The sequence below is a fragment of the Phyllobates terribilis genome, unplaced genomic scaffold (genome assembly GCF_046119375.1).
Source record: "Phyllobates terribilis strain yellow unplaced genomic scaffold, ASM4611937v1 Scaffold_10__3_contigs__length_209671492, whole genome shotgun sequence".
NCBI classification, from domain to species: domain Eukaryota; kingdom Metazoa; phylum Chordata; class Amphibia; order Anura; family Dendrobatidae; genus Phyllobates; species Phyllobates terribilis.
This window is the reverse complement of record NW_027362770.1, coordinates 130,258,113-130,402,291: the sequence shown is the minus strand read 5'-3', so window position 1 is coordinate 130,402,291 and position 144,179 is coordinate 130,258,113. Positions and strand designations below refer to the sequence as shown.

At 45.0% G+C, this 144,179-nt stretch overlaps 1 protein-coding gene and 1 long non-coding RNA gene across 6 annotated transcripts; one reads left to right on the top strand and one right to left on the bottom strand.

Moving 5' to 3' along the window:
• Positions 1-26,322: 26,322 nt before the first annotated feature.
• CDX1 (caudal type homeobox 1) lies at positions 26,323-124,619 on the bottom strand. Of its 3 annotated transcripts, none has more exons than XM_073649786.1 (4): positions 123,943-124,619; positions 114,202-114,228; positions 31,125-31,270; positions 26,323-27,038 (listed from the first exon to the last, which is right to left on the bottom strand). In XM_073649786.1, the coding sequence occupies exons 1-4, from the start codon at positions 124,373-124,375 to the stop codon at positions 26,826-26,828; spliced, it is 819 nt and encodes a 272-aa protein (XP_073505887.1). In that variant the 5' UTR covers positions 124,376-124,619; the 3' UTR covers positions 26,323-26,825. The 3 variants fall into 3 exon arrangements, with proteins under 3 accessions (XP_073505887.1, XP_073505886.1, XP_073505888.1); XM_073649785.1 differs by having other exon boundaries at positions 114,184-114,228; positions 123,943-124,614; XM_073649787.1 differs by lacking the exon at positions 114,202-114,228 and having other exon boundaries at positions 123,943-124,615.
• Positions 124,450-136,528, top strand: LOC141164472 (uncharacterized). 3 transcript variants are annotated; one of them, XR_012250916.1, is made up of 5 exons: positions 124,450-124,631; positions 124,824-124,871; positions 133,650-133,779; positions 133,879-133,989; positions 135,061-136,528. It is a non-coding gene; the product is annotated as an uncharacterized lncRNA (long non-coding RNA). The 3 variants fall into 3 exon arrangements; XR_012250917.1 differs by having other exon boundaries at positions 133,879-133,960; positions 135,061-136,527; XR_012250915.1 differs by lacking the exon at positions 133,879-133,989 and having other exon boundaries at positions 124,456-124,631; positions 135,061-136,507.
• The last annotated feature ends 7,651 nt before the right edge of the window (positions 136,529-144,179 follow it).

Genomic DNA, 144,179 nt, shown 5'->3' with positions numbered 1-144,179 from the left:
AGGTGGTAACACCAGCTGGTCTTGAGCGCTGTCCGACATCGATAGCACCACCTTTGGATCAAGGCAACCTAACATGTCCGCCTGCATCTTCCTCACAGACCGGCAGTTTGCCGGGGACACCCTTATCAACCCCGTCTAAGCACAATAGCCAGCACTCGGTCCATCAGATGTGGACAAGTAAAAGACCATTTCCTCCTAGCCATGAGAAAGCTAAGAGGTTGAATTTCACCATCTGCAAGCTCTTGGCTACAGAAATGCTGCCTTTCCGCCTGGTGGACACAGAGGATTTTCGAGACCTTATGTCCGTCGCAGTGCCCCAGTACCAGATGCCCAGTCGGCACTACTTCTCAAAGAAAGGTGTGCCTGCGCTCCACCAGCATGTCGCACACAACATCACCGCTTCTTTGAGAAACTCTGTGTGTGACAGGGTGCATTTCACCACAGACACTTGGACGAGTAGGCATGGACAGGGGCGTTACATGTCGCTGACTGGGCACTGGGTAACTATGGTGACAGCAGGACAAGGGGCTGCTGTCCAAGTCTTGCCGTCCCCACGAGTTGTGCGTCAATCCTCTTTATGTCAAAGTTCCTCCACTGCTTCTGCCTCCTCAACCTCTTCTCGGTCTTCCACCTGCACCCAAAGCCTGTCTGGTCATGCCACAAGCTTTCTAACTGCGCAGAAGGGATCCTGCACACCTCCTTACTATGCTGGCAGTAGGGCTCAACGTCATCAGGCGGTTTTTACTTTGAAATGTCTGGGAAATGTGAGTCACACCGCTGAGGAGTTGTAGTCAGCTCTGGAGAACCAATTTCATGAATGGTTGTCTCCACTGGACCTGAAACCAGGGAAGGCCGTGTGCGACAATGCTGCAAACCTGGGTGCGGCCCTTCACCGGGGCAATGTCACACACGTGCCTTGTATGGCTCACGGGTTGAACCTGGTTGTCCAGCAATTTTTAGCCCACTATCCCAGACTAGATGGCCTTCTGCAGAGGGCACGGTCGCTGTGTGCTCACTTCCGCCGTTCGCATCCCGCAGCTCAGCAACTTACATCTCTACAGAAGTCGTTGGGCCAGCCACTTCACCAGCTAAAATGCGATGTGCCTACCCGGTGGAATTCAACTCTGCACATGTTGCAGCGACTGTGGCAGCACCGACAAGCCCTGGTGCAATACGTTCTGACGTATAGCCTGGGCCAATGAGATCCAGAGGTGGGGCAAATCACGCTGGAGGAGTGGTCTCAGATCAGGGACCTATGCACCCTTCTGCACAGTTTTGAAATGGCGACGAAGATGTTTAGTGCTGACGATGCCATTATCAGCATGACTATTCCGGTGATTTACATGCTGGAGCACATGTTAAACAGAATTCGGAGTCAGGTGGTGGCACAAGAGGAGGTGGAGGAAGTAGAGGAGGAGGAGTTGTATGCGGAAGGGCTAACATCTGCAAGGTCCAGACGGTCGGCAGCACCAAGGCGGCAGGCATGTGAGGGTGGGGGAGATGGTTTTACCAGGGCGCATGGTAGCAGCCAAACTAGTGAGGAAGGTGCAGGAGCCCAGGAAGAAGTGGAGGACGAACTGATGGAAGACTCATCAGATGAGGGAGACCTTGATCACATTTCTGTTGTGCGAGGTTGGGGGGAGAGGACAGAGGAAGGAAGCATGATTGTTACCTCGCCACCAACACAACAGGGACTTGGTGCTCCTGGATGCGCAACACACATGAGTGCCTTCTTGCTGCACTACCTGCAACATGACCCTCGAATTGTGAGAATTAGAAATAATCCTGACTACTGGGTTGCCACACTGTTAGATCCCCGGTACAAAAGTAAATTTGCAGAAATTATTCCTGCCATAGAAAGGGATGCACGCATGCAGGAGTATCAGCAGAGACTGTTGCAGAATCTTACATGTGCTTTTCCACAAAACACCAGTGGTGCACGTAGTGAATCTCACAGTTCCAACTTGCCAACCGTGGGACCGTCAAGTGTTCAGCACTCAAACCGTAACAGAACCACAGTATCTGCTGGTAACATCAATTTTGCGGAATCATTTCACCACTTTTTTAGCCCATCCTTTGCAAGGCCACAGGAGACAAGAAGTCTGACACATAGTCAACGCCTAGAGACGATGGTACAGGAGTATCTCCAAGTAAACATTGAAGCCATGACTGTGTCACTGGACCCTTGCTCTTTTTGGGCTTCCAATCTGGATAAATGGCCGGAGCTAGCCACTTACGCCTTGGAGATCTTGTCATGCCCCGCAGCCAGCGTTCTGTCTGAACGTGTGTTCAGCGCTGCTGGTGGTGTGCTGACAGATAAGCGCACGCGGCTCTCCACTGATAATGTAGACAGACTCACGTTCATAAAGATGAACAAATCATGGATCCGAAACGACTTTTCTACCCCTGTGTCATCCTGGGGAGAGTAAAAGCTTTATGATTGGTTAAAATCACCCTACCAACCGTTTTAAGCTTTCAAATTACTAATCATGTTTATCTGTATCTTGGCTGGAAAATAATTTGGGCTTTGTAGCAGTGTGCAGCACTGATTCTATTAGGCCATCTATAATAAGCTCTACCAGATTTAAAATTACTAATCATGTTTATCTGTATCTTGACTGGAAAATAATTTGGGCTTTGTAGCAGTGTGCAGCACTGATCCTATTAGGCCATCTATACTAAGCTCCACCAGATTTAAAATTAATAATAATTTTTAGCTGCATCTAGCCCGGAAAATAATTTTGGGGCTACGAGATGTGCAAGACACATAAGTGCCTTCTTGCTGCACTACCTGCAACATGACCCTCATATTGTCAGAATTCGAAGTAATCATGACTACTGGGTTGCTACACTCTTAGATCCCCCAAACTTTTCGATCAACCTTTTCATTTTAATAAAGACCAAAAAAAATGGTCATTTTTGAAATTATAAGCATTAGCAGGTTATTAGAAACTGAAATCAAACAGTTTTCAACTCAAAACTTTATTCTAGGTGATGTTACATTTTCACATAGGACCCCTTGTTCGAAAGGAGCTTCTGAACTCTCTCGTCCATTGAATTTGTCAGGTTTTGGATGGTTTCTGCTTCAATTGTTTTGCATGAGGACAGAATACCCTCCCAGAGCTGTTGCTTAGATGTGAACTGCCTCCCGCCATCATAGACACTCCTTTTGATGATGCTCCAGAGGTTCTGAATGGGGTAGAGGTCAGGGGAGCATGGGGGTCACACCATAAGTTTGTCCCCTTTTATGCCCATATCAGCCAGAGATGCAGATGTTTTATGTGCAGCATGAGATAGTGCATTATCATGCAAAAAAATGATCTTGCTGTGAAATACACGGTTCTTCTTCTTGAACCATGGCAGGAAGTGCTGTTTGAGAAAATCCACATACATTATGGAGTTCATCTTTAGCGCCTTCAGGGATCCTAAAGGGGCCGACAATCTCTCTCCCCATGATTCCAGCCCAAAACATTACTCCACCTCCTCCTTGTTGGCGCTGTAGCCGTGTTTGCGTGGGGTGTCCATCAACCAGCCATCCTCCACTCCATCCATCTGGACCATCGAGCGCTGCACGGCACTCATCCGTGAACAAAACAGTTTTGAAATCAGTCTTCATGTAATGTTTGGCCCACTGGAACCGTTTCTGCTTGTGTGAAGTGGATAGAGGAGGTCGACAGGATGGCGTATGCACAGCTGCAAACCTCTGAAGGACCCTGCATCTTGTTGTTCGGGGGACGTTGGAGGCACCAGCAGCTTCAAAAACTTGTCTGCTGCTATGACAAGGCTTTTTTGCCGCTGCTCTTTTAACCTGACGTAATTGCCTGTAGGAAAGAGTCCTCAATTTGCCCTTATCAGCACGCACACGTGTGTACTGTGAATCAGCTACATACTTCTTGATTGCCAAGACACTTCATCCTGATCATCGCACAATGTTGATTGTAGTCATGCCTTGACCTAAACACTCCACAATTTGTTGCTTCTCAGCAGCCGACACATCCTTTTTCTTTCCCATTTTGGCAGAAAATGTAGGCTGCTTAATAATGTGAGACAGCCTTCTTAAGTAGTCTTGCCTTTCATTGGACACACCTGCCAAACTAATTAGCACAGGTGTCTGCAATTGCTTACAGTGATATAAAGAGCCCTGACACACATCACCATCAATGAGTTTAACTGACAAACAAACAAATTCTTCCCTTATCACTCCTAAACGCTTTTTGCATAATAATTTGGAACACAGTGTACATGTGCTTTTCCACAAAACACCAGTGGTTCACGTAGTGAATCTTACATACGTGGTCTGTATGGAGTTGTTCAATAAAGGGCCCAAAATTAAGATAACATAGATGGGAGAGGTCTCTATGAATAGGAATTCCTAAGTATTTGATACCCTGTGAGGGCCAGGCAAAGGGAAAGTTGGACTGGATGGAATCCTATATGGATTTGGGGAGGGAGACATCGAGGGCCTCAGACTTCGCTGCATTGATTTTAAAATTTGACCATGTAACAAAGTGATCTATTTCAGCCATAACAGCATGGATGGATATATGTGATTGAGTGATATATACTAGGACATCATCAGCAAATAGAGAGCACTTGTACTCGGTGCCTCCCACCTCAATCCACCTAATATTGGGGTTATGGCGAATTGATGAAAGCAGGTGCTCCGTCACTAGGATGTATAAGAGAGGGGACAGAGGACATCCCTGCCTTGTCCCAATGGTGATTGTGAAAGGTGATGAAAATGTTCTGATGCACCCCCTGGGCCTTGGGACACCCGGAGCCGGACCCTTTTTGGTGGATGCTGGTGGTTGTAGTCTTCGTGGCGGCGACCCGGTTCCGTGGCTCAGGGTGGTCAAACCAGTGGCGGAACTATTTATGTGGTTTTGATGTTTAAATGTCCGACTACGCCACCCGTGGATTGCGGTCAGAGTGAACCGCCGCTGCAGGGCAGACCGCTGAGGCTGGTGTTGTGGGTGCAGCAGAGCGTAGCATAACTCCCCACGGGAGGAGTATAGCCTCAGGGCAGTGTATGCGGAGGATGGGGGTGATGGTGCAGGGCAGCAGCAGTAACGACACGGAGTCAGTGATGCAGTCCAGGGCCTTTACTCACAGTTCTTATTATCCAGACCACGTCTGCAGGTAACGACTGCCCACGTCGTACTGTGCTCACCAGGTGAGGGGCTCAGACAACTCCCAGATAACTTTGGAGCGCTTCACAGGACCCCCTTTGTGTGTCCTTTGTCTGGCCTTTCTTACCAACCCTTCTGTCCGGCTGCCTCGGGCCTCCTCTTGGTAAACTTGGCGCCAGTTTCCCTGACCCTATGTGGTGCCTTCCTAGCGGGTGTAGCGAGGGGCTGCGCCACATAAAATGTCACAGCCTCCGGTTTCTAGCTGAGGGTCGTTTCCTGCCTCCACTAGTTTCGGGGACCGGTCTCCCCCTTTGGCCTGACCCCTCCACGCAGGTGGATTCGGGCGTGCGGTGGCGACTCGCCCGTCCGCACCCCTGGGATCCCTTCATTCCTCGTTCCTGGAGCCTTCTCCACTCCTCTTCCTTCCTTCTCCCTCTTCCAGGCCTGGGCCTCTGTTACTAGGCCCGCCTCCGGAGCAGAGCTCATGCAGAGCCCCTGCTCCCTGCCACTTCTGTTCAGACTTCTCTGCACTGAACTAAGATGGTGCCCACCTTTTATACTCCCTTCTCAATGCACCCAGGAACTGCTTCCTCCCTGCTCCTGCACTACAGGGTTCCCCTTCCTCAGTGTTCCCTCCCCCCACTCCAGCCAGGGACAGGGACTGTCGTGCCCATCTCAGAGGCATATTGGTCGCCCTGCCCCATGGCAATGTGGTGTAATGCATGCAGGTGTCGGGTCCTGATCCACACTCCATCCTTACCTGAGAGTGAGATATCACACCTCTGGGTGAGGTGCAATACCTCTGTAGCAACCGAGTCCTCAAGGTGCTACAGTTCCATTTATCTTCAGTCTAGGTGACGTATTGTGATACAGGGCCGTGATTTTGGCTATAAAAGGGTCCCCTAGACCCCTACCCCAAGCTTTTTAAGAGAATCATATATGGCGTGCCAGGAGACTCTATGGAATGCTTTCTCAGCATCCAACGAGAGTATCTAATTACAAATTTTTAACTGCATCTAGCCCAGGAAATACTTTGTGCCTAGTAGCAGTGTCTGCTAGTCAGCGGATTATCCCGGCTGTTAAGCAAGCTACACCACCTGTAGTTTGGACACTTAATTTTTTCAAAGGAAATGCTTCGGGACCACGGGATACTCAGTGAAGAGCATCAGGAGGCACCCCAAGGCATAGGGGCTGGGACTGGCAGTAGGATGCCTTGCGGTGGACAGCCGAGCTCGATCCTTATAAAAGCTTTTTAACTGCAGCAGCTTTAGTGGACGCTACTGGAGCTGGAATTACGCGGCTGCTGGCATGAGACTTGCCCTCCAATAGATCCTTGTAAATGGATTTAAAGTGTATTCATTCAAATTAGAGAGACAATTTAAATTAAAAAGCTTAGAGCTGCCTCCACCACAGGGGGGCTCGCTCGACCCACCAGCGGACAGGCACCAGTATTGGGAGAGGGGGGCTGGCCGTCAGGGTTCACCGCGGCTCTGGCACAAACCCGGCGACACGGAGGTGGCACGGGCAGGAGCGGACTGAATGTGTCGGCTTCTCACTTTTTGGATTTTAGAAGGGCATGACATGCCTATATCTGTGTCTCCCCCTCCTTTTACTCCTCCACCTCTTTTCTTTTCGCATGACTATATGTACTTGTCACTTTTCCATGTGTTAGTTGTGTCTTCTGAGCAGTTTGTCAGCTTTTGGACACCTTTGAAGTTGTTTTCTATGTGTTTCTATGTGTTTTTGTTTGCCTGCCATTGGTTTTAACGGTGTTCGAAGGTGTTCGACGAACAGTTCGACGAACAGTTCGGCGAACACACGGGTGTTCGACGAACCGAACTGAACTCGAACACTACGGGGGTGGCTCAACACTATAGAGGACCCTGGAAAATTTGGCTCAGTTGAATGTTTCTATGTTTGAGAGTGCCGATAGCTATCAAATGTGTATGGAAAGCTTAAAGGGGTTGTCTACTATACAGACAACCCCTTCTCAATCCCTATGTTCCCCCCCAGTAAAATAAAAACACTTATGCTCACCTCCGATGTCCACGCGGTTTTGGCAGTGTTGGCACTGTCTCACCCCGATCGCGTGGCCAATCAGGGCTGGCTTCACTTTCTCCTCCTTCAGACAAATCAAGACATCCGGAAGAAGTGATAGGCCAGCCACAGCTCTGACTTCCGACTGATGGCAGCTCTTATCCTATATAATCCTAATGTGTAAGGCCATCTTTAGAATCTGTCTTCAAATTGGTTAATACTGAACAGAAGTAATTTTTTTTTGCTAGTTCCTTAACATCAATGGGAATCTGTCAGTAGGATCAACCGTTTAGTCAACTTTCTATGATCTACATGTCCATATAGATGGCTTAGGGGGGTTGATCCTACTGACAGATTTTCTTTAAAGTCGATCAATTATTTAATAATGAACGGTATCTCTCTTTATTGGAAGTTAATGTCATGGGAAAAAAACTGGATCCAGAGATTTGGTTGGTCTAAAGCATTATCCGTACTATCAGTAAATTAACAATTCCTTACATTTTCATTGTTTGGCACTCTAAACGATGTCCACCATCAAGTTCAAATCTCTGAAGACATATAGAAGAACATACTAGTAGGGATGAGCAGACCCGTGAAACTTCGCGTTTGTCGGGTTTGGCCGAACTTTAGTCCAAAGTTTGATTCAGGTACGAGAACTTGACCCGAACTTAAACACTATATAGGTCAATGGGAACCTGAACTTTGGTGCTGTAAAATGGCTGTAAAATGGTCATAGTAAGGGCTAGGGGGCTGAAAAAGGAAGCAAAATGGGGGTAAGAGCAGGACAACTGCCCTGCAAACAAATATGGATAGGGAAATGACTTAAAATAACATAGAATAAAAAAATAAAAAATAATAATCTTTAACCAGGAGGCGGCGGTTCAAGTAGAGGAATGGAGCAGTGTCTTGTGTGTATATTTTATTGTACTTGTTAATAAATAAATAACTAAATGAAAAAATGACACTCGGTCCCCCTCATTTTTACTAACCAGCCAAGGGAAAGCAGACAGCTGTAAATTGGTCTTATTATGCTGCGAAGGGACCAATATCCATGGACCTTCCCAGCCTATTAATATCAGCCCCCAGCTGGCTGCTCTGTCTTTGCTGGTTATTAAATATTAAGGGACCCCCAAAAAATGACACCCTGGTGTGGTGGCAATCGGGGTAATAGTTTTTGGGGTTGATGTCAGCTGTGTAATGTCAGTGGGCATAAGGCCAGGGGTTAGTAATGGAGAGGACACCTCCATTACTAACCTCGTATTTAATAAGGTGGACCCCACGTCATTTTTTTAGGGTCTCCCCAGTTTTAATAACCAGCAAAGTCAAAGCAGACAGCTGGTGGCTGATATTATAGGTTGGGAAGGGATAATGGCCCCTTCTCAGCATAATAAGACCAGCTCACAGCTGTCTGCTGTTCCTTGGCTGGCTATTAAAAATTTGGGGAACACCACATTATTCTTTTAAATTATTTACTTATTTATTTTACGCTGTCCTTCACTCAAGCAGCGTCGCCACCCGTGTCACGGCGGTTATACAGGCATGGCTGTGATGGATCTGGAAGTGCCCACAGCCTAAAAGCTTGTTGATTGCGCTCCAGCCTTTCAACAAGCTTTATTAAGCATCCAAACTCCAAACAGTAACACAGACTTCTGGAAAAAGTCCGTGCTCGGAGTTTAGCACCGGATACAGTTCAGGTTCGCTCATCCGTACATAGTGGTCCACAGTGTTGTGCTTGTCGTTCTTATTTCTTCTTGCCATTGCGCAGAAATTCTTCCATTGTGTAATACTCCAAATACAGCCACAATTCTCTTAAAATTCAACCCTTTTCAGTATTATCTATTTCAGTGCTTAGCACAATACCAATGTCATTCATTTTAGCGACAATACTTTCCTTAGTGCAAATCACAATGCACTAAGTGAAAGTCTATATGTTCCACTCAATGCCTGTCACAATGTCGCTGAACCTTCTCTTCTCAGGTCTCTTGACACTCTGGGAACGAATGATATTTTTATGAACAGGGTACTGTATGTGATGTTTATATTAATCTCAATATTTAATAGGTTAATAAGTTTCCTCTAATAGTGACTGTAGTTAAACTGATTTTTTTCATTTAACTTGGTCTATATAAAGACATTTGGGGTTCTATTCTAAAAAAATGAGCTCCAAGTTCTTATTTAAGGGATTCTACAGGATTTTAGAAAATGAAATAAATACATAAATAAATAAATAAATAAAACAATTATTATGATAAATAAATTACTAAATACCTTTAATTAGCAAATCACTCTAATTTATCTAGGTAATCCTGGTGGTACGTTAAAATTGCCTTGGCACACTTACAGAAACATGTCCTTGAATGTTAATAAGACAAGATTCTGTGAGCATGTGAAGTGGATAGATCCACTGTGCTCTCTTAATGAATTTGAAGATGTGCTCCCAGTGAATATTCAGATGTAATACTGGAGATACCATGGGTGCTGAGGTGTGAAGAGGCTGCTTACACTGCTGTCCTCCCTATCTGATCTAATACTAGAGATACCACAGGTACTGAGGTAAGAAGAAGCTGCTCGCACGGCTGTCTATCTGATCTAATACTAGAGATACCAGGGGTGCTGAGTAGTGATGAGCAAACGTGCTCGCCACTGCTTGGTACTTGCCCGAGCATCACGGTGCTCGACAAGCTCTGTGAGTATTTCCGGGTGGCTCGGGCAGGAACTCGGGTCCCCTCCTTGCATGTTTGGCACTCTTTAGAGAGCCAATGAACATGCAGGGATTGCCTGCCACGCACTGTAATGCCGTAGCTATGTTGGTTATGGGCATTGCAGTGATTGGCTGGCTGCACAGCTTCATCAGGTCTAAATAAGACCTGGCGCCGCTATGCTCGTCACAGTCTACCCCGGAACCAGGCAGAGTAGGGAGAGTTGCTGCTGAGTCAGGGAGAGATTTGATTGTTTATAGTTAGTATAGGTATTCCACAACATATATATATATATCCATCTGAACTAACAGTCTTTCTAAGGACTAATGCAGCTGCATATAATCAGTGCTAGGCAGGAGTTAGGCAGGCAGGCAGTGTATGTGGCAGACTGCAGTGCATGATACAGCATAAAAGGGTCAATTGAATGTTCTGTCTGCTGCTGCTGTAATAATTACAGATATTTGTAGACATAGCCCCAGATATCAGGGGACAGGGCAATTTTTTTTTATCTTAATCATGGTTATTTGCTTAAAAATCAATCCAGGGTACACAATTTTTCAGCTCCATTTGCTTGTTGGCACTGCAGAATATAGCTGTTAGAACCTTGCTGTTAGGTTTTTTTTTCCTTTGCTGGTCACATGACCTTGTTGGCCTATTTAATCCTGCTCCGCCCTTCTGGCTTTGCTGGACTTCATTGTATATCTACTTTCTAGCTAGCCTGTGCTCTGTATCTAACTCTGTTAGTTTGCTTGGTCTACGGACCTCTAGGTTCTATCTATTTTGTTTGTTCGTCTGTCTGCTACTATTTCTGTTAGGAGGTGTCCCATATTCCTCCCAGTCCTTAGTACTTGTAGGGATTCCCTCCCCAAATCTATAGGTCTCCGTACAGACTAGATTAGGACTTTAGCAGGTCTGATCGCAGGATCAGGTTCCCTGTTACATCGTAGGGATTCAGCTGAGTCTTATAGTAGGGACAGATCTCCTCTCTTTCCTTAGCTTTGGTAGCAGAACATAACAGTAAGTCCAGCCTGTAAATTCTCTAAGGAAAGATTTTTTTTTTTTTTTTTTGTTCCATCATGGTGTCGGTTCAGGATTTGGCTAAACACCTGCAGGGACTCTCTCTGGAAGTGGCCGAGCTCCGTCAGCACGTGAGTAACTGTCCTGGAGCATATTTCTTGGAGCCTAAGGTATGTTTGCCGGATTTATTTTTTGGTGAACATCGAGAATTTTTTTCATTTAAAAATGCTTGCTTATTGTATTTTCGTTTGAGACCCAAGTCCTCTGGGGATGAATCCCAGCGCGTAGGGTTCATAATGTCACTTTTGCGCAAAGAGCCTCAGGAGTGGGCCTTTTCTTTGCAACCTAGTGATACATGCTTCAGATCAGTGGATAGTTTTTTTTCTGCTTTAGGACTATTATATGATGATCCTGACCGTGTGGCATCAGCTGAGACTGAGTTGAGACGTTTAAAACAAGGATCAGGTAATATGGAAAAATATTGTACACATTTTCGTCGTTGGTCCACTCAAACAGGGTGGAACGATTCTGCTCTGAAAAGTCTATTTCTTGCTGGGCTCAGTGAAAAGGTTAAAGACCTGTTAATTGCTTATCCTACACCTGAGGATTTGCAACAGGCTATGCAATTAGCTATACGGGTGGATAGGAGACTGCGTGCAAGGGTTAATGAGAGCAAATCCTCTGCTATGTCAGTTTCTGGTTATGATAATGTGTGTACTAACAGTGGTGAACCGATGGAGATTGGATCGGTGGCACCTCGCTCTCAAGAAAAACACCGTCGTTTTTCAGAAGGCTTGTGTTTCTATTGCGGGAAATCTGGTCATTTGATTAAAGGCTGTGAGCTTCGTATGAAGAAAGAAAAAAAAATGGTCAGTCACGCCCGTATTGCCTGTTTAAATTCCAAGGGTATATTTTTAGCTGCTTCCACGATTGCTCAGGAAAAATTAATGGAATTTCGGGTGTTTGTTGATTGCGGGTCTACACTGAATGTTATTGATGGGGGATTCGTGGAAAAACTCAATTTAAAACCTGAACCTTTATCATCCCCCATTGCTGTGGTTTCGGTGGATGGTTCCCCTTTGAAGAATATTACTCTCAAGGTCAGTGAATTTCCTCTCACTATTAATGGTGTTCACCATGAGAAATTGGATTTGGTAGTGTTGAATAACTTGCCTTCTCCAGTAATATTGGGTTTGCCCTGGTTAAAATTTCACAATCCTGTACTGGATTGGTCTACCAGTGAAATTAAATCCTGGAGCCATAAATGTTATGACAAGTGTTGTAACGGGCGTATTGCAGCTTTGGATAGGGGAGAATTGCCTGTTCCTATTCAGGATTTTTGGAGAGTTTTTTCTGAGAAAGAATCGCAGGTTTTGCCTCCCCATAGAGACTATGATTGTTCTATTGAATTTGTCCCTGGAGCGACTCTTCCTAAAAGTCGTTTATTTAACCTTACTATTCCTGAGAGGAAGGCTTTGGAGGAATACATACAGACAAGTTTGGCCGCCGGTCACATTAGGCCCTCTAAGTCTCCTGTGGCGGTTGGATTTTTTTTTGTAAAAAAAAAGGACGGCGGTTTACGTCCTTGTCTGGATTTTCGTGAGATTAACAAAATTACTGTACGCAATCCTTACCCACTGCCATTGATTCCTGATCTGTTTAACCAGTTATTGGGGGCCAAGTGGTTCTCTAAAATTGACCTTAAGGGGGCATACAATCTGTTGCGCATGAAGGAGGGTGATGAATGGAAGACTGCTTTTAACACTCCTGTGGGTCATTTTGAGAATCTGGTTATGCCTTTTGGTCTTACTAATGCTCCTGCATTTTTTCAGAATCTGATTAATGACATCCTTAGACCTTTGATCGGTAAAAATGTGGTTGTGTATTTGGATGACATTTTGATTTATTCGCCAGATCTGGAGTCTCATTGGCGGAGCGTGCGTGAGGTATTACAGTTATTAATGGACAATTCGCTTTTTGCTAAGCTGGAGAAATGTGAGTTCGCTGTACAGAGAATTAGTTTTTTGGGCTACATTATCTCCAGCAAAGGTTTTGAGATGGATCCGGTTAAGGTTCAGGCTGTGCAGGAATGGCCTAGGCCTATTGGTTTGAAATCAATACAGAGGTTTTTGGGTTTCGCCAATTACTATAGAAAATTCATAAAAAATTTTTCTAGTATTGTCAAACCTCTGACTGATCTCACCAGGAAAGGTGCTGATGCGGTTCAGTGGTCTTCTGAGGCCATTGAAGCTTTTGTGTATCTCAAGGAGAGGTTCACCTCTGCTCCCATCCTTATGCAGCCTGATGTTACTAGGCCGTTTTTGGTTGAGGTTGATGCTTCCTCTGTGGGGGTTGGCGCAGTATTGTCTCAGGATAACGGGGATGGATTACATCCCTGTGCATTTTTTTCAAAAAAATTTTCGGAGACTGAATTGAATTACGATATTGGTAATCGGGAATTATTGGCTATTAAACTCGCATTTGAACACTGGCGCCACTTCTTGGAAGGTGCGGAATTTCCCGTTCAGGTTCTTACGGATCATAAAAATCTGATATATCTTGACGCTGCCAAGCGCCTGAATGCCCGTCAGGCTAGGTGGGCACTGTTTTTCTCGCGGTTTAATTTCTCCGTTACTTACATCCCTGGTACTAAGAATGTTAAGGCGGATGCCTTGTCTCGCAGTTTTTCTCCCATAGTCGGTGCTGAGAAAGAGGAAAACATTTTACAAGAAGGTGTTGTGATAGCTGCTTTAGACTCCGTTTTGGAAGATGAGATTCTTAAAGCTCAGGAGAATGCCCCATCTAACACTCCTCATGGGAGGTTGTTTGTGCCTGGGACCTTTAGGAGAGATTTGTTTGTTGAGTGTCACGAATCTCGGTTGGCAGGTCATCCCGGAATCTCTGAGACCAAGAGACTGGTGGGTCGCAGTTTTTGGTGGCCTGGATGGCAGAAGGAAGTCATTAAGTGGGTGCGCCAATGTACTATATGTGCTAGATCTAAGTCCTCACATACTCCTGCTGCGGGGTTGCTTTGTCCTTTGGAGGTCCCCAGTGCTCCTTGGACACATTTGGCTATGGACTTTATAACTGACCTTCCCCCCTCTGAGGGTTTTACTGTCATCTGGGTGGTCGTGGACCGTTTTAGCAAGATGTGTCACTTGGTTCCCTTCGTCAAACTGCCCTGCGCTAAAACTCTCGCTAAGGCCTTTGTCAAGGAAATTGTCAGACTTCATGGCGTTCCTACTGACATTGTTTCTGATAGGGGTCCTCAGTTCGTGGCTCGTTTTTGGCGTGCCTTTTGTGACAGGTTGGGAATTCATTTGTCGTTTTCGTCCGGATATCATCCTGAATCTAATGGCCAGACAGAAAGGAAAAACCAGGATGTTGAGCAGTTCTTGCGTTGTTTTGTGGCAGACAATCAAGAGGGGTGGTCTGAGTTTCTGCCACTTGCCGAATTTGCTCTGAACAATCATACATCTTCTTCTGCTGGTTGTTCGCCTTTTTTTTGTTGTTCTGGGAGACATCCGTCGTTTGGGTCGTTCTCCAAGTTGGAATCTGCCGTGCCTGAGGAGGAGAATTTTTCCGGTGATTTGGAAAGAGTTTGGACGGATGTGCGTGGTAATCTTCAGGAGGCCAACAGAAAATCTAAAGACTACTTTGATAGGAAACGACAGGAGGTTTTGTTCGCTGTTGGTGACATGGTTTGGTTGTCCTCTAGGAATCTGCGGTTGAGGATTCCTTCTAAGAAATTGGGTCCCAAGTTTGTAGGGCCCTTTAAGGTGCTTCAGGTTGTCAACCAATCTGCTGTTAGGTTGGAGGTTCCTACCTCCTGGAGAATTAATCCGGTCTTTCATGTCTCTCTGTTAAAAAAAGCTGTTGTGTCGGATGGTGACGCCTCTGCCTCTGTTCCTCCGGTGGTGGAGGACGGGGAATATGAAATTTCTCGCATCCTTGACTCTAGACGGTATAGAGGTAGTTTGCAGTATCTTGTGGCCTGGAAAGGTTTCGGACCCGAGGATAACTCTTGGGTGAGGTCAGATGATGTTTCCGCGTCCAGACTTATCAGAGCGTTTCACAGGAGATTTCCTGATAAGCCTGGTCCTAGGGGATCCGGAGGATCCTCTTAGAAGGGGGGGTACTGTTAGAACCTTGCTGTTAGGTTTTTTTTTCCTTTGCTGGTCACATGACCTTGTTGGCCTATTTAATCCTGCTCCGCCCTTCTGGCTTTGCTGGACTTCATTGTATATCTACTTTCTAGCTAGCCTGTGCTCTGTATCTAACTCTGTTAGTTTGCTTGGTCTACGGACCTCTAGGTTCTATCTATTTTGTTTGTTCGTCTGTCTGCTACTATTTCTGTTAGGAGGTGTCCCATATTCCTCCCAGTCCTTAGTACTTGTAGGGATTCCCTCCCCAAATCTATAGGTCTCCGTACAGACTAGATTAGGACTTTAGCAGGTCTGATCGCAGGATCAGGTTCCCTGTTACATCGTAGGGATTCAGCTGAGTCTTATAGTAGGGACAGATCTCCTCTCTTTCCTTAGCTTTGGTAGCAGAACATAACAATAGCCAGGTCTGTTCCATATTTCAGAAAAATCCAGAAATTTGAACTGAACGTGGAAAATATTGGCCTCGTTTTCCATTCTGTTGCAGTGTGTCGGTCAAGCTATTCACACTGAGTCTCTGTGTAGAATAATATTAGTAAATTACAGGCCTGCTATTTAAAACCGTGGTTCTTTGCCAGACATATCACCTATAACAGTGTTCCAAAATCAGCCATTTCTTCCATTTTCATTTTGTTGCAGTGTGTCGGTCAAGCTATTCACACTAAGTTTCTGTGTAGAATAATATTAGTTAATTACAGGCCTGCTATTTAAAACCGTGATTCTCTGTCAGGCATATCACCTATAACAGTGTTCCAAAATCAGCCATTTCTGCCTTCCATTTCGTTGCAGTGTATTGGTCAAGCTATTCACACTAGGTCTCTGTGTAGAATAATATTAGTAAATTACAGGCCTGCTATTTAAAACCGTGGTTCTCTGTCAGACATATCACCTAAAACAGTGTTCCAAAATCAGCCATTTCTTCCATTTTCATTTCGTTGAAGTGTGTCGGTCAAGACATTCACACTAGGTCTCTGTGTAGAATAATATTAGTAAATTACAGCCCTGCTATTTAAAACCGTGGTTCTCTGTCAGACGTATCACATATAACTGCGTTTCAAAATCAGCAATTTCTCATGAACATGGAAAATATTGTCCTCCATTTAAAATGGGCAAGGTGCGTGGCAAAGGACAGGGAAGTGGACATGATGGTGCATGCAAAGACCGAGGACGTGGCTATGGGCAAGTTGAAATTGTGCCACAACAAGCACCCACATCTTGTCGCTCGACTTTCCTGTCCCAATTACTAGGGGACCGCAGTACACCACAATTGAACCCAGAGCAGTGTCAATAGGTTGTTGGTTAGATAGCAGATAATGCTTCCAGTCACATTGCCACCACCACCACCCTGTTTTCCACACGGTCAAGTCTCAGTAGCCGTGAGTCTGGACCGCATATTCCTCACCCTGATCCTCCTTCCTTCCACCATGCTGAGTGCCCAGAGACAACTGATCACACACTTGAACACTCAGAAGAGCTGTTCATTTTTCCATTTGTAGATTTTGGCCTCTCGCCCAGCCAGTTTCAAGCGAGTCAAGAGGAGAACGCGTGTAGCGATGCCCAAATATTGGAGTAGCCAAGGTCACACGATGGCGATGGTGGGAAAGTACAATTACTGTTGCAAGAGGTGGATGATGATGAGACACAATTGCCAGAAAGTCAGGAGGAGGACCAGGGTGCAGAAGTGGAAGATGACGTGGTGGATGATATAGTAACTGATTCAACTTGGCAGGGGGACATACATAGCGAGGACAGCATCACACAGGGGGAGGGTGGCATAGCACCACAACAGGCAGGAAGAAGAAGTGTGGTGGGCGCAGAAACAAGGCGTGAAAGCGTTCCTTGTAACGCCAACACGATGGAAGTTGCCAGTACAACCGTTAGGTGTGCAAACCCCGCATTACATGAGCACGTGTCCCACAACATTAGCCGTGCCCTCAACAAAGTAGTTACTGGGAAAGTCCACCTAACCACAGAAACGTGGACAAGTGCTTGTGGGCAGGGATGCTACATCTTGCTGATGGCACACTGGGTTAATATAGTGGAAGCCGGGACCCAGTCGGACCTTGGGACTGAACACGTCCTCCTGACGCCGAGGATTGTGGGCCCTGGGTCAATCGGGGATGCCCCCACATTCTACAGCACCTGCACCTCCTCCTCCTCTTCAGCCTCCTTCAGAAATGACCACATCAGTAACAAACTGGAAGCACTGCAGCACTGCCTCGGCCAAGCGGCAACAGGCTGTGCTGAAGCTAATATGCTTAGGTGACAAACTGCACAACGCTGAAGAGTTGTGGACAGCTCTGAAAGAGCAGACAGATCTGTGGCTGACACTGCTGACCATACAGCCAGGCATGATCGTGTATGACAATGGCCGGAACCTGGTGGCAGCTCTGAAGCAAGGCGACCTCACACACGTACCATGCCTGGCCCATGTGCTTAACCTCGTGGTTCAGCGGTTTCTCAAAACCTCCCCGGATCTGATGGACCTGGTTTTCAAAGTATGCCACATGTGTGCCCATTTTAGAAAGTCAGATACTGCTTCCGCCGCCGTTGCCATGCATCAGCAGCGATTGCAGCTTCCAGCTCACTGACTGATCTACAATGTCCCCACGCATTGGAACTCTACATTGCAGATGTTGGGAAGGATTTTTGAGCAGAAGAGGGCAATTGTTGACTACCAGCATCAACAAGCCCGTCGGTATTTATTTATTTTACTTACTTATATAGCGCCATTAATTCCACAGCGCTTTACAGACATTATTGGCACTGTTCCCTTTGGGGCTCACAATCTAAATTCCCTATCAGTATGTCTTTGGAGTTCACTTCAGACTCCACACATAAGACCTCAGGCGTGGACATGTATGTCATACATATGTATTTTCTTCCAAAACTTTGAGGACTCCACCAAGATGGTGAGCGGTGATAACGCCATAATTAGCGCTATTAGCGTCACCATCCTGCTTCTCTGTCTTCTGAAACGCTCTCTGCTCACAATTAAAGAGGATGCATTGCAGGCAGAGCGCGATGAGATGGAGCAAGGAACCATACAGCCCAGAATCATCTCATCCCAACGTGGATTGGGTGACAATGAGGAAGAGGAGGAGGAGGAAGAACAGGAGCTAGTTTCCTGTGCTATAGACGGTACTACCTGCACAACTGTCATACCGTCTGTTCAGCGTGTATGGCCTGAGGACAGGGAAGAGGAGGACAGCATGATCAGTCGTCCTCTTGGTGAGGACACGGAAGTCTTGCCTGTTAGCAGTCTGGCACACATGGCTGAGTTTATGTTAAGCTCCCTTTCCCGTGACCCTCGCGTTGTTCAAATTTTGGGTGACAGTCATTACTGGTTGGTGACACTTCTACAAGGAGAACCTTCTGTCTCTTATTCCCATGCCGGACAGGCCTAATAAAATAGGGCAGTACCAGAATGCCCTTTTTGCAGAATTATTAAAATAAAAATTCCCATCTGAAAACGCTGGCAGCAGGAGTCACAGTTCGTTGGACAACCAAGGAGTACAGGCGAGAGAGACACAAATGCAATCCAGCAGAGGCAGGGGAACACTGTCAAAGTTCTGAGAGAGTTTTCTCAGACCCTCCCATCGGACAGGCCCTGAGGCGCGGGGTGCTCTCACAAGGAGGGAAAAGTTTCAGAAGATGAGTACCTTGCCGGCTGTACCAACGTCCTCCTGTGATTCCTCTATGCCTTATAATTATTGGGTATCCAAGCTGGACACATGGCATGAACTGGCTCTCTACGCTTTGGAGGTCCTGGCTTGCCCTGCCACTAGCGTTTTGTCAGAGCGGGTTTTTAGTGCCCCTGGTTGAATTATAACCGATAGGCGCATCCTCCTGTCAACTGAAAATGTTGACAGGCGGACTCTTTTAAAAATGAACAAGGGCTGGATTGGGCCAGACTTCTCAACACCACCGAATGATAGCAGCGTAACATAAACTCTATTCCCATGCACCTCTGTCTTCACATCAAGACATGGGTATACGCTTTTTGATTTTGTCTATTTCCTCTTGTCCTCCTCCTTCTCCTCATCCTCCACCACCATATCACCGCCATATCTACCATATCACCAAATCTCTTGAAAGGGGTATTGGAGTTCCTCCAAATTTTGGTAGCCGTTGCATTCACTGCATAGGCAAACAGTATGGGAGACCCACTCCCTAATAATGGGAATGTTGTTTTCAGGAGGCCCTCCGACCTCTACATGTCTTGCAAGGGGCACTGGTGTTCCTCCACATTTTTGGCAGTCGTTACATTCACTGCATAGGCAAACAGTATGGGAGACCCACTTCCTAATAATGGGAACATTGTTTTCAGGAAGCCCTCCGACCTCTACGTCTCTTGCAAGGGACACGGGAGTTCCTCCACATTTTTGGCAGCCGTTGCATTCACTGCATAGGCAAACAGTATGGGAGACCCACTTCCTAATAATGGGAACATTGTTTTCAGGAGGCCCTCCGACCTCTACGTCTCTTGCAGGGGGCATTGGAGACCCTCCACATTTTTGGCAGCCGTTGCATTCACTCCATAGGCAAACAGTATGGGAGACCCACTTCCTAATAATGGGAACATTGTTTTCAGAAGGCCCTCCGACCTCTATGTCTCTTGCAAGGGGCATTGGAGTGTCTCCAGATTTTTGGCAGCCGTTGCATTCACTGCATAGGCACACAGTATGGGAGACCCACTTTCTAATAATGGGAACATAGTTTTTAGGAGGCCCTCCAACCGCTACGTCTCTTGCAAGGGGCTTTGGAGTGCCTCCAAATTTTTGGCAGCCGTTGAATTCACTGCATAGGCAAACAGTATGGGAGACCCACTTCCTAATAATGGGAACATTGTTTTCAGGAGGCCCTCCGACATCTGCGTCTCTTTCAAGGGGCATTGGAGTGCCTCCAAATTTTGGCAGCTGTTGCATTCACTGCATAGGCAAACAGTATGGGAGACCCACTTCCTAATAATGGGAACATTGTTTTCAGGAGGCCCTCCAACTTCTACGTCTCTTGCAAGGGACACTGGAATTCCTCCACATTTTTGGCAGCAGTTGCATTCACAGCATAGGCAAACAGTTTGGGAGACCCACTTCCTAATAATGGGAACATTATTTCAGGACTACCTCCGACCTCTAAATCTCTTGCAAGGGGCATTGGAGTGCCTCCAAATTTTTGACAGCCATTGCTTCACTGCATAGGCAAACAGTATGGGAGACCCACTTCCTAATAATGGGAACATTGTTTTCAGGAGGCTTTTCGACCTCTACGTCTCCTGCAGGGTGCATTGGAGTGCCTCCAAATTTTTGGCAGCCGTTGCATTCACTGCATAGGCAAACAGTATGGGAAACCCACTTCCTAATAATGGGAACATTGTTTTCAGGAGGCCCTCCGACCTCTACGTCTCTTGCAGGGGGCATTGGAGTCCCTCCACATTTTTTGGCAGCCGTTGCATTCACTCCATAGGCAAGCAGTATGGGAGACCCACTCCTTTTTAATGGAAACATGTTGTACTCGTTACTGTAGCCCACCTTCATGTGTCTTTAAATTGTTAGTAGGATTTTTCGTAAATATTGGAAGCTGTTGGACTCCCTGCATACCCTATAACTGTATAGCAGACCCTCTCCTTTCTAATGGTAACAAGTCGTTACTGTGGCCCAGCTCTATGTGTGTTTAAATTGTTAGTGGTTTTTTTTCCAAATTTTGGCAGCCCTTGCAGTCACTGCATGGGCATTACCACTATAGGAGACCCACTCCTTTATAATGGGAACATTTTTTTACTCCTCCTCTATGTCCCTTCAAAGGGTTATTGGGTTGCGTCCAAATTTTTGGCAGCCCTTGCAGTCACTGCATACGCAATAACAGTATAGGAGACCGACTCTTTAATAATGGGAACAACAAAGCATAGCTGACTGCTGGCCCTTTAAGAATAGTAAGACTGTAAAATTAATGTTTGTGACTTTCACAATCCCTCCTTCATAAATGAAACAGGATGTGTCTGATGATGTTTCACACACCGCATGGCCAGATAAGGTTGTAAAATGTTAAAATGACATTTCCCGGTGAATGCATTTGTCAAGGTTGAAATCAATGCAAAAGTGCAAAAATGCATCAAAAACGCTACGTGTGAACATAGCCCAATGTGTGGAGGAGCATTTTGTTTTTGGCTATTGATTTTGTCTTATATACAAGTCATTACCCTGGAAAGGATGTTCCTTAACATATTTCTCAGGAAATTCCATTTTATTTTTTTTTGTATGTTTTATTGTGAGTCTGTAAAAGTGGTGTAATATCTCTGACAACATTGTTGACAGCAGTGACCTGGGAGTCAGAAATGCTTCCAGGGGTCTTTCCCATGCTGTCCCCTTGTCATTTGAGCACTGTTCCTATCAATTTGGGCAATTTTTATGCCCTCTGCAGACCGCCGGGGAGGGGGGGCCGCCGGAAAAATGCTCGAGTTTCCCATATACTTACATTGGGCTTGTTATTCGGACTGAGCACTCAACCATTCCAATTTACTCGACTCGAGCAACGAGTACCCGAGCATTTAATCTAATACTGGAGATACCAGAGGTGCTGAAGTAAGAAGAGACTGCTCCCACTACTATCCACCCTGTCCATCTGATCGAACATTGGATATACCAGAGGTGCTAAGGTAAGACGAGGCTACTCACACTGCTATCCACCCTGTGTTTCTGATCTAATGCTGGAGATACCAGGGTGCTGAGGTAAGAAGAGGCTGCTCGCACTGCTGTCCATCATGTCTGTCTGATCTAATACTGGAGATACCACAGGTACTGAGGTAAGAAGAAGCTGCTCGCACGGCTGTCTATCTGATCTAATACTAGAGATACCAGGGGTGCTGAGTAGTGATGAGCAAGAATAGGTTCCTCTCACTGTTGTCCATCCTGTGTTTCTGATTTTATACTAGAGATCCCAGGGGTGCCAAGGTAAGAAAAGGCTGCTCATAAGCTTTGGCTGTCATTATACTGGTAATGGGGGCTTCGTGGGGGGAAGCTGGATATCACTACTTTAGAGCCTATGGATATAGCTGAACTGAATGTAGCAATCTAGGTAAGAAAAGCTGGGGACTTCTGGTCTAGTGTTATGCATGGGAATGACTAATGCACCCCATACACATTAGTCTGAATTTGGCCATACTTACTGATATCGGTGGGATTGACCAACAGTCTAGTGTGTATGGAGGCATCCTGACAGATGGTGTCGGAGGGAGAAAAGATTTGGCACTTTGGATTTCAGACAATCAATACTCCCCCCATCCCACCCCCCAGAGATAGCCTGCTGACAGTAAAGTTAGGCAACGGCTCTCTCATAGAGAACAAAAAGATACTTGGACGTAACAAGCAAGCTATGTTCTCGTGGGAAAAATAGCTATTGGTTGAACGATCAAGTATGTAATGTGCATTGGGGCCTTTAGCCTCAAAGGTAGCAGATTCCTGAATATAGTAGAGACCTAATAGAAACTTGCCTATGCTAAGAATAGTCTACATCAGGGGTGGGCAATTAATTTTCCCGAGGGGCTACATGAGAGAACATGACTGTTGTGGAGGGCAAAACCAATAAACTGAAATTAATTCTGCTCAATATTAATATTAACACATTAATTATAAATATTATTTTATATTAATATTAATTGCATCAGTTAACATTGAGCAGAATTAAAGGGGTTGTCCAATACTTGGACAACCCCTTCTCTTTCCTCATGTTTGACCCTGTTAAAATAAAACATCTGTACTCACCTCCCGTGCTGGCGCCGTTCCAGTGGTGTTGGCACTAGAATTCCCGGGGCTCATGTAAGGTTGCTACTTCACACGAACCCTGCACCTAACAGTGCTGGCTTCACTATCCCCGCCTTTGGATGTATTGAACATGAACAGGAAGTCAGGGCTGCTGCTGCTCTCTGACTTCCTCTTGATGTTCGATTTGTCTCAAGGCAGAGACAGTGATGCGATCACTGATTGGGCACAGGGCTCACGTGACATAACAACCTAATGTGAGTCCCGGGAACGTGAGTGCCGACATCTGCACGGGAGGTGAGTATAGGTGTTTTTATTTTAACAAGGCCAAACATGAGGAATGAGAAGGGGCTGTCCAAGTAGTGGACAACCCCTTTAAGTATTCTAACACTCCATATACCACCATATAGCCTCCCTGTATACAGTATGAATCTACACACAGCCCCCCTATATACAGCAAGAGCCACCACATAACCACATACATATATATATATATATATATATATATATATATATATATATATATATATATAGTATTAGCCTCCCTATATACAGAATGAGCCCTCACAAAGCCTCCTATATAAAGTATGAGGCTTTACGGACATTATGGTATCTGTCCCCATTGGGGCTCACAATCTAAATTCCTTATCAGTATGTCTTTGGAATGTGGGAGGAAACTGGAGAACCCGGAGGAAACCCACGCAAACACGGGGAGAACATACAAACTCCTTGCAGATGTTGTCTTTGGTGGGATTTGAACCCAGGACCTCAGCGCTGCAAAGCTATACACTGAGCCACCGTGCTGCCCATATTGCCCATATATACAGTCTGAGCCCCACAAAAATAACGTATACAGTGAGGGAATTAAGTATTTGATCCCTTGCTGTGTTTCTAAATTTGCCCACTGACAAAGACATGAACAATCTATAATTTTAAGGGTAGGTTAATTTTAAGAGATAGAATATCCAAAAAAAAAAATCAAGAAAATCACATTGTATAAATTAGATAATTTTAATTGCATTTTGCAGTGAGAAATAAGTATTTGATCCCTCTGGCAAATAACACTTAATACTTGGTGGCAAAACCCTTGTTGGCAAGCACAGCAGTCAGACATTTTTTGTAGTTGATGATGAGGTTTTCGCACATGTCGGGAGAAATTTTGCAGATCATGTCTAAATCATTAAGATTTTGAGGCTGTCGCTTGGCAACTCGGAGCTTCAACTCCCTCCATAAGTTTTTTATGGGATTAAGGTCTGGAGAATGGCTAGGACACTCCATGACCTTACTGTGCTTCTTTTTGAGCCACTCCTTTGTTGCTTTGGCTGTGTGTTTTGGGTCATTGTCTTGCTGGAAGACCCAGCCATGACCCATCTTCAATGCTCTTACTGAGGGAAGGAGGTTGTTGGCCAAAATCTCGCGATTAGTGATGAGCGAGTATGTTTTGTTAACCCTTTCGCCGAGTATACTCGGCCAAGCACCGAGTATTTATAGCGTGCTCGGGCATTAAGTTTTCATCGCTCCGTGAACATGATTTGCGACTGTTTGACAGATTTAATACATGTGAGGAATGCCTGTTTTTCCAGCATTCCTCACATGCATTAAATCTGTCAAACAGTTGCAAATCATGTTCACGGAGCGACGAAAACTTAATGCCCGAGCACGCTATAAATACTCGGTGCTTGGCCGAGTATACTCGGCGAAAGGGTTAACAAAACATACTCGCTCATCACTACTCGCGATACATGACCCCATCCATCTTTCCTTCAGTACGGTGCAGTCATCATGTCCTTTTTGCAGAAAAGCACCCCTAAAGTATAATGTTTCCCCCACCATGCTTCACGGATGGGACGATGTTCTTAGGGTTTTACTCATCCTTCTTCTTCCTCCAAACATGGCGAGTTGAGCTAATGCCAAAGAGCTCAATTTTTGTCTCACCTGACCACAGCACCTTCTCCCAATAACTCACAGAATCATCTAGGTATTCATTGGCAAACTTCAGACAGGCCTGCACATGTGCCTTCTTGAGTAGGGCGACCTTGCGGACACTTCAGGATTTTAAACCTTTAAGGCGTAATGTGTTACCAATGGTTTTCTTGGTGACTGTGGTCCCAGCAACATTGAGATCATTAACAAGTTCCCCCCGTGTAGTTTTAGGCTGATCTCTCACCTTCCTCATGATCAAAGATTCCCCACTAGGTGAGATTTTGCATGGTGCCCCAGATCGATGTCGATTGACAATCATTTTGTATTTCTTCAATTTTCTTACTATTGCACCAACAGTTGTCTCCTTCTCACCCAGCGTCTTACTTATGGTTTTGTAGCCCATTCCAGCTTTGTGCTGGTCTATGATCTTGTCCCTGACATCCTTAGAAAGCTCTTTGGTCTTGCCCATGTTGTAGAGGTTAGAGTCTGACTGATTAATTGAGTCTGTGGACAGGAGTCTTTCATACAGGTGACTAAGTAAGACAGGTGTCTTTAATGCAGGTAGCGAGTTGATTAGGAGCGTCTAACTGGTCTGTAGAAGGCAGAATTCATAATGGTTTGTAGGGGATCAAATACTTATTTTTCAGTGAAAAATGCAAAAAAATGTATCTAATTTATACAATGTGATTTTCTTGATTTTTTTTTCGATATTCTATCTTTCAATGTTAAAATTAACCTACCCTTAAAATTATAGACTGTTCAAGTCTTTTTCAGTGGGAAAACTTACAAAAACAGCAAGGATCAAATACTTATATCCCCCATTATATAGTATGAGCCCTCACACTGCCTACCTATATACAGTAAAAGCTCCCACACAGCCCCCCTATATATAGAGTATGAGGCCTTACATAGCCCTCCTATATAAAGTACGAGCCCTCACATAGCCTCCCTATATTCATTATGAGCCCTCACATAGCCCCTTATATAGAGGCACATATCCCACACACACATAAAAACACATACCTCATTCCCATTCCCCAGCATCCTGCTCCAGTCTTTGCTGTGTTCACTAACACTCCACACAGTAGACATGATGTAGTGATGTCATCGTGTCTCAGTTGCACACACTGATTGGTAGAAGAAGGAGCCAGCGGGTCCCTTCTCCACCATTATATTCAGTTCACCGCTATCTGCATCCTGAGGCTGCAGATACGGTGAAATCAAGATTCATGTGGGGAAGAGCACCCGCATGGGGCGGCCCATGAGCCAGTATTTTTAATCCTTTTCCGAGTTCTGGTCTACATCCTTTAACATGCTACTTGGGGACAAAAGTGGTAACACCTCATTAAATACAAGTTCCTAGGAGAAAAATGGACCTAACCATTTCTAGTTTTGCTTCAATATACGTTTAAAGCCAAAATTGTAGTTAGATGGCCAGAACCCAAGGCACATGCCCCACCAGACCCACCAGCTATGGCCTTTTAAGAAATGTATAAAAAATTATCAATCCTTAAAGGGGAAGTGCAAGAGTTAAGTTCTACCTTTAAATTATTTTATTCTATCGCTAAAACAAAGACAGAATAAACTGTGTGCAAACTTTTACCTGCATAAAATAGTAACAAGAAATTTAATCAAAGTTAAAAACATACAAATAATGTGTATTATAGACAATTGGGATGACAATGACCTTAATTTATAGAAAAAGAACAATCAGGTTGTGTGATTTCTATCACATCTTTTCTCTGGCTCTAAAGTAGGAGAAAGTTTTAGAAATTTTTACAGTGCCAACACTCATTGCAGAAACTAGAAAAAAAAATGTACATGATAAAAAAAAATAATTCTAGCCATAGATTATATGTTCCTTCTTCTTTAAATATACAGTTACACATACATTTTTTAGATATAGTCCAGAAGCAGGCATAGATAACTGCTTCTTCTTGTTGTGGTGGAACATATGTTACCAGTTCTTTAAAAAAGTAAAAGGTCCTCACAACAAAATGTGCCAGACGCATTTATATATTTCCCTAGAAGCTTCTTTGTGTGGATCACCCTTAGTGATGGGCCTTTTCCATAGTTCTGGTGTCTGAAAGTCTCAAGACTTCATGAGAGATATTCTTCCTTGATAGTCAGTCCTGTTGGCGATACCATGTTACTGTTGCTACTACTGCTACTACAAATGCCGACCAACCCCGCGGTGGTGCCGACAGTGGGGGGTGTCGGCGTGGTGGTGGTAGCCTGTTGAGTCTGCTGTTGCATCTTCTTCTTGTTTACTTTTCTTTCTTTTGCCCTTCGATTTTGGAACCAGATTTTTACCTATAGAAAAGAGAAAAACAGATATTCAGTACATAAAAGGTACAAGTACAGTGCTCGTAACAGTGCTCGTTAGTCTTAAAGAGGACCTGTCACTTGCCATACACTGTGTGCACAATTTTTAGGCAATTTGTATTTTTGATGATTAATTTTGGTGTCTTCTAAAAACTGGTAGCACATTTAGGAATTGATTTTGAGTCAATCTTCAACCTGAAAAGGTTCAACTAGCTCATCTTTAATATTACCAGCCCATAGCAGTTCTCCACCCCCCTTTGCAGACATTTAAGTTGAAGAGGAGGTCCTTTCCAGTTATTGTCCAGCCACGGGCCATTCATCTGGTCCGTCAAGAGTCACTCATCTCTTTAGTCCATAAAACTTTTTTAAAAATCTGTCTTCAGATATTTCTTCGCCCAGTCTTCAAGTTTATACAGGTTCGAGTTGGAAAATAATCATAAAAAATGATGATATGATAAAAATAGTTGCTATCCTAATAATTCTGCACACGGTGTAAATATGTAATTTTTTACCAGATGTAAATGCCGCTGTTCTCCTGAATCTGGCATCGTTTTTATTTTGATCCTGCTCCTAAAATATGACCCCTCTTTATTGTTAGTAAATCTTGTTTTTTCAGCCAAGTGGGTGTTGTTCCAAACTCTTCTCTATAGGAGTCTTCTTGATGACCATGGCCAGTTGACCAAAAGGATTAGCTTTATATATAGAGATGGAGGGGTCATAGCTCAGAAAAGGAGAGGCACAGGTTAAAAAATAAACAATTCAAGATTAATGAGAATAGTGGCATTTACACCAGGTAAAAAACTTTACATATTTATGGCAAGTGATAGGTTCTCTTTAAATTGTCCCTGCACTTCCTGTTCCCTTACGACAATGAAATGTGATGCTGCAGCCAATCACTTGCCATAGTGATGACCGGCTTGTTATGATAGTGTAGCAACTCACTTGGGAAAATAGGTAACCAACTAAAAACTGCAACAGACCCTGCCGGTTCTTTTACAGACTAGAGATGCTAGAGCATCAGCTGTAAGTCATCATCTATAACTGTACTGTAATCTCTTGCATTCCTTTCCACTGACATCCCCACTATCATCATGGGCGACTTCAACATCCCCATTGACACTTCCCACTTATCTGTCTCTAAGCTCCTATCCCTCACTTCCTCCTTTGGCCTTGCTCAATGGTCTGCTGCAGCCACTCACAAAGATGGCCACACACTAGGCCTCATCTTCACCTGCCTCTGTTCCCTATCTAACCTCTCTAACTCTCCTTTCCCTCTTTCTGACCACAACTTACTTACATTCTCTGCCCTCTCCTCTCCATGTCCACAATCCTCACTCAACAAACTTGCACACCCTCGCAGAAATCTCAAACACCTTGACCTACACTCACTCTTTGATTCCCTCCTCCCTCTTACAGGCATAAATTCCTTACATGATGCAGATGTTGCTGCTGCTTTATATAATGCCACAACAGCTGCAGCTCTCGATTTGGTCGCCCCTCGCACATTGAATAGGCAACCCTGGCACACCAACCTGATTAAAGAACTGCGACGGGCCTCCAGGGTTGCTGAGCGGAGATGGAAAAGGTTTCACTACAACGAGCACTTCATCGCATTCAAACAATCCCTCATTATTATCAAGTCCACACTCACTGTAGCAAAGCAAACCTACTTCTCATCTCTCATATCCTCCCTGTCCCACAACCCCAAACAGCTATTCAACACTTTCAATTCTCTCCTCCGTCCCCCAGTGCCTGCTCTCACTCCTCTCATCTCAGCTAAAGAGTTTGCCTCATTCTTCAAGCAGAAGATCGACAACATCAGACAAAGATTTTGCCTAATGTCCCCTCATCCCCTCCTCATATCTACTCAACCCTCCTCCTCCAAAACCAACTTCTCCACCATTACAGAAGATCAAGTTTCCTCTTTACTCTCAAAATCACACCTCATCACCTGCGAACTTGACCCCATCCCGTCCCACCTCATCCCTAACTTTACCACAGTTTTCATCCCAACCCTAACCCACCTCTTCAACCTGTCACTAACAACCGGTGTCTTCCCCACATGTTTCAAACATGCCTCAATCACAGCCATCCTCAAAAAGCCCTCCCTCAACCCATCCTCTCTGACTAGCTATCGCCCCATATCACTTCTCCCCTATACCTCAAAACTACTGGAACAACACGTCCACCTTGAACTGTCCTCCCACCTCTCCTCATGCTCCCTCTTCGACCACTTACAATCTGGCTTCCAACAGCATCACTCCACTGAAAATGCCCTGACTAAAGTCACCAATGACCTACTAACCGCCAAATCCAAGCGACACTACTCCGTCCTCCTACTCCTGGACCTCTCATCTGCCTTCGACATAGTGGACCATTCCCTCTTACTACAGACTTTCTCATCTCTTGGCATCACGAACTTGGCCCTATCTTCAATCTCTTCATACCTAACAGAACAGACATTCAGTATCTCCCACTCACACACCACCTCCTCATCTCGCCCCCTTTTTGTCGGTGTCCCCTAAGGCTCAGTTCTAGGGCCCCTGCTCTTCTCCATCTACACCTTTGGCCTGGGACAGCACATAGAATCTCACGACTTTCAGTATCACCTCTGTGCTGATGACACACAGAGCTACCTCTCTGGACCTATCCATCAAAGTTAATGGCTGCCAACTCTCCCCAGTCCCACAAGCTCACTGCCTCGGAGTAACCCTTGACTCTGATCTCTCCTTCAAACTTCATATCCAAACCCTCTCCACTTCCTGCCCTCTCCAACTCAAAAATATCTCTGCAAAACCACTTGTGCATGCCCTCATCATCTCCCGCCTAGACTACTGCAACCTCCTGCTCTGTGGCCTCCCTTCCAACATTCTCGCGCCCCTCCAATCGATCCTAAACTCTGCTGCCCGACTAATACACCTGCCCCCCCGCTATTCCCCAGCCTCTCCCCTCTGTCAATCCCTTCACTGGCTCCCCATTGCCCAGAGGCTCAAGTTGAAGACCCTAACCCTGGCATACAAAGCCATCTACAACCTGTCTCCCCCATATATCTGTGACCTAGTCTCCCTATACTTATCTACACGCAACCTCTAATCTTCACAAGATCTCCTTCTCTACTCCCCTCTTATCTCCTCTTCCCACAATCGCAAACAAGATTTCTCCCATGCATCCCCCCTACTCTGGAACTCTCTATCCCAACACATCAGACTCTCGCCTACCGTGGAAACCTTCATAAGGAACCTGAAGACCTACCTCTTCCGACAAGCCTACAACCTGCAGTAACCACCGCACCACCACACCGCTGCACAACCAGCTCTACCCTCACCTACTGTATCCTCACCCATCCCTTGTAGATTGTGAGCCCTCACAGGCAGGGTCCTCTTTCCTCCTGTACCAGTTGCTGACTTGTATTGTTTAACACTATTGTAATTGTTTTTGCTATGTATAACCCTTTTCACATGTAAAGTGCCATGGAATAAATGGCGCTATAATAATAAATAATAATAATAAAGTGTTCTGCAGCACTGGTATCTACCACTACAGTATATGGTCACCATATGGCAATAATATTGGTGTTTGTCTTTGTATAGAGATTTATTTTCAGAAACCGCCTGGTTCCCCTTTACCTGTGTGTCCCATGGACTCCTAACAGTTCATGTTTTCAGGATTTCCTTAGTATTGCACAGGTGATTGAATTATTATCAAGGCATCAGAAATTGCCAGAGGTTCTCTCATCTGTGCAATACTAAGGAAATCCTGTAACATGATCTGTTAGGGGACTGTGAGGACTGGAATTTGCAAAACACTGCCCTATACCCACGACATGGATGCTCCATTGTAGTTGTAATCAGGGTTACCCGGTTAGGGGCCCACTCAGATGTTTCGCCACCACCCTGAGCTGAACTCATAGCTATGCCTCTGTTTTGTAACATAGTATGCCATGGAGCTTTTCACAATATTTCTTTTATCAAAAATTCTTTGTGAATCCATGAGAAAAATACAAGTGTAGATGAACCTTTAGGTAGGTTAAAGATGTAGAAACAGAACTCTTTGAAGACATATTGTAAGAACTACCTGCCGCTCTGTTAGTGACAATGTGGCTGCCAGCTCTGCTTTTCTGCGTATTGTAATGTAGCGGCTGTAGTGAAATTCTTTCTCCAATTCAAGACGTTGATGATCTGTGTATACAACACGGTACTTATCTTTTGTTCTTGTCTTACCTAGAAGAAAACACAAGAGACATGTAACACAGTATCTTAAAACGTCTTCCAAAAATATACCAAGATGGTTTTGCCTTTAAAAGGGAACCTGTCAGCAGCATGTTACTAAGTAATGTAGAGACAGGGCCATATTGGCGCTGTCATAGTGATTAAAATGATACCTGAGGTGAAGAAATCCATTATGTAGATTTTCTTTAATCCTTGTTTGAATTTTCATTATCTTCGGGCATCGGGGCGAGACTGTGAGTAGGGTCTTCAGCTTTGCTTTGCCTTATGTGCTGTGTCTGGGTGTATTTTCTTCTTCTTAATTTAAAATTTCGTGCCCACGCCGTCCTTGCCTTGGGCGGTGCTTGTGCAGATTGAGCTCTTGGAATTCTTCAGGAGAATGGTGCTGGCGGCTGCGCATGCATAGATTGCTCAGCGCCACTAGCAGCATTTTACTTAAGCCCACCATTAGTCCTAGCCACGGGCAGCGCATGCACAGATTGATCTAATGGTGGGCTTCAGTAAAATGGCGCCAGTGGCACTGAGCGATCTGCTCAAGTGCAACCCGTGGCTAGGACTAATGGTGGGCTTCAGTAAAATGCTGTTGGTTGCACTGAGCAATCTACGCATGCGCAGCCACCATTTTTCTGAAGCCCACCAATCGATCAATCTTCACAAGCACTGCCCGCAGCTAGTACGGCGCTGGCGTAAAATTTTAAATGAAGAAGAAGAAAAGACACCCAGACACAGCAGAGGTGTCGGAACAAAGGTGAAGACCCTAGCCACAGTCCCGCCCCGATGCCCGAAGATATGAATACAAGGAAACTTCAAACATAGATTAAAGAAAATCTACAAAACAGATTTCTTCACCCGAGGTATCATTTTTAATCAGTATGACAGCGCCAATATGGCCCTGTCTGTACTTTAGTTAGTAAAATGCTGCTGACTGGTTCTCTTTAACAATCCATTTTTTGCTAGAAAACTTTTTCATTTTGAGCTGGAGCACCACCGTCTGTGGATGTGGCCTTCTATAACAGGATTGAGGACCAAACCCTTTATTCTGGCTAAAGCCAAAGAATGAACATGAAAATAAAAAAATGAGATTTTTATTATATCCTAGAAAGCCTCCGCCATTCTGCCAAAATTTTAATTTACCCGCTTTAGTGAAAGCATAACAATTAGCATTTATGCCTGTATTTAACTTTTAAGACTCTATATATGGTTTTCATTTCTGTATAATAGGCCAATATAAAACCTTTGTTTGTCTTCCTTCCAAAGAAATGGCGGGTGTGTTATAACTATATGGCCAAACATAGGCCAATTATGGTCAATATAACATTTACAGGTATAGTATTTTATGCTCGACGGTCTAGGATATGGCTTCATGATCCACAGGTTGTACCACATTATGGCAGCACAGTTTACATTCGCTCACTTGGTTATATTACACAATAGTTTTGCTTTCATTTCTCTGACATAAGACGTTGATAATGACCATCTTATAAGGCATGCCTTGCATATATAGCCCTTACCTACTGAGAAAAATTTATTAAATATCCTTCATAAAGGGACATTCTCAACAAGACCCAATACCTGATTTTGACATGACGCCCTACTACCACCATCCTATTCCAGATATGTCCTACTGCCAAGCCCTCTCCATTGTATGTAGTAATGATTGCATGGATGGCTGGTATATGACAGAATTAAATGTTGTGCACCTAAAATAACACTGTGGAAGACTACAGAGACTGCTATGCTTTTCTAATTTGACCATATTTAAAGAAGTTGTCCACTACTTTTTCATTGATGCCCTATCCATGGGATAGGGCATCAATGTTTGATCGGCAGGAATACCGCACCCGGCACCCCCACCAATCAGCTGGTATTGGTGCCGGTGGAGGTTGCACCCAGCCGGAAGTACTTACATGTGGTGCTTGGCCGTCTAGTTGTAGTGGCCGCCGCGGGTACTACACATCCACCTCCTATTCAATTCACAGTGAGGCAGATGTGCAGTACCCCGTGGCGGCTAGTACAGTTAGACCGCCAAGCACCGCAAGTAAGTACTTCCAGTCGGCGGCTGCCGACACCGATAACAGCTGATCGGTGGGGGTGCTGGGTGTGGGACCCCGGCCAATCAAACATTGATGTCCTATCCTACGGATAGGGCATCAATAAAAAAGTAGTGCACGCCTTCTTTAAGTCCAGGTAATTTTTATGGGAACCGCCATTGATCTAATACAGGGGACACATTGTCATACTGAACCAATCCGAGGGCCGCACTAAAAATTAAAGGGGCTATACCTTCTATTACATTTATGTATATTGAAAGTATATACTATAAATGTCTGATAGGTGTTAATTCTACTTATAGGATTTTGACCTCCACCAATCAGCACTCTCGTAATATGTTCAGAGTTTTTAGACGAAGATTTAGAAATACGGACGATTCTGTTCCTAAATCCATATTAAATACTGCATCAAGTACTTTTTTAATGCGTTTCCGATTGATTATAATGGGAAAGGGTCTTTTTACGTTATTCTCAACATTTCCCAGTAGAGCCAATGAAAAGCTTATTCAGAATATTTGAAGCAATTTTTTAATGTGGATTTTGCAGTAAAATACGCCTCTAAATCCTCGTAAAAAAACTGAACTTACCGTAAAGAGGAAGAGGTCATGCATGTACATGGCTCTCCACAATAGGTTATGGGTTTTGTACTTACTGCCTAATGTTTCACAACATTAGTACTTAGTACTTGCCAGTCCCTGCTCCTCCGCTTCTTGCGACTACTCTTCTGTGTGTCGAACTGTTCACCTACAGGTGCATCTCACTAAATTAGAATATCATCAAAAAGTTAATTTCAGTTCTTCAATACAAAAAGTGATACTCATATATTATATAGAGTCATTATAAACAGAGTGATCTATTTCAAGTGTTTATTTCTCTTATGTTGATGATTATGGCCTACAGCCAATGAAAACACAAAAGTCATTATCTCAGTAAATTAAAATAATTAACAAAAAACACCTGCAAAGGCTTTCTAAGCATTTAAAAAGGTCCCTTGGTCTGTTTCAGTAGGCTCCACAATCATGGGGAAGACTGCTGACTTGACAGATGTCCAGAAGGCAGTCATTGACACACTCCACAAGGTCCCAGAGTTCCAATTTTCATTTGGAAATCAAGGTCCCAGAGTCTGGAGGAAGAGTGGAGAGGCCACAATCCAAGCTGCTTGAGGTCTCGTGTGAAGTTTCCACAATCAGTGATGGTTTGGGGCCATGTCATCTGCTGGTGTAGATCCACTGTGTTTTATCAAGACCAAAGTCAGCGCAGCCGTCTACCAGGAAATTTTAGAGCACTTCATGCTTCCCTCTGCCGACAAGCTTTTTGGAGAAGGAAATTTCATTCTCCAGCAGGACTTGGCACCTGTCCACACTGCCAAAAGTACTAATATCTGGTATAAAACAACAGTATCACTGTGCTTGATTGGCCAGCAAACTCGCTTGACCTTAACCCCATCGACAATCTATGGGGTGTTGTCAAGAGGAAAATGAGAGACACCAGATCCAACAATGCAGACGAGCTGAAGGCTGCTATCAAAGCAACCTGGGCTTCCATAGCACCTCAGCAGTGCCACAGGCTGATCGCCTCCATGCCACGCCGCATTGATGCAGTAATTGATGCAAAAGGTGCCCAGACCAAGTATTGAGTGCATTTACTGAGCATACATTTCAGTAGGCCAACATTTCAGATTTTAAAAACATTTTTAAGCTGTTATAAAGTATTCTAATTTATTGAGATAATGACTTTTGTGTTTTCATTGGCTGTAAGCCATAATCATCAACATTAACAGAAATAAACACTTGAAATAGATCACTCTGCTTATAATGACTCTATATAATATGAGTTTCACTTTTTTTATTGAAGAACTGAAATGAATTAACTTTTTGATGATATTCTAATTTAGTGAGATGCACCTGTATAGTTAACTTATCAGACAAGCGTTTTTCTGTCCATATGGTTGAGGGGAGCGCACAGAATGGCATTGTGAGCTGCATGTGTCCTCCGGGTCACAGGTTGTGCTCTCCTGATCTATTACATACTAGATGGTGGCCCGATTCTAACGCATCGGGTATTCTAGAATATGTATGCGGCTGACCGGGCGCAATCAGCGGAGCGGTGTTTAAATTTGGCGCCAAAATCGCTGATTGGTCGAGGCCGACAACCGTGACCAATCAGCAAAGCGGTGTTAAAATTTGGCGCCTATATCGCAGATTGGTCACGGCCGGCGGTCGCGACCAATCAGCAGATCAGGGTTTAAATTTGGCGCCAATAATGCTGATTGGTTGCGGCTGGCGGTCGCGACCAATCAGGCGAGCGGTATTTAAATTTGGCGCCAATAATGGTGATGGGTCACGGCCGCGACCAATCAGCAGAGAGGTGTTTAAATTTGGCGCCAATGATGCTGATTATTCGCGACCGGTAACCGTGACCAATCAGCAGAGCGGTGTTTAAATTTGGCGCCAATATCGCTGATTGGTCTCGGCCGGCCACTGCGACAAATCAGTAAAGCCCGCCGGGCGCGACCAATCAGCAGAGCGGGGTTTAAATTTGGCGCCAATACTGCTGATTGGTCGCGGCCGGCGACTGCGACCAACCAGCAGAGCGGTGTTTCAATTTGGCACCAAAATCGCTGATTGGTCGCGGCCGGCCACCGCGACCAATCAGCAGAGCGGGGTTTAAATTTGCCGGCCATATCGCTGATTGGTCCCGGCTTGCAGCCGCGACCAATCAGCAGAGCGTTGTTTAAATTTGGCGTCAATCTCCCTGATTGGTCGTGGCTGGCATCCGCGACCAATCAGCAAAGCGTTGTTTAATTTTGGCGCCAATCTCCCTGATTGGTCGTGGCTGGCATCCGCGACCAATCAGCAAAGCGTTGTTTAATTTTGGCGCCAATCTCGCTGATTGGTCGCGGCTGGTGTGCGCGACCAATCAGCAGAGCATTGTTTAAATTTGGCGCCAATCTCACTGATTGTTCGCGGCTGGCAGCCGTGACCAATCAGCAGAGCGCTGTTTACATTTGGCGCCAATCTCGCTGATTGGTCGTGTCTGGCGTTCGTGACCAATCAGCAGAGCGTTGTTTAAATTTGGCGCCAATCTCGCTGATTGGTCGCAGCTGGCAGCCGCGACCAATCAGCAGAGCGTTTTTTAAATTTGGCGCCAATCTCGCTGATTGGTCGTGTCTGCGTCCGCGACCAATCAGCACAGCAGTGTTTAAATGTGGCGCCAAAATCGCTGATTGGTTGCGGGCAGCGTCCGCGACCAATCAGCATAGCGTTGTTTAAATTTGGCGCCAATCAGCAGAGCGTTGTTAAATTTGGCGACAATCTCGCTGATTGGTCGCGTCTGGCGTCCGCGACCAATCTGCACAGCGTTGTTTAAATTTGGCGCCAATCTCGCTGATTGGTCGCCGTTGCCAGCCGCGACCAATCAGCATAGCGTTGTTTAAATTTGGCGCCAATCTCGCTGATTGGTCGCGTCTGGCGTCCGCGACCAATCAGCACAGCAGTATTTAAATGTGGCACACAAATCGGTGATTGGTCGGGGCCGCTATTTAAATGTGGCGGCCAAATCGGTGATTGGTCGCGGGCAATTGGTGAGGACCGGGGAGCGCCGCTGCCTGTGCGGCTACTTCCGCTGCGATAATCCGGGAGATCAGCGACTGCTCGCAGCAGAAGTATACTGACCCGCAGCGCCGCTCCCCGGTCCTCCCTTCCGCATGGATGTCAGCGCCGCTGCCTGTGCGGCTACTTCCGCTGCGAGCAGCTGGGAGATGAGCGGCCGATCGCAGCAGAAGTATCCCGCCGCTGATGTCCCCACAGTATCCGCATGGTGCTACAAAGGTCCGGACATTTGTGTTAAAAATCGCTGATTGGTCGCAGGCGCTGCCCGCGACCAATCACCGATTTGGCCGCCACATTTAAATATCAGCCGCGACCAATCACCGATCTTGGCGCTACATTTAAACACCGCTGTGTAGGGTGAACCCATGGATTTTGACAAATTCGGCCAACATTCTAATGTAAATGGGAGGCATCCTGACTGTCCCCTAATAGATGGCAGGGGCTAGAGGGATCTGACAGGTTCAATGTCAGACTGCCGATCCTTTTGTTCTCGAAGAAATAAGCCACAGCCAAAGACCTCTGGTAGCCGCTCTCATAGACAACACAGGAGAGCTTGCCCTGCCTGTGTACGATGGAGTCGGGAGGGAAGCTGCTGATCGAAGAATTATATCTAAGGAGAATGGAGGAGCTTTAAACTTGAACTGTTCCTGTACTTTCTTTCCTTTTGAGATAAAGTGGTGTTACCCACCACCAACTTCTCTCAATTAAAAGAGCATGTCTAGAAGACAATACATTATACAGCGTCAACTATTAGGCGAGATGAGCACTGCACCTCCGGTAGAACCCTTCTCTGAGTGTAGGGCAGCATCATAGTGGTAGATATGCTGTCCAGCCCTACACTTTCCCATCTCCAAGTTGCAGAGAAGGTTATTTTGTTTTCAAAAAGTCTGCAAGCACCCGCACAAATACAAGATCTAGTTCTCAACTATAAAGGAGCTCTTCACTAGACCCTGATATCTGAACCAATGATGCAGCCAAGATGTAAGTACATTAAAAGTTAAATACAGGCGTAAAATTCTAATTTTAGCCACAGTAAAGGGTTTGGCCACCAATGCTGTTCACTTAAGTAATCTGATTTGGCTATCTTGGATTTTCACGTTGACACTTGTAGGTTGAAAAGGTTTTGGCCACCAATGCTGTTCACTTAGTGACATGATTTTGCTATCTTCAATTTTTACAATGACACCTGAGGGTCGAAGGGGGTTAATTGTCACCCTTTAAGATCAAAGGACCATGTAAAGATTGTCTAGCATTTAATTACTGATTTTTCTTAATTGTCAACAGAGTCGACGAGAATAAAGGGTTTGGCCACCAATGCTGTTCACTTAATGACCCGATTTGGCTAGCTTGGATTTTCACGTTGACATCTGCGGGTCGAAGGAGGTTATTTGTCACCCTTTAAGATCAAAGGACCATGCAAAGTTTGTCTAGCACTTAATTATTGATTTTTCCTCACTGTCAACAGATATTAGCTTGCCCATTTTAAACATAGAGGCCTGCAGTCTAGATACATATCTAAATCATTACATTTGCTAAAATCAATAACCTAACATCTACCGCCCCGGTTGGGACACTTTGCTTCAATATCTCGATTCAAAAAAATGAAAATAAGCTCTAATGGTTTTAAAGGAAACAGACTAGAATATACCATCTGTACAATTCCGTATCAAGGTTAAACTACTGGGTGTGACTTATAGCTAAAAATACCTCCAACCATCATAGTGCCACTGATCAAGAGGCTAATAAAAAATGCTGCATCCCTGGGTGAAATCAACCTGTTCAAGTATCAAAGGAGTTAGAGCAGCAGAAAAGTAAGTCATGTCACACCTTTCTGGCCCATCTGAATGTCCGAATGGGCTCTCAGAGGGAGGAGTGTACTTGGCATGCTATTTTCCAATTACCTGAGTTTTGTTTAATAAATGGCTCATAATTAAGTATCATTATTGGATCAAGGAATTCACACGTGTCTCCTTCACCCTGTCTGTATGCTTACAACTCACGTAACAATTGTCAAGACCAGCCAGTCACAGACAGATCACGACAACCATTGTTCAACAGCCTACCAGAAGACACGTGTGGGATCTCCAAACAGCAGTAAAGTAGACCTTGTGGTTGAGTTAGCACCTACAACTTTTCTTTTAAGGAGGTACTTTTGCCTGAAGTTAGGAGATGGGAGGACATTAGAGGAGACAGAAATATGGTTCTGCCAGCGGCAGTGCTAGTGCCAAGGTCCAGGACTCTGTCCCCAAACTGTTTTCCTGGTGTCTAAGATTTCTGATGAACACTACTTTGAAAAGTTTCAACATCAACATGACAGTTATAGTTCAATCCCTAGGTAGAGAAGAGAGCCACAAGCTCCATGTCCTATTGCTCCCCACCTTGTAGACCGCAGGCTGCTGCGTGCATTCAGCTTAGAAGACATCAGTATCTCGGCACAGGCGGTGCAATGATGACACCGCATTGTGCCGCCTGTGCCGGCCACTTGTTTATACATGTCAGAAGAGAAGATAGAGGCTGCGATGGATATGGAATCAGGATTAGGTGAGTATAAGCCTCATTGTTTTTTTTATATTATATTTCAAAGGCATTCAGAAGCATTATTAGTTGTGAACGGGGCCCTCAGGAGATCTTATTAGTTTTAAATGGAGGCATTATTAGTTGCACATGAGGCATTATTACTTTTTAAGGAGACACGTGTGGCTTTCAGGGTCATTCAAGAGTCATTATTGTTTGAAGGGGCACTTGGGGTTTTATAACCTTCAAAAAGAGCACACGGGGCATTATTACTATCTGAGGTAAAAACTTATTCAATTGGTGGTGGTGTATTTGGTGACATATTCTTTGGGGCTTGAGCTGATGATCTTCTGAGACCCCTAGCAAAGACCCTGGTTGAAGATGCAATAGGTTGTGGTTGCATCCTCTATAATTTGTAATAGGCTTAGGCCCCGAATCATCATTGCCTTTGTGCCTGTTTTTTGTCTAGTTTTGTGTTTTGCACCTTTAACTTTTTTTACACCCAATTCATTATTTTATTTGCGCCTTTTTTAAAGTCTATTTTATATGTGCTCGGCTGAGATAATAGATGACAGTTGCTACGGATGAGCTTCTATGGAGACAGGAGGAGGAAGAGCTAGAATCAGAGCTCCCTCCTCCTTCCCCTCCTATCTAGATAGAATCTTAGCAGTAGCAGTTTCCATCTTCTATCTCAGTAATGGGTAGGTCTGTCTTCACTGAATACAGATTTTACCTCAGAATTGAGAATTACAATAATGACTGATCAATTCTGGCAGAGAAAAAGCAAATCTCTCAGATAAGATGTTACAAAGATGCTTATTTTCTTGTGTAATATTGATTAATGAAATAAAAATTAAAATGACGGTTATGCTTTAAGTCCAAGTGGGGGTTGTAAGATAGTTTTCACTGGGGGTGTGTACTTCTGCCTCCTGTATGATGCTGACCAATCATAAGCAGGCAGCAACATAGAAGTGCAGAAGGACCTGTGATGATGTCAGCCAGAGTGTGCTGCCTAAATAAACACTGAAGATATATTACACAGCACTATGTGGATCTATTAACTCCAGTTAATATTTCCACACTTCTGTGCTGAGCTTTAAGACCGCAGTGCAAAATATGTATAAAAGACCCCCACCTACAGTAGCAGATGCCATTCATAATACTGGTGCCTCCTTATGTGTCAAAAGAGTCTTTGGGTTCCATTCGCCATTAGGGCCCATGTCAATCTGCTATAACTGCACCCCAGATATACACAGCCCTGATATGTCTGTATGTATATACCTTCATATACAAATACTGAGAAAATGGGTCATTTGTTTCCTATAGATTTGCAGTAAAAGAAAGGGACTGCACCTTTGAGCCATTGTCACATTGGTGTCCATGTAAGCCGTCTGTGTATTTATCAGCATTAATGAGCCACTTCATTTATATTCCCCTGATGTCTAATGATTTATAACTGTCTATGTGATAAGCCGGGTATTAATTTCCTTTCCAAGCAGCAGACAACTATCTAATCTGGCCAGCGTTCTGAGACCCACCTTTATTGATTTCTACAGAAGCTACAGTAATAATCAGTGGCACATTAACCCTATCACTAATTATGTCAAATGAGAACATTGAGAGGTGGAGAGTATGTTTTTTACAGGTAAATTATAGCCATAACCTAGGCTGTCTTTTTCTGAACTTCAGGTCATATTTTATGAGATATTTCATTAATATATCTATGCTTCTCAATACTGAAAATGAAACACCAAGAAGAAAAAGTGTTTGGAATTATGGAAATTTCAGGATAGACAGACATGTTAATGATACGTAAATGATGAAAAAAAAATGGAAAGAACCTTTAAAAAAAATCTTGATGTGTTTTCAATATCAAGTATGAACATCACATGCAGAAACACATACACTTACACGCCTTGGCTGCAATCAATGAGGTTATTAATGGTTGTCTGAGGAATGTTTTGCTTTTGCCACACTGAATGCATTTGGACACGCAAATCATCAAGAGCTGCTGCTGGCAGCGCCCTTTACAATTGCCGTCCAACTGTCATATCGCCGACGCATGTCCAGGATGTCAAAGTCCCAGTGTGGTGATGTCATCGTGCCGGGACTCTGACGTCCTGTCAGTGCATCGGCGATATGACAGTGTGTTGGTCTGCCCGAATCCTTAGGTGGGTATATGAGGTTTTTTTATTATTTTAATTAAAACTTGTGGGGGTATCATAAACAATGAGAGACCAGTGTACAATGTGGGGGGGAGGGCCTCATACTTTATAGGGACTACTGTGGGGGCCCTTATAAAGTGTGGGTCCCATTATACTGTTTGGGGGCCATTATACACTATAGGAGCTCATGTGGGGTCCATTAAAAGTGTGGGAGATAATGTGGGGTCCATTATACAGTGTGGGAGCTAATGTGGGGCCCATTATACAGTGTGGAAGCTAATGTTGGGGCCCATTATACAATATACAGAGCCCTGATCTCAGCATCATCCAGTCTGTTTGGGATTACATGAAGAGAGACAAGGATTTGTGTAAGCGACATTCACAGAAGATCTGTAGTTAGTAGTCCAAAAATGATTGGAACAACTCCCTGCCTATTTCCTTCAAAAACTATGTGAAAGTGTACAGAGAATAATTCATGCTTTGATACTAGTATAAAGGCAATGGATGGATTGGTCACACCTAGTGATGAGAGAGTGTACTCGTTACTATTCGCTATTCGCACGGATAGTACGGTATTCGGGTTACTCGTTATATTGCAAATATTTGTTTATTCACCTCGCTATATTCGGATGTCCCGCCCTGCAGTTTTGGCGCCTCCTTTGCAGCCACTAAACATGCTGGGCTTCTTAACCAATCACAGTAATGCCACAGACATCTTGGCTGTGGCATTACTGTGATTGGCTGGCCGCCCAGCGTCATAGGGTCTATTTAAGCCCTGCCGCCGCCATTTTGTGCACATTGCGTCTGGAGCCTGCATTCTACAAACATAGGGAGAGATCGCTGAGCTGCTAGGGAGAGTGTTTAGGCCTCTTGATAAAACAAAAGCCCTTTTCAGGGCTACCTGCAGTGTGTACTAGTTCAGTGTAGAGTAGGGAGGGAGAGATACTCGAGCAATGACAGTTTAAAGGAGCCGCTCACTAGCTCTATAATAACACCAAAAAATAGCTCTTTTCAGAGCTGAAGACTCACAACAAAGTCAGAGTACAGGGAGGGAGAGATTGTGTATTAGGTAGGGAGAGGTTAAAGTATTCTTCCAGTGTCCATCTTAAAACAGCTCTTGTCAGAGGCAAAGCAATATCTTTTCAGCACACAGAGTAGTAGCATATTGTGCTGCCTTTTTATTTTTAAAAGCACCGGTCTATTTTCCCCGCTGTTTTAGGGGTCAGAGCCTGGCTTCTGCTGTCCACATTAGTCCACTTAAAAAGGCGGTTAATGCCCAACGCAAAGCAGTACTCCAAACATTTCCTACTGCCTGCTACCAAGTACGCACCAGGCCATTTTCCATGCTGTTTTTGGGGTGACAGTCTGCCTTCTGCCCACATTAGTCCACTTAAAAAGGCGGTTAATGCCCAACGCAAAGCAGTACTCCAAACATTTCCTACTGCCTGCTACCAAGCACGCACCAGGCCATTTTCCACGCTGTTTTTGGGGTGACAGTCTGCCTTCTGCCCACATTAGTCCACTTAAAAAGGCGGTTAATGCCCAACGCAAAGCAGTACTCCAAACATTTCCTACTGCCTGCTACCAAGTACGCACCAGGCCATTTTCCACGCTGTTTTTGGGGTGACAGTCTGCCTTCTGTCCACATTAGTCCGCTTAAAAAAGCATTTAGTGCCCTACGCAAAGCAGTAGTCCAAACATTTCCTACTGCCTGCTACCAAGCACGCACCAGGCCATCTTCCCTGCTGTTTTTGGGGTGACAGCCTGCCTTCTGCCCACATTAGTCCACTTAAAAAGGCGTTTAGTGCACTACTCAAAGCAGTAGTCCAAACATTTCCTACTGCCTGCTACCAAGCACGTACCAGGCCATTTTCCCTCTTGTTAAGGGACGTGGACGTGGTGTTGTCAGTGGTGTGCGAGAAGGCACTCAGTCTGTGTCAGGTCAGAAGGTGCTTGATGCATCTGTAGCACCCTGAGGATTCGGCTGCTACAGGGGTATTGCACCTCAAGCCAGAGGTGTGATATTCCACTCCCGGGTAAGGATGGAGTGTGGAACTGAGCTCAGTTAGCTGCATACACTACATACATCCCATTTCCGGGGGACAGATCAATGGTACTCCCACTAGGTATATGTGCAGGTACGACAGTGTCTGTCCCTGGCTGGAGTGGGAGGGGGGTGGAACATCCCAGTAGTGTAGGGGCAGATAGCAGGAGCAGTCTGGGTAATGCTAGGAGCTCATTGGGTGCTGGTCACCTGAGCTCACACATAGAGGGAGCATATAAGGTGGGAACCATCTTAGATCAGGGTCAGTCTTCTGTAGAGGGTCGGTCGGTCAGTCTTCTGTAGAGGGTCGGTCGGTCAGTCTTCTGTAGAGAGTCAGTCAGTCCTGAGAGAGGTCCAGGAGCGCCTGCAGAGAGAAGAGAGAGAGAGGAGGAGAGAAGGACCCAGAGGGGGAGAAGAAGGAACCCCAAGAACCCAGAATTAGACCAGAAGGGTGAAGGGTTGGCACGCAAGGGAACCGGATCCCAAATTAGTGGAGGAGAGGAACAACCCTCAGCTAAGAACCGGAGGCTGCGACATTACATGTGGAGCAGCCCCTCACCAAGTCCACAAGGAAGGCACACCAGGTATAGGGTCAGGGAACCCCGAAGAGGTGCACCCACCAAGAGGCCCGAGGGATCCGGACATAAGTGGACCCCTGGTGAGAAAGGCCAGTAGAGAGGACAGTCAGAAAGGGAGCTCAGGACCACGCTCCAGAATTGCTTGGGGGTTGGCCGAGTCCAGGACCTGGTGGACGCAGCACGGCTCGGGCGGTCACTCAAGGCCAGAGTGACCAACAGAACAGCAGTAAGTAAAAACCCTGAACTGCACAGCCCGACTCTGAGTCTTCTTACCATCCACACTGCACCACCACTACACCTGACCCCCTGAGGCTATACCCCTCCCGTTGGGGGTTATACTACCGGAAGCTGCACACACACCACCAGCCTCAGCGGACCCTGCTGCAGCGGCGGCCGTATTGACCGCAAATCAACGGGTGGCGTAGTCGACACTAAAGAACACTAACAACATCTGTAAAGACTGCCACACACGGAGTTTGACACCCTGGGCACGGACCGGGTCACCGCCACTCGGAGACTACAACCCCCATCTGATCCGGCTCCGGGTATCCCCCAAACAACACTGGCCCAGGGGGCGCGTCAACTTTGGCGTAGTCGGCAGGATAACGTGCCCGCAACAACCGGGTACTGCGTGCCTGAAGAAAAGTTCACCGTTACCTCAAAAAGAAGTCTCCCGCCGGTTCCGGAGGGTCCCCGCCAACGGACCCCATCACTGGTCGTTTCCCGCCGGTTGTCCGCCATTTGCAGCTTTTTCCCGCCATCCATGGAGTTTCCCGCCACTGGGAGACGATTCCCGCCATTTCCAAAGATTTCCCGCCTTGGAAGAGCGGACGCCATTATGGGCGTGCCAGAGGGTGGCAAAAGGCCACCTCCCATCGTGGGCCAGGTCGAAGAATGGCGCCAAAAGCGGAAACCGCGCCCACCAACAGAGACTGTGATGCTGGAAGTGTCCATCAGCGTGAGAGAACTGCCCCTGGAACTGACAATCACTAAGTTGCCCCGGGACCACCCTCAATGTGGGCGGAGACAGAACAAAGGAGCGAAGATGGGTGCAGCCTGGAGGAGTCTGGAGAGAGCGCACCCGGAGACAAGAAGTCTGGAGAGAGCGTACCCGGAGATGGAGGGAGAGACAGGCAGCACCGACCCAGTGGTCAGGAGCCTGCTGCAAGCAACAACCCCACTAGGCCTAGTGGAGATCCCAGCACAGCTCCCCCGAGACCGGGAGTGTGCACAGACCGCGCTGGAGGGCCTCGCACGGAGGATGGCCCAGGTGCAGCAAGACACGCCGACGGAGTGGAGCCGTGAGATGGCCCAGCAGACCGGAACCCGTCAGCGGAGCACGCCGCCCGAGACGAGGAGACAGACCGCCTCTGAGGATGGCGCAGGAGGAATGAAGGCCGGAGACGGCGCCGAGAAGGGAGCTGAACGGACGGAGGCAGGTAAAGGGGACGTCTCTACCCCGAGCCGAGAAACCGTGTACCTGTCCCAGCTCCCCGTCGCAGAGCCCGAAATTCCCCCTGCCGTGCCCGTCGCTGCATCGTCACCGTGCCAGACTAGGCCTCAAGCAGAAGCCGCGGCCGCGACCCCTGTGACGTCACGCGCCTCAACTCTGAGCGCGGCGAAGCAGGAAATACCATCGGCCTGGTCGCAAGGTCTAGTACCTCCGGGCGCCGCAATTCCAACAGCGCCCCCTACCTCCGCGGAGCCACCGGCCTGGTCGCAGGGCCGAGTACCCCCGGGCGCCGCCGTCCTTACGGTGCCCTTTACCTTTAGGGTGCCCCAAGCCTGGTCGCAAGGACTGGTCGACCCGGGCGCCGCTACCATCAACGCGCCCTCAACATCTCGAGTGCCGCACCTGGGCGAAGATCTAATTGCCCAGCACACGTGCCTGGATGGGCAGCCCTTTGTATGGCCCCAGGAGTACTACCAACTGGAACTCCAAAGAGCAAGGCCCCTGTGCGAGCCCCTGATTCCGGCTCCGAAGCCCGTCAGGAGAACCCCGCTCCCGCTAGAAGAAGCACAATTCGAGTGGGACCCCACCGGAGGAGACCTCATGGGGTTCACTCAAGAAACGCGGGCAGCCGCAGCAGAGCGAGTGGAGTGCTGCCGCCAGCAGTTGGCAGCCTTCGAGCAAGAGCGGAAAGAGAGGCGGATCCGTGAGCAGCGGCTGCAGGAACAGAGCGCAGGGCAGAAGAGCCGGACCAGGAGGAACCCCCGTGCAGCACATGGTCCCCGTACCACCGGGACTGTGATTAAATTCAACCTGCAGCATGGGTGGGGCTTCATAAGAGACCATCATACCCCCGGCGACGTCTTTGTAACCCGCAGAGACGTAGAAAGCCATCTGCCGGAGGGACACAGAGGTCGTGACCTGTACGTAGGGGACGAGGTCACGTTCACCCGGCACAAGTGTGCCAAAGGACCCTACGCCCTCCATGTACATCGCCTGACGGAGGAGGAGCTGCGGTGTGAGGAGGAGCAAGAGGACCCGGACGGGTCTGAAGACAAAGAAGGAACAGGAGGACGCCGTCATTAGAGTACGGTATCGTGAAACTGTAAAATAGTTACCCATCGGGGTACAAGAACAGTTAATAGTTTAAAATATAGTCCCCGTTGGGACCAGTGAAATGAACCTGTGTGTCCCTATCCCCCAACAGGCTGAGGACTGTGAACAGCCATTCCTCTTCCTCATTGGCCGAGGACTGAGAGCGGCCATATTCCCCTTTGTATATAGTTGCGCTTCTTAAAGCGCCCCCTACCGGTTTTATAGGAAACTGTTGTTTTTCTGCTGCTGAAAGTGTTTATAATGTTTTATATGTTTATGTTGTTATGAAAATTTGTATGTTTGTGGATGTTTTATTCTCTTACAGCCCGAGGACGTGCTGTGATTTACCAGGGGGGAATGTAGCACCCTGAGGATTCGGCTGCTACAGGGGTATTGCACCTCAAGCCAGAGGTGTGATATTCCACTCCCGGGTAAGGATGGAGTGTGGAACTGAGCTCAGTTAGCTGCATACACTACATACATCCCATTTCCGGGGGACAGATCAATGGTACTCCCACTAGGTATATGTGCAGGTACGACAGTGTCTGTCCCTGGCTGGAGTGGGAGGGGGGTGGAACATCCCAGTAGTGTAGGGGCAGATAGGGGGAGCAGTCTGGGTAATGCTAGGAGCTCATTGGGTGCTGGTCACCTGAGCTCACACATAGAGGGAGCATATAAGGTGGGAACCATCTTAGATCAGGGTCAGTCTTCTGTAGAGGGTCGGTCGGTCAGTCTTCTGTAGAGGGTCGGTCGGTCAGTCTTCTGTAGAGGGTCGGTCGGTCAGTCTTCTGTAGAGAGTCAGTCAGTCCTGAGAGAGGTCCAGGAGCGCCTGCAGAGAGAAGAGAGAGAGAGGAGGAGAGAAGGACCCAGAGGGGGAGAAGAAGGAACCCCAAGAACCCAGAATTAGACCAGAAGGGTGAAGGGTTGGCACGCAAGGGAACCGGATCCCAAATTAGTGGAGGAGAGGAACAACCCTCAGCTAAGAACCGGAGGCTGCGACATTACATGTGGAGCAGCCCCTCACCAAGTCCACAAGGAAGGCACACCAGGTATAGGGTCAGGGAACCCCGAAGAGGTGCACCCACCAAGAGGCCCGAGGGAGCCGGACATAAGTGGACCCCTGGTGAGAAAGGCCAGTAGAGAGGACAGTCAGAAAGGGAGCTCAGGACCACGCTCCAGAATTGCTTGGGGGTTGGCCGAGTCCAGGACCTGGTGGACGCAGCACGGCTCGGGCGGTCACTCAAGGCCAGAGTGACCAACAGAACAGCAGTAAGTAAAAACCCTGAACTGCACAGCCCGACTCTGAGTCTTCTTACCATCCACACTGCACCACCACTACCACCATCCTCTACACCTGACCCCCTGAGGCTATACCCCTCCCGTTGGGGGTTATACTACCGGAAGCTGCACACACACCACCAGCCTCAGCGGACCCTGCTGCAGCGGCGGCCGTATTGACCGCAAATCAACGGGTGGCGTAGTCGACACTAAAGAACACTAACAACATCTGTAAAGACTGCCACACACGGAGTTTGACACCCTGGGCACGGACCGGGTCACCGCCACTCGGAGACTACAACCCCCATCTGATCCGGCTCCGGGTATCCCCCAAACAACACTGGCCCAGGGGGCGCGTCACATCCACTATGTTCCTGGAAAAATTTCCAGGTCTGGAACATAAAGGTGTGTGGAACCAGAAGAGCGAGAGCAGATTCGGTCTTGAATAGCAGACAAGGCCTCTACGCATTTGCCAAGCAGCAACAAATCTTCCACAACCACACAGTCTACTGTCGATACCCAGAAGGCTTGTCCATACAATCCTGAAGCTGGTTCTCTTTCCTCCCGCCACTATCAGTCACAGGAGACATATGACCCCAAGCTTGGCCACTCCGAGGATCTGTTTGGTACGTATCCTTTGGTGGGCTCTGGCCTATCACCATGCAGCATTGAAGAGGGACAAGAGGAGGTGACATGTGTTGATGCTCAAGTATTTGAGGACCTACGGTGAGAAGAAAGACATTTGGAGGAACGTCATTTACTGTCTCCAGAGGTGGAGGCTGATGATGATGAGATACAGTTGCCATCAGGTCAGCCAACAATGTCAACTGGGAAGGGGGATGAGATGGAAGACGGGGTGGTCGATGATGAGTCCACTGATCCAACCTGGACCTTTGACATGCATAGCCATGACAGCAACACAGAGGAAGATGGATATGTAGCACCAACACAGGCACCAAGAGGTCGTGGTTTGCCCAGAGTGAGAACTGGGTCAACTGTTCCCAAGAGCACCCCCGTTGTGTGCCAGTTCTTCAGAGAAAAACATTGTAGTCCGTAGCATCTGCCATACCAAGTTGAGCAGAGGCCAGGGTAAAGACAACCTGAGCACCACCAGTATGCGAAACCAAATGGCAACCAAGCACCCCAAGGTACCAAATCTGCATCTGCGGGTCAAACCAATGCCATGTCGCCTGGGCTATGTCTTTCAGAATCTGCTGTTCAGGAAGCAGGCGCTCATACCTCCTGCCCACAAGCTGCGGTTGCTCACACACAACAAACATTAACCACATCCACTTCCTTGTCCCAGCGAAGCGTCTAGTTGTCCGTGCCTGAGAGCTTGGAAAGAAAGCGTAAATACCCTGCCACACACCCACAGGCACAAATACTAAACTCGCACATTGCCAAATTGCTAGCTGTAGAGATGTTGCCGTTTAGGCTTGTGGGAACACAGTCTTTCCGTGATCTCTTGGCTGTGGCTGCCCCACGATACAGTGTTCCCAGCCGCCACTATTTTGTCCGGTGTGCCGTGTCTGCATTATACAAGCACCTAACAACAGACACCTGGACAAGTTGTTGTGGACAGGGATGATACATTTCTGTCACGACACACTGGGTGAACCTGGTGGAGGGTGGGACAAAGGTGCAAACTGGAACATCACACATCCTACCCACGCCAAGAATAGCGGGCCAAACTTCTGTCAGGGTTTCCGCCTCTTCATATTCTACTTCCTCTCTCCCCTCCTCCTGCTCCTCATCCTCTGCTGAATTACGCTCCCCATCACTGCCAAGCTGGGACCTGTGCAGCAGCGCATCGTCAAAGAAGCAACACGCTCTGATGAAGCTGATCTGTTTAGGTCAGAAAGCACACACTGCAGCAGAGCTATGTCAAGCTTTAAAACAACAGACCGATCAGTGGCTCTCCCCTCTGCACCTCCAACCCGGTCTGGTCGTCTGCGATAATGGGCGTAACCCGGAGATGGCTTTAAAGGTCGGCAAGCTGGTACAAGTGCCATGCATGGCTCACGTGCTGAATAGTGATGGGCGAGCACTAAAATGCTCGGGTGCTCAATCCTCGGGTCGAGCGAATTGGAATGCTCGAGTGGTCGACCCAAGCAACGAGCCCAATGTAAGTTTATGGGAAACTTGAGCATTTTTCAGGCAGCTCCCCTCTGCGTTCTGCAGAAGGCCTAAAAATTGCGATGGGAACAGTGCTCAAATGACATGGGAACAGCATGGGGAAGACCCCTGGAAGCATTCCTGACTCCCAGGTCACTGCTGTCAACAACATTGTCAGAGGTATTACGCCACTTTTACGGATTCACAATAAAACATACAAAAACGAAACCAAAATGGATTTTCCTGGGAAATATGTTAAGGAACATCCTTTCAAGGGTAATGACTTGTATATAAGGCAAAATGAATAACCAAGAACAAAAATACTCCTCCACACCTTGGGCTATGTTCACACGTAGTGTTTATGATGCATTTTTGGACTTTTGCATTGCTTTCAACCATGACAAATACATTCACCGGGGAATGTCATTTTAACATTTTACAACCTCATCTGGCCATGTGGTATGTGAGAAATGATCAAACACATCCGGCTTCATTTCTGAAGGATAGACTCTGAAAGTCACAAAGCCTATTTTCATAGGGCCATCAGGCGGCCTTTACTATTCTTAGAGAGCCATCAGCCGGCTATGCTTTGTTGTTCCCATTACTAAAGAGTGGGTCTCCTATACTGTTATTGCATATGCCCAAACTTTGGACGCATCCCAATACCCCTTTGAAAATTGGGACGCACCCCAATACCCCTTTGAAGAGACTTAGGCTGCGTGCCCACTATGCGTTTTTCAAGTGTTTTTTCAGCGGAATTTCCGCAGCGAAAACGCTTAAAAAATGCTTGGTAATACGTGCCCCATGGTCCCCAATGATGCTGTGCACATGCTGCGGAAATTTCCGCTGCGGATTATCATTGCGGAAAATTCCGCAGCATGTCCATTAATTTTGCGGACACGCAGCGTAATCGCCGCCATTGACTTGCATAGGACTGCGTGACATCCGCATCACTACATGTGAACATGCGGATATCACACGGTTCAATGTGCGGATGGTACCCAGGTCTGCAGAAGAAGAGACTCTCATCCAGACCCGGGTACCATAGAAACTGTAAAAAAAAGAATTTAAAATAAAAAATAAAGATTATACTTACCTTCTGATGTCCTCCCGGTGTTTTCTCCGCTGCGTCTGGTCTGCTGTATGGGTCGCTGTCTTGTGAAGGACCTGCCATGACGTCATTGAGTCATGTGACCTGACACATGACTCAATGACGTCACCGCAGGTCCTTCACACCACCGCGAGCTGCCCAAGACACCGGACGGAGCGGAGAAAACACCGGGAGGACATCGGAAGGTAAGTATAATCTTTATTTTTTATTTTTTACCATTCTTATTCTTTTTTTTTTTAACTAACTTGGTCACACTACTATAAATCCATGCCGGTTGCATGGATTTATATAGTGTGAACAAGTTGTCAAGCACTTTTCCAAGTGATGCTAAAATCGCTTGGAAAAGCGCTTGATAACCCACATGCAGAAAAGCATGTGAAGAACGCTTCACAAACGCTTCTACCTGGCGGGAAAAAAGCATTTAAAATCCGCATGCGTTTTTCCTGCCAGGGAGAAGTGGAAAAAATATGCAGCATTTCTACATTGTGGGCACATAGCCTAAGAGGAGGGCCTCCTGAAAAAAATGTTCCCATTATTAGGAAGTGGGTCTCCCATTGTGTTTGCTTATGCAGTGAATGCAAGGGTTGCCAAAAATTTAGAGGCACTCCAATGCCCCTTGGAAGAGACATGGAGGTCAGAGGGCCTCCTGAAAACAATATTCCCATTATTAGGAAGTGGGTATCCCATATTGTTGGCCTATGCAGTGAATACAAGGCTTGCCAAGAATTGGGAGGCACTCCAATGCCCCTTGGAAGAAACGTAGAGGACCTCATGAAAAAAAGTTCCCATTATTAGGAAGTGGGTCTCCCATAGTGTTGGCCTATGCAGTGAATGCAAGGGCTGCCCAAAATTGGGAGGCACTCCAATGCACCTTGGAAAAGACGTAGAGGAGGGTCTCATAAAAAAATGTTCCCATTAGAAAGTAGCGGGTCTCCTATACTTGTAATGCCCATGCACTAATGTATGGGCTGACAAACATTTACCCCTGGGGGGTATACATGAACATACTGTATAAAAAATTTTTTTTACGGCCATCATAAACACCCTTTAAAAAAATGATATGGGTGTTGCATCACGGACCACAGTCACCCTGGTGATATGGTGGTGGAGGATGAGGATGAGAAGAAGGAGGAGGACAAAAATCAGGAAGCGTATACCCATGTGTGGCTGTGAAAAGGTGCATGGGAATACACCTCACAAAAAAGACACTGTATTTGAGTTTAAGTTATGCTGCTATCATTCAGTTGTGTTGACAAGTCTGGCCCAATCCAGCCCTTGTTCGTTTTTATAAGAGTCAGCCTGTCAGCATTTTCAGTTGACAGGCGGATGCGCTTATCAGTTATAATTCCACCAGCGGCACTAAAAACCCGCTCTGATAAAACACTGGCGGCAGGGCAGGCCAGGACCTCCAAGGCATAGAGAGCCAGTTCATTCCACATGTCCAGCTTGGATACCCAATAATTATAAGGCACAAAGGAATCACAGAGGATGGCAAGGTACTCCCTCAGCATCTTCCCAAACTTTGCACTCCTAATGAGAGTACCCCGCGCCTCAGGGCCTGTGCGATGGGAGGGGCTGAGAAAACTCTCCCAGAACTTTGACAGTGTTCCCCTGCCTCTGCTGGATTGGCGTTGTGTCTCTCTCGCCTGTACTCCTTGGTTGTCCAACGAAGTGTGCCCTCTGCCGCCAGTGTTTTCAGATGGGAATTTTTTTAATAGTTCCACAACAAGGGCCTTCTGGTACTGCCCCATTTTTGTAGACCTGTCCGCCTCAGGAATAAGAGATGTAGGGGCGGAGATTGGAGAAGAGCATTATTAAACAGAGAAGCGTACCGGATTCTTATGATGAATACTTCGTACCCATATGGGTTGAATAAGCACACTGATTTAGTCTGACTTTATTGATTCTGAAAAGGAAGAGGAGGGGAAGAATAGAAGGGAAAAAAAGAAGAAAAAAATTTTATATTGTTTTTTTTTTGTTTCCTTTTTTTTATATATTGTATTTTGTTTATGATATTGTGTTCATCGATTATCTGGTGTATTTGTATATGTTTTTTGTATTGCGCTTATGTGCATTTGTGTATTATTATAGATACTGTTTTGTTTGGTTTTTTTTTTTTTTTTCCCCCTCTCCATTCTTATATGCCCCATTGCGTTTATTTGTATTTACTGATTTGTTCAGTTCAGTATTTGAGCTCCACCCTATGTGGGGAAGTATCTGTTTGTAGTTTAGGTTTTTCCCTATAAAAGTTCATGCAGTATGTTTTGTATTCAGGTAGAGACTAAGGGCCTGAGGGCCAGAAACGCGTGAACTGTGTTTCTTTCCTATGTGATTTTATGTGCATACTGCTTGGTGTTTTTTACTCTTGTACAAAGAATTGAACAATAAATCTATGCATTTTATTGCAAGCCCTTCTGCTGGTCAATTTTTTTTGGACTTAATAAGAGATGTAAAGTTCTCCTTGTAGCATGGGTCTAGAAGTGTCACCAACCAGTAATGACTGTCACCCAAAATTTTGATTACGCGAGGGTCACGGGAAAGGCAGCATAACATAAACTCAGCCATGCGTGCCAGACTACTAACAGGTAAGAATTCCGTGTCCTCACCAAGAGGACAACTGACCATGCTCTCCTCCTCCCTGTCCTCAGGCCATCAATGCTGAACAGACGGTATGACAGTTGTGCAGGTAGTACCGTCTATAGCGCATGAAACTAGCTCCTGTTCTTCCTCCTCCTCGTCTTCCTCATTGTCACCCAATCCACGTTGGGATGAGATGAGGCTGGGCTTTGTGTAATCACTAGAGATGAGCGTTGTTCTACTCGAACTGTTCGCCAATCTCAAATTCGAGCTGTTTTGGGCGGTGTTCGAGCCGGTCGGCGAACACGAACAATTTGAGAAAAATTCGGCTGTTCGAGGTTATGTTCGATAACTGTTCGTGCACCAAAATCATAACTGGATTTTTTCTCAGTAATGATGAAAATTAATGTTAATACGCAGTTTGAGTGTACAGCGGGGCGGGGGGAGGGGCAGGGGATGGATCTCTGCAGGAACAATGAAGATCTCCATTTTTTTTTCTCTTTCCCGCATTTGCAGTGGGGAGGTGCAATCTGTCAGCCTATCAGCAGCGCACACACGGAGCGAAGTGCTTTTTTTCACACAAGCAAGGGCATGTGTGATTGGCAGTGTATGTCACATGTCCTTGCCCTATAAGACCAAGCCATTTTCCCCGTCGCCACCATTTTCTCACTGCTGCAGCTGCGTGTTAGACGGCACCGCTGTTGCTGTGTGCGCTATACCTTGTTAATTTCAAGCCAATTTTCGCACAAATATACAGATAGCTTGGGAGTAGGGAATAGTTGTGATTGCAGTCCTTTTAAGGACTAGGTTACAGCATTTCCTACGACTTTTATCAGGCAGGTCTGTGCTCTTAAATAGATAGATTGTGGGAGTAAAGACTAATTGTAATTGGAGTCCTTTTCAGGACTAGGTTACATCAGTTCCTATCAGTTTTTGCCAGGCAGGTCTGTGCCAGTGCTGTGCAAGTTTTTTTCACAGCATTTGGCTGAATCTAGCAAAGCTAATCCTTTTTGGCCTATTGCAGAGTGTGTTAGTCAGTGGAGTAGCCTATCTGTGTTGCAAGATATACCACCTGTGTATAGAATACCAATTTTTTTACTGCACCTAGTGAAGTAAAATCTTTTGGGCATAGCATCATTCTATTAGTCCATCTATACTGACCTCCATCAGGTTGCAAACTGAATATAATTTTTTTCTGCATCTAGCTCTGAAAAAATATTTGGGCTTCTAGCAGTGTGTGGGACTTGGTCTATTAGTCCATCTATACTGACCTCCATCAGGTTGCAAATTAAAAATAATTTTTTTCTTCATTTAGCTCTGAAAAAATATTTGGGCTTCTAGCAGTGTGTGGGACTTGTTCTATTAGTCCTTCTATACTGACCTCCAGCAGGTTGCAAATTGAATATAATTTTTTTCTGCATCTAGCTCTGAAAAAATATTTGGGCTTCTAGCGGTGTGTGGGACTTGGTCTATTAGTCCATCTATACTGACCTCCATCAGGTTGCAAATTAAAAATAATTTTTTTCTGCATCTAGCTCTGAAAAAATATTTGGGCTTCTAGCAGTGTGTGGGACTTGGTCTATTAGTCCATCTATACTGACCTCCATCAGGTTGCAAATTAAAAATAATTTTTTTCTTCATTTATCTCTGAAAAAATATTTGGGCTTCTAGCAGCGTGTGGGAATTGTTCTATTAGTCCATCTATACTGACCTCCATCAGGTTGCAAGTTAAAAATAATTTTTTTCTGCATCTAGCTCTGAAAAAATATTTGGGCTTCTAGCAGTGTGTGGGACTTGGTCTATTAGTCCATCTATACTGACCTCCATCAGGTTGCAAATTAAAAATAATTTTTTTCTGCATCTAGCTCTGAAAAAATATTTGGGCTTCTAGCAGTGTGTGGGACTTGGTCTATTAGTCCATCTATACTGACCTCCATCAGGTTGCAAATTGAATAAAAAAATTTTCTGCATCTAGCTCTGAAAAAATATTTGGGCTTCTAGCAGTGTGTGGGACTTGGTCTATTAGTCCATCTATACTGACCTCCATCAGGTTGCAAATTAAAAATAATTTTTTTCTTCATTTAGCTCTGAAAAAATATTTGGGCTTCTAGCAGTGTGTGGGACTTGTTCTATTAGTCCTTCTATACTGACGTCCAGCAGGTTGCAAATTGAATATAATTTTTTTCTGCATCTGGCTCTGAAAAAATATTTGGGCTTCTAGCAGTGTGTGGGACTTGGTCTATTAGTCCATCTATACTGACCTCCATCAGGTTGCAAATTAAAAATAATTTTTTTCTGCATCTAGCTCTGAAAAAATATTTGGGCTTCTAGCAGTGTGTGGGACTTGGTCTATTAGTCCATCTATACTGACCTCCATCAGGTTGCAAATTGAATAAAAAAAATTTCTGCATCTAGCTCTGAAAAAATATTTGGGCTTCTAGCGGTGTGTGGGACTTGGTCTATTAGTCCATCTATACTGACCTCCATCAGGTTGCAAATTAAAAATAATTTTTTTCTGCATCTAGCTCTGAAAAAATATTTGGGCTTCTAGCAGTGTGTGGGACTTGGTCTATTAGTCCATCTATACTGACCTCCATCAGGTTGCAAATTAAAAATAATTTTTTTCTGCATCTAGCTCTGAAAAAATATTTGGGCTTCTAGCGGTGTGTGGGACTTGGTCTATTAGTCCATCTATACTGACCTCCATCAGGTTGCAAATTAAAAATAATTTTTTTCTGCATCTAACCCAGCCAATAGTTTTGGCCTAATACCACAGTTTGGCCACTCAGCTCTGCTCGGTTACCATCCATTGTTTTTTTGTGCAAACAACTCCAGAGTTGTGAATTAGTTAACCACCAAAATGAGTGGAAAAAGGCCTGCTGCTGGTGGAAAGGGGAATAGGCGTGTTGGGAAGGGGAAAAAAGGTTGTGTCCGTGGGGTAGGTGCAGAAGAAAGACCATCTTCCAGCCAAACTAAAATGTCTACTTCTTTTAGCGGACAATGTGATAAGATCCCTTTCTTACGGCCACGCCAATCGCTACAAATTCCAGATGAGGCACAAAAACAGCAGGTGCTTCAACGGATATCAAGTGCTCCTTTAAGTGGGCTCTCCACATCAACTTCAACATCACAAATACTCCAGTCCTCAAAGGTGTCACCCAAATCGCACTTGCTTCCTCACAGCTCCCAAGTCTCCAGCTGCCCGTCTGAGTATGAGGTAGAACAGATGGTTGAGTCTGCAGAGCTGTTTACTCATACTATAGCCTGGGAATCAGAGGTCGACTCCAGCGCTTCTGTGAATCCAGACGAGGAAATGATCTGCACTGATGCCCAGAATCTTTATGAGTCGGATCCAGGACCAGACGCAGAAGGTTCTGACCATAATGTAGACCCTCATTCCCAAACTGTAACTCCTGTTGGTGGAGACAATGAGGAAGACGATGATAAGACTCAAATACCTGATTGGAGCGACAACTTTAGTTTTTTGTCAGGGCAGGAACAGGTTGGCTCTGAGGACGACGGGTGTGATAACGCACAGGGTGATGATGATGAGGTCGGAGATCCCACTTACTGTCAACCCACAGTCAGCCAAGAGATGAGGTCAGCAGAGGAGGTGGAGGAAGATGCTAGTGACGACGAGGTCAGGTTGCGCCTTCCTGGACAGAGACGTAGTACTGGAAGCACGTCAACAACTGCATCCTCAAACACAACTCTGCCTCTCACCACAAGTCGTGGTGGCTCTTCAGGTCGCATGGGTGCTAAGCCTTGCATAGCCTGGGCATTTTTTCAGATCGATAAAGATGACCCAACTCGTGTTATCTGTAACATTTGTCAGCAAAAGCTAAGTAGAGGCCAAAAAATACATAGTTTGAGTACTTCATGCATGAACCGGCACATGGACATGAAGCATAAGTTGCAGTGGGAAGCTCAGTGTGCTACAATGCGGTCTAGCCGGCCGGGCCAACCACCGTCTGCCATATCTTGTGCATCCGCGGCCTCTTCATCCTCTGTGACTGGGGGGACAGCAGTCACACCTGTTTTGGGGCGCAGACCTGCCACCTCTTTGCCCGCAACAGCCAGCGTGATTGGCAGGTCATCATTTTCTTTGGAGGTGGTAACACCAGCTGGTGTTGAGCGCTGTCCGACATCGATAGCACCACCTTTGGATCAAGGCAACCTAACATGTCCGCCTGCATCTTCCTCACAGACCGGCAGTTTGCCGGGGACACCCTTATCAACCCCGTCTAAGCACAATAGCCAGCCCTCGGTCCCTCAGATGTGGACAAGTAAAAGACCATTTCCTCCTAGCCATGAGAAAGCTAAGAGGTTGAATTTCACCATCTGCAAGCTCTTGGCTACAGAAATGCTGCCTTTCCGCCTGGTGGACACAGAGGATTTTCGAGACCTTATGTCCGTCGCAGTGCCCCAGTACCAGATGCCCAGTCGGCACTACTTCTCAAAGAAAGGTGTGCCTGCGCTCCACCAGCATGTCGCACACAACATCACCGCTTCTTTGAGAAACTCTGTGTGTGACAGGGTGCATTTCACCACAGACACTTGGACGAGTAGGCATGGACAGGGGCGTTACATGTCGCTGACTGGGCACTGGGTAACTATGGTGACAGCAGGACAAGGGGCTGCTGTCCAAGTCTTGCCGTCCCCACGAGTTGTGCGTCAATCCTCTTTATGTCATTTTTCCTCCACTGCTTCTGCCTCCTCAACCTCCTCTCGGTCTTCCACCTGCACCCAAAGCCTGTCTGGTCATGCCACAAGCTTTCTAACTGCGCAGAAGGGATCCTGCACACCTCCTTACTATGCTGGCAGTAGGGCTCAACGTCATCAGGCGGTTTTTACATTGAAATGTCTGGGAAATGTGAGTCACACAGCTGAGGAGTTGTGGTCAGCTCTGGAGAACCAATTTCATGAATGGTTGTCTCCACTGGACCTGAAACCAGGGAAGGCCGTGTGCGACAATGCTGCAAACCTGGGTGCGGCCCTTCGCCGGGGCAATGTCACACACGTGCCTTGTATGGCTCACGTGTTGAACCTGGTTGTCCAGCAATTTTTAGCCTACTATCCCAGACTAGATGGCCTTCTGCAGAGGGCACGGTCGCTGTGTGCTCACTTCCGCCGTTCGCATCCCGCAGCTCAGCGACTTACATCTCTACAGAAGTCGTTGGGCCTGCCACTTCACCGGCTAAAATGCGATGTGCCTACCCGGTGGAATTCAACTCTGCACATGTTGCAGCGACTGTGGCAGCACCGACAAGCCCTGGTGCAATACGTTCTGACGTATAGCCTGGGCCAACGAGATTCAGAGGTGGGGCAAATCACGCTGGAGGAGTGGTCTCAGATCAGGGACCTATGCACCCTTCTGCACAGTTTTGAAATGGCGACGAAGATGTTTAGTGCTGACGATGCCATTATCAGCATGACTATTCCGGTGATTTACATGCTGGAGCACATGTTAAACAGAATTCGGAGTCAGGTGGTGGCACAAGAGGAGGTGGAGGAAGTAGAGGAGGAGGAGTTGTATGCGGAAGGGCTAACATCTGCAAGGTCCAGACGGTCGGCAGCACCAGGGCGGCAGGCATGTGAGGGTGGGGGAGATGATTTTACCAGGGCGCATGGTAGCAGCCAAACTAGTGAGGAAGGTGCAGGAGCCCAGGAAGAAGTGGAGGACGAACTGATGGAAGACTCATCAGATGAGGGAGACCTTGATCACATTTCTGTTGTGCGAGGTTGGGGGGAGAGGACAGAGGAAGGAAGCATGATTGTTACCTCGCCACCAACACAACAGGAACTTGGTGCTCCTGGATGCGCAACACACATGAGTGCCTTCTTGCTGCACTACCTGCAACATGACCCTCGAATTGTGAGAATTAGAAATAATCCTGACTACTGGGTTGCCACACTGTTAGATCCCCGGTACAAAAGTAAATTTGCAGAAATTATTCCTGCCATAGAAAGGGATGCACGCATGCAGGAGTATCAGCAGAGACTGTTGCAGAATCTTACATGTGCTTTTCCACAAAATACCAGTGGTGCACGTAGTGAATCTCACAGTTCCAACTTGCCAACCGTGGGACCGTCAAGTGTTCAGCACTCAAACCGTAACAGAACCACAGTATCTGCTGGTAACATCAATTTTGCGGAATCATTTCACCACTTTTTTAGCCCATCCTTTGCAAGGCCACAGGAGACAAGAAGTCTGACACATAGTCAACGCCTAGAGACGATGGTACAGGAGTATCTCCAAGTAAACATTGAAGCCACGACTGTGTCACTGGACCCTTGCTCTTTTTGGGCTTCCAATCTGGATAAATGGCCGGAGCTAGCCACTTACGCCTTGGAGATCTTGTCATGCCCCGCAGCCAGCGTTCTGTCTGAACGTGTGTTCAGCGCTGCTGGTGGTGTGCTGACAGATAAGCGCACGCGGCTCTCCACTGATAATGTAGACAGACTCACGTTCATAAAGATGAACAAATCATGGATCCGAAACGACTTTTCTACCCCTGTGTCATCCTGGGGAGAGTAAAAGCTTGATGATTGGTTAAAATCACCCTACCAACCGTTTTAAGCTTTCAAATTACTAATCATGTTTATCTGTATCTTGACTGGAAAATAATTTGGGCTTTGTAGCAGTGTGCAGCACTGATTCTATTAGGCCATCTATAATAAGCTTCACCAGATTTAAAATTAAAAATAATTTTTAGCTGCATCTAGCCCGGAAAATAATTTTGGGGCTCCGAGATGCGCAAGACACATAAGTGCCTTCTTGCTGCACTACCTGCAGCATGACCCTCATATTGTCAGAATTCGAAGTAATCATGACTACTGGGTTGCCACACTCTTAGATCCCCCAAACTTTTCGATCAACCTTTTCATTTTAATAAAGACCAAAAAAATGGTCATTTTTGAAATTATAAGCATTAGCAGGTTGTTAGAAACTGAAATCAAACAGTTTTCAACTCAAAACTTTATTCTAGGTGATGTTACATTTTCACATAGGACCCCTTGTTCGAAAGGAGCTTCTGAACTCTCTCGTCCATTGAATTTGTCAGGTTTTGGATGGTTTCTGCTTCAATTGTTTTGCATGAGGACAGAATACCCTCCCAGAGCTGTTGCTTAGATGTGAACTGCCTCCCGCCATCATAGACACTCCTTTTAATGATGCTCCAAAGGTTCTGAATGGGGTAGAGGTCAGGGAAGCATGGGGGTCACACCATAAGTTTGTCCCCTTTTATGCCCATATCAGCCAGAGATGCAGATGTTTTATGTGCAGCATGAGATGGTGCATTATCATGCAGAAAAATGATCTTGCTGTGAAATACACGGTTCTTCTTCTTGAACCATGGCAGGAAGTGCTGTTTGAGAAAATCCACATACATTATGGAGTTCATCTTTAGCGCCTTCAGGGATCCTAAAGGGGCCGACAATCTCTCTCCCCATGATTCCAGCCCAAAACATTACTCCACCTCCTCCTTGTTGGCGCTGTAGCCGTGTTTGCGTGGGGTGTCCATCAACCAGCCATCCTCCACTCCATTCATCTGGACCATCGAGCGCTGCACGGCACTCATCCGTGAACAAAACAGTTTTGAAATCAGTCTTCATGTAATGTTTGGCCCACTGGAGCTGTTTCTGCTTGTGTGAAGTGGATAGAGGAGGTCGACAGGATGGCGTATGCACAGCTGCAAACCTCTGAAGGACCCTGCATCTTGTTGTTCGGGGGACGTTGGAGGCACAAGCAGCTTCAAAAACTTGTCTGCTGCTATGACAAGGCTTTTTTGCCGCTGCTCTTTCAACCTGACGTAATTGCCTGTAGGAAAGAGTCCTCAATTTGCCCTTATCAGCACGCACACGTGTGTACTGTGAATCAGCTACATACTTCTTGATTGCCAAGACACTTCATCCTGATCATCGCACAATGTTGATTGTAGTCATGCCTTGACCTAAACACTCCACAATTTGTTGCTTCTCAGCAGCCGACACATCCTTTTTCTTTCCCATTTTGGCAGAAAATGTAGGCTGCTTAATAATGTGAGAGAGCCTTCTTAAGTAGTCTTGCCTTTCATTGGACACACCTGCCAAACTAATTAGCACAGGTGTCTGCAATTGCTTACAGTGATATAAAGAGCCCTGACACACATCACCATCAATGAGTTTAACTGACAAACAAACAAATTCTTCCCTTATCACTCCTAAACACTTTTTGCATAATAATTTGGAACGCGGTGTACATGTGCTTTTCCACAAAACACCAGTGGTTCACGTAGTGAATCTTACAGTTCTAACTTGCCAACCGTGGTCTGTATGGAATTGTTCAATAAAGGGCCCAAAATTAAGATAACATAGATGGGAGAGGTCTCTATGAATAGGAATTCCTAAGTATTTGATACCCTGTGAGGGCCAGGCAAAGGGAAAGTTGGACTGGATGGAATCCTATATGGATTTAGGGAGGGAGACATCGAGGGCCTCAGACTTCGCTGCATTGATTTTAAAATTTTACCATGTAACAAAGTGATCTATTTCAGCCATAACAGCAGGGATGGATATATGTGATTGAGTGATATATACTAGGACATCATCAGCAAATAGAGACCACTTGTACTCGGTGCCTCCCACCTCAATCCACCTAATATTGGGGTTATGGCGAATTGATGAGAGCAGGTGCTCCGTCACTAGGATGTATAAGAGAGGGGACAGAGGACATCCCTGCCTTGTCCCATTGGTGATTGTGAAAGGTGATGAAAATGTTCTGACGCACCCCCTGGGCCTTGGAACACCCGGAGCCGGACCCTTTTTGGTGGATGCTGGTGGTTGTAGTCTTCGTGGCGGCGATCCGGTTCCGTGGCTCAGGGCGGTCAAACCAGTGGCGGAACTATTTATGTGGTTTTGATGTTTAAATGTCCGACTACGCCACCCGTGGATTGCGGTCAGAGTGAACCGCCGCTACAGGGCAGACCGCTAAGGCTGGTGTTGTGGGTGCAGCAGAGCGTAGCATAACTCCCCACGGGAGGAGTATAGCCTCAGGGCAGTGTATGCGGAGGATGGGGGTGATGGTGCAGGGCAGCAGCAGTAACGACACGGAGTCAGTGATGCAGTTCAGGGCCTTTACTCACAGTTCTTATTATCCAGACCACGTCTGCAGGTAACGGCTGCCCACGTCGTACTGTGCTCACCAGGTGAGGGGCTCAGACAACTCCCAGATAACTTTGGAGCGCTTCACAGGACCCCCTTTGTGTGTCCTTTGTCTGGCCTTTCTTACCAACACTTCTGTCCGGCTGCCTCGGGCCTCCTCTTGGTAAACTTGGCGCCAGTTTCCCTGACCCTATGTGGTGCCTTCCTAGCGGGTGGAGCAAGGGGCTGCGCCACATAAAATGTCAGAGCCTCCGGTTTCTAGCTGAGGGTCGTTTCCTGCCTCCACTAGTTCGGGGACCGGTCTCCCCCTTTGGCCTGACCCCTCCACGCAGGTGGATTCGGGCGTGCGGTGGCGACTCGCCCGTCCGCACCCCTGGGATCCTTTCATTCCTCGTTCCTGGAGCCTTCTCCGCTCCTCTTCCTTCCTTCTCCCTCTTGCAGGCCTGGGCCTCTGTTACTAGGCCCGCCTCCGGAGCAGAGCTCATGCAGAGCCCCTGCTCCCTGCCACTTCTGCTCAGACTTCTCTGCACTGAACTAAGATGGTGCCCACCTTTTATACTCCCTTCTCAATGCACCCAGGAACTGCTTCCTCCCTGCTCCTGCACTGCAGGGTTCCCCTTCCTCAGTGTTCCCTCCCCCCACTCCAGCCAGGGACAGGGACTGTCGTGCCCATCTCAGGGGCATATTGGTCGCCCTGCCCCACGGCAATGTGGTGTAATGCATGCAGGTGTCGGGTCCTGATCCACACTCCATCCTTATCTGAGAGTGAGATATCACACCTCTGGGTGAGGTGCAATACGTCTGTAGCAACCGAGCCCTTGGTGCTACAGTTCCATTTATCTTCAGCCTAGGTGACGTATTGTGATACAGGGCCGTGATTTTGGCTATAAAAGGGTCCCCTAGACCCCTACCCCAAGCTTTTTAAGAGAATCATATATGGCGTGCCAGGAGACTCTATGGAATGCTTTCTCAGCATCCAACGAGAGTATCTACTTACAAATTTTTAACTGCATCTAGCCCAGGAAATACTTTGTGCCTAGTAGCAGTGTCTGCTAGTCAGCGGATTATCCCGGCTGTTAAGCAAGCTACACCACCTGTAGTTTGGACACTTAATTTTTTCAAAGGAAATGCTTCGGGACCACGGGATACTTAGTGAAGAGCATCAGGAGGCACCCCAAGGCATAGGGGCTGGGACTGGCACTAGGATGCCTTGCGGTGGACAGCCGAGCTCGATCCTTATAAAAGCTTTTTAACTGCAGCAGCTTTAGTGGACGCTACTGGAGCTGGAATTACGCGGCTGCTGGCATGAGACTTGCCCTCCAATAGATCCTTGTAAATGGATTTAAAGTGTATTCATTCAAATTAGAGGGACAATTTAAATTAAAAAGCTTAGAGCTGCCTCCACCACAGGGGGGCTCTCTCGACCCACCAGCGGACAGGCACCAGTATTGGGAGAGGGGGGCTGGCCGTCAGGGTTCACCGCGGCTCTGGCACAAACCCGGCGACACGGAGGTGGCACGGGCAGGAGCGGACTGGCTGTCTCGGCTTCTCACTTTTTGGATTTTAGAAGGGCATGACATGCCTATATCTGTGTCTCCCCCTCCTTTTACTCCTCCACCTCTTTTCTTTTCGCATGACTATATGTACTTGTCACTTTTCCATGTGTTAGTTGTGTCTTCTGAGCAGTTTGTCAGCTTTTGGACACCTTTGAAGGTGTTTTCTATGTGTTTCTATGTGTTTTTGTTTGCCTGCCATTGGTTTTAACGGTGTTCGAAGGTGTTCGACGAACAGTTCGACGAACAGTTCGGCGAACATACGGGTGTTCGACGAACCGAACCGAACTCGAACACTACGGGGGTGGCTCAACACTAGTAATCACCCTGTATGGTTCCTTGCTCCATCTCATTGTGCTCTTCCTGTAATGCATTCTCTTTGATTGTGAGCAGTGAGCGTTTCAGAAGACAGAGAAGCGGGATGGTGACGCTAATTATGGAGTCATCGCCGCTCATCATCTTGGTGGAGTCCTCAAAGTTTTGGAGGATGGTACAGATGTCTGACATCCATGTCCACTCCTGAGGTCTTATGTGTGGAATCTGAACTGAATACCGACGACCTTGTTGATGCTGGTAGTCAACAACTGCCCTCTTCTGCTCACAAATCCTTCCCAACATCTGCAGTGTAGAGTTCCAACGCATGGGGACATCACACACACCAGTCGGTGAGCTGGAAGCTGCAAACACTGCTAAAGCACGGCAAGGGCGGCGGAAGCTGTAGCTGACTTTCTAAAATGGACACACAGGTGGCGTACTTTGACAAGCAGATCCGGCAGCTCCGGGTAGGATTTGAGAAACCACTGATCCACGAGGTTAAACACATGGGCCAGGCATGGTACATGTGTGAGCTCGCCTCGCCTCAGAGCCGCCACCAGGCTCCGGCCATTGTCACACACGACCATGCCTGGCTGTAGGTTCAGTGGTGTGAGCCACAGATCTGCCTGCTCTTTCAGAGCTGTCCACAACTCTTCAGCATTGTGCGGTTTGTCAGCTAAGCATATTAGCTTCAGCACAGCCTGTTGCCGCTTGGCTGAGGCAGTGCTGCAATGCTTCCAGCTTGTGACTGATGTGGCATTTCGGAGATGGAGGCTGAAGAGGAGGAGGAGGCAGAGGAGGATGAGGTGCATGAGCTCTAGACTGTGGGGGCAACCCTGATTGACCTAGGGCCTGCAATCCTCGGCGTCGGGAGGATGTGTTCCGTCCCAAGGTCCGTCTGGGTCCCAACTTCCACTATGTTAACCCAATGTGCCGTCAGTGAGATGCACCGTCCCTGCCCACAAGCACTTGTCCACGTGTCCGTGGTTAGGTGGACTTGCCCAGTAACTGCATTGTTGAGGGCACGGCTAATGTTGTGGGACAAGTGCTTGTGTAATGCGGGGACGGCACATCGGGAGAAATAGTGGCAGCTAGGGACCGTGTACCGAGGGACGGCTGTTGCCATCAGGTTGCGGAAAGCTTCCGTCTCCAAGAGCCTAAAAGGCAACATTTCGAGTGAAAGCAGTCGCGAAATGTGGGAATTTAGTAGTGTGGCCTGTGGGGCATTGGCTATGTATTTGCGCTTGCGTTCCAAGGACTGGGGTATGGACAACTGAACGCTGTGCTGGGACAAGGACGTGCTTGCTGATGGTGATAGTTGAAAGTGTGCAACGACTGGTGCAGGGCAAGAGGCATCTTCGCATGCACTATGGACAGGGGATTAGCTGCACGCACAACAGTGGAAGAAGCAGTTGTGTCACCCGCAGACACTGTTCCTGGACCCTGGGGTTCGGCCCACAAAGTCGGGTGCTTTGCTGCCATGTGCCTGATCATGCTGGTGGTGGTCAGGCAGGTAGTTTTGCTACCCCTGCTGATGCTGGCCTGGCAGGTGGTGCAAATGGCCTTTTTGGGGTTATCGGCAGAGTCTTTAAAAAACCAACCAGACTCGGGAAGACCTAACAGTTGTACTGGCAACTTCCATCGTGTTGGTATTACGGGGAACGGTTGCCCACCTTGTCTCTGTGGCCACAACACTACTTCTTCCTGCCTGTTGGGGTGCTCTGCCTCCCTCCCCCTGTGTGCTGCTGTCCTCGCTCTACATGTCCTCCTGCCAGGTTGGGTCAGTTACTATACTATATCATCCACCACCTCGTCTTCCACTTCCGCACCCTGGTCCTCATCCTGACTTTCTGGCAATTGTGTCTCATCATCGTCCACCACTTGTGACACTTTCCCACTGTCGCCTTCGTATGACCGTGGCTGCTCAAATATTTGGGCATCGCTACAAGCGATCTCCTCTTGCCCCGCTTCAAGTGGACCAGGCGAGAGGCCCGAATCTATAAATGGAGAAGTGAACAGCTCTTCGGAGTGTCCAAGTGTGGGATCAGTTGTCTCTGGGCACTCGGCATGGTGGGAGGAAGGAGGATCAGGTTGAGGAATATGCAGTCCAGACTCACGGCTACTGAGACTTGACCGTGTGGAAGACAGGCTGGTGGTGGTGGCTAAATGACTGGAAGCATTATCTGCTATCCAACCAATAACCTTTTCACGCTGCTCTGTGTTCAATAGTGGTGCTCTGCGGTCCCGTATTAATTGGGACAGGAAGGTCGAGCGAGAAGATGTGGGTGTTTGTTGTGGCACAATTTCAGCTTGCCCACGACCTCGGCCTCTGCATGCACCATCACGTCCACTTCCCTGTCCCTTGCCACGTGACTTGCCCATTTTAAATGGAGGACAATATCTTACAAGCTCACTACAAATGGCTGAATTTGGAGCGAACTTATATGTGATCTGTGTGACAGACAAACCACAGTTTTAAATAGCTGGCCTGTAGGTAACTATTTTTAACAGCAAACTGGTGTCAATAACTTCACTGACACACTAAAAGAAAATTTTAATGGAGGCCAGAAATGGCAGAATTTTGAGCGAACTTATATGTGATCCGTGTGACGGACAAACCACAGTTTTAAATAGCTGGCCTGTAGGTAACTATTTTTAACAGCGCCGACCTTGTGTCAATAAGTTCACTGACACACTGCAACAAAATTTCAATGGAGGCCAGAAATGGCAATATTTTCAGCGCAATTATATGTGATCCGTGTGATGGACAAACCAGTTTTAAATAGCTGGATTTTTAGCGCTGTAATATGGAAAGGACCTGGCTGTATTCTGCAGTGCCAACAAGCAAATGGCACAGAAAAATGGTGTTTTCTGGATTGCTTTTTAAGCAAATAATCAGGATTAAGATAAAAAAAAAATTATTCCTGGTCCCCGATACCTGGGGCTATTACTAGAAATATCTGTAAAAGCACCAGCAGACAGAACTAGAATAGACCCTCTTGCTATGTTCACTGTAGTCTGCTATATACCCTGCCTGCCTGCCTAGCACTGATATCTCTGCAGCTGGATTAGTCCTCAGAAGGACTGTTAGTTGAGATGGATATGTGTCTCTAATATAGTCTGGTATACAGTACAGACCAAAAGTTTGAACACACCTTCTCATTTAAAGATTTTTCTGTATTTTCATGACTTTGAAAATTGTACATTCACACTGAATGCATCAAAACTACGAATTAACACATGTGGAATTATATACTTAACAAAAAAGTGTGAAACAACTGAAAATATGTCTTATATTCTAGGTTCTTCAAAGTAGCCACCTTTTGCTTTGATGACTGCTTTGCACACTCTTGGCATTCTCTTGATGAGCTTCAAGAGGTAGTCACCAGAAATGGTTTTCACTTCACAGGTGTGCCCTGTCAGGTTTAATAAGTGGGATTTCTTGCCTTATAAATGGGGTTGGGACCATCAGTTGTGTTGTACAGAAGTCAGGTGGATACACAGCTGATAGTCCTACTGAATAGACTGTTAGAATTTGTATTATGACAAGAAAAAGCAGCTAAGTAAAGAAAAACGAGTGGCCATCATTACTTTAAGAAATGAAGGTCAGCCAGTCCGAAAAATTGGGCAAACTTTGAATGTGTCCCCTAGTGCAGTTGCAAAAACCATCAAGCGCTACAAAGAAACTGGCTCACATGAGGACCGCCCCAGGAAAGGAAGACCAAGCGTCACCTCTGCTTCTGAGGATAAGTTTATCCGAGTCACCAGCCTCAGAAATCGCAGGTTAACAGCAGCTCAGATTAGAGACCAGGTCAATCCACACAGAGTTCTAGCAGCAGACACATCTCTACAACAACTGTTAAGAGGAGACTTTGTGCAGCAGGCCTTCATGGTAAAATAGCTGCTAGGAAACCACTGCTAAGGACAGGCAACAAGCAGAAGAGACTTGTTTGGGCTAAAGAACACAAGGAATGGACATTAGACCAGTGGAAATCTGTGCTTTGGTCTGATGAGTCCAAATTTGAGATCTTTTGTTCCAACCACCGTGTCTTTGTGCGACGCAGAAAAGGTGAACGGATGGACTCTACATGCCTGGTTCCCACCGTGAAGCATGGAGGAGGAGGTGTGATGGTATGGGGGTGCTTTGCTGGTGACACTGTTGGGATTTATTCAAAATTGAAGGCATGGCTACCACAGCATCTTGCAGCGGCATGCTATTCCATCCGGTTTGTGTTTAGTTGGACCATCATTTATTTTTCAACAGGACAATGACACCAAATACACCTCCAGGCTGTGTAAGGGTTATGTGACCAAGAAGGAGAGTGATGGAGTGCTACGTCAGATGATCTGGCCTCCACAGTCACCAGACCTGAACCCAATCGAGATGGTTTGGGTTGAGCTGGACCGCAGAGTGAAGGCAACAGGGCCAACAAGTGCTAAGCAACTCTGGGAACTCCTTCAAGATTGTTGGAAGACCATTTATGGTGACTACCTCTTGAAGCTCATCAAGAGAATGCCAAGAGTGTGCAAAGCAGTCATTAAAGCAAAAGGTGGCTACTTTGAAGAACCTAGAATATAAGACATATTTTCAGTTGTTTCACACTTTTTTGTTAAGTATATAATTCCACATGTGTTAAATCATAGTTTTGATGCCTTCAGTTTGAATGTACAATTTTCAAAGTCATGAAAATACAGAAAAATCTTTAAATGAGAAGGTGTGTCCAAACTTTTGGTCTGTACTGTACCTACACTAACTAGAAACAAGCAAATCTCTCCCTAGCTCAGCAGCAGCTCTCCCTACACTGTCTGATTCCGGAGTGACTGTGACGAGCATGGCGGCACCAGGTCCTGATATAGACCTGATGACGCTGTAATGCCACAACCACCATGGCTGCGGCATTACAGTGTGTGGCAGACAATCCCTGCATGTTGATTGGTGCTCTAAACAGCACCAAACATGCAGGGAGAATATCCGAGCTCCCGCCGAGCAACCCCCGGAAATACTCGGCGAGCACCGAGCAGGCTCATCACTAGTGCTGAACCTAGTTGTTCAGAAATTTCTGAAAACTTACCGTGACTTGCCGTACCTACTTGAGAAGGTGCGTCGTATTAGCACCCATTTCCGCCATTTCTCTACCGCTTTTGCTGCTCTTACAGCTCTGCAAAAGCGCTTGAATTTGCCAAGTCACCGACTCATTTGCGACCTGCCTACGCGGTGGAACTCCACCTATCATATGTTGGCGAGGATTAGTGAACAGCAGAGGGCAGTAGCTGAATACCAGCTTCAACATACCCGTCAGACTGAGAGTCTGCCACCACACATAACAACTGTCGAGTGGGTGTGGATCGCTGACATTTGTGAGGTTCTTGAGAACTTTGAGTACTGCACCAACCTCGTGAGCGGTGATCAGGCTATTATTAACGTAACCATCCCGCTGCTGTGTCTCTTGAAACCATCACGGCATAATCTCAAAGAGGAAGCTTTGAGTGCCCAGCTTGTTGGTATGGAGCCAGATTTCCCAAGGGGTGATACTACCCAGCCCAGCCAATATTCTGAGGCAACATTGGGTGATGAGGAGGAAGATAAGGAGAATGAGGAGGGAGAGGACTTGTTTTTCTGTGCTACCGAGGGGACTCGTAATGCTACAGAGGGGACACCCAACCCAAGCTTCATGTCTGTCCAGCCTGGATGGGCTGGAGAGGAGGAGATGGAGGAGGAGGAGGCAAGTCAGCGTGAGGACAGGATGGGTACTGTTTCTACTGTTGGGGACACAGAACATTTGCCTTTTTGCAACTTGGCCCACATGGCACAGTACATGTGTAAGTGTCTCTGGCAAGACCCTCGCGTGATACACATTTTATCCAACAACCTATACTGGTTGGCCACCTTTCTCGATCCACGGTGCGAGGAGAAATTTCCTTCTCTCCTTTTGGAGTCACCAAAGAGTTTTACAATGGAATCATTCAAGAGGGCCATTGTAGATCAGTTGCTGAAAACATCACCCTCAGACAATGCTGGTGGCAGAGGTACCGGCTCTTTTCAACACCAAGGGATAATGGGGAGAGACACGAACACCAGCTCCAACAGAGGTGGGGGAAAATGTGCACAAATTGGGCAATTTTCAATAAACCAGCACAACAGCAAGGGTTATCTGTGCCTGTAACAATGCCAAAGAGGGATAAGTTGCAGAACATGGTCAAGGGGTACTTAAGTGACCATACGTGCGTCCTTTCTGACTCTTCAGCTCCCTTTAATTATTGGGTGTCTAAGTTGAACACTTGGCCCGACCTCTCCTTATATGCCTTGGAGGTGCTGGCCTGCCCGGTGGCTAGTGTGGTGTCAGAGCGTGTTTTCAGTTCCGCTGGGGCAATCATCACTGATAGGCGCACACGCCTCTCCACGGAAAATGCAGACAGACTTACTCTGATTAAATTCAACAAGGACTGGATATCTCCACCGTTTGTAATGCCTCCAGATGACAGCAAGCCAGCCTAAATTCATGAAAAATGCAGATTCATGCTACTGCTGTTAAAGTCACCCCCTTCCCATAAAAACCCGTTTCCTTCCTTCGTCAACCATGACTCAGCCCATAGGGCTAATTTTTACAAACCCTATGCACATTGTGCAGTGGACAAACCAGGACATTATTCCTACTCCAGCCTAACTACTATTTGTGATTGGAGGCCCTTGGGATGGTGGCTTCCTGCATCAACCATGACTCAGCCTATAGGGCTAATTTTTACAAACACTATGAACATTGTGCAGTGGACAAACCAGGACAGTATTCCTACTCCAGCCTAACTACTATTTGTGATTGGAGGCCCTTGGGATGGTGGCTTCCTGCGTCAACCATGACTCAGGCTAATTTTTACAAACCCTATGCACATTGTGCAGTGGACAAATCTGGAATGTACAGTGGTCCTACCAAGCTAATATTTGTCATTGGAGGCCCTTGTCACAGGTTTTGCCACATTGTGACTGAGATAGGGGATACATATTCAATAGAAATGTACTGTCAGTCACCCTATTTGGCAAAAAAACATTCCTGGCTTGTGCCACATTGTGACTGAGATAGGGGATACATATTCAATAGAAATTTACACTGACTGTTGATGACCGAATGATGGCCCTCTGAAAACTTGAATTGAGGGCCACAGCTACTACAGTACTCCATCATAGATAATGTTTGTCAAGGGAGGCCCTTGTCATGGAATCTCCCTGCACCTATGACACAGCCCCCAGGAGTAATTTTTGGAAATACGATGCACATTCTGCACTGGACCAAGTAGTACAGTATCAATAAGTCTTCTCTTCCTATATAATCTGGGGAATATTGACAATCAAAATCTCTGAGCCATTTGGAGAAGCTTCTCCAACCTATCCTAGAGGGGGGCACCATATATCCTTTGTCCATTGGATTGCACAAGTGATATATTTGAGCTCGTCATCCAGTTGAGTAGTGCAGCTTTTTTTTTCCGGTTCACAGAGTTCAGCCATACCTGGGGATCGTAGGCCGCACTCACTGCTACCCTCTAGTACTTCATGTCTCTTGGCCATTTTCTCTGTAGTCTCTGCCCTTAAATTAGTTAAATAATAGTGAAGGCCCTACAATATGAATAAGTGAGGGCACTCTCAAATGTACACAAGAGGCACCTCCAAAATTTCTAGAGGAGGGCACTTCAAAATGTATGTTACAGGGCCACACGAGGGCTCTCACAAAACTCAGCTTTCCAGCCTACTGCAGGCCCTCTGAACATTTGAATTTAGGGCCGCAGTATCACATGAAGGTTGAGGAGGAGGAGGAGAAGGAGGGTGAAGCCCAAAGCTACAATGTGCAAATTGTAAACTGCTATGGAATATGTATTCCACTATCTGAGTGTCAATGATGGAGGGACCGCCCAAATGTCTAAGTATCAACTGTCCCTCCAAACGGCATGTTACAGAGCCACCTGAGGCCTCTCAGGTCAAAGGTCAACATACCTTCTGGTACGTTCTAGCTGTGCTTGTAAAGTGCTGGGGAATAGCGAACTAGAAATTAAGTATGACAGAGGGCCCTCCCAATTGTAAAAGGCGAAAAAAGCCACAACAGTATGCGTGAATGTGGCACCCCAGGAGTCCGGTTGCCACAGTGGCATTGTCTCCCTCACAAGGGGTGATGCCATGCCTGGAAGCAAGCAGGGATCCCCTAGTCAGGTATACTAGCATGCAATACATTACTGGCTCCAGACCAGCAAGGGGAGCTCCTCCCCTTGACAACTAGGATCTGGAGGCGGGGTTAGTTAGAGTTAGTGACAGGAGTTGAAGTCAGGAGAGCAAAGAGGAAAGACCTGGGGAGTGGAGCTGCACGGCAGTTCACCCCAGAAAGGAGCGCAAAGGAACCGGACCCCGGAGTCCGAGGTTATAGGGCACTGAAGGCCCAGCAGCAGAAACCGAGCAGGAGACTGCAGGTCTCCAGGCCAGATCAGACGCCCGGAGGCTCAGCAGCACATAGGGCCCAGCACCACCACGTGGGAGCGACATTCCTAGAAGGCCCGAGCTGTCTGCCATACGAGTGAGCACAAAGACATTTTACTCAGGGATGAGGGCCGCAGCACAGCTACAAGCAGCAGGGCCAAAGAGATTAGCGCAGAGGGGAGGCCTCCAACTTCACCTGGCGAGGTGGATTCCCAACTTGCTTCCACGCCGTCCGGACCTGTACTACCAGCTAGTACCTGTGCCCCGGTCGGCCTAACCACCGTAAGTAAAGATAAGAGGAAACTGCCATTAAGTTGTGGACAGGTCATTATCTGTGCCATCCCCTGCACTACACCAGAAACATCTATAAAATCACCACTTACTGCCCTGGAGCTAAGCTCTGCCTGTGGAGAGCTGAACCAACTCTACTGCGTCAACATCAGCTCCAGAGGATCTGCACCGCAGCGCCAGCTCCATATAGCCGCATACCACAGGTGGCATCACGAACATTAAATATATAAAAACTTTATTCCCCTTTTATTGACCGCCCTGGGTCACAGACCGGGTCACCGCTACCGTGACACCCCCAGCACCGACCTGCCCGGCTCCCGAGTACCCCACGGCACCGCTACCGTGACACCCCCAGCACCGACCTGCCCGGCCACCAAGTACCCCACGGCCCAGGGGGCGTATCATGAACAAACGCAAAAAGGGATATTTTTTTGGTTTCTCTGGTTTATTTAGTCTTATATACAAGTTATTATGCAGGAAAAACTGTTTCTTAAGCTTTTTGACCTGTTAAATGTAATTTAGGTTAGGTTTGGTAGATGTTCTTGTGTGTCCGTAAAAGTGGCGTAATACTGCGACAAACTTATTCCCAGAAACCATATGTGAATCAGAAAAGCATGCAGGCATATTCTCCAGGCTCTTACCATTCTGTTTCCTCACTTTCCCATCCATTTCAGCCTTTTCCTCAGGCCCCCAGACCCCTTTGTAGGGTCCAGCAGAAAATTACTCGCATTTCCCATTGACTTACATTGTACTCGCTATTCGGAACGAATACGCGATTATTACAAAGTACTCGTTATGAGTTCAGCGATTACAAATACTACAGTACTCACTCATCACTAGCCATTTACTGATCCCTGTAAATAATCTGATTCCTGTGTTGCATGGGTCGCTGCAATTACAGGGTCACCAAATATGTCTATGTTATTTTCTGATTTGTTCTGCTTTTTTTAATTTATTTTAAAGTGCATTAACCCCTTTACACCCGAAGGCTGTTTGCAAGTTAATGACCAGGCCAATTTTTACAATTCTGACCACTGTCACTTTATGAGGTAATTACTCTGGAACGCTTCAACGGATCTCCCTGATTCTGAGAATGTTTTTTCGTGACATATTATACTTCATGATAGTGGTAAAATTTCTTCGATATGACTTGCGTTTATTTGTGAAAAAATCTAAAATTTTGAGAAAATGTAGAAAATTTCACAATTTTCAAACTTTACATTTTTATGCCCTTAAATCAGAGAGATATGTCACACAAAATAGTTAATAAGTAACATTTCCCACATGTCTACTTTACATAACCACAATTTTGGAACCAACATTTTTTAGGTTAAAAGTTGACCAGCAATTTCTAATTTTTTCGAACCAAACCATTTTTTTTTAGAGACCACATCACATTTGAAGTGACTTTGAGGGGCCTTTATGACAGAAAATAACAAAAAGTGACACCATTCTAAAAACTGCACCCCTCAAGGTGCTCAAAACCACATTCAAGAAGTTTATTAACCATTCAAGTGCTTCACAGGAATTTTTGGAATGTGGAAGAAAACAATGAACATTTAACTTTTTTTCACAAAAAAGTTACTTAATAAGACCCAGTTTTGAGCAGGGCTCAGAAGAAAAGGAGCGCCATTTGACTTTTTGAATGTAAAATTTGCTTGAATAATTATCGGATGCGATGTTGCATTTGGGGAGCCCCTGATGTGCCTAAACAGTGGAAACCCCCCACAAGTGACACCATTTTGGAAACTAGACCCCTTAAGGAACTTATCTAGATTTGTGCTGAGCACTTTGAACTGTCAAGTGTTTCACAAAAGTTTATAATGTAGAGCCGTGAAAATAAAAAAATCACCTTTTTTTCCACAAATTGATCGCTTTGCCCCAATTTTTTTATTTTCACGAGGGTAAAAGGAGAAATTGTGAGTTGTTGTGCAACTGTTGTGCAATATGATGATGCCCCATATGTGGGGAAAACCATTGTATGGGCACACGGCAGGGCTCGAAAGGGAAGGAGCACCATTTATTTTTTCAACTCAAAACTTGCTGGAATTGAGAGGGCTTGGAAAGGAAGGAGTGACGTTTTGGAATGCAAAATTTGATGGAATTGTCTACAAGTGTCATGTTGCGTTTGCAGAGCCCTTGATGTGCCTAAACAGTGGACATGCCCAACAAGTGCACCCTTTTTGGAAACTAGATCCCCCAATGAATTTATCTAGATGTATGGTGAGCACCTTGAATGCCCAGGTGCTTCAGAGAAAATTATAATGTAATTGACGCGCCCAGGGGGACGATGTGGGGGAAACCCGGTACCCGGGCCTTGACCTTCTGTGGGATGTCACGGCAGTCGGCTCCCGGGCCCGTACCCTGGGGTCACTCTTTAAAAGGGGGTTTTGTTAACAGTTTTTGTCTCGTGACGCCACCTGTGGTTACCGGTAATGAGTACCGGCGCTGCTGCAGACCACCGGGGGTGATGGGATGGCAGCTGGGATGTTTCTGCTCCCCACAGGTGGAACGGGCCCCCTGGGGCAGGGTTGATGGAAGGGATGCAGGTGAGAGGTGGCCCGGTCGAGTCAGGGAGAATGACGGACATGCACACAGGGGATTCGCTTCAGTACCTTTACTGGTGTAATGGCAGGTATGGTCCAGGGTACCTATTAGGAGGGTGCACTTCAGGACTCTCCCCTGTGAGCGGGTAGTAGGCATCCTGGTCAGTTTCTTCCTTTCTCTAAAGCTTCTGGCCAGCCTGGAACTAGGCCTAGCTTCTATTCTGTTTCACTCTCCCACCTGTCTGCTTGTAGTAGAACTTTTCTTTGGCTAGCACTATCCCTGAACGCTGGGGCCTTCGTGGTTCCTAGTTCTGTAAAATGATGGTAGCTTCAGGTTGACCAGGGATCTGGAATTCTCCTGGTATGCCGGTTGTCCCTACTGGGTGTAGAGGACCCTGTAGGCGCGAACCCGCTGTCCGGCTTGTGTCCTGGGGTGAGCCTAAGATGCTCCTCTGCCCCCATAACTCCTCTCACTCTTCTCCTCGCCTCCGGCCACGCTCTAGGCCCTGAGGCTTCAGCACGTGCTTTAGGCCCTGGCTGGCCCTTAGCACAGCAGCTCACATGCTGCTTCTTCACTGATCTCTGTGCCAGCACACACACTGACTGCCTAACTCCACCCTCCAGTATATATATCCCTAACAGGCTCCCTCTGGTGGTATGAGATGGAAGGGTGAAAGTGTCTGTTATGTAATGAGGGCCTCTTGTGGAGAAGTCCATCCATGCACCCATTTGGGTTCTGTGGTACCTGTGGTAGCAGGGTGCCACATAATCTATTACATCTAAATCTATTTTTTTCCATAAAAATGTTATTTTAGCCAAAAAAAAAATTATTTTCACAAGAGTAACAGGAGAAAGTGGACCTCAAAATTTGTTGTACAATTTCTCCTGAGCACGCATATGTGGGGGAAAACTAATGTTTGGGCACGTGGCAGGGCTTAGAAAGGAAATAGTGACATTTTGGAACTCAGACTTTGATGGAATGGTCTGCGGGTGTCATATCTCATTTGGAGAGCCCCTGATGTGCCTAAGCAGTGGAAACCTCCCACTAGTGACCCAATTTTGGTAACTAGACCCCTCAAGTAATTTATTTAGATGTGTGGTGAGCACCTTGAACCCACATGTGCTTCACAGAATTTTACAACGTGGATCTGTAAAAATGAAAAAATATATTTTTCCCACAAAAATGTTGTTTTAGCCCCCAATATTTTCATTTTCACAAGGATAGCAGGAGAAAATGGAACCCCAAATTTGTTGTGCAATTTCTCCTGAGTACGCCGATGCCCCATAAACTACTTTTGAGGCATAGTGCAAAGCTCAGAAGTGAAGAAGCGCCATACTGGAGTTCATATTTTGCTGGGCTGGTTTGAGGGTGCCATGTCACATTGGCAGAGCCCCTAAGGTGCCAGAACCGCAGAATCCCCCATAAGAGACCCCATTTTACAAACTGCACCTCTCAATGAATTCATCTAGAGGTGCAGTGAGCATGTTGACACCATATGTGCCTCACAGAATTTTACACCATTGGGCGGTGAAGAAACAATAATTACATTTTACCACCAAAGTTTTGTTTTAACTGCAGATTTTACATTGTCACACTGGAAAATGGGTAAAAACTTGTCACATTTTTTTCTGAAATAGAAGTACCCCATATGTGGTTGTACAGTACTGCTTAGCCACACGGCGAGACTCGGGAGGGACGGAGCGCTATTTGCCTCCTGGAGCGCAGATTTTCCTAGAATAGTATGCAAACTCCATATACACAGCTCCTAAGCGCTAGAAGAGCAGAATCCCCCCTCAAGTGACCCCATTTTGGAAATTATACCCCTTTGGGAATTTATCTACAGGTGCGGTGAGGATTTTAACTACATGGGTGTTTTCCAAAAACAAGCAGCAGTGGATGCTGCTGAGTGAAAATTGCAAACTGCCGTTGTAGTGACCAGTACGTTATGCCCAGCTCATACTTCTGGAGACACGCACCCGTAAATTAGACGGGCTCTCATGGCTACAAAAAGGTCAAACATGTGGACACTAACGGCAGTTTAGGCACACTGTGGAGCTCAAAAGGGAGGTGAGAATTTGTATTTGGAAGCACAGAATTTGATGAATTTCTTTTGGGGGGCAAGGGCCATTTCACTTTTCCAGAGCCTTTGTGCTACTAGTAACGTGGAAGCCCCCTATAATTCCATTAACAGATGGCGGACCTGAGTGAGGACTTGCTTTTTTGTGGATTGAGTCAAAGCTTTTATTGTGATCCAAAATGTTATATAAAATGTCCTCATTTATCCTGTGCTCTAAGCTGAGCACTGATATAGGTGTTTCCATTTAAATCTCATAGTGACATAATTCAGATGAAACCCCTGAGGGATCCATTGATTATAATGAGGCAGCAGAGTTACTCAGGACTCCGTCTGGCCTTTGTTCAGCGGTGTCCTTTTTTTCAGAGGTTCACAAAACTGTGGCAGATAGCACTTTTATGCACGCCTAATAAAAAGACGGACACCATGGGATCACAGGCCAGACGGCGTCCACGGTGCCTCCATCTGCCTCATTACAGGAATCTTCCACTGGAGCTTCTGTCTGAATCACGTATTTCAGAGATTTACAAGGAAACCTCAGTGTAAGCGCTCAGCGCAGAGCGCAGGATAAAGGTGAGCCGAGCCTTACTGCAATCTTTGGCAGAATGAACAAATCAGCAGCAGGTGACGAATTGGTTTTATTTATTTTTTACAGCGTTCCTCATGTGGTATAAGTGATTAGACAACTTTATTCTTCGGGTCGGTGCGATTACAGCAATACCAGATTTATATTGGGTTTTTATGTTTGTCAGCTGTCACATACTAAAAATGCTTTTTTTCTGTTGCAAAGACTAGTTTTTGCATCACCATATTTTGAAAGCTATAATTTTTCCATATTTCGCCCGACATCGTCATGTAAGGGCTTGTGTTTTGCAGGACAAGTTGACATTTTTCTTGGTACCATTTTTGGGCATGTGACATTTTTTGATCTCTATTCTGATTTTTGGGAGGCAGAATAAACAAAAACCAACAATTTATGAATTTTGTTTTAATTTTTTTTTTATGCTGTTCCACGGCAGCGTCATTCTTTGGGTCAGTACGTTTACAGCAATACTACATTTATATTGTTTTTTTATGTTTTGGCGCTTTTACACAATAAAAACAATTTTATAGAAAATTATTTTTTGCATCGCTTTATTCTGAGAGGTATAACTTTTTTTTTTCGGGCGCTATCGCTGAGACATAATAATACGTACCCGGTCATTAAGGCCCAGGGTACAGGGACGTATTATTACACCTCACGTCAGAAAGGGGTTAAAAATGAAATTATTGTAAATGTTTTTCATTATTTTTTAGTAGTTTTATGGGTAAAAAGAATATTTTTTATTCTCCCTCCAGAATATGGGGACATAGAAATGCATTGAATATATCAGTGTATCAGCATAATCTGCCTTTGGGGTCACTACCTGCAATATAGATCAAGTATAGAAAATTCTCCCCGTGATGCCCAAAGAGCCTGTTGCTCAATAGCTTGAGCTCTTGCCTGCAATTATTGTGGTTGTGGGTTCAAGTCCCAGGAAAACTCGCAAAAAAATTAAACTTGTTTTTGATTTTTAGTAGTTTTATAGGAACAAAAAATATCTGACTTTTCTTCACCTCTAGAATACAGGGACATAGCAGTGTATTTCTATGTACAGTGTATCTCTATGCACCTGTATAATCTGCTTATGGTTTCCCTGCCTGCAATACAGCTCAAGATTACCAAATTCTCCAATGTATATCAATGTGGGCTGTGGGTCATAGTTAGAGCCACTGCCTGTGAACATAGCAGTCATGAGTTTGAGTCTTAGGGAGATCAGATCACAAGAGAAGGGAATAGTTTATTTAATTTGTCAGAGCAGAAATATTTCTGTCAAGATTCCCATAATATTTCATATCTAAGTTTTTATTCCAGTAAGTCGACACTCAGGCCATCTTCCTCAGTGCTCCTTTCTGCCCTCAGGCCGTCTCCTCAGCATTCCTCTCTGCCCTCAAGACTAATGATTAACTGAGCATGCTCGGGTGCTTACCGAGTATCTTCGGCGTGCTCGTATATTATGTTCGAGTCCCTGCGTCCGCATGATTTATGGCTCAACACATGCAGGGATTGCCTGCTTGTTAGGGAATCCTCACGTATTGAGGCTGTCTAACAGACATAAATCATGCAGGTGCAGAGACTAGAACATAATATATGACCACACTGAAGATACTCGGTAAGCACCCGAGCATGCTCGGTTAAAGGGTTAAACGAGCACGCTCGCTCATCACTACTCAGGACGTCTCCTCTGCGCTCCTGTCTGCCCTCAGGTCCTCTCCGTAGTGCTCCGCATGGCCCTTAGGCCCTCTCATCAACATTACTCTCTGCCCTCAGGCCATCTCCTCAGCATCCCTCTCTGACCTAAGGACGTCTCCTCTGAGCTGCTGTCTGCCCTCTGGTCATCTCCTTAGTGTTTCCCATGGCCCTTAGGCCCTCTCCTGCCCTCCGGCCTTCTCAGCATTCCTCTATGCCTGCAGACCATCTCCTCAACGTTCCTGTCTGCCCTCAGGCAGTCTCCTCTGCGTTCCTGTCTGCCCTCAGGCAGTCTCCTCTGCGTTGCTGTCTGCCCTCAGGCAGTCTCCTCTGCGTTGCTGTCTGCCCTCAGGCAGTCTCCTCTGCGTTGCTCTCTGCCAGGCAGTCTCCTCAGCGTTCCTCTATGCCCTCAGGACTTCTCCTCTGCTCATAGATTGTCTCCTTAGTGTTCTGCAGGGCCCTTAGGCCCTCTCCTCAGCATTCCTCTAAGCCTGCAGACCATCTCATTAATGTTCCTGTCTGCCATCAGGCCATCTGCTCAGCATTCCTTTCTGCCCTCAGGCCATCTTGTCAGCGTTTCCCTCTGCCCTCAGACAGTCTCCTCAGCATTCCTCTTTGCTCTCAGGCTCACTCTTCAGCTTTCTTCTTTGCCACCCGGCCAAGGCATGTTGCAACGTTTAACATCACAATCTGTCCCAGACCAATGGCAGAGAGGTGCATCCTAAAAAGGGCTATCTTTATAATTAATTATTTAAAGAGGTTTTCACCTTTTCAACTTTCTGTACACCATATGCCCATGTTAAAAAAATATTATCAGCGTTTCTCACCTTCCACTTTCTGCCACAGCTCCGGTTTTTGTTTGCAGGCTGCAGCGGTGGCATCATGTCTGTAGTGCATATGACTGCTGCAGCCAATCACTGAGCTCAACAGCTCATACCAACTAAACCAGCATCAATGCGGAGCTTTCTGTCTTCTCAGGGGTGAGCAGAAAGAGTACAATGTGGCTCCTCATACCTGGAATGAAGATGCTGGTTCAGACTGATCATCTGTATGGTGCTGCCCAATGTGTGCTTAGTAGGTCAGTGCCATGCTCATATTGCTTGGTGCTACACTAGTGACAGGATATGTCAGAGGAAGTATGGTGGTAGTACAGAACACTTTGCAGACTACCCGAGACAGCGGGGCAGAGGCTCAAATTCTAGAGGGTTCCACTGTATCCAGGACAGTTGGAGCCTATTGATCTATTTTTTGTTCATAAATTCATAATTATAGCAGCCATAACTTAAATTTTTTTAATTAAGCTTCCCTTTATGAGGTCTTGCTTGTTTGTTAATAGAGCTGTAGTTTTTTAACATGCTATTTTGCTAAACATGTATGTAAGTGACTCGCCCCCTGGGCCGAGGGGCACCCGGAACCGGGCTTCTGGGGGGGTTGTAGTATCCGTGGCGGTGACCCGGTCCCGTGGCTCAGGGTGGTCAGGCCAATGGCAGTATTTTGTGGGGGATTTTAGGTTAATTGTCCCACTACGCCACCCGTGGATTGCGGTCAGTGCGGACCGCCGCTGCAAGGCAGACCGCTGGGGCTGATGGTGTATGCAGCTGAGGTAGTGTGACTCCCCATGGGAAGAGTGGAGCCCCAGGGCAGTGTAGTAGATGATTGTGGTGTTGGTGCGAGCGTCCCAGCTCTAGTAGTGCTGGTGCGGCGATGAAGCACAGAGACGTGGGATTGCAGTTCAAAGGCTTTACTCACAGTTCTCATCCAGGTCACTTGTGCGCAGGTAGGACCGCCCGAGCCGTGCTGCGTCGACCAGGCAAGGGGCTCAGTCAACCCCCAGGTAATTTCAGAGTGTGGCCCAGGACTCCCTTCTATTCCTTTCTCTGGCCGTGCCCCACCAGTGACACTACTTTTGTCCAGCTGCCTTGGGCCTTCTCTTGGGAGGGCTTCGTGCTCACTGCCCTGACCCTATGTGGTATGCCTTTCTAGTAGGTGTAGTGAGGGGTCGCACCAAGATAAGATCGCGACCGCCGGTCCTTGGCTGAGGATTAGTCGCCTCCACCAACTTGGGATCCGGTACCCTGGTCTGCCAACCCGTCACCCGCAATCTCCTGGGCTTTTGGGGTTCCTTCTGCCTTCGTGTCTCTGGGCCTCTCTTGGTGTTCTGTTTCTTTCCTTTCTGTTCCTTTCTGTTCCTTGCTGTTACTGTCCTTCTCCTCTGGCTCTGGCCTTCACTCTAGGCCTGCCTCGTGGAGCTGGGCCCTGGCTGAGCCACAGCTCCCTGTCAGCCCTCTCTGGCTGAGCTCCTCTCCTCTTCTCCTCCTGACTGAACTAACTCACTAACTAAGATGGTACCCACCTTATATACCTCCCTGTCTGTGTATGAGCCAAGGTGACTTGCAACCAATGGGCTCCTACCTATGCCCAGAAACCCAACCTCTATCTGCTCCTACATCACTGGGTTTTCCTCCCCCTCCCCACTCCAGCCAGGGACAGATGCTGTCGTGCCTGCACTTCTGTCTAGTGGGAGCACCGTTGAGCTGTCCCTCGGAAATGGGGTATGTGTGATGCATGCAGCTTACTGAGTCTTGGTCCACACTCCATCCTCACCCGGGAGTGGAATATCACACCTCTGGTCTGAGGTGCAATACCCCTGTAGCGGCCGAACCCTCGGGGTGCTACATTCCCCCCTGGTAAACCACAGCACGTCCTCGGGCTGGAAAAGAGTAAAAACAATTTAAAACATACAAAATTTTGGAATGCATTCGCATATAAGACATTAACTATTAACCCATCCCTTTATGGGAGGTATTCTTCTCTTCTTAATGTTACTGGTTACATTTTCATACAACATCTTGCTAAGGCCACTGGAACTCTTTTATAAAACACTATGTAAAACTTTTTGCACTACTATTTTAGCAGCATATTAAACTTCTTCACACAAGACATTTTCAAGTAAAACATTCTTTCAAAAACACATTCTTGAGTTCTGGCCACGGTGCAACTTGCGACCAGGTATTCACTCTTCTTAAAGGTGCAACAGTCCAATTAATTTGCTCTGAGGTAGACGTTGCAGTCTTTTTATAAAACCAGTAGGGGGCGCTTTAAGAAGCGCAACTATTTACAGGGGATTGGCTGTTCCCAGTCCTCGGCCAGGTAGAAAAGGGGGAATGGCTGTTCTCAGTCCCCAGCCAGATAACTTAGGGATATAGAGGGCAACTTTTATCAGGAAACAATCTCATCAACAATCCTCATACCCTGACGGGTAACTATTTACAGTTCCACTTTACCGTTCACTGGTAACGGTGTCCTTCTGATGCTCCTTGCTCTTCCGGGTAGTCTTCGGATCCGTCCAGACCCTCTGGGTACTCAGTGTCTGGGCGGTACTGCAGTTCCTCCTCGGTTAAACGGTGGACGTGGAGGGCGTACAGTCCTTTGGCTCCTTTGTGCCGGGTGTAAGTGACCACGTCACCAGGGTACAGGTCACGTCCGTGATGTCCCTCTGGCAGGTGACTCTCGACGTCCCTTCTGGTCACGAAGACGTCGTTTGCGGCCTCCGGGTCTCTTATGAAGCCCCAGCCGTGCTCCAGCTGGAACTTCACTACGGTCCCGGTGGCTCGGGGACCGCGGATGGCTTGTGAGTCCTGGCGGGCCCTCCGCTTTTGTTCCGCGCTCCGGGCTTGGAGTCGCTCCTCCCTGATGCGTCTCTGCCGCCGCTCTCTCTCGAAGGTGGCCAGCTGCTGACGGCAAGACTCCAGGCGACGGGCTGCGTCCGCCCGGGTTTCTTGGGGGAACCCCATTAGATTTTCGCTAGTGGGGTCCCACTCAAATTGGGCGTCTTCTAGCGGGAGCGGGGTGTCCTCCACGGGCTCCGGAGCCGGTATCAGAGGCTCGCGCGGGGGCTGGGTTTTCCAGGGCTGACCGCTGGTAAGTTCAGCCGGCCATTCCAGCGGCAGTCCATCCGGACCAGTATGGTGGGCAAACAGGTCCACGCCTAGCGGTGGTATGGCAGGGGACCCCAGTCGGGGAGCAGCGCCCGTGGGCACTCGGCCTTGCGACCAAGCTGGTGGTCGTCTGCTGGTCGTGCCCGGGAGTGGCGCGGTCAGGGTAGGGGGCGCTGGTGAGGCAGTGGCGCCCGGGTGCACTAGGCCTTGCGTCCCGGCCTGTGACGTCTCTCTCTTTACTGCACCCGGGTTCAAAGGGCACAGCGTGGGGGGGGACGTGACAGTGACGCTTGCAGCCTGAGGCCTAGCTGGGGCGGTGGAGGCGTGTTGTCAGGTACGGTCCCCGGGGCTTCGGGTCCCACAACGGAAGGTGGGGGCCGGCTGGTGGCCTCAGGGTTTGGGGTGATGACGTCCCCGTTACCTGCCTCAGTCTCTGTGGCCTCCTCCGCGGCGTCGTCCGCAGCTGCAGGTCCACCTTCACCGCCCTCGGAGGCAGGCGTACGGCTCGGCCCTGGTGTTGTCTCCTGCTGGCGGTTTACGTGCCGCTGGGCCAACTCCTCCTTCCACCCGGCAAACACATCTCGCTGCGCCTGGACCATCCTCCGATTTAAATCTTCCAGCGCAGCTCGCGCACACTCCGAGTCTCTGGGCAGCTGTGCCAGCAACTCCGTTAGGCTGCATGGTGGTTCAGCCTGCAGCAGGCTGCGGGCCAGGGTGCTGGTGGGGTTTGCTGCTCCTTCCATCTCCGGGTGCGGTACGTCCAGACTGATCCAGGCCGCACCCGTCCCCACAGTTTTCTTTCCTGTCCGCCCCCATGGGGGGTGGTCTTGGGGCCACCTGCTGACAATCACCTTTAGGGGCAGCCCCCCCACGTTGATGGACATCTCCACAGCTGCACTCATAGCTGTTGGGGGCGGGCTCCTTCTTTGGCGCCACTCTGGGACCTGGCCCACGATGGGAGGTGGCCTCCTGCTGTCCTTTGGTGCGCACATAATGGCGTCCGCTCTGCCAGGGCGGGAAAAACGGCTGAAGATGGCGGAAAACGACCAAAGATGTCGTCCGATGGCGGGAAATGACCAAAGATGGCGTCCGATGGCGGGAAACTTCTCTCAGGTAAGTGCAAAGTCTCTTTCAGGCACGCAGTACCCGGTGGTTGCGTGCACGAAATCCTGCCGACTACACCAAAGCTGACTTGCCCCCTGGGCCGAGGGGCACCCGGAACCGGGCTTCTGGGGGGGTTGTAGTATCCGTGGCGGTGACCCGGTCCCGTGGCTCAGGGTGGTCAGGCCGATGGCGGTATTTTGTGGGGGATTTTAGGTTAATTGTCCGACTACGCCACTCGTGGATTGCGGTCAGTGCGGACCGCCGCTGCAAGGCAGACCGCTGGGGCTGATGGTGTATGCAGCTGAGGTAGTGTGACTCCCCACGGGAAGAGTGGAGCCCCAGGGCAGTGTAGTAGATGATGGTGGTGATGGTGCGAGCGTCCCAGCACTAGTAGTGCTGGCGCGGCGATGAAGCACAGAGACGTGGGATTGCAGTTCAAAGGCTTTACTCACAGTTCTCATCCAGGTCACTTGTGCGCAGGTAGGACTGCCCGAGCCGTGCTGCGTCCACCAGGTAAGGGGCTCGGTCAACCCCCAGGTAATTTCGGAGTGTGACCCAGGACTCCCTTCTATTCCTTTCTCTGGCCGTGCCCCACCAGTGACACTACTTTTGTCCAGCTGCCTCAGGCCTTCTCTTGGGAGGGCTTCGTGCTCACTGCCCTGACCCTATGTGGTATGCCTTTCTAGTAGGTGTAGTGAGGGGTCGCACCAAGATATGATCGCGACCGCCGGTCCTTGGCTGAGGATTAGTCGCCTCCACCAACTTGGGATCCGGTACCCTGTTCTGCCAACCTGTCACCCGCAATCTCCTGGGCCTTTGGGGTTCCTTCTGCCTTCGTGTCTCTGGGCCTCTCTTGGTGTTCTGTTTCTTTCCTTCTTTCCTTTCTGTTCCTTTCTGTTCCTTGCTGTTACTGTCCTTCTCCTCTGGCTCTGGCCTTCACTCTAGGCCTGCCTCGTGGAGCTGGGCCCTGGCTGAGCCACAGCTCCCTGTCAGCCCTCTCTGGCTGAGCTCCTCTCCTCTTCTCCTCCTGACTGAACTAACTCACTAACTAAGATGGTGCCCACCTTATATACCTCCCTCTCTGTGTATGAGCCCAGGTGACTTGCAACCAATGGGCTCCTACCTATGCCCAGAAACCCAACCTCTATCTGCTCCTACAGCACTGGGTGTTCCTCCCCCCTCCCCACTCCAGCCAGGGACAGATGCTGTCGTGCCTGCACTTCTGTCTAGTGGGAGCACCATTGAGCTGTCCCTCGGAAATGGGGTGTGTGTGATGCATGCAACTTATTGAGTCTTGGTCCACACTCCATCCTTATCCGGGAGTGGGATAGCACACCTCTGGTCTGAGGTGCAATACCCCTGTAGCGGCCGAACCCTCGGGGCGCTACATAAGCGCTACATTTTTATTAAAAATGTTAATGGGTTTAATGAAAAAAAAAAAAAAAAACATTCAAGCCATTTCCTGATCTCCATAAATAAACTGTTCACGTTTTTTTATGGCTTGTACAATTACAGAGATGGCAGATATTTGAGGATTTGTGAGGTATATTTTTAAAAGAAGCGCATTATAAAATGTGATTATAATGGTTTGTCATTATTTTTAGTAATTTTATAGGGAAAAAATTGACTTTTATTTTACCAATAGTATAAAGATATGTATCTGGTATATAGAGATGCATTGCTAGAAACCAGTACAATGTGCTTGTAAAGAAGAAAACCATTTACATATTCAGGGAGAGGAAATTATTCTATCCTGAGAAGTGAAGCCTGCATCTCACAGCTAATTCTGTTGCCTACCATGCTAGAGGTTTTAAGTTTGACAGTTAAGACCATACTTCAAGAAAAGAGAATTATTTAATTAACTGAATGTATGTACAAAGCACAGACAGATACCAAGTTCCTAAGTCAGAGGAGGAGGAAATGAACAAATATAGCAGTGTCTGAGCCTGCACAAAGTAAAAACAGGGCAAAAAAATGCAAGACCTCATAGAGAGATACTGCAGAAAAAACAATCCTGAAGACAGAGAATTGATGTCGGAACATAACCCTGATTTCTCGGGATATCGTGACATTTTCCAGAAATTGGGACTGTCCCACTGGATCTGAGATGACCTTATGAGTACGATACCTTATGAATACACACCTAGTATATAATGGCTTTTATTGTTAAACTGGCTGTTGTGATGTGAGCGTTTATTAAATACAAGGTTTCATTTATGGGGATAGGCCTAATAGTGACACATTTTCTTTAAGAGAAAAAAAAAAATTGTTCACTACCCCTTAGTCGCCATAGGGTGCTGCATAAATAAAAAAAAAAATAAAAAACTTTGCTCCTGGACTACCGCTGCTCTTCTGCTCTTAGACCTGTGTCCTCTGTCCAACATCATAAGCAATGTTACTGTACATGATCATTGGAGCCAATAAGCAACAACTGATCGGCTGCAGCCTTCATTGTTCCATCGAAGCGGAAGAACAGTGTTTTTTTCTACTCACACGGAAATGTGAAGGTTGCAGCCGATCAACAGCATCTGATTATCTCCAGTGGTCATGTGAAATTTAAGTCAGGACACACTTGCCTGAGAGCGGAGTAACAGCGGTGGTCCGGAAGGAAAGCAGAGACTTTTTTTACATTTAAATAGCAATTAATAAGAGAATGTCCAGTTTTGGTCCAGTTGTTACAAAAACATCATGAAGTCCATCCAGTCTACCCTCATTTCTTGGAGTTATGTTTTCTATTCTAGGAACAGGGTTGACAACCGTCCAGAAATTCCAGGACATTTCAGAAAATAAGTCACTTTTTTGCCCTGTCCGTAAAAATTTTTTTTAGAGAAGTTTGTGATTTTTTTTTTTAAGTTGAAGAAACTTATACCAGTTTACAGTAAATGCATCTGATGTCTTCATATGAGAATTATCATTTATCATAACGATTTATTATGGTTTTTCAATGTGTCCATAAAAAATATTGCTTATCTGTGATTTTTTGATAAGCTATCCAGCAAAAAAAAAAAAAGCAAAAAAAACAAAAAACATATCCTTTAGGTTGTATTTTAGATATGGTCAAGTTGTTTTGTACAACAAATTTTTTGTAGATTTCAGTAAATACTTTTAGAAAATCTGTAGCGTCAAACATCTACTGTGTACAAATTATCCTTCTGTAAAGCAGTAGAGATAATCAGCATTTTTTAAAAGGAGAATCCTCCAATTCAAAGTTTTTCAGTATCTTTTTTTGATCGGATCCTCTCCAAAATCTTTCTTAAAAAAAGAGGAAGAATTAAAAAATACTTGGAAAATTATATTAATTTCTCTATGGAAATCACTTTTGCTTTCAAACATGGAGTTTAAGCATTTTTCTTTTTTCCTGAAAAAGTTTAGAAAAAACTCCTGGTGGAAAAAAAAAGTGCGTGTCCATAAAAGGGACTAAAAATACAGTAAAAATTTTTAAAAAGAGCTTTTTAAAATACAAAAATGTAAATAATCCTCCTATAAAGAAATTTAAAAAAAAATCATATTTGGTATTACCACATCCATAAAAATCTGATCTAACAAAATATACAATTAATCAACCTGTACTTTAAACGTTGTGAAAAAAAAAAAAAGAAGAAAGTTGAGTTTTAAGGGTTTAAAAGTTCTTAATTGATACAAAAGTTAAAAAAAAATATTATATATAATATAAAACAGATTGGAAATAGGAGAAAAAGCTGAACCACAAGCAACGAGTCCTAGAGGTCGACAAGTATGAAGGGGAAAGGAGACAACCGAAGCTATAAACCAACATGGTATTTACAGCAGTGTTCAAAATAATAGCAGTGTGTTCAAAAACATGAGTTAGGCACAAAATCTTTATACTAGATTTTATTTCCATGCATTGGGAACATTGCACACGGTTTTCTAACTCAAAACATGAAAAGAAATGTATACAATTTTTAACTACTTTACAGAAAACAAAAAATGAACATTGGGCTGTTCTAAAAAAATAGCAGTGTCTGAATTTGCCTTTACAAACTCACAATATGTAATCTTTTTTTTTTTTTGAGGATTTAGCATTCCTGTGAATCACTAACCTAATATTTAGTTGTATACCCACAGTTTTTTAGAACTGCTTCACATCTACAGTATGTTGCATATGTGGCGCCCCTGAGGGTTCGGTTGCCACAGAGGTATTGCATCTCATCCAGAGGTGTGGTATCTCACTCTCAGGTAAGGAAGGAGTATGGCTCAGGACCCTAACACTACATCCACTACACCACATTTCCGGGGGACAGGGCGAGATTGCTCCTACGGGAGAGCACAGTCCCTGATCCCTGGCTGGAGTGGGGAGGAACCGCTTAGAGAGGGGGAACTATGTAGTGGATGGGTGGAGGACGTAGATCCTGGGAGCACATCAGGAGGAGTGATAAAAGTAAGGAACCATCTTGGTTCAGGGGGACAGTCAGAGGAGGAAAGTGACAGGAGCAGAGGCTCTGCACGAGCTCTGCTCCACAGGCGGGCCAAGTCAGGAGGCCTGAGCCTGAAGGAGAGAGGCTCCAGGACGAGAACAGAAGGGACCCCAGGGGTACGGGCCATGCAGGAAGCCACCCGTACGCCCGCCGCTACTAGGAGGTAGGGGGGTCAGGCTGTAGAAAGGGAACCAGTCCCTTAACTAGCCAAGAGCTACAAGGCCTAACTAGAGACCCGGAGGCTGCAGCATTTCAAATACCGCAGACCATAAATCCATACCAGTTTACTAGGAAGGTAGCCGCACAGGACCCAGGGGACGGAACACACGTCGCCCACCAAGGCCCGAGGACGCCAGACAGGAGTGCTACTAGGTGTGAGGTGCAGGGAGAAGGCCAGAGAGGACACACAGAAGGGGGTCCTGATAAATACTCTGGAGATATCTGAGGGTCATCCGAGCCCCTTACTGCGTGAGCACAGGACGCCATGGGCTCTTACACTGGCCCTGTAACTGGAACTGCTTTAACCGTGAGTAAAAGATCTGGGACTGCATCGTTTGGACTCTGTGATTATTCTTGCACCACGACACCTTGCACCATCACCACCATCATCCATACACGCTGCCCTGAAGCTACACTCTTCCTGTGGGGAGTTACATCACCTTGCTGCACATACCACGAGCTTCAGCGGACTGCTCCGCAGCGGCGGTTCCCAATAACCGCATTCCACAGGTGGCGTAGTCGGACTATACATAACAGACGTATATAAACTACCCTGGTTTGACCGCCCTAGGCCACGGACCGGGTCACCGCCACGGTGACTACAACCCCCAGCATCTACAAGGCCCGGCTCCGGGTACTCCACGGCCCAGGGGGAACGTCACATAGAGTCAACCAACTTCTGGCACCTGTCAACTGTCATTCCAGCCCATGATGCTTTGACTACATCTCACAATTTTTGGGCATTTTTTGCCTTTGCCTCAGAAACTGCATTTTTGATGTCATCCCACAAGTGTTCTATCTGTCTTTTTTTTAACAGTGGGATTTTGCGTGGACTTCTTGCTAAGATATTAGCTTCATACAGGCGTCTTCTAACTGTCACAGTACTCACAGGTAACTTGAGACTGTCTTTGATCATCCTGGAAATGATCATTGGCTCAGCCTTTGCCATTCTGGCTATTCTTCCATCCATTCGAATGGTAGTTTTCTGTTTTCTTTACATCTCTCTGATTTTGCTTTCCATTTTAAAGCATTGGAGATCATTTTAGCTGATCAGCCTATCATTGTCTGCACTTCTTTATAAGTTTTACCCTCTCCAATCAACTTTGTAATCAAAGTACGCTGTTCTTCTGAACAATGTCTGGCAGCGTCGGACTGGCCTAGTGGGGTAGCGGGGAAATCCCCGGTGGGCCCTTGCTGAAGAGAGAGGGAATGTACATACATATATATTTGCAGCCACGGGCCCTTTAAAACTACAGGGGCACGCGCACGACTCTCCGACAGTAGCAGCCTGGCCAGGGAGCAGAGGTTGCGTACACGGCGGGCCCTTTTGCTGCGCCTGGCCGCACGCACAGAGCTCAACAGCCGGGGGGGAGAGCCGGGTCAGAGCGCATGGCCGCGGGCCCATGTGAAGCGCCTGGGCACACGTGCAGTGCTTAGCAAACGGGAAGGACGGGAACGGCCCCCGGCTCTTTTGAAGCGCGTGAATGCGCGCACAGACCTAAATAGCCAGAGGGGATCGCGCACACGCCACATCACTTCTAAAAGTGATGTCTCACCATGCGCCCTGCACCGCTTCCCGCCGTAGAGGAAACAAGCCAAGGTAGAGTAATAATATATAATATTTGTATATATTTATATGAATATGTGTATATGTTTGTCTGTGCATGTATGTATATGTGTACACGTGCTCGTCTGCCCTGAGTGTGCATGCCTACATCTATGTGCGTGTTAGCATGTGCATTTCTGTGTGCGTGTAGTGTGCATGCATTTCTGTGTGCGTGTAGTGTGCATGCATTTACGTGTGCATTTCAGTGTGTGTGTGCATGCATGTCTTTGTGTGTCTTTGCGTGCATGTGTGCGTGTCTGCCCCTGCGTGCACGTGTCTGCGTCTACGTGCATGTCTGAGTGTGCATGCATGCACGTGTCTGTGTGTGTGCATGTCTGCGTGTGTTTATGTGTGCATTTCTGTGAATGTATGTGCGTGTCTGAGTGTGCATTTCTATGGGCGTATCAGCGTGTCTATGTGTGTGCATGTCTGCACATGTGTGTGTTTGCCTGTGCTGCGTGGGTCTGTGCATGACTGCATTTGTATTTATGTGCGTGTGTGTGGAACCCCAGGGGTCTGGTTACCACAGTAATAGCAATATTACGTCTGAGAGCAGGTGGGAGGTCTCCTGGTCAGGTGCCCTAAGCATGCCACACCTCCTGCCCAGTCCTGGGAGGGGAAGAACTTCCCCTATAAAAAACTGGGGGCTGAGGCAGGGTTAGGAAGGAAGAAGAGACACAGTCTGGTCTGGAGTGGAGCAGATACAGGGAGAGCAAGATCAGGAGCTCTGTGGGAGCAGTGATAAAAGGGGTCAGAGATTGGAAGCTGTAGAGCTCATCCTGACTGAGGAGATCTCACCGGACACGGAGTCCGAGGCTGTGGGGACTGATCCATACCCAGCAGCAGAAACCGACCGGCAGGGGATTTCAGGTCCTCTGGCCAAGAAACCCGAAGGCACGGTCACACGCAAGGGGACCAGCACCGCCGGCGTGGAGCGGAGGCTACCAGAAGGCCCCGAGTCACCGGCCATACGGGTGAGCACCACACGGTACACTCAGGGACGTGGGCTACTTCTACCCGCTTCTAGCAAGGTAGCCAGGAAGAGTACAATAGTTGGGGAGGCCTACAACTCCGCCTGGCCAGGGGAGATCCTATCTGCTCACAGACTGACCAGGCCCCGATCGCTAGCCAGTACTCCCGGGAGGGTCTACCTTTGCCACCAGTAAAGACCCTGAACTACACCGCACCGTCTCTGAGTGGTTCCTGGTGCCCGCGTGCAATTCTGTTATCCCCATCATCCACGTCCGCTGCCCTGAGGCCATACCCCTCCCATTGGGGGTTATACTATCCACGCTGCACAACCGTACCACCGGCCTCAGCGGTCTGCCCTGCAGCGGCGGTTTCATAACCGCATTCAACGGGTGGCGTAGTCGAACTCTATAACATCTTATTCTAAGTTCTGCCACTTGGTTTGACACCCTGGGCACGGACCGGGTCACCGCCACGAGGACTACTACCCCTATCAGATCCGTATTCCCCGCATGCGCAACGCTGCCCAACATGGCCCAGGGGGCGCGTCAACTTTGGCGTAGTCGGCAGGATTTCGTGCCCGCAACCACCGGGTACTGCGTGCCTGAAAAAGACTGTTAAACTTACCTGTGGTGAAGATTCCCGCCATCCGACGCCATCTTCTGCCTTCTTCCCGCCATCCGTGGAGTTTTCCCGCCATCCGACGCCATCTTCTGCCTTCTTCCCGCCATCCGTGGAGTTTTCCCGCCATTGGACGCCATCTTGAGGACGCCGCGCGGGAAGAAGAGGGGCGTGGACTCCGAAAGCGCGCGAGAACTGAAGCTCCGCCTCACGTCCGGACGTTGCGTAAGGTCCTGGAAGGAGCCCAGCAGACGCCGACGTCACAGGAGCGCGACGGAAGGTCCTCAACCCTGACGATCCACTGCGGAGCCGCCGTCTACGGAAGAGGATCATCGCAAGGTAGGCCACGGTCCACTAGGGGGGAGGAGGATGTCGGATACAGAGGAGAGCTTCACTGCCACAGCCACCGCCAGCGCCACCGCTGCTGCGGTCATGCCTTTCACTATGCCCTATATCCCGGGGGCAGCCTGGCTACCCCAGTACTCAGGGGAGTCACATACCCTAACTGACTTCAGAGAAAAGCTGGATAGCCTCTTCCAGGTGTACCCCCTCACAGAAGAGCAAAAAGTGAGCATCCTGGTGGCTCAATTAACAGGGGCAGCCCAAAGGGAGGTAAAGTCCTGGCCACTTGAGAGGAGGAGGACTGTCGCAGAGATACTAGCCCGGCTGAAGGACACCTTTGATACCCGTACCTCAGCCGAGATCAAGCTTAGATTCTACGGGTGCAAGCAGCGAGCACATGAGAATATAAGGGACTATGCACTAAACCTACAAGAGGCCCTGAGAGCCATTAAGCAGGCCGACCCTGACGGCCTGGGAAACGAAGACAAGTTGTTGACTGAACAATTTATAGAGGGTCTACATTGCAATGCCCACCGAACCCAGTTGCGGGCAATGGCCTTACAGGACCCTCATCTGGACTTTGCACAGTTCAAGGACAGAGCCATCCGGGTGCTCCGAAAACCGGCACCAGGTGGCGCTGTGACCCACAGACGCCCTACTACCACTTACCACCAGGAGACGGCGCCCTTGTCGGCAGGGCCTGTGGGAGCTGATGCGCAGGCTTTAAACAATGACCCAGATACAGACCTGCACCATCAGGTCCAAGAGCTAACTAAAAGCGTTGCTGCGCTAACCCGAACTGTGCAGTCTTTACAGGTTTCTACTCCAGGGAAGATTCAGCTGGCATCCGGACCGGAGGATATCCCGTGGCGACGACCAAGGAGGACCCCACCGGCCAGAGGAAGACCCAGCGACCGATACAACGAGGACGGACAACCCATCTGCCGCCGCTGCAATCAACCCGGACATATGGCAAGGTACTGTCCTTTAAACTGGCACAACCTGGGGTAGAGGGCCAACCCCTAGGAATAAGATCACCAGGCCCATCGAACTGGCGTGACAAATACGTGGGAGGACGTCCAGTGTTGCCTGTGGTACTGGATGGCATTCCTATGAGTGCCCTACTGGACACCGGGTCACAGGTCACCACCATCCCGTACGTGCTCTTCAAGCAGTACTGGAATGACTCGGATATCACTCGCTACCCTGGCGACGACTTGAGTATCATCGCCAGCAATGGTCAGCCCGTGCCACAGATCGGATTTAAAGAGGTGACCATTAAAATCGGTAAAGTCGAACTGGCAGCACAGGGACTGATCATTGTGGACATTGACAAGCGCGAGAGTCACCCAAAGATAACTCTAGGAACTAATGTGATTGAAAATTGTCTTGCAGAGGTGATTCTCATTTTACAGCAGGTTGCCAAGAACGCCAGCTCCGGTCAGCAGCGAGTGCTCCAAAAAGAGATCCGGGCACTGATGCGACGGCAACAGGTGGAACTCTCCGGTGGTGAGATTGGTAGCATGAGAATGTGTGACCCTTTCCCTATTGCCATGCCCCCGAAAAGTGAAATGATGATTTGGTGCCGGGCAGCTATTGGTCTGAGAGGTAGAGATTACCAGGCAATGGTAGAACCAGTCTACTCAGACAGTAGGCCCACCATTTTGACGGCACGGGGGGTGGTTGATGTACGCCATGGGAGGGTGCCCGTTCGCATAATAAATATCGGGAAGAGGGAAGTGTACCTGCCCCGGTATGCCACGCTAGCCAAATTGTTCACCATAAACCAGAATTCTGTACAGGCCGTGGAATCCTTGCCTCCATCTCAACCAGAGGAAGGTAACGGCTCTAAGCAACAAATGGAGGACTGGTGTCAGCAACTACATTTGGGTACTGACTCCACTCCCTCACACCAGAAACAGAGAGTCTATCGGGTGGTTCAAGAGTACGAGAGAGTGTTTAGTAAACACCCGTTAGACTTCAGGCGAGTAAAGGGGGTAGAACACCACATCCCCACGGGAGACCATCCTCCCATAAAGGAGAGATACTGACCCGTACCCCCTGCACACTACCAACATGCCAAGGGGATGCTTAGAGACATGAAGGAGGTTGGGGTAATCAGGGATAGCTGTAGCCCATGGGCAGCTCCACTAGTCTTGGTTAAAAAAAAAGACAACACCATGAGAATGTGTGTAGACTACCGGAAAATCAACCGTATCACACACAAAGATGCGTACCCCTTACCAAGGATAGAGGAGTCTTTGGCTGCTTTAAAATCTGCTAACTTCTTCTCCACTTTGGATCTCACTAGCGGGTACTGGCAGGTTCCTGTAGCAGAGGCGGACCGGGAGAAGACCGCATTCACCACCCCGATGGGACTTAGCGAGTTTACCTGCATGCCATTCGGACTCTGCAACGCACCAGGAACCTTCCAACGATTGATGGAATGCTGTCTGGGACACCGGAACTTTGAGACGGTCCTGCTGTACCTGGACGATGTTATAGTTTATTCCAAAACCTACGAGGACCACCTGAAACACCTGGCGGAAGTGTTTGAAGCCCTGGCAAACTACGGTCTGAAGGTGAAACCGTCGAAGTGTCACCTGCTAAAACCAAAAGTGCAGTACCTGGGACACGTGGTGAGTGCTGACGGAGTGGCTTCCGACCCTGATAAGATCACCGCGATTAAGGAATGGCCAAGACCCTCCAGCGTAAGGGAAGTACGGCAGTTCCTCGGGTTGGTAGGCTACTACCGAAGATTCATTCCCGGTTTCACCAAAAAGGCAGCTCCTATGCAGGACCTCCTGATAGGCCAGTCCAGGAAGGCCAAGAACCAGAAGCCGCCCTTCAGATGGGAGAAGCTGGAAGAAGAGTCCTTCCGCCAGCTGAAGATGGCCCTCACGGGGGATGAAATCCTGGCATACCCTGATTACAGCCAGCCCTTTATCCTCTACACCGACGCAAGTAACATCGGGCTAGGAGCCGTACTGTCCCAGATCCAGCAGGGGAGAGAACGGGTAATTGCTTACGCCAGCCGAAAACTGCGACCCACCGAAAGAAACCCTGAGAATTACAGCTCATTCAAGCTAGAGTTCCTGGCAGTGGTGTGGGCAGTCACCGAACGCTTTAGGCACTACCTCGCCTCTTCCCGGTTCACCGTGTACACGGATAACAACCCGTTGACACATCTGGACACTGCAAGACTCGGTGCCCTGGAGCAGAGATGGATGGCCCGCCTGTCCAACTATGAGTTCACAATCAAATACCGGGCAGGACGCTCCAATACCAACGCGGATGCCTTGTCCAGAATGCCGAACCTACCGGACGTAGGGGAAGATCCAGAGGAACTGGAAGAAGTTGAACTCCCCGCGTTCCACCGTCATGGGACTACCCAGTATTCCCACCGTGTAAGGGGTAAGCAATCCGCTACGTTCAACCCCTTACCTCATTACAACTGGGCGGAAACGCAAGACAGTGACCCCGCCGTCCGACTGGTGAAGGAGATGCTGACTCAGTCAGATGCTCGCCTTGACCCAGACGCTCCGGAGGAAACCAAGCAACTGTGGGCTGAGAAAAGTCGACTGTTCCTTTACAAGGGGAAGTTGTGCCGAAGAATGGTTAACTCCCGGACGCATGAACTGATCTGGCAAGTAGTGGTGCCAAGAAGAGACGCGGCTATGGTACTGGAGGCATACCACGACGGGGCTGGGCACTTCGGATGGAAGAAGCTGGAGTTCCTGCTGCGCGGGCGGTTCCACTGGGTAGGCATGAGAGGAACCATCGAGAGGTGGTGCAGAGACTGTGGCCCATGCAACCTAAGAAGGAAGGACCGTGCCAGTCAGAAGACTCCCCTGCAGTCCATCGTCACCAGGCAGCCGTTGGAACTGGTAGCCTTGGATCATGTAAAACTGACCCCCAGCAGAAGTGGCTACGTCTATGCGTTAACCATCGTGGATCACTACTCCCGGTTCTTGGTTGTAGTCCCCGTCAAGGACTTAACGGCTCAAACAGCAGCTAGAGCCTTTCAGCAGCACTTCTGCCGTCCACACGGATACCCAGAGCAGGTGCTGACGGACCAGGGACCTGCCTTTGAAGCGGAAGTCTTCCAGGAGTTCTGCACTCTGTATGGCTGCCGGAAGATAAGAACAACACCCTATCATCCGCAAACCAATGGACTCTGCGAGAAGATGAACCAGGTGGTGATAGACCTTCTGAAAACGTTGCCCCTGGAAGAACGCAGTCTGTGGCCTGAGAAACTGCCTGATCTGGTGGACCTATACAACCACATCCCTGTAGGTTCTACCAACTGTACCCCGGCTTACCTAATGAGAGCAAGACCTGGTAAGCTGCCTGTTGATCTGGATATGGGAGTCCTGACACCCGAGGACACTTCACCAGAAGCAGACTGGGACACAGAGAGGCAGCAGCAGTACCGGAAAGTACAGGAGAGCATTGAGCGAAGTCTCTGTCAAGCAAGAGAAAGACAGGAGAAGACTTACAACCAGTATGCTCCCGCTGTTCCCCTGGTACCTGGAGAGCAGGTCTTGAAAAGGAAGAGACGGCTCCACAAGTTGGACGACCAGTGGGAGAAGGACCCGTACACCGTACTGCCATCAAGCCATGAAATCCCAAAAATCTGCACAATCAGTAAGGATGGAGGAGAAACCACAGCCATTGTCTCCCGAGATCACCTGAAGAAGTGTCCCGAGCAGCTACGAAACCCTGAAGAAGATCAAGAAAACCCTCGACCCGCAGAGGAAAGGGAAGAAATGGTCAGTACTGTACTCGGAGACTTCCCTCGGTCTTGGACACAAGTAAATGGCGCTGTTGTGGTACCCGTCCTCACCTTCCTCCAGCCAGCATCCCAAGTGCCTACGGAAAAACAGGTAGAGCTGGAAGAGCAGCCGGTCCAGGAGGCAGAAGACCCCACACAAGCAGACCAGGAGAATCGACCCTCTGCTTATAGTGAGCCTGCCGTGCCCCTAGTGAGCCAAAGAACCCGTAGACAGCTGCCCAGCTTACCTTTGACAGCTCCTACACCCTGTAGCTTAGGACCGGTCAGTAAGCTCCGTAGGTCTACTAGGGCCACTAGAGGCCAGTTGCCAGTACGTTGGAGGATCTAAAGTGTTCAGACTGTTTTATTGGTATTTACCTGTTTACTGTTGCTTGTAAATAATTATGTTTTTCCAGTTATTTTATAGGTGTCTTTTGTGGATTAACCGGAATTCTTTGTATATATGTTTGGAGCGTAACCCAGGAATGGACTAAGACTGCTAAAGCCTCGGGGTAGGACAGACCCCCACCTGGTTACGGCTCCCTGTTCTTTGGTGAAATGGACACCCTTATTGCTTCAAAAACTGCACCCAGTTGCGGACACGCCGTGACCACCCTAACGTGTTTTTCCTTATTGTATTGTTCCTGTTTATACCCTGTTATGTTTTCAAAAATATGTTTAGTCCCGGAGTACTAAATTTTACTAGGGGGGAATGTGGAACCCCAGGGGTCTGGTTACCACAGTAATAGCAATATTACGTCTGAGAGCAGGTGGGAAGTCTCCTGGTCAGGTGCCCTAAGCATGCCACACCTCCTGCCCAGTCCTGGGAGGGGAAGAACTTCCCCTATAAAAAACTGGGGGCTGAGGCAGGGTTAGGAAGGAAGAAGAGGAGTCCCAGACAGAGACACAGTCTGGTCTGGAGTGGAGCAGATACAGGGAGAGCAAGATCAGGAGCTCTGTGGGAGCAGTGATAAAAGGGGTCAGAGATTGGAAGCTGTAGAGCTCATCCTGACTGAGGAGATCTCACCGGACACGGAGTCCGAGGCTGTGGGGACTGATCCATACCCAGCAGCAGAAACCGACCGGCAGGGGATTTCAGGTCCTCTGGCCAAGAAACCCGAAGGCACGGTCACACGCAAGGGGACCAGCACCGCCGGCGTGGAGCGGAGGCTACCAGAAGGCCCCGAGTCACCGGCCATACGGGTGAGCACCACACGGTACACTCAGGGACGTGGGCTACTTCTACCCGCTTCTAGCAAGGTAGCCAGGAAGAGTACAATAGTTGGGGAGGCCTACAACTCCGCCTGGCCAGGGGAGATCCTATCTGCTCACAGACTGACCAGGCCCCGATCGCTAGCCAGTACTCCCGGGAGGGTCTACCTTTGCCACCAGTAAAGACCCTGAACTACACCGCACCGTCTCTGAGTGGTTCCTGGTGCCCGCGTGCAATTCTGCTATCCCCATCATCCACGTCCGCTGCCCTGAGGCCATACCCCTCCCGTTGGGGGTTATACTATCCACGCTGCACAACCGTACCACCGGCCTCAGCGGTCTGCCCTGCAGCGGCGGTTTCATAACCGCATTCAACGGGTGGCGTAGTCGAACTCTATAACATCTTATTCTAAGTTCTGCCACTTGGTTTGACACCCTGGGCACGGACCGGGTCACCGCCACGAGGACTACTACCCCTATCAGATCCGGCTCCGGGTATTCCCCGCATGCGCAACGCTGCCCAACATGGCCCAGGGGGCGCGTCATGTGCATGTCTACAAGTGTGTGCATGTCCGCAAGTGTGTGTTTGCCTGTGCTGCGTGTGTAATTGTGCATGTCCGCATGTCTGTCTATGTGCGCGTGTGTGTATCTGCATGTCTGTGTGTGCATATGTGCGCTTCTGCATGTTTGTGTGTCTTTGTGCATGTCTGCTTGCTCTACCGAAGATTTATTATAATTGGAGAGAGATGGGGGTGAAATTTTAGAAGACAGTAGGGGAGAATGTGTGAAGAAACCATATAGTGAATAGGTACGGGAACAGAATGGGGAAGGGGGATGTATGAGGAGACAGTATGGAGAGCGGGGGGGATGTGTGAGGAGACTATTGAGGAGAATGATGTGAGGAGACAACACGGGGGAGAAAAGTGTGAGGGGACACAGAACAGAGACTGGGTAGTGTGGGGGGAGGTATAGACATATGGCAGTATGGGGGGGGCAGTGTGAGCTCACAGCAAGGAGGGAACAGTATGCTGAGGAGGGGTAGTGTGATGAAGGTACTCAGTATAGATACTGGGCAGTATTGGGGGGACACCGTGTGAGAGGACAGTTTGAAGAGGAGACCCAGTATAGAAGAGAGGACAGTGTGGAGGGGATGTACAATAAGAGGGGTAGAGTGTGTAGGTCATATTTTGTGCAAGGAGCATTGTGAGGGTTAATAGTCTATACAGGGGCTCAGTGTAGGGCAGATATGTTTCATTCAGGAGCATTATAATGACACTGCTATCTTTAAGGGCATCGTGTGGGGATGTGCTGCAGAAGACCGGAGAAGATGGAAGTCTGCAGAGATGAGCTGTGGATGAGAAAAGTCATCATGGCATCTGGACAAGATGGAGCCGAAAAGAAAGAGAACGACTCTAATCAGAGAAGATGTCTCAGGTAAGATACCTGAATGTAAATGTTTATTTGTGATACTGCCTGCGTGTCATCAGTACTGTACTTCCTGCATGGTCCACAGTCTGATGATGACTGATAACAACAACTCCCAGTATCTCCATTTTTAAGGACATACTGGGAGTTGTAGGTTCATGCTATACAATGGTATATTGGGTTGAGCTGACATTACTATTGATGTACCATGTACTGATGGTGATTTAGGTGATGTATTCATGTACAGATGTGTGTGCGCGAGTCTGCGTGTTTGTGCATGTCTGCATATATGTCTGTGTATCTGGAAATCTGGAATTATTTGTATTTTTGTACGATGCGTGTATGTAACAGTGCATCGTTGTGTGTAAACACATTGATATGCTTGGGGCACATTTACTAACTCTACTAGGGCTCTTTCACATGTGTCAGGGATTTCCCTTTGTCTTTCCATGTTTAGGAACAGACAAGTGAAATTTGCTAACCTTGTCATAACTGTCACCATTTGCTCCAGAAACCTTGGTTTGCAATTACAGATGTTTGATGTTTCCTGTAGTTCTTCACCAGGTTTGCACACACTGCAGCAGGGATTTTGGCCCACTCTTATATACATATCTTCTCCAGATCTTTCAGGTTTCGGGGCTGTCGCTGGGCAACATTGAGTTTCAGCTCCCTCCAAAGATTTTCTATTGGATTCAGGTCTGGAGACTGGCTAGGCCGCTCTAGGACCTTGAAATACTTCTTACAGAGCCACTCCTTAGTTGCCCTGGCTGTGTGTTTCGACTCATTGTCATGCTGGAAGACCCAGCCACAACCCAACTTCAATGCTCTTACTGAGGGAAGGAGGTTGTTGGCCAAAATCTTGCTAGATATGACAATATCCATCCTCCCTTCAATACGATGCAGTCGTCCTGTCCCATTTGCAGAAAAGCACTCCCAAAGTATGATGTTTTCTCCACCATGCTTCATGGTTGAGATGGTGTTCTTGGGGTTCTATTCATCCTTCTTCTTCCTCCAAACACGGCGAGTGGAGTTGATACCAAAAAGTTCTATTTTGGACTCATTTCACCACATGACCTTCTCCCATGCCTCCTCTGGATCACCAAGATGGTTATGTGCTGGCGTGAGCAGGGCGACTTTGCATGCACTACAGGATTTTAATCCATGTCAGCGTAGTGTGTTACTAATGGTAAAGTTTGAGACTGTGGTCCCAGCTCTCTTCAGGTCATTGACCAGGTCCTCCTGTGTAGCTCTGGGCTGATTCCTGACCTTTCTCAGAATCATCCTTACCCCACGAGGTGAGAACTTGCATGGAGCCCCAGACCAAGGAAGATTGACAGCTATCTTGTGTTTCTTCCATTTTAACAAAAAACACTTTGATATGGTTGATATAGTGCAGCACACATTACAGTTCTTTTGCACAGTGTATAGTTTGCTAAAAGGCACACGTTTTAGTGAGAGAGGGCAAAAAATGAACAAGTAATAAAGCCATTTATGGTAGCTGTCGTGTGGGCCCCTGGAGTCAATTCCCCTGGTGGGCCCTAGGCACCCCAGTCTGACCCTGATGTCTGGAACGACCCATATTTCTCAGGCTTTCAAGGAGAAATGCATGTACAGCATGTGCTGGCTTCACCCTTAAATAAGGGCAACCTGATTCGCCCCATTTTCTTCACAGAATGATTGACCTCACTAATTGAACTCCACACTGCTATTATTTTGAACACATCCCCTTTCAATTATTCAAATACACAGACTCAAAAACCTGCAGATAATGAATGCTGAGCTTTCTTAGGATCTACTGCACCAACTGGTAAATTGTTTGACATGTGGTAATATAATTTATACTAAAAACAGTGATTAATCTGGTTAGTCATATTGGACAGCTATTATTTTGAACACTACTGTATAACCCCTCACAAAACTATCCAACCATCAGTCAGAAATTCACGCAAAGTTGCTTATTCTTACCCATTATGCAAGATGTGGTCGCAAAAAACACCCATATGAAATCTCCAACGCACGTTTCGCTTGTCATACCATTGTTTTATTAAGGTGAGAGTAAATAAAAGAAGTGCACTGCAGTATCTTATAACCGCATGACCCCATGTCACATGACGGATGATCACTCAATGGGATTGGATCATCGGCGCATGTGCAGATCGCCGTGTGCACTCACCAACCATCCCCAACCATCAAGCTGCCAGTGCGCTTGTCCATGAGTGAGGGCGTGTGCAGACAGCATAAGGATGCCAGAAGACAGACGGGAGCGCAGAGCGGGGAAAAGCGCACAGGCACACCAATCCCATTGATAAATAGGTGAAAATGGGCTGAATGTGAATTATCATCCATACAGACAGACTTGAATCATGGAATAAGTAAATACAGAGGAAAAACGGATTTCAACATAATATCAAATAAATACTTCATGTGCATTTGGAATTAAGAAAATTATTTCCAACATAAATAAAATGGCAATTATTGGAACCAATAGTTAAATCCCAATTCCACTGAATGTATATATGATCCGGAGACATAATGGATTATTTCAAGCTTTCCTCCAAGGATATTTTTGAAACAGGTGCAAATCGACCCAGAAACAAAATGGATGAAATATTGAAGGTAAACAAAGTGGACCAATCAAAAAATATGATGGAATTGGGATTTAACTATAAAGCAATTTACTAGATAAAGCAATGGTATAACAAGCGAAACGCGCATTGTGGATTTCCTATAGGTGTTTTTTGGGACCTCATCCTGCAGAATTGGCAACTTTGGGCCAAATTTCTGACTGTTGGCTGGATAGTTTTGTGAGGGGTTATAAATACAATTGTTTTTTATACGCTCACTTGTCTCCTTTTCTCTCCATGCTTATCCACCACTAGAACTCATTACTTGTGGTTCCCCGTTTTCTCCCATTACCAATTTGTCTTTATTTTATATATAATGTTTAATATTTTGCATCAAAGAACTTTTTAGCCTTTGAAACTCCACTTCTTTTTTCTCATGCTCTGGAGGTGTGGCTGTGCTTAACCACTTCGCGCCAGAGCCTGTTTTTGCCTTCGTGACCGGGCCAATTTTTTCAATTCTGACCACTGTCACTTTATGAGGTAATTACTCTGGAACGCTTCAACAGATTCCCCTGATTCTGAGATTGTTTTTTTGTGACATATTGTACTTCATGATAGTGGTAAAATTTCTTCGATATCACTTGCGTTTATTTGTGAAAAAATCGGAAATTTGGCAAAAATTTTGAAAATTTTGCAATTTTCAAACTTTGAATTTTCATGCCCTTTAATCAGAGAGATATATCACACAAAATAGTTAATGAATAACATTTCCCACATGTCTACTTCACATTAGCACAATTTTGGAACCAAAATTTTTTTCTGTTAGGAAGCTATATGGGTTAAAAGTTGACCAGCGATTTCTCATTTTTACAACAAAATTTACAAAAACATTTTTTTAGGGACCACATCTTATTTGAAGTGACTTTGAGGAGCCTTTATGACAGAAAATACCCAAAAGTGATACCATTCTAAAAACTGCACCCCTCAAGGTGCTCAAAACCACATTCAAGAAGTTTATTAACCCTTCAGGTGCTTCACAGGAATTTTTGGAATGTGGAAGAAAACAATGAACATTTAACTTTTTTTCACAAAACTGCTACTTTAGCCTCAAATTTTTAATTTTCACAAGGGCAGCCAGAAAAAATGGACCCCAAAATGTGTTGTGCAATTTCTTCTAAGCACGCTGATACCCCATATGTGGTGCAAAGCCACTGTTTGGGCGCACGGCATGGCTCGGAAGGTAAGGAGCGCCATTTGACTTTTGGAATGGAAATTTGACTGGAATCGATAGCGGACGCCATGTTGCATTTGGAGAGCCCCTGAGGTGCCTAAACAGAGGAAACCCCCAACAAGTCACCCCATTTTGGAAACTAGACCCCTCAAGGAACTTATCTAGATGTGTGGTGAGCACCTTGAACCCCCAGGGGCTTCACACAATTTTATAATGTTGAAGGGTGAAAATAAAAAAACACATTTTTAACACAAAACTGCTACTTTAGCCTCAAATTTTTAATTTTCACAAGGGCAGCCAGAAAAAATGGACCCCAAAATGTGTTGTGCAATTTCTCCTGAGCACGCTGATACCCCATACGTGGTGCAAAGCCACTGTTTGGGCGCACGGCATGGCTCGGAAGGTAAGGAGCGCCATTTGACTTTTGGAATGGAAATTTGACTGGAATGGATAGCGGACGCCATGTTGCATTTGGAGAGCCCCTGAGGTGCCTAAACAGAGGAAACCCACAACAAGTGACCGAATTTTACAATCTACTCCTCTGTATAAATTAATCTAGTGGTGGGAAAATAAGTAGGTAAATGGTCACTAAACCCATAGATGAATTCCCACAGAGGTGTCATTTCCATAATGGGGTCACTTCAGGGGGATTATGCTGTTCTGGCACTTTTCAGAGTACCAGAGCTAAAGAATCCCCCCTGAAGTGACCCCATTTTGGAAATGACACCCCTCTGGGAATTCATCTATGGGTTTAGTGACCATTTTAACTCGATGGATGATTTCCAGAAACAAGCACGCAATGGAAGGTTTAGTTTCTGGAGAACCCCCCCTGGAAATTAAGTGAGCTCTATGTCATTCACTAAATGAACCAAATGTTTGAATGACAAATTGGGATACATTTTTACAGTTTAAAAACGTGGTTCTGTGTGGTAGATTTTAAAGCAGTCAGTGACGCATAAGGCTGGCAATGATGGGCATTGTGGGCAATAGTAGCGGGTATCACGCCTCATTCCTCTCTTAGTACATACACGACATCTTTTCTGGGGGTTCCTTCTTGTTTCCGTTGCTGGAATAAGTGCAATAAAATGTCGCTCAGTGAGTCTTTTCACATCCTCAGATTCTAATGGATGAGCGGGGCTAACACTTTGAAAGACAAGATTTTCAATTACCTTTTCTTGATAATCAAGAAAAGGATCTGAATTTCCTGCTTTTTTGTACAACACAAAAGAATTGTATGTGGCCACCTGAAACAAATAGATAACCAACTTTTTATACCAGGTATAGGACTTTCTTGATACCTGGTATGGCTGTAGAACCTGGTCTGCAAGGTCCACACCCCCCATGTGTTTGTTGTAGTCAATGACTGACACAGGTTTTTGCTTCGGAGTGGTGGATCCTAGTTCTACAGTGGCCCTTGTGGCATCTGTGTGGATCGAGCTGAGGACAAAAATATCCCTCTTATCCCTATATTTCAGGGCAAGCAGCTCTCCGTTGCGTACAGCCCCTGACTGCCCCTTTTGGAACTTTTGGTTGAGCAATGGTTGTGGAAACCCCTGACGGTTTTTACAGATGGTCCCACAAGCCCCGATGTTGTGTTCAACCAGACTTTTAAATAGGGGTATGCTGGTGTAATAATTGTCCACATATAGATTGTAGCCTTTTTGAAAAAATGGACTTATCAGCTCCCAAACAATTTTTGCAGATGTCCCCAGATAAGTAGGGCATCCTGGTGGGTTTAGTTGGCTATCTTTCCCCTCATATATGCGGAAAGCGGATGTGTATCCGGTTGAACTTTCGCACATTTTATAGATCTTTATTCCAAACCTTGCCCTTTTAGATGGGATAAATTGCTTGAGGTGCAGTCTTCCTTTGAATTTTACAAGGGACTCATCTATAGAAATATTTTGTGTTGGGGTGTAGAGGCTTAAGAATTTTTCTGACAAATTTTCAATGATGGCTCTTATTTTATATAACCTGTCATGTTCTGGGGCATTTCTGGGCAGGCATTGACTATTGTCATTAAAATGCCAAAACCGCATGAGCATTTCATAACGGGTCCTAGGCAGAATGACTGAAAACATAGGGGTGGCTTGAACAGGGTGGTTGGACCAGTAGGATCGAATGCTCGGTTTTTTAACAAGCCCCATGGCAAATGTAAGTCCTAAAATTTTTTTTATTTCCGGGACATTAGTTGGTGTCCATAAATTTGCCCTAGCATAGTAAGATCGGGGATTCTGGCTTATGAATTGGGATGCGTATAAATTTGTTTGCACGACAATATGCTCTAGCAAGCTGTCTGTAAAAAACAAATTAAAAAAATGAATTGGTCCAAAATCTTCCACCTCCACATTTATACCAGGAGTGGCGTTGAAATCAGGGCTGAATGGAGCAGCCGAATCTGAAGCCTCCCATCTGGGAAATGCTAGATCATGTGGCAAAGCCCCTTGTACACTGGCGTGCGCCAATTCACTAGTAGCAGGGACAGCGCTTGTACTGGGCAGTGTTCCCTGATTTGGAGACGTTTCTCCAGTAGCGCTATTTGCCCCTATTGTTGTACTGGTCCTTGGGCTTGAGGATGGACCAGAATCACTGCTCATTTCTGAGCTCTCAGTGTCGCCGCTACTAAAGCCCTCAAAATCCACATCTCCATCTGAGATTGCGCTGTCATCAGTGTCAGAACACAGCAGGGCATACACCTCCTCTGCGGTATAAGTCTGACGGGCCATTTTATTTTTAGATTTTTTGACTGGACTGAACGGACCGGACTGAACGGACGGGACTGATCTGACAGGACTGACTGACCTGACAGGACTGACTGACCTGACAGGACTGACTGACTGATCTGACAGGACTGACTGACTGGACTGATCTGACAGGACTGACTGACTGGACTGATCTGACAGGACTGACTGACTGGACTGATCTGACAGGACTGACAGATCTGACAGGACTGACTGACTGACAGATCTGACAGGACTGACTGACTGACAGATCTGACAGGACTGACTGACTGACAGATCTGACAGGACTGACTGACTGACAGATCTGACAGGACTGACTGACTGACAGATCTGACAGGACTGACTGACTGACAGATCTGACAGGACTGACTGATCTGACAGGACTGACTGACTGATCTGACAGGACTGACTGACTGATAGATCTGACAGGACTGACTGACTGATCTGACAGGACTGACTGACTGACTGATCTGACAGGACTGACTGATAGATCTGACAGGACTGACTGACTGATAGATCTGACAGGACTGACTGACTGGCAGATCTGACAGGACTGATCTGACAGGACTGACTGATCTGACAGACTCACTAACCCTAACTCTTACTTTCTTTTTTATTTTATTTTTTTTACTTTCACAGTGGCAAGGCTGACACAGCTCTTGTCACACTGTTTCTCCTCTGCTCTCTCACTGAGATCGGAGGAGAAACAGTGTATTTATCAGGCAGATTGCCCGGGAAAGTTTGTTGCTAAAACAAACTTCCCTGGTGATCTCTCTGATTGGCTGGTGTGACGCTGACATCATCGAGACCTGAGCCAATCAGGTCTCAATGATGTCAGAGGTCACAGCACCGGGATCCCCGCCGCTCCTGAGGTATGTGGGGGGTCCCGATCGCCGACCACCAGCTGTTACTATCTTTTAAATGCCGCGATCGCTATGGATCGCAGCATCTAGAAGATAGGAACAGGTTAACATCATGGGGACCTGATCCATTCAGGTCCCCATGATGCCACATGTCAGAGCTATCGCTCTGAACCGGTACCGCAGCGCTAGCAGGACCCTGGGGGTCCTGAGCGCTGCGGGACCACCCACCGTTTTTAAACGTCGGCGCTGCACAGAGCCCGGGCAGCGCCGACGTTTATGTACAGTGGGCGGTCCTGAACCGGTTAATCTTTTTCTAAAAAAAAAATTTTGGGGGGTCTATTATGTCCCGATATATAATCCCTTGCTATGTCCTGGTACATTTGTTTTCAACTTTAAACGTTGTACAGACTAAAAAATTGAAATAACAAAATTGAAGTTTCTGGTTGCTGCACCTCCCTAATATTAATAATAATGATTTTTATTTTTATAGCGCCAACATATTCCGCAGCACTTTACAATTTTAGGGGGGACTTGTACAGACAATAAAAACGTTACAGAATAAGCATAACTCAGATATCAAAAGGAGTGAGGACCCTGCTTGCAAGCTTACGGTGTATGAGGAAATAGGGGAGACACAAAAGGTAAAATGTACATATATTGTATAATACAGCCATAATATACTAAATAGGGTACGCACATAACACTACATAAACTGGTCGCCAGCCAGTATGTGTACAGTACAGACAGATTCTATTAAGTGCATGGATGGTATGAGCATGATTTTGAAGAAAATGTTTGTATGGGCCAAACTAGGACAGTTAGATAAGTAAGTTGAGGCGATAGGCCAGTCTAAAGAAATGGGTTTTTAGGGCATGCTTAAAACTGTGGGTATTGGGAATTAATCGAATTGTCCTGGGTAGTGCATTCCAAAGAATTGTGCAGCAAGTGAGAAATCTTGGAGACGGAAGTGGGAGGTTCGGATTATGGAGGATTTTAGTTTTAAGTCATTAGCAGAACAGAGGGCACGGAAGGGTGGTAGACTAAGACGAGGGAGGATATGTAGAGTGCTTCTGAACCATGGAGAGCTTTGTGGGTGAGAGTGATAAGTTTATATTGAACTCTGTATTGGATGGGAAACCAGTGCATGGAAGAGGCATCAGTGTTGCGGTTGGCGAGGAATATGATTCTGACTGTTCAGGACGTATTGAAGAGGGGAAAGTTTAATAAGAGGGAGACCGAGTAGTAAAGAGTTGCAATAGTCCAGACAAGAATGATTAAGAGCTACAGTAAGAGTTTTTGCAGAGTCAAAGGTAAGAAAAGTTCTGATTCTAGAGATGGTTTTGAGGTGTAGATGGCATGAGCGATCGAGTGATTTGATGTGAGGAGTGAAGGAAAGATCTGAATCGAGTATGACCCCAAGACAGCGGGTTTGCTACTGAGGAGTAATGGTGGAGTCACAAACAGAAATGGCAATGTCGGGCATAGGTAAGTTAGTGGGGGAAGGAAACACGAGTAGTTCAGTTTTTGACAGATTCAGTTTTAGATAGTGGGAGGACATATCACATGTCGAAAGACAATCACTGGTATTTTGTAATAATGCAGGGTGATGTCTGGAGAAGAGGTGTATAATTAAGTGTCCTCAGCATAGAGATGGAACTGAAAACTACTGAATCTATTGATTGTTTGTCAAATAGGGGCATTGTACAAGGAGAAAAGGAGAGGTCCTAGGACTGATCCTCAGGAACCCCGACAGTAAGGGGAGAGGATGAGGACCCAGCAAAAGACACAGTGAAGGAGCAGTCAGAGAGGTAGGAGGAGAAGCAGGATAGAACATTGGATTATTGGATAGTGCAGTGATGAGGTTAATTTATTAATGCATTAAAAGCAATCAGAACGTCATATGGTATCAATAAAAATGTCAGCTTGTGCTATGCATAAAAAGCAAACCCTCACACAGTCATCAACACAAAAATAAAAAAGCTAAGGTCTCAGAAAATGGTGACAAACATAAAAGATTTTTATTTACAATTTTCAGAATTTTTTTGCCACTTAAATAATAAAAAAAGCTATAAAATGTTTTATATCACTGTAATCATACAAACCTGCAAAATCATGTTTCCAGGTCATTTTTACTGCACTACTGTAAAACCCCCATCCCACCCCTCCCCCATTACTGAGCTGATATTTTCTACAGCATGTTAACAGGCTCTTTAATTCCCCCTTTAACTTCCATTGTTGGTGGATTTGGTTGCAGATTCTGTCCGGAAGCCACCCCTGAATTCTAAATAAATATACAAATAATGAATGTATCCTTCCTTACATTAAACGACAGTAGAGTATTGTATTCTTTTCAAACCAATGGATAAATCAATTTGGTCATTCATAGAAACCTACCATACAAATTTCTATAGGGCTTGTAATTTGCTATGTAAAACATCGGTGGAAACAGCCTTAAAGCGTATTTATATTGTAAGATAACTGAACGAGCATTGTTAAAAAAATGCTTGTTTCACGATTAAGTTGCTGTGTAAACAGGCTGCCGATCACTAAATGAAAGAGCAAAACGCTTGTTCATTGGGTGAAATGATGTTTTGTGCAGCACAAAATATCAACGTTCTCATCCGATGTAAACAGGACTCGCGCTGCCGAGAACCATTGCAGCCTGTGGGCACTTAGCTATCTAGTATAAATCAGTGTGCAAGGTTTGCTTTGGTCTGCCTGCTTAATAAACGTTGACAAAAATTTACCAATCGGCGGTCATATCATGCCACCGGTCAGTCTGCATAAATGAATCTTAAGAAACAAAAACAATAGATATGAAAAAAAAAATTGGGGGTCTAAATGCTGATTAAAAAATTTCAAATGAAATGTCAAGCACACCCAAAGAAGTTCTACTATGGAGAAGGCAAAAGAGTTTCACATTTTCTTAGATAATCCATTGATATGTTTTATGGCCTTAGAAGAGTTTTCTCCTTTGCAAGAGGAAGTCTTGTAGCCTTGGCCAGTATGACGGAGCTCTGTGGACTTTCTCATGCAATTTTTCCTCATTCTGTATTTTCAATGACCAAGAAGAATCTTCTGAATTTAAAATGTAAGAATTGTGTTGTGTCAAAGATCAAAGGCTTTTTCCTTCTGTATCTCCACCCAGAACAACTCAAGACAAAGCCGGAGAACAATGGTATCTATGAAGACTCCTGTCTCTCTCCTCCCACTTCCTGCCAATGAGTCTCTCCAAGATTTCACTGTACTCAATTTGCATAAAAAAACCTAGGAGCTTCTAACATTTTGATTTCTCTAAAGAGATTCACTTTCAGCTCAAACCATTACTCCCCTCATTTTGACCTCTAGAAGTAGCACAGTCCATAAATAAAACACAGATGGTCATACATGATGCAATTTTGATGAGTTGACCATAGCTATCGAAAATTTGCTTTAAATAGTACAAATACTAGTAAAAAAAACAGCAGATATTTGTGGAAAGAATTAAAATAAATGATTGATCAAACAGATTCAGTCGATGTGAGCAACTACCAATCAATAAGATTATGAGAGGTCCAGCAAGGTAGAAAAGTAGTATAAAATATAACTTTTAATAGAAAATTCTAAAAAAGAGCCCTCAGGCTAAAATCACACGAAATGACCACAGACAAAAAACACATATATGGACCAAATAATGACCAAAGTAGCCATCAGGCTGCAAGTACAGAGAACAAATGACATATATGTGACCAGCAAAAAGTATGACCAGATAGGGTGTGATAACACTCAAACGTCTCTAACACACCTGAATATGTCATATGAATTGCCTCTTGTAAAATCTAGGAAAAAGGAACAGTCTCACCGTGCTTCCAGGCGCTGTCCTCACCAACGGGATCCAGGTATGATCCATTACTGAGTCAATCAGGTATAGATCCTATTAGGATTAAGGAAAGGGGGGGCGTTTCCATAAAAGACCCGCACAATATCCTAACAAATGGACTCCCAGGATCATGTCAGTAGATGCCCCATGGTGCTCCCGATGAAATTCGTCTAGCGAATTTTCAGGAGAGGAGAAATGGGTCTTGTATACCAGCCGTTATGGCTGAATCAATACCTCATCTTCTTTTGAAGACCATCTCCTTTCCCAAGTAGATGAGGGATTGATTCAGTCATAATGGCTGGTACACTAGACCCACTTTTCCTCCCCTGAAGATTTGCTATATGAAACGCGTCGGGAGCACCATGGGGCATCTACTGACATGATCCTGGGTGTCCATTTGGAAAAAAAAGAAGTGAAAAAAATAGTCTTTTAAAAAATTGTTTAAAAATTTGCCACGACTTGAATATAGGGAATTTAATTAAATTTTTTACAAAAAATTAAACTCACTATACATACAAGATGCTTAAAAGAAAAAAGGTACATACAAGTACAATTAGTACACAAAAGTCTCAAAAGGGTAACCAAAGACAAAGATAATCGATGACAATCTTTCTGTCGCCTCTAGCCCAAAATCAATTGGTTCTGACAAGTGGGTATTTGTTCCGTTCCTTAGAACAACTATAGTATTTCTTTTTAACTCTCAAATTTGAAGCGGTCCTAAACATATAATTAGTTTTTGGACATGATGCAGGTTGGAAGCAACTTTGCGAATTAGGAAAATTATTCCCTTAGGGGGTCCTAATGAATGGTATCAGGACTCAGCTTGGGTAAGAGCAAGTCTTTGTGTTTATGGCCAATTTTTAAGGTGCATTTGCACTGCGCGATTATCGTGAAAGAGCGAATCCTAGGAACGCCCGTTTACTGATAATTTTGTAGTCTAAACAGGCTGCCAATCACTTGACGAGCGAGCGAAAGGCCCAAGAGATCATGGTTCAGTGCACATTCGAAGCACATTCAGCTACTAAGAGAACACCGATAGGCAAACAAGTAGCTGATCGGCAGTCGTCTAAATGGTCCCATGAAAAAATTTACATTTTATACAATATTATTAATTTGCAGTTCAAATGTATCCCTATAATGTAAATGGAAGTTTTAAAGACCCTTCAAAGAGTAAAATTATTTACAGTCAAGCCGTTGGCTATACAGATAAGATATTTTTCTATTTTTTCTTGGGATCTATGTGGAAAGCCAGAGGCAAGAAAGGGTCAGACAGGTTGGATTTTTACCCATTTATTTTGCCTGGAGATAAAACTATCCCTATTGAAATTATATGAGACATCTGAATCTCCAATAGTTATCTTATCACACGTGTATGTCCAGCTTTACGCTGACCTTAAATATTGAAATAGCACATTGACGCTCTGGATGTATATGTATTAAATATCCAAAGGGGGGATTTTTATTTTTTATATCTATTTATATTTTTTGCAGTTAATTTATGTTTTGTTTTTTTTAGTTTCGAAAAACTAAAACAGTTAAAAAAAAAAAAAAGTAAAAGCTGTTTCTAACCTTTTTTTGACACTACAAAGCTAATGCTAACAACCTACAAGAGACAATAGGTCTATAGAAACAACATTGTTAAACTACTACCTTCTATCAAATGCTACCCAGGCAGCCTTTGAACTGCAATTTGCAAAACATGCTTATTTGGTTTTTCATGGGGACTTGCTTCCACTTTCTAAGGGAGAAAAAAAAAAAATCAGTCCTACCTTGTCCGTGCTCCTCACCTTTGCCTGGGATCAATACAAGATTTTCTGTGAGACAATAGAAATTATATGTAATCACACAATTTTTGGTCCTGACAGGTAGGAATATGGAATTCTAATAATTACAATAAATTCAAAACCAAATTAAAAAAATAAAATCAAATCAGGTTGTATACCTACAGTAAAACAGTCCGGTGACATTAAAATTTGTGCAGGTGGATTAGCCATACATAGTGATAATAGTGATAGTAGACACTAGGCTGTCATTATTCTCAAGGACGAGTCCTACTTACACTGCTGCCAATGATTATTTTTAAGCACGCCTAAAAATAATTTGCTCCTTCTTTGAGGAACACTTGCTCATAGTAATATTTTTAGTTTAAATGCAGCATGAAGAGGTTGTCCATCCTAAGGATCAATGTCTGACCGGTGGAGGTGCTGTCCCAGGACCCACACCGATCAGCTGTTCTCGCTGCTGGCTGCAGCTACTATCAGTGGATGGAGCAGCTCCATAATTGAGCACTTCCGGTTGCCACCAGCACCGAGAACAGCTGATCGGAGGGGGTGCCGGGTGTTGAACCTACTCCGATCAGACATTGGTGACCCATCCTATGGATAGGTCATCAGTGTTAAAGTAGTGGATAACCTCTTTAAATGACTGCAATATAATTGCATGTAGGAGTCAAACAGGTATTGGCATAATATGAGCGTACTATAGGTAACATTTTCGGAAGTAGTCAAACTAAAATTTCCAAGAAAAGTAGGAACATCAAGTATAACAGAGCAAAGGCAATTGGTCCAATTAAGACTCGAATGAAATAAAATCTAACCAATAAAATTTCCACTGTAACCATAGTCTGTGATTTATAAAGAAGGGAGAATGGCTGAAACTTATCTTCCTGCAAAAATAATTATATTTCCCGCAAATATCGCGAAGATCCAAGAAGTCTGTGTATTGTAGTGAAACACAAAAGTTATGATCCAGCCATCCAAATTAGCAACCACAGACTGAATTCAGGTAATAGCCTTTTAGGGTCTCTTTGCATGCGTGGGCAGACTGCCTGCAAAGGATGGTAATGATATAGAAAGTCGATAGGTGCTTGTTAACTTTCATTTTCATGTGACAATGATCATAAAGGGGTTAGTATGAACAGTCCTTCATATGATCATACGTTCCAAATGACTTTCATTGTGGTCACCAGTGCATCCCTTATTTATACCAGGGAGAATACTCTTGACAAATGAGAAGGTTTCTGCTCACATAACAGATATGATTGAAGACAAACAAGTATTTTCTTGTTCTTCGATTTGAGGTCAGGTTTAAACTGTGCAGTGATCGTTCCTACAGGTGATCATCCCTTCGTATGAAAGGGCCTTAAAGTTCAAGTCAGAGGGTACAGAGGGCATCTTGATTTCTAAAAAAAAAAAAGGGCAACAGTGATAAGGACTTAGGGTGGCCATACACAGATGGCTGTCAACTGTACGATGCTTCAGACAATCATACAGCCAACAGTCATCTGAGCTGACTTTCCCATACACAGGAGTGCTCGCTTGGCTGAGCGCTCTTGTGTTCTCTATGAGAAAGCCGCTGACTGACACGTCGGCCGGCAGCTTATCTCAAGGAGAACAATGCAATCAGCAGTCTGAAATCGGACATAGGCAATCGACATCTCCCCCGAACATCAGTCAGCCGGTGATTGCCATACAAATTAGACTGTAGGCCAAACTTGTCAATATCGATGGCCCTCCACGCACATCAGATTAAAAGATAGTTGAACCAGCTCATTTTGATGTTACTGATGTTAATGGTAGCCTCCCAAATCTCTCAAGACAGATGTGTCTGGAGAGAGAAGAGTTGAACAGTTGTACTATGCAAAGTGCTTATACAGTATATATGGTGGATTTCAATTAAATTAGTAAGAGAAGAAGATATTTTTACAATGATGTTTCCTTCCTTTTCCTCTAGACTCAAAAAAATCTCAAGATAGGTGACACAAAATATCCAACTTTGGAGAAAAATGTAGTAAAAGTAAGGAAAGACCTATCGGCACTCAAGGTCAATTGATTGTTTTGGCACCATCCAAAGCTGTTAGAAGGTTGTAAGCATGAAATTCTAGCATGGAGGCCCATCTTATAAGAATGCAGGTACTAAAACTATGACTGTTAGGTAAACAATTAGGATCGGTGCAAAAATGTGTAAGTCGTTTAGAAAAATCTACAAAAAATGTGAAATTAGTAGTAGCAAACATGCAAGAATCTAAACAATACCAGTAATCAGGGACTTTAAAATCTTCAATATTTAGATTTGAGAGTCCTCGGTGGTTGATACCTTTTAATGGCTAACTGAAAAGCTGGTAACAGGTTGCAAGCTTTCGAGACTACTCAGGTCTCTTCATCAGGCTAGTACTAGCCTGATGAAGAGGACTGAGTAGTCTTGAAAGCTTGCAACCTGTTACCATCTTTTCAGTTGGCCAGCCTGATGAAGAGGCCTGAGTAGTCTCGAAAGCTTGCAACCTGTTACCATCTTTTCAGTTAGCCAGCCTGATGAAGAGACCTGAGTAGTCTCGAAAGCTTGCAATCTGTTACCATCTTTTCAGTTGGCCAGCCTGATGAAGAGGTCTGAGTAGTCTCGAAAGCTTGTAACCTGTTACCATCTGTTCAGTTACCATTAAAAGGTATCAACCACTGAGGACTCTCAAGTCTAAATATTTTTCTATCTACTGGATAACACGGTACAAAATAATTAAAAAATAAATATATATATATATATATATATATTTTATTATTATTTTTTTCCCTGTATTCAGATGAACAATGATATTGACAGATCACAATCAAGTCTGATTTTTATGCTTTTATGGATTGATACAATACATAACTTTCAAAATCAGAATTAAATGTATTAGTGAGACGCATTCACTGATCGTGTATGGTGGCTCAGAGAACCACGCAGCTCTATACTACCAAGCTATAGGCATCCAAAATTATACATCTGTATGGCACTATAATACTGAAATTGTCCCTTTTAGAAGCATGACAATATCTCCATAGTATGTCATTCAATCATACGTAACCAAAGGAATATGGAGGTTCCCATAGACTTTTATAGGTGTCATATTATGGGTCATGCACATATTCATGAGCCCAAGTAATATATTCCCAACAGAATCATAATAAAAAATAAATCAATAAAAAAAAATGGAAGTTCTTCTCACAATATAATAGTAATGTAAAAAAATATCATAGCTATTTTATTCAATTTAAAATTCATTTCAGTCAATATATTTTATATATTATAGCAAAATTGTGAATTTGACATTTTTTACTATTTATATTTCTATAGTGTATAATATCTATTATATTCATTTATCTTATTCATTGTACATCACTGCCATTCCGCTATGAAAATCACATTTACTTATTGACATTTTCCGGAATATCATTACCCATTGTTTCATACAATACTGTAAGAAGCTATAAAGTGTCAGTGCCGCGCTTTAAACTTTACAAGCATGATTTATGATTGCCATTTAATGACCAATGACAAATAAATGGTGCAAAGTATATAACTTACAAGTGCCTTTAAAAAAAAGTACAGCCATATAAAATCACCTAGTTGTAGGGAAAATACCGGTAATCTTTGTGCAGAACAAGAAAACGTAAGAGTAAATTCTCATTTCATTATCATCAACTATTTACTAAAATTTAGGCTAATAAGTTGCTACATTATTTAAAAAAAGCTGAATATACATATATAATATTCATAACTTGAAAAAAAACTACGGTATATTTCCATGCAAATTACATTATGGTACATTTTAATAGTTACTATAGTTATTATTATTAGTAATATGCTAATCACTACAATTTGACAATCCACAGTGGATAAATTATCATCGTTAATATTGAAAAAAATATTAATAATTATAGTGATAATGATTAGAATAATTATTTTACTTGTTTTTTATTTTTTTATTTTACCAAACTGCTAAAATGATTTTTTTATTTGTCATTTATCAGTCCACTGATGCTATCGAGAATGGAAAATATGAAATTAATTTGATTTTATATCTGGTCAAACAAACAACTTATCAGTAACTTTTCAACAGGTTGAATGTCTGGGGAGAGTAGGAAAGCCCCTTTACACATTCGACTTTCAGACGATAGCGGCGACTTTGGGTAACTTTATTCTAATGTGAATGGGCCTTTATCAAAATGTGAGTTTAATATATATTATGATATATTTAATATATATTTTTAGTTTTTATTTTACATATATGTGTGTAACATAAAATATATAATATATGTTTAAAAACATAATTATACATAATATTTGAGTATATATATATATATATATATATATATATATATATATATATATATATATATACTCGTCTTGTTAAGATTATGTAAATGCTTTTGTTATGTACATCCCTATCACATGTAAAGCGCCATGGAATAAATCGCGCTATAATAATAAATAATAATAATATATATATATATTTGTATACCCAAATTTTTTTATTTCACGTATAAGTATCACAGTTTCAAAAAACGGTTTTACAATACAAATATTCTTTCTTTATTTCATACTTATACATGATATGAAGTTCAAAAAAATTAAGGAAAAATATATTTGTGCATAACAATTAAAGTAAAAAAAATTGTGATACTTATATATGAAATAAAATGAGTAAATATATATATATATTCATATTACACAGATACAGTATATATACATATATATATATATATATACGGTATATATAGAGTACAGACCAAAAGTTTGGACACACCTTCTCATTTAAAGATTTTTCTGTATTTTCACCATCACACCTCCTCCTCCATGCTTCACGGTGGGAACCAGGCATGTATAGTCCATCCGTTCACCTTTTCTGCATCACACAAAGACATGGTGGTTGGAAGCAAAGATCTCAAATTTGGACTCATCAGACCAAAGCACAGATTTCCACTCGTCTAATGTCCATTCCTTGTGTTCTTTAGCCCAAACAAGTCTCTTCTGCTTGTTGCCCGTCCTTAGCAGTGGTTTCCTAGCAGCTATTTTACCATGAAGGCCTGGGGCACAAAGTCTCCTCTTAACAGTTGTTGAAGAGATGTGTCTGCCGCTAGAACTCTGTGTGGCATTGACCTGGTCTCTAATCTGAGCTGCTGTTAACCTGCGATTTCTGAGGCTGGTGACTTGGATAAACTTATCCTCAGAAGCAGAGGTGACTCTTGGTCTTCCTTTCCTGGGGCGGTCCTCATGTCAGCCAGTTTCTTTGTAGCGCTTGATGGTTTTTGCAACTGCACTTGGGGACACTTTCAAAGTTTGCCCAATTTTTCGGACTGACTGACCTTCATTTCTTAAAGTAATGATGGCCACTCGTTTTTCTTTACTTAGAATTTCTATTATGGCAAGAAAAAAGCAGCTAACAGTCTATTCAGTAGGACTATCAGCTGTGTATCCACCTGACTTCTGCACAACACAACTGATGGTCCCAACCCCATTTATAAGGCAAGAAATCCCACTTATTAAACCTGACAGGGCACACCTGTGAAGTGAAAACCATTTCTGGTGACTACCTCTTGAAGCTCATCAAGAGAATGCCAAGAGTGTGCAAAGCAGTCATCAAAGCAAAAGGTGGCTACTTTGAAGAACCTAGAATATAAGACATATTTTCAGTTGTTTCACACTTTTTTGTTAAGTATATAATTCCACATGTGTTAATTCATAGTTTTGATGCCTTCAGTGTGAATGTACAATTTTCATAGTCATGAAAATACAGAAAAATCTTTAAATGAGGTGTGTCCAAACTTTTGGTCTGTACTGTACATAAGCACACATTATAGATATATATTACACATACACACAGTATATATATATAAATATATATATACACATATATACACACACACGGTATAGATATATATTACACTATATATTTCACATACACACACAGTATATATATATATATATAAATATACAGTATATGTATATATATATATATATATATATATATATATATATATACACACACACAGTATAGATATGTATTACACATACACACAGTATATATATATATATATATATATATATATATATATATATATATATATATATATACACACACACACACAGTATAAATATATATTACACATACACACACAGTATATATACACACACGCACATTAACAATCTCAATGTGATTATATGTGTATTGCTTCGGCCTGGATGCCATAATTTAGGGTAGACATCTTCAAACAATGGGTCTGCGTTTATCTTTATGTCTCAATATATAGGGAGTATTTAGTATCACTAATAGCTAAAAATCGCTATAATACTGCAAAACTTCAGAGTATATAAATGATACAGTATTATAAATGATACTGTAAGGTTGAGAAGCCCTGGAGAGGGACAGGAGAGCACACAAAATAGGTCAATACCGTCTAGTAAAGGATAAGTATAAACAATAGTACTAAACCCGATTCTATTCGGCCCACCTTAACGTGCCAGTTTCCATTTCTGCCATTATACTGTAAGTTTAATACTGCTGTGCATCATACTGACATGTAAAAAAAGACTAAAAACACATTTCTGGCCTCAGTTGACTTATGATTTTTTTTTTATTATGCAATAAAGCAAACTAATTCAGTCAATAAAAAAAGTCAAAATACCAATATATACCATAACAAAGGCTGGCTATACACTTTAGGTATCATTACTTTAATGAGATCCAGGGTTTTACCATGTCCGATCCAGGGTGATAAGTGGCGCCAGAGATGTCTGTTTGACGCTTATCATTACCCAGTACAATTATGTGTTTATGAGCGAGTTGGGAAACATAGTTTGTTCAGCCAACTGCAATAACAAGCAAATGATCTCAGCCATCTAAAGGTCCAAAGTAAAGATTCTTCTAGCAATTGTCCCTCTAGTATACCGTATATTTGGGAGAAAATATATAGTTTTCTAAGTGCTTCCATAGTTTAGAGTCAAACCCATGGTCCCAATTTTTTTTCAATCATTTTTATACCCTTGAATTGAAAGTTGGCAGATAATTCAAAATTCATTCCCCAATAACACCTCAGTCCACATACATATTGGACAGGACCAAATATAAATGTTATGAAATAAGTGGTCCCGAACCATTTAGACAGTCACTTATCTCTGCCGGACAGACCGTGTTTGCTGCCAATAAATGTAAAGGACTATCTGTAAAAATGACCTAAATTCTCTATATAATGTATATACCCATCGAATTTCAGGGGCTTACAGAACCCCTTTACATATGTTCTGTTAGGCCAAGTGAAGGGTTTTATGGGGAGTCATCCACTCAAGCCTCCCCTCTGTTTGCGCAAACCAAAGGTCCAAAAAGCATCTGTCCTTTGGAGAGCCCAGCTCATTAACCATAAAGCACGTTGACTTATTTATTTTACTTGCCTATAGAGCGCCAACATATTTGGAAGAGTTTTAAAGACAGTGTCATCAGTGTTCCCAGTGGGGTCTATAACCTAATTTCCCTATCAGCAAGTCTTTGGTGTGTAGGAGGAAACCGGAGAACACCGGTGACAACATACAAACTCCTTGCAGCTGTTGTCCTTTGTGGGATTTGAACCCAGGACCCCAGCAATGCAAAGAAGCAACTAACCACTGAGCCAACCTGCTGCCCATAAGTGCCCTGTATAATTTGTATCTTTCAAAAATGCCTGATTTGACTTGGTAGTGAGACCCCAGTAATATGCTCAATGTTCAGCGGAGCTTGTTTTATGCTTGGGGGGTTGTACAAAAATGAAACCCCTTCAAGATATAGCACAACACATTTTGTCATAGATGTGGAAGGTGCAATCTTAAAATCTTAAACAATGGCCTCATATTAGTCCACTGGTATTTTGTTAGAGCAATACGACCTACCAATCGCATATCCTCAAGCCATATATATAAGGTTAATGACGGCCTAACCTACCGATTCTGATGGAACTGGCTGACAATCTAAAGTGTATGGGGGCCTTCTGAATATCCCTCGACAAATGATGTTTGGGATGAGAAGCACCACTCTAGTTAAATTATATTTCTAAGCCCTTTTGTTCCTGCAGGAGAAAAGCTGTTGGCAGAAGAGTCTGGCAGAGAAATACTCAACTCTTCCCAATACATCCATAGCCAAATGGAGCGTTCATGTGTATGAAGGCTTTCGGGGGAAATAGTGGTTGGCTGACTCATATAAGGTGCAACTTCAGCCCCAAGGTCTTCCCGATACGCATTAGATAAAAATTGGCCTAAGCCACCGATTTTGGTGGGTTTGAAAGACCATCTGATGTGTATGGGGGCCTCCTGACCCTCAGTCCGGATAAGAAATCCAGAGTGTTGAACTTCAATGACCAATCGTTTGTATTCTTGTGATTGGGCAAGTCAAGAGAGATAGCCGGCAGCCCAAAAACTCGTGCAGTCAACAGCTATGTAATGTGTATTAAGACCATTAGTTTAAGGGTACAGTCAGATGGCCGTATAAATCGGAGATCAGAATACAATGCTTGGACTGGCCGCGGCTCTTCCGACCTGAGCAGGACAGTTGCATAGAAATACATGAAGCTGTCACTCTCGGGTCGGTAGAGCCGTTGGCCAATCCCAGCATTGCGTTTTGATCTCCATCCGACTGTGTTGACTGCGCCATAACAGTAAAAATATGTATACATTAATGCATTTACACCTTCTATAAATCCTAAAAAAAAAAGACCTCCCATAATAAATGTCAAGAGAGACTAAGGGCTGGATATAGATAGATCGAACACTGAGTAATCAAGTTTAATAGGGTAAATTATCAACAAGCTTAGAAGTTTATATTTTGACCTAAATTGCATAAAACAACAATCACAACATTATCTAGAGAGAATATAAGCGCTATGGAAATTAGTGGTGCCGTGTGAGTGGGGACAGTGATGATCATGTCTTGAAAGCGATGCAGAATAGGATGGCGCTATATAAATAAGCATAACAATAAAATAAATTGACTAATGACTTATTCTCAGCTGTCAGAAGATTTACCAAATTTATCATAATCACACTGTGTGATGCATTTTAAAATTTGCACCAAAATCTGCGAGCCAACAAAATTTATGCTCGCCTAAAACAAAAAATTCGCTGCGCCTGCAAATTTGAGCATGGCTCACGGGGTCATTATTTTTTCAAATAAGTGTTTAATAAATCCGGCTAGAGCTTGGCGCCAGAATTTTCTGGCCAAAAACAGGAGCGACCACCTTAGTAAATGATTGACTATTCAAAATAATGGTTAAATTATAAAAATATATTCACAAATCTACAACAAATTGGCAGGTTTGGTGAGGGTATGTGTGTTTGCTAGCCACAAAACTAATACACTAAGTAAAAAAAAAAAAAAAAGTAGTATATATGTATATAAATTTTTTCTCCCTTTTTGATATATATAACAAAAATGGAGGCAGTCTTCCAATGCAATAAGGTTAGATGTAAAATGGATTTTTATTGGCCCATAATGGTGACATTGCGGTCCACATGAGGACCTCTTTGAAGCATTGGCACCCATTAATCATTACTGATTCTCCACAAACACACACATATATATATATATGTGTCATGTTAAATATGTCATGTTATGAATGTCTGTGGCCAATGGCTATACAGTTTTTGAGAATATATATATATATTTTTTTCCAAAAATGTTTAGTCATCGGCCACCGTCATTTATAACAGTCCACCTTCTATCCAGATGATTATTAATACATTGAACTCACCATTACTGGGGTTACTTTGCGGCACTCCACTCCGCCTCATCCATTCGTAAGGATTGCGCCTCTGTGTATTAGGTGACAAAGGAGGCGCAGTGCTGGTCATAGATGGTGGCAAAAGTCCAGAGCCTGGTGGTTGAACGGGGTTAAAATCAGGTGGGCTGAATCCAATCTGTCCTGGGTTGGCAGAAGATGCTGGTGGTCCTGGTCCATAAGAATGCCAGTCATCTCTGCTAGGAGCATAGGGTGAACTCCAGGTGCCACCCGGTTGCCCATGATGTGGATCGCTGTTAATCCCAGGGACATGATGATAGCTGGCAAAATCAGAATACTGAGGAGGAGCAGGGACATAATTTTGGGGGTTGAGATTCAGACCAGCATGCCTAACAGGGTTGGGGTACATATTGCTGTCCTTATCCAAAAGATAACCGACGTACATTTTCCAAGATTAGTCCAGTGCACATAATGTGCCTCCCAGCTGTATCATGAGAGTTTTTCTTCTTAACTCTGTCCTACTTCTTCCTGGTTGACTGTTGTTCCCTTCACCTTCCTTGGCAGCTCACTAGCAATCACTTTGATAGGCACCTCCCTGTCTAAACCCTTTTATTGGGCCAGTAGGCCTACGATTTGCATTGAAAGACAGCTTTTGCATTTCAAAGAGACTCAAGTGCAAGAATCAAAGTGGAAGCCACTAGGTGAATTCAAATAGTACAAATTGCTTCACAGATAGCCAAGATGTGTGTCAGCGTGTGTGTGTGTGTGTGTGTGTGTCTCAAGGAAAAAAAAAAAAATCATCCCAAGGACAATACTCTAAACTCAATTAACAAACCAAAGCACTCGAAATCCAAGTCAAACACTGAGAAGTTTTTACTATGTTAAACTTACAGATCTTCCAGGGTTCACCGGAACTAGATAAGTCGTATACAGAAGAACAGGTGAGTGTCGCCCTTGAAATACCAGCTCCGTTGTCGAAAGGAAGTTGTAAATTGTACATGGCAGCTTCAGAAACGTCATGCGGAATACTGGAATTGTAGTATCACCGTGTGGCTTCTTCTTAAACCCTCGAGTTTGTTGGTCACAATTTAATTTTTTATTTTTATCTTATCTTGCTCAGCTTTGTACATTCAGTCTTTAGAGTTGTATGTGGATGGGGCGCGCTATTAGTGGAGTGTGTGCGTTACAATACATCCATGGCAGATTAGTGTTGTTTATGTAATGGGTCTTGCATTGAAGCGGCCAAAGGTTATAGTACGTAGAGGATTATAAGTATAATCTGACAAACGTTTCTTGTCACTCACTTGTCATGGTATTCATACTCAGCCCTATCTATTTTCATATGGATAAGCTGCAATACCTAACATGGCCTATGGACAAGAGTGGCGCTGTTTCTGGTCCTGACTCCTTATCTTGATAAATTTGAATTGATTTCAAGAAATCATAATTACGTGGGAAGGGGGGTCAATGTTGGACTTTTCTTGTTGGGCAAAGTAAGAGTTATATGTGGGGTAAAATTATGGAAAATAGTTTGAAAACTACATTAGGGTATTACTATGTCAATAGTTTCAATCAAAGATTAAGAGAAGTGATTGAGCTTTGAAATTGATGGTTAGAATATTTCGAAGAAGTTGGATATTTTGTTTCCTCTCTTCCCATCTATGATCTAAAGAACCGCACAAATCATCATTCATTTCCGTGGTCAGTGTCAGACTGAAGAACATTGGACCCACCAGAGATTTGATTCGGAGGGCCCACCTTTCTCCCCCACTCAAGAGCCCCATAGCAGCTGCAAGGTTTGCACTATGAACTCTCCTGAAGGAGAAGACAGGGCCCACCGGAGGATTCTCCAATTCTCTGGTGGGCCAGTCCAACCCTGTCCATGGTTATATCTCATAATGCACTTGCCAATTGCTCTGATTTTGAAGACTCTTTGGGATTCTAGAAGTGGGAGCCTCTGCAAGGAACATTATGCCAGAAGAACCTGTAATTTGATAGGAATTGTCTAAACCAGACCTATAGATGGATATGGGTTTAAGATTGACAACAGATTAATGTGATGATGATGAACATTCATCAACTATAATAATGACTATATACAAACTAGTGGTGCAATGCAATCCATGTATCTGTCATTCAATCTGGTCCACAAACTCATAGTCCAGTCCATTTACCTGTTGCTTGCTTCAGTCCATGTATCTTTACTAGTTTGTACCATGTTGCCAGCCAGTCTATGTGCTTTGTAGCCCAAGTACCTCACTCAATTCCATGCACCTATGGTTTAGTCCACAGTCCACTCCATGTACGTGTAGCTCAGTCTATCCATGAACATGTTGTTCTCTTCAATCCATACACCTGTAATTCAGCCAAGTCCATATAGTTGTGGCTCAGTCTAGTCCACGCACACACTTGATGTTCAACCTATCCATGCACCTATGGTTCAGTCCAGTCCATACACCTGTCGTCCTGTCCAATCCATGTGCCCCTGGTTTAGTGCAATACAGTCCATGCACCTATGGCTCTGTCCAGCCCATGTACCTCTGGTTCACTCCACTTCATGCACCTGTAGTTCAGTCAAGGTTGTGTATCCATTGTTGAGTGTTCAGTCCATTCATCTGTGGCCCTGTCCAGTCCATGTGCCCCTGGTCTAGTGCAATCCAGCCCATGTACCTCTGGTTCACTCCACTTCATGCACTTGTAGTTCAGTCAAGGTTGTGTATCCATTGTTGAGTGTTCAGTCCATTCATCTGTGGCCCTGTCCAGTCCATGTGCCCCTGGTCTAGTGCAATCCAGCCCATGTACCTGGGTTCACTCCACTTCATGCACCTGTAGTTCAGTCAAGGTTGTGTATCCATTGTTGAGTGTTCAGTCCATTCATCTGTGGCCCTGTCCAGTCCATGTGCCCCTGGTCTAGTGCAATCCAGCCCATGTACCTGGGTTCACTCCACTTCATGCACTTGTAGTTCAGTCAAGGTTGTGTATCCATTGTTGAGTGTTCATTAAAGTCCACACACCTGTGCTTCACTCCTGTTCATACATCTGTTGTCCTGTCCAGTCCATGTACCTCTGGTTCAGTGCACTGTATGCACCTGTGATCTGTCCGTGCACCTTTGGTTCAGTGCAGTGTATATACCTGAAGTTCCATCTAGTCCATATACAAGTCATTCCATCTATTCAAGTATTTCCACGAACATGTATATTTTTTAAATTAATTCTGGAGATATTATGGGTGAAATCACCACCAGCTGCCTTTGTATTTGCATTTGTCGTCCTATACTCAATATCAACGCTTAAATATGGACCATTACTATCGCAGCCCTACCCCCTATTCCTTTCCCTGCACAATTTCAAGTCATTATATTTTTATAATGGGGCTAAAAAACATCTTTATACTGCAGGTAGAGTAATATGCCATTGAACCTTCCTTTATATGGTACAGAAATATAGAGATGAAAAGAACATGATTGGCCATAAAGCTCTTGATGATAAATCTATTCATTCTAAGGCTGTATTATGGCTCTGTTTGGCACAGTGTCCCTCCAAGGGCTGCCATATAGATGAGCCATCTGTATGTATCCACTTTCAGGAAGGTATTGTTTTTTGGAAGACTCATAGAGTCTTAACGAGACTGAACGGTAATGCATGGGGCCTGTTCATCTCTATATCATGACCTACAGTCTCTACGCTTGTATGCACAAGTCCTAACGGTGGCCATACACATAAATTGATGTCCAAATAAGTTTGGCAACAGCTATCTCTGACACCCCATCCACATATATCAGGAAAGCTGGGGAGCAAATAGGGTTTTATCCGGTGGTGACATCAGTACCAGCTGCTGCAAACCCACAGGTTGCAGGACCAGGAGAAATCTGTAGTGGAACTTGAGTGGTTCTTCTGCACTGCTGATGAGGTTCCATGGAAAGAACCCAGGAAACACAGGATGAATGAATGTAGTTTTAATATCTACTACGCATTTCAAAGTTATCCAAGTTCTTCTTCAGGATGCAACTTTGACATATCATGTGCCCTTTTGGCGCTCTTATTCAAACGCCAATGTATCCTATAAAGCTGTTTGTTTGTAAATGGATTTTCACTGTGGTTGTAGCCTGAGGAAGAAGTTGAATAACTTCGAAACGCATAGATATTAAAAACGCATTCATTCACCCTGTGTTTCCTGGGTCCTTTCTATAGAACCTCACCAACAGTACAGAATAATTACTACAGATTACCCCATCCACGTAAACTCTCGGCTCAATCCTTATCTACCCCAAAATCATTAAGGGAGAGTCAGGAGAATCCTTCATGTTAGGTGTTCAGCAGAATTTGACAAAATTTTCAGATTTGAATGACTTTAATGTGTACAGGGTGGGCCATTTATATGGATACACCTAAATTAAATGGGAATGTTTGGTGATATCAACTTCCTGTTTGTGGCACATTAGTATATGGGAGGGGGAAAACTTTTCCAGATGGGTGGTGACCATGGCGGCGATTTTGAAGTTGGCCATTTTGGATCCAACTTTATTTTTTTCAATGGGAAGAGGGTCATGTGACACATCAAACTTATTGAGAATTTCATAATCTTGATGGTATTTCGTATCTTGATGGTATGGTGTGGTATATGGGGTACAAAGATAGTGGGGCCATTTTTCATCAATGGAAACCTCAATGCCTCTGGATATCTGAAATTGCTACATGATGATGCGTTGCCCTTTTGATGCACTGAAGATGGCACGTTCCCTGAGTTTTTCCAACAAGATGGTGCACCACCACATTATGGGTGTCAGGTCCGAGCATTCCTACATGAACAGTTTCCTGGAAAGTGGATTGGTCGTCGTGGGCCAGTTGAATGGCCACCAAGGTCTCCTGATCTGACCTCCTTAGACTTTTATCTTTGGGGTCATCTCAACGCAATTGTTTATGCTGTGAAGATACGAGATGTGCAGCATCTGAAACAACGGATACTGGAAGCCTGTGCTAGCATTTCTTCTGCGGTGTTGCTATCAGTGTGTCAAGAGTGGGAGAAGAGGGTTGCATTGACAATCCAACACAATGGGCAGCACTTTGAACACATTTTATAAGTGGTCATAAACTTGTAAAAAACTCATGACAGAATAAAGTTACGTTAAAACCAAGCACACCATTGTTTATCTTATGAAATTCTCCATAAGTTTGATGTGTCACATGACCCTCTTCCCATTGAAAAAAATAAAGTTGGATACAAAATGGCCACCATGGTCACCACCCATCTGGAAAAGTTTTCCCCCTCCCATATACTAATGTGCCACAAACAGGAAGTTGATATCACCAACCATTCCCATTTAATTTAGGTGTATCCATATAAATGGCCCACCCTGTATTTATTGATTTTACTTGCTTACAGAGCGCCATTACTTTCCACAGCGCTTTACAGATATTATAATCACTGTCCCCATTGGGGCTCATAATCTAAATCCTCTATCAGTATGTCTTTGAAGTGTGGGAAAAAACTGGAGAACCTGTAGGAAACCCATGCAAACACGGGGAGAACGAACATACAAACTCCTTGCAGATGTTGTCCTTGGTGGGAATTTAAACCCAGGAGCCAGACGCTGCTGGTGCCACCATTATAAGGTAAGGCTAGTCCTGCCTTCAGAAAGGATAGATCAGGCAATCTGACGATTTAACTCCCTTGATTGCCAGAAGAGACTATATTTCCCCCTACACAGTCCGATTTCTAGTTACAAGTAAATCTGAGGTTTTTCAAGGTGATCTTGCCCTCTTCAATCCATATTTTATAGCATGCACTTACTGATAATAATTGCACTTCTAGAAATGGCCTAATATCACTCATTGAGGAGCATTAAAGGTACTGATAAGATGGAAACTGAGCATTGGCTATAGGGAGCACAGATGCAGCAGTCATATCGGGCTGATAGGGGAGAGACAATAAGTATACTCCTCTGTCACATAAGAAACCTTCGACCCTACTATGGCCTTCAGACCAAACATTCAAGCCTTTACCACCTCCTGCCTCTTCCAACTGAAAAGAATTTCCTGAACCTACCCCTTCCTTAACCTTGAGTCAACAAAAATTATTATGTATACCCTCATCATCTCCTGCCTAGGCTACTGTAACATTCCTCTCTGTGGTCTCCTATTTAACACCCTTGCCCCTCAAATTTGTTGGCTGGCTCATCCTATCCCCATGCTAATTGCTTCACTAGCTCCATATTACCCACAGAATTCAGTTTTACACATTAACAATGACAAATGAGACCGTTTATAATCTGTTCCTTCTATACGACTCTAAACAAATCTCTTGATACCTCCCTACAAGTAATTACCGGTCATCACAAGTTCTACGTCTTTGTTCCCGAGATACAAAATCATCTTCAAAATTTCTCCCGTGCTTCCTCCATACGCTAGAATTCGCTACCTCAAAATATCACAATGTTCTCCACGATTGAAGGCTTCAAAAGCAACCTGAAAACCAAGCTCTTCATAAATGCCTACAACCTTCCATAACCCTGCTGCCACATTACAACCTGTTGCCCCCCGACATCCACCAATATAGTTTCTATATTGTAAGTCAAGGTAGGGTCTCCCTCCAGACCGGTCTTATTGTACTTTATATGTATTTTATATATACATGTGCAGCACCCTGGAATTAATTATCCATTAAAAAAAGAAGCAGCCTCCTAGGTTATAGTGATACACATAGCACATGGTAGGTGAGGGCTCTGGTCACATTTTGAATTTGGTCCCAGGTGCTTGAAGTTACGCCTCTTTTGGAAAATACAGTTTGCTTAATGGAGCCATCTGCATGCTAATCGACTGCAGACTACTGGGAGCCAGCAGAGATCTGACCACTTGTTTCAAGGGATAGAAAGGAAGATTTAGTCCCATTTGGTCACTCACATGTAGGCAGATTGAAGAATTGTTCATGAAGTCATCTGTAGCAGGATTGCTCAATGTCTACTTGGATTTATGTAACACTGGTCAGTCCGAAGTACAATATATGTGTATGATATAAAGAAAAACTGCTAATCTCTAAAGTATGTACATGACTAAGAGGAGGGAATAAAGGCTCCTATATTTAGTTTGTCTGCTGCCTTCATTCTGTCAAAACTGATGTTTAATCAAATATGTCTATAAGTCTAATCAGTGCACCCTGGGTGTGGCCAAGAGGCTCAGGGCACCATTTTGCCAATTGGTTTTGCTAGTCTGTACCTCCCACACTAGTAAAAGGGCTTGCTGCAGACAAGACAGTGCTGTCAATCATCAGTGAAGTAGGTGAGAACATGCAATATCAGTGGGCAGAATGGGACATTGAGCCACTTGGCCACACCAATGGTGCATCATGCTTCCTAATCATAATTGAGCACTGAGTCCGTTGGTCTTGTCAAAGTGGCACCAAGCATCTTAATTAGGATATTTGATTAAACTACAGTTAATGTAGAACACAGGCAGTGATTAGACCACAAATGATGCAATGCAATTTTTATAGGGGGTGTATACCCTATAAGGCAATATGCTGAGCTTATAATATCAGTTTGGGCTGATTGAGAGTTATTCCCAAGATAGTAAGTAAAGTTAACCCTTTTCCATTGGATGGTTTTTGGTCTAATAGGTGGGACTCTCAACCATCCTAAAAATGGGACTCTGGAACCCGGGATGCTTGACCTCCACGCTATTGTCTATGAGACTGCATAGAGCTGTACTCTGCTCTTTTTTTCAGTCCCATAGAGAACGAATGGAGTGGAGGTTGAGTTTACGCACCTCAGCTCCATTCAAGATGGAGCTCAGCAGAACCCACTTTAAGGCCACAGCCCCACTATTAGTATTTGGTCAGTATTTTTTCTCAGGAGTTGGAGCCAAAACCAGGTGAGGAACAATCAGAGAAAAGGTATAATAAAAACAAGTCACCAATTCTGCATTTTTCACCCACTCCTGGTTTTGGCTCCCACTCCTGAGAAAAAATACTGACCGAATACTGACCAAATACGGATAGTGGGCCGTGGCCTAAGGTGAATGAATGCTCATAGAAAAAAAAAACTAAATCGGGAAAAAGCCTGTCTAAACTTACAAATTATCTTGCTTTCTCGGCAGCACATCATCCTGTTTAAACAAGACATGTGCTGCCGAGAACAATGATAGTTGACTTTTATAAACTGGCTCTTAAATAACCACCCCATCAACTTGCATATAGCTAATAAATAAAGGCACCCTAAATGCCTTCATACTCGTTAGACTAGTATCAGCCAAATGCGCCGATATTGACGGATTCGGCCAACACTCTATCGTATGTAGGAGCCCCAGACTATCTAGTGTTGGGCTAGATATAGACTAGGCATGTTTGTTGTATTTGTTCTCCGGGAGATAAGCCACCACCATACATGACTCTATCATAAAGAATACAAGAACACTTGGTTGAACAAGCTCTCGTCTGTAGAAGAGCTTGCCGAGATGGTTGCCGGTTGAACAATTGGCCTAAACATCATTCTGTCGAAAGCCATCTTATGTGTATGGCCGACTTAAGTTTCCTGTGCTCATGTGAACAGCGCACAAACAATATTGCTAATCTGCAATCACTGATTGACGATGACTTCTTGTAATCGGGTCGTTACACTGTAAGTTGTGAATGGCTTCCTTTGCTTTACAGATAGTAGATATCATTGTACTTTATAGCTGTATTAAAAAGTTTCCGTGTATAAAAAATTACTCTCAGAATTCAGATTTTTTTTTTTATAAATATGTCTAACAACCCTGCAGGTCCAAATGTGACACCTACCAAAACCAAGTGACTTGTCACCTGGTATCTCTTTGATATATGGCCCTCATTAGAGTACGCTTATTGAGCCACGGAGCATAAAATGGCGCCATGAAGTGTGTAAATTGACCATAAACATTCTAAGTAAAGACACGGCCCATTAAGTTATTCTCCAAAATCTGTGAAAAGGCTTAACCACGACATCTTTATGGAAATTACGTGTTGAGTAGAGTCTGTCTGTCTCTATTCTAAGGAGCTGTGCAAATAATGAAGGTCGAATGAAGCTTTAGTGCAGCATCATTGACTTATAAATTATAATAGGCCCATAATGACCAAAAAATAATACAGGTGATATACCCATGCAACTAGATTAAAACAAGAGACATAAGGGAAAAAAAAGAATGCATTAGATTTTATTTAAAAAAAAAAAGAATTCAACTGGAAAATCCAACTGTTCAATTAATGTATTTCTCTGGTAATAGACTCCGGAGGATTGGCGTAATGTGGGGATCCAATAGAGGAGATGATTTCCAACACCAATAGATAGGTAGATAAAACTTAGCCTTTAATCATATAGGGTAAAAAAAATGGCAAAATGTGCACATATTAAAGAAATTCTTAATGCTTACGCGTTTCAGGTCAAAAACCCCTTAATCAAAGTTTTGATTAAGTGTTTCTCTACCCAAAACTCGTAAGCATTATGGATTTTTTTTAACACGTGCACATTCGGCCAATTCTTTAATTCTACATGATTAAAGGCAAGTTTTAACTACTTTTCCATTGGTGCTAGACAACATCCCCCCTATGGTCTACAGAGAGCTATTTGACCTGGCAGCCAGACAACTGCATACTCCGTGCACCACACCCAGACCACAGACTGTCTACCGTGGAGTTTTCCTAGGATACTTATCTCTAGTACTGGAGTGATGAGCTGAACTAACACTTTTTCTACTTGATTGCAATGTAGGGATGCCCTGGGCACAAAATTCAGAGGATTGCAAAATTTCCAAATTAAAGAAGAAGAAAGTAACAGTGGCATTGCTATTTTCCAAGATCAAGAGAAGTATACGTCTCGGATTTCCAGATGGGTTCCCCTGGTGAGCGCCACTTTGATCTATCAGTGTTAACATGACGTTGACTTGATACCCTTGTGGAGTAGGGGGCTGCAGGTTAGCCTACCACTCTCTGTCTTGTAGGCTGCAGTCTGCTGTAGGTCTACAGCTCAAAATACATTGGTGTCCACTGCCAAGGAGAAGAGAATTTGGTCACTTAGATTACGTGAGCATGAACGTTATTTTTTGCGAAAGGTACAAAGGTGGCATTATTACTTTTGGAGGGGTACTTAAGGATCATCATTACTAAGGTGGCACTAATAGGAAATTAATGTATTCAAATCGGGCACCGAGTCTGCATTATTTCTTTTAAGGGGTGCACAGGTGTCATTATTTGTTTTAAGAGGACAATCGGGGCATTATTTTTTTTAAGTGGCACAGTGGTAAGGGTGTTGTTAGACTAAGTTCACATGTCCAGTAATCATCCGTTTCAAACGGATCCAGCGGCAATCAGTTATCTTAGCAGGTCAAAAAATATTGTGTAGACACAACTGCTAAAAAAACTGACTCCAACTGGATCTGTTTTTTTTAACATTGAAGTCTATGGAAAAAGAATTTGTTAAATAGTCCTCTGTTTTTCTTCCATTTGAAACAAATCTGTTTTTTGCTTACTGGATGAGCTTTAAATGGATGAATGGATGATTATGTGACAGTTCACATGTCCAGTAGTCATGTGTCTGAAACTGATCCAGTAAGCAAAAAAACCTATGTTTCAAATGGAAAAAAGAGGATGGCTACTTAACTGCAGTAACAAGTAGAATAAGATAAGAGCCAGTCATACCTATGTAATAGCATAGCCCCCCCACCGTCCTGTAATCAGTGGGACTGTCCCACCACATCAGGGCTTTGTCCTGGCTTCTATTATTCACCCTCGGTCCGATTTCTTCATTGCTCCACAGCTGCTCCTCCTTAGGGGGACAGGCTGCATCTTTCTGCACTGACCTATATTAAATTATAATATTCACACTTCTTTGGTGATCAGGTCTCCCCAGGATTCAAACTCACATCTCCATGCTCTCAGGCAGCTCTAACTAGGAGCCACAGCCCATAATGAGAATTATAGGAGAATTTGGTAACCTTGAGATGTTTTGCAAGCAGTGAACACAGAAGCAGATTATACATGTACATTGTATACAGCAGTGTATTTCTTTGTACTTGTATACTGAGGTGAAGAAAAAGTCAGATTTTTGTTTTTCCTATAAAACTACTAAAAATAATAAAAAGCAATTCCAAAAATGTCATTTTCTCTTTTCTATGTCTCCCCAGGTCTCAAGCCCACAACCCTCAATACCACAGGCAGGAGCTAAAGCTGCTGAGCCACAGGCTCTGGTGATGTCACAGGGAGAATTTTATATACTTGATCTGTATTGCAGGCTCTAACTCCACAGGCAGGTTACATAGAGATGCATTTGTACATAGCAGTGCATTTTTATGTCTCTGCATTCTAGAGGGAAAATAAAAGAGATTTTTTTTCTTCCTATAAAATCACTAAAAAATAATGAAAAACACTTACATAAAAGGTCAGTTTTCATTTGCTTTTTAAAAAATAATAAACATCACAAATCAGCACATAACATGGTCATATTTAGTGTCCCTGAAATCGTAACGACCCGCACAACACAGCGATCAGATTATTTACGGGAATCGGTAATTTGTGTAAAAAAATGGGATGATTTAATATTTTTTCTCTATTAAACTCATAAACAAAATGTAACGCTGAGGCCGTGTTCACACGTAGCCTCCGCACCACAAGACGCAATAATAATCTTCTCTGATTGCTTCGTGTTTGCGGTGTTTCTTTTATGCGTGTTCCACCATATTTGATGCGTTTTTTGGTGTAAATGTAAAGCCGCGTTTTTAATGCTTTTTTTAATAGTACAGAAAATCTTTGATTCTGCACTAAAAAAATGCACCAAAACCGCAGAGATCAGCAGCGTCTTTAGACCACAGAGGGCGAAGATTTCATGAACTCACAACTACTTTGCTTGGACATTTAGACCATGTTCACATATAGCCGTCTCCTCCGCAGCTGTGCTGTGATTTTCTCATGCGAGAGGATCGGAGCACAAAGCACTGACACTCGGCTCACACTCTGACCCGCATAATTGGCCCGATTCCCTCACAGGAGAGAATGGATGGCTGTGTGACCCCGGCTTAATACAGAGGCTACAGGAGGCAAACGGTGCAACATTTTTAATGGAACCCAAATGCAAAATGATTTTTAGCCTCAATTGCTTGCTTTTAAGTAAGAAAGAAAAACTGTCCCCAAAGGTGGACAACCCCTTTAAGTAGCTTGTGTATGGGACCCACAATATGAGAACATTGTCACTAAAAACTAACACTGCAATGATAACAGCACTGATGATGATAATAATAATAATATCAATAATAAAAATATAATAGCAATAATAAATCATAATAATATCAATAATAATATAAATAATAAAGAATAAAATTGATATTAAATGCTAAATAATAATAATAACAATATCAATAATAATAATACAATATAATTATAGTAATAATAATAATATAATATAAAACGGAGTTGGACTCAATTCACAGAAAAACTGCAGCTTTAACAAAGAAAAGGAAGCGACTATGAATGAGAAGTAAATTAGATATTGTTGTAGTTATTATTTTTATCATTATTATTTATTATTACTTTTATTATTGCTATTATTATATCAGAACTGAAAAATAATATAAATGATAATAAATAATAATAATAATTATGATAATAAAAGTAATAATAAATAAAATAATACTAATAAAAATAATAACAACTACAACAATAATATCGCAAATCATTTCCATTTGTATTCACTTCCTTCTGCTGGTTAAATATGAAGCAGTTTTTCTCTGAATTGAGTCCAACTCGGCTTTACATTGTATCATTATTATTATTATTAATTCATTTCCGTTGGTTATTGCCCCTGTTTATTTGTCGTTTCCTCTCCTGTGACATAAAGATCAGAATCATCAGCATAAACTGCCATAATTACTGACTATAACCATAAATATAACACCAGCTACTTGCTTTAATCAATACAATTGGTGCAATATACAGGATGACTTCAGATACAGGGATAATTGTCCAGAGATTTATGGTGATCAAGTTATTAAAAGAAGGTGATTCCTAAATCAATGGCTGCACTCTGCTATTATTATCAGGAGTATCGTTAATGTTATTTTCTTTGTTATTACATTAGTACATTTACATAACAAACCCAAGAAAGAAATCCCCAGAGGAGAAAACCATATCACCCAGGGGGCTCCTTGGAGCCAAAAAAATGGCTTCCCCAAGAAACTGCAACAACTAGAGCTGACATCTTTAGGACTTAGGGCTCATTCAGAAGTCCATGTACAAGAAAAACGGACCAATTATTCTGATCAGACTTTGATCAGAGTGTGGTCCGAGTGTCATCAGTTTTTCTCCTCATTTATGACAGTCGAACCGTACTTGGATGACATCCGATTTCATCACGGACCCATAGACTTGAATTGATGATTCTGATCCAACAGTCGGATCAAAGTTGGACATGTCTTCGATATTTTCCACTGACCATTTGGTCCAACAGAAAAATTATAGATATATAAACTTCTGACCAAAACGTCATTTTTTTTGTACTTTTTTTATTAAAAAAAATTCTAAAAATTCTTATTGGGTCATATGAGTGCCAAGTTTATATATCTATAATTCCGGGTTTGGCCCCTACTTGAGCACCAACCCCACCAGGTGTGCAGTAGTTTTTTACAAATCAAGAGAAAAATTAGACATATGCGTAGCCCCACAGAATATCATAGGTACGAGTGTTAGCACTCATATGAGAAGATTGGATGTCTACACAAGCCCTTATGAACGGTACTATACAATTGCTCCATGCAATCTCCGAGACGTAAAGTGGCACCTATAGACATGGCCATTGCCCTGTGTGCCAAAATATAAAGTCTCCCCCATACACTTTAGATGATCCGTTGGCCGTGCAATGGTTCAGCTTGGCAGGTATCTCACCCAACTCTCCATTTCAGAAGAGCGCTTCCTCTGCCGAATGCTTCAGTATTCTCTAAGTGAGAAATGCCAGACTCTAGTGGTGGCTTGTCTCTTAGAGAACAAAAAGATTGGAAGTCCAAAATCTGACATGCTAGATCCTTATGTTAGGGAAGAGTTGGAAGCCCAATTATACATTAGAGAATCAGCCGAACCTGTTGATATCAGCGGGTTCTAATGTATATGGGGGCCTGGTACATAGTGATGTAGCTAGTGCCAAAGATTTCTGGAAGGTGACCTGAATCTCTGCGTAAAGGTCACTTTGATACAGTTGGATCCTTTGGAATAGCAGGGGATATGACTTTTTGTCCTGTAAGTTGCCAGCTGCTGTAGACCACCAGACTACAAGACGTCAGCGTCCTGGTGCAGGTGGCACACACACGATTGTGTATGCCTGCTCCGTGTGCGCAGGAGAAGAGGACTCATTTAGATAAAGTGAGTATAAGGGTAGGTTCACACAACTGATTTCTCCATATCCAAGTGCATTCCAATTTTTTCATGGACCCATAGACTTGCATTGCTGATACTTTCCGACGACCACTCAGTCAAAGAGACATATGCACAGTCCCATATAATATCATAGGTAGAAGTGCTATCCGTGAAAACCACAGACAGAACTTGTATGAGAAAATTGGACATGTGCACGAGCCCTAAAGGTTATTTTTTATGGGGGTTGACACAAAGGTGGAATTACTGCTTTTGGAGGGGCCACACATTGGACATCATTATTAATATTATTTAATAGAGCATTAAGGGTCATCATTAACCCTTTCAAAAGAGGGCACTCAGAAGGAATTATTACTGTGTTGGGGTGCAATAGTTGACATGACACGGGTGCCGGCCACCAATAGAATGGGAGAACCAAAAGTCTAGGTATGACTCCAACTGCAAGCAGAATTGTGCCTTGTTCCATAAAATGGCGGATTATGGAGTTATTCTGTAACAGAAGCCTTACTGACATGTTTGGCTGATATGGGACCTTTAAGGCTCATTCAGATGAACACATTATATATACGTGGGCTGTCTGTGTTACAATCTGATAGCATGCAGACAGCGCACTGACCAGTGTTATTCAATAGGTCTGTTCACACACGATCCGTGTGAAAAAAGACTGCAGCATGCTCTATTCTCTTTGACATCTCATAAGAGACTTGCCAATTCAAGTCTATGTGTGGCATCCAATTTTTACAGATTCATTGCCATTTTTAACACAGGAAACTGTTTTTGATCATGTACATTTTAATATATTGATCTATAAACATGGATATAAAATGCAGACACACGGATGGCATGTGGATGAGAATTGTCCGGGCTTTCTGGATTCAAATCGGGCGATTTTTCATGAGAGAGAGAAAAAGGGAAAGTGAGAAAAAGAGAAAGAGATGATTTGAACTTTTTGTTTTTTTTTATTTTTGTTTCATATTTTTAAAAACATATTTTTTACACTTTTTACTATATTTGTTAGTCCCCTTAGGGGACTTGAAACTGCGATTGACTGATAGCAGCATGTATAGTGAAAATCATGATTGCAATTATACGCACAGGGGTCTTCATCAGACCCCCGGATGTCATGGCAACCCATCGGCGCCCTGAGATCACGTCACACAGGGAAAAATGTAGGGAAAAGACACCGGTTGCAGAGCAGCAAAAGCCAACGACAAGGTCGCCAGCGAAGCCGTTTCGGGAAAAATTCCGCTGGCTTTTAACTGAAGCGGCTTCACCTAGGAAGACCTTAGCGTCTCCGCTGGTGTCTTAAAGACGTCATGTGCACTTAACCTTTGGGTATGTTCACAAATACAAATTTTCAGCGACAAATCCACCAAAAAATGTGTGGCAAAATCTGCATGTGTTGCAATATACTGTACATGCGAAAATCTGCAACATAAATTAATATACGAATTTAGATTCCACAATGTAGATCAATTTCTGCTGATGATTTTTTTCACCACGTTTGGATGAGACTTCATAAAAAAATTGTCCACTTTTTCCGCTACTGTCATACGCTATGGATTTCTCAACCGTGAATCAAAAATTTGCTGAGTATCTGCCACATAGGGCAGCTAATAAATCGGTAAAGCAGCCGGTTTGTTTTCGGTAATTGCTGGACCTTTTCGTACTGGAGTACATGCACAGATAGAGGAAGGGTTAGCCAGGTGTAGACAGCATGGATGACACGTGGAACTCGAGTGGAACAATATTTAATTATGATCCATAAATTCTATAAATAACGTCGGGGAAATTCCAGGCAAGAAATATCTTGTTATATACAGATTTCTTCAAATGATTTACACAGGACTATAAACTAGGTGCAATATCGTGCCGAATGGCCTTTAGTCTAGAGCTAGATCATAACTTCTGCTGCGTAACTTCTGCCAGCTGGGTACGTGGTGTTGTACCACGCTAATAACACAGTAGCAACCAAACCGGCGGGAGCAGGAGCTGAGCCTGCTACACATTGTGCATGTGGTGGCTGTGTCCGGGGCTGGCACTTGCTTGCTATTGGAGCTATTTCTGATCACAACTTTTTACCTCTTGCAGGTGTCAACTGTGAGAGCAGTATATAGGAGGTCAGAAATGAGATGGCACCTGTTCTTTTGACCACTCCATTCCCACGGCATTGTAGAGGGGTACTGATGGCATTGTCATGGCAGCTTGGGGTTTTCTACATTGTTGAAGCCTGGCCTGTGGCCAGGCTTCATCAGAGATTGGTAATGGTCCAATATTAAAATACTATGGTGATCACAGTTTCCAGCCCACTAAAGGGATTAGAAAAGAAAAAAAACATGACAAAATATGTGAAAGTTCAAATCAGCCACCTTTTCCCAAAATGTTAATAGCAATTAATTTAAAATATATATTTATCTCATATGGTAAATGCTTAAATGTAAAAAAAAAAATCTTAAAATTGTTTTTTTTCTGTCACTTCACCTCCCATCCCATCCCCTAAAAAAATGGAATAAAATATAGGAAAAAAAATCAGGAAGTTGTATGGACCCCAGTAGTACCATAAAAACTACAGTTTGTGCCGCTACAACCAAATCCCCAAATAAATCTGTCACCCAAGAAATATAAAGTTATGGATCTCATAATATTACAGTGGAAGCCAAAAGTTTTTTATTGTTAGCAATATATATGTATATATATATACATATATACAGCACAGACCAAAAGTTTGGACACACCTTATCATTTAAAGATTTTTCTGTATTTTCATGACTTTGAAAATTGTACATTCACACTGAAGGCATCAAAACTATGAATTAACACATGTGGAATTATATACTTAGCAAAAAAGTGTGAGACATCTGAAAATATGTCTTATATTCTAGGTTCTTCAAAGTAGCCACCTTTTGCTTTGATGACTGCTTTGCACACTCTTGGCATTCTCTTGATGAGCTTCAAGAGGTAGTCACCGGAAATGGTTTTCACTTCACAGGTGTGCCCTGTCAGGTTTAATAAGTGGGATTTCTTGCCTTATAAATGGCAAATTCTAACAGTCTACTGAATAGACTGTTAGAATTTGTATTATGGCAAGAAAAAAGCAGCTAAGTAAAGAAAAACGAGTGCCCATCATTACTTTAAGAAATGAAGGTCAGTCCGTCCGAAAAATTGGGAAAACTTTGAAAGTGTCCCCAAGTGCAGTTGCAAAAACCATCAAGCGCTACAAAGAAACTGGCTGACATGAGGACCGCCCCAGGAAAGGAAGATCAAGAGTCACCTCTGCTTCTGAGGATAAGTTTATCTGAGTCACCAGCCTCAGAAATCGCAGGTTAACACAGCAGCTCAGATTAGAGACCAGGTCAATGCCACACAGAGTTCTAGCAGCAGACACATCTCTACAACAACTGTTAAGAGGAGACTTTGTGCAGCAGGCCTTCATGGTAAAATAGCTGCTAGGAAACCACTGCTAAGGACGGGCAACAAGCAACAAGCAGAAGAGACTTGTTTGGGCTAAAGAACACAAGGAATGGACATTAGACCAGTGAAAATCTGTGCTTTGGTCTGATGAGTCCAAATTTGAGGTCTTTGGTTCCAACCACCGTGTCTTTGTGTGACGCAGAAAAGGTGAACGGATGGACTCTATATGTCTGGTTCCCACCGTGAAGCATGGAGGAATAGGTGTGATGGTGTGGGGGTGCTTTGCTGGTGACACTGTTGGGGATTTATTCAAAATTGAAGGCATACTGAACCAGCATGGCTACCACAGCATCTTGCAGCGGCATGCTATTCCATCCGGTTTGCGTTTAGTTGGACCATCATTTATTTTTCTCAACAGGACAATGACCCCAAACACACCTCCAGGCTGTGTAAGGGCTATTTGACCAAGAAGGAGAAAAATGTTGTCTCTGTCCAAATATATATGGACCTAACTGTGTATATATATATATATATATGCAAAAATGGAGGCAGCACACAAAGTAGAGTAAAGTGATAAGGTTTAATAGCCCATATGGCAACGTTTTGGGCTCCTAAACCCTTCATCCAATTTTAATGTGGATACCCTCAAATGAAAGCTGAAAGTCTGAACTTCAACTGCATCTGAATTGTTTTGTTTAAAATTCATTGTGGTAATGTCTAGAACCAAAATTAGAAAAATGTTGTCTCTGTCCAAATATATATGGACCTAACTGTATATGGTATCACTTCTACCGTACTGCTGAACAATACAACAAAGTTACCAGCTAATTTTTAAAACAAAATAAACGTAAAAACAAAAATCATGTATCAAGTTAAAAAACAATCCATGAGTCATTCTAGGCTACAACCTGTCCAGCAAAACAATATGGAACAAAAAAATATATGGAAAAGTAAAACTGTTATGGCTCTTAGAAGTCGAGAAAGTAAAAAAATGGAAAATTGAACCAAAAAAATTATCTGCTTCTCCAAGGGGTGAATGTAACCTTTATATAACCAGCAGTTATTCCATTTGTATAAATGACATTTGTCACTTTAGCTGAAAAGAAGACCAACACCAGACTGACTTCTATTGCACAGACTTCCCAGCGGCTTGTCGCATGTGCTGCCAGCGACATACTAATTGTACTATCCCATTCACTAATGACCTAAGCTATTTTTTGTGGCATTCCAAAGCTGCAACTTTTGCCATCTCCTTTGTCTATGCATTGTATCTAAGGGGTAAGGTTTCTCATTATGGAGAGTGACATGCCAGGCCTGGCATGTCAGAGTGAGGAGACTTTTAAGCCATGCATGATCCTCTTGGAAATTAAATATGAAAATTGCCTCTTCGCAGAGGAAGAGGACTTGAACTCTAGCGCCACCTATTAGAAGCAGCGATCCTAAAAGTCAATATTGACCATTTCCATATGATTTAGGATTAAAGCCAAACCAGAACCTCAATTTGCAGAAACAATGTGTTGCCCCTCATCAGTGCTAAGTATAAGATCTGATCTGACTAAGTGAGGGGCTTTAGACTGGGATCTAAGGGGGTAAGGTTTCTCCTTGTGGAGAGTGACAAGCCCAGCCTGGCATGTCAGAATGAAGATACTTAAATGCCTTACATGTTCCTCTGTGAAATTAAATATGCAAATTTCCTCTTCATAGAGGAAGAATTGTTACTACTAATAGGTGGCACTAGAGTTAAAGCCTTCTTTGTCTCTGAAGAGGCAATTTGCATATGTATTGTATTAAACAATACATTTCTACAGCTGTGACCATCCTGACTTTCATCCTCTTTCAGGTTGAACACCTTATTTATCAAAAACATGGCTTCTCTCTTCCAGAAACAGCGCCACATCTGTCCAAAGGATGTATCTGGTATTACACATTACCATCACTGCAGCTAATCTGCAATACCACTCACCATCTGTAGACAGGGGTGGCGCTGTTAGAGTAAAGCAGCAGTGTTTTTCTACCCAAGACAACTCCATTTGTTCTCTGCATAGATAGCCTTATATTACAGTTTCCTTGAAGGCCTCCTTCACACGTTCATGTTTAAACATGTACGTCAAAAAATGGAACCGGCGTCATCAGTGTTTTGGATCAGTGTGTCATCCATGTATGGTCTGAGTGTCCGTTTTTCAAATCAGTGTGGTCATCAGTGTTTTGGATCAGTTTGTCATCCATGTATGGTCTGAGTGTCTGTTTTTCAAATCAGTGTGGTCATCAGTGTTTTGGATCAGTTTGTCATCCATGTATGGTCTGAGTGGCTGTTTTTCAAATCAGTGTGGTCATCAGTGTTTTTTTCACGGATGGACAAATAAATAAATTACAAAGCTTCTCCTATACCCGGTCCGTGAAAAAAACATGGAAATGTGAAAAGCACCATAAATTCAACACGGACGTCTGAATGAGGCCTAAGGCCTTATTGAAAGGG

Excerpts from the sequence above, each read along its gene's own strand:
- CDX1 (XM_073649785.1), bottom strand. The coding sequence starts at position 124,375 with ATGTACGTCGGTTATCTTTTGGATAAGGACAGCAATATGTACCCCAAC. Across the intron at positions 114,229-123,942 it reads GCAAAGTAACCCCAGTAATG|AAAATCTTGTATTGATCCCA; the intron begins GTGAGTTCAATG and ends ATTGTCTCACAG. Across the intron at positions 31,271-114,183 it reads AGGTGAGGAGCACGGACAAG|GTAAGACAAGAACAAAAGAT; the intron begins GTAGGACTGATT and ends GTTTTCTTCTAG.